The 129,201-nt window shown below is 51.4% G+C and overlaps 1 protein-coding gene across 2 annotated transcripts; it reads right to left on the bottom strand.

The window, feature by feature from the left end:
* Nucleotides 1-10,283: 10,283 nt before the first annotated feature.
* On the bottom strand, nt 10,284-107,697 carry LOC116953319 (metabotropic glutamate receptor 1-like). 2 transcript variants are annotated; one of them, XM_076074937.1, is made up of 11 exons: nt 106,033-107,697; nt 90,284-90,533; nt 77,945-78,180; nt 74,752-74,998; nt 34,362-34,530; nt 33,086-33,212; nt 26,955-27,544; nt 19,300-19,482; nt 17,834-17,991; nt 17,276-17,609; nt 10,284-16,354 (listed from the first exon to the last, which is right to left on the bottom strand). In XM_076074937.1, the coding sequence occupies exons 1-11, from the start codon at nt 106,988-106,990 to the stop codon at nt 14,576-14,578; spliced, it is 5,031 nt and encodes a 1,676-aa protein (XP_075931052.1). In that variant the 5' UTR covers nt 106,991-107,697; the 3' UTR covers nt 10,284-14,575. The 2 variants fall into 2 exon arrangements, with proteins under 2 accessions (XP_075931052.1, XP_075931053.1); XM_076074938.1 differs by lacking the exon at nt 106,033-107,697 and adding an exon at nt 104,698-105,972.
* Between the last annotated feature and the right edge of the window lie 21,504 nt (nt 107,698-129,201).

The following is a 129,201-nucleotide window of genomic DNA, read 5'->3' as shown; positions in this document are numbered from 1 at the left end:
TGTCCACGTGATGATATAAGCCACGTCGTTGAGCTATCACGTGTCGCTAGGTCGCTTCTGCGAAAAAGCCCGATAGCTCAGTGGGCCTTACTTGGTAACATAAACATTGTTTAGTTTAGAGCAGCCGTTTCATTGTCTATTCCTATCTAGAACACCGATATGCCGTGTTCTCTTTCCAATTACAAGTTGCTTATCCTACACCCCCTCCCCACACCCATCCTGCAAACACCCAACACAGCCGTTTATTTTCACAATCCTATCCAGAGACGTCCCTAGGAGTACGGCGATGTGGGGCGACTGCCCTGGGCCCCTGTACCCCCCCGCATGGAAGGGCCTGATCCTGTCTACCACACTCGCATGCCGTGTTACAGCCTCTTGTGAACCTCTGCATGGCTGATCCTGCTTTGCCACGTGATTCCCGGCATCCATGGGAGGCGATTCATGATCGCAAGCTCGCGTATCCCGGGCCACGCTACGAGAACCACGAGACGGAATTATGATTTTAAAAACAATAACAACATGAAGCACGCAAAGAGCCACATCCCGTATTGTTTAAAACGAGTTTAATTATCATACAAAACATCGACGTTTTTAAAACGATTCCGTTTGGCCCACGCAATCACCAACACCGTCGTTCTCATCACCATCAACGACATCATCATCACCGGCACGAACACATCAACGAGATGAGATTTAGCCTCGAAGCAGCCCACGACGAGCGTGTGGGAGGAGGAGGAGGAGACAAATAATAATATACTTTTCAAAGAAATCTCTCCAAACATCAACGACGCGATTAAATTATTATTATTATTAAACGTAAGAAGTTGCGGCCGCTCGTTGCTCGTTTGCAGTTTTACATCTCGAGATAGCGATTTGTTTCAACGTACGGTCAAAAGTAAAGACGTGACAATTCACTCGCACGTACACGCGCACACGCACGCACGCCACTTTGCAAAAATGACCTTGTGCACAAAGTCACAGCGTAGCCATCACACCGACGTTTTGATTTATTCCTGGTTTTTCCTTATAAGTGTTATACATTAAAAAAAACAAATGTTTTCTATAGTACACGACGTACACACACAGCTGCCACGCTAGGTAAAGCCTAGATTGTTTTTGTTTGTTAAAGTACGAAGTACCAAAAAAAAGTAAACGTTTGGAATTCTGATATGAATAAATATGTTGTATCTGGATGATGATAATGATGATGATTACGGCAATAATATTCACGTCAATTAAAGCTGCAACGTGGCTTGTCAGCCGCGGCCGTTGCGAGAAGTATACTGGATGCGGTGTGCTGGGTGCAGACCCCACTCCGGACAGAGCCAGCTGAAATTATGCACTGGGAAACATTCAATCGTGATGATAACAACGCCATTCACACGCCCCGGGATTCGTTTCCACGAGGGTGCTTGCCACATTGGGGATGTTTCGCCATGAATCCCGTGAGCAGCCAGAGTTTGGCTCCTCGCGTGGGAGGAGAAAAACCGGAGGGACCCCGAAGAAAAACCCCAGCACCGCCATCTCTTGGCCACTACCTGACTCCAGCCCCGTGCCGACAACACCTTTCAAGCCCCTGGTGCAAGGTGCTGGTGGTGCTGGCCACCCAGTGGCGAGCGGTCGTGTAGCGGTTAGCGCGCTGCGCTGCGAACCTGGCGAACCGGGTTCGATTCCCGCTCACGACCAACACCAGTGACGATTATTTGAACCGGTACTGGACCTCCCCTAGGGCGACTCAGCCTCAAACGAGTACCTGGTGCGGTGTGTAAACAGCGCCACTGGGGAGACAAAGGCGGCCGGGCGTGGTGCTGGCAACCCACCCCCTCGTGTGCCGTGCCGGTCTTCATAGGCGCTACTCGCTAACAGCACTTGCCCCAACAGTCTGTTAAGGCTATACGGGGGATCTTTGTCTTTGTGGTCACGCATCGGCTTCCCAACCAAGTTAAAACGCCTGCTTTGCTTGTGAAATCTGGCGAGACCGGCTGCATTCTGGGTGGCTTGGTCACCGAAGGCAGTGTTGTTATTACGACTCATTTGTGCGTAACACACGCGATTTGCACAAACGTTTGGACAACCGGGGATGGAATTGAACTCATGCTCGTGGGGCGGTGCCTTCTCCGGTCTAAAGCCATACCAGCCCCGTCTCTCTCCCGTGCGAAGCGAGAAACCCCGGTGGCTGGAGGCCGCAGGAATGAGCAAAGTATTCCCTGCCGACAACCACTGAGCAGGACCCTCCTGAAAACCAGGCTCGAGACTCAGCCAGGCCATCCTGGCTAAGCACGTGTTACCATGACAACAATAATAACTAATCATACAAACCCGATTGACTTTAATCATGTAATGAAACTGCCTTGGTTTTGTCAGAACTCAAAGTAAACAATGTTTTTTTTTTTACCAGGTAAGGCCCACTGAGCGATGTTTCTCTTTTTCAGAAGCGACTGGCCTTCACAAATGATAGCTCAACGAAGTGGCTTATCATCGTGTGGAAATGTCATCGCAGCCAAATACTCCAAATGCATGCTTCTAAAAATATGTAGGGGAAAAAAACGGAGGACCCGGAGTAAAAAAATCCACGCGACCACGGGAAGAGAGACATGCAAACTCCAAATATACAGGCTTCAGAGGGTCGGGATCGATCCCTCGGCCTCCTGCATACCAGGCGAGGTTGTTAAAATCTCGCCACCGTGGTTGGTGGGTGGTGGGATAATCGTGGCGCTCCCAGCTCCATGAGAACGAACGGTGTCAACGTTCATCATTGAACATCCATCGCGCAACAAACACCATCTCGTCACTCCATTGTCACCAACCCAGATCTACCATCCACCACTCCACCACCCACCTCGCTATCCACCACCGCCACCGCTTCCACTGAAAACAGATTAAACGTAACCATTTTTAAATATATTATAAAAACAAAAATTTGCGTTACAGCAGTGACCGCGGCGATCGTTGTGAAGAATTTGGTTGACGGCGGCTCTCTAAGTGCATGGGAAAAGTTTTGGGGAGCAGCATCAAGAACCGCTCTTGACGTTCATCGACCTAACCGAGGCACCTGACTCCCCTCAACCGGGAAGCCCTTCGGAGTGTCCTCCAACGTCACGGATGTCCGTAGAAGCTCGTCACCATCCTGCGGCTCCGGCACAACCACATGCCCGCCACCCTGCCGAGTGGCGGGGATCTTAATCGGACGCCTTTCAGATGCGAACGGGTGTCAAGGCAGGGTTGTATGATCGCCCCCGCCGTATTCACTATCTATACGGGCACGGTCATCCTCCCCCTCGTCCATGGTCACCTGCCATCTGGCGCTCAACATCCGGTAACCGTGTGGACGGGAAGCTCTTCAACCTCGGACGTTTTCGGGCAAAGACGAAGAAGAAGAATCTGACCGCAAGGGAAATCCACGACGTGCAGTTTGCGGATGACTGCTGCGTGGTGTGGCTCACTCTGTCGCGGGACATCCAGACGACCCTCGAAGCACTCGACTCTGCGTACAGGAGACTTGGCTTAACCCTGAACATCACCAAAACCGAGGTCCTCCAACCAACCGCCATCCAGCCAGCCGAACACCCCCCCCCCCCCACCACCACAACTATCTATGTCGACGGAGAGACCCTTGAACACGTGGAGCATTTCCCTTACCTCGGTAGCAATCTCTCCCAAACGGCCACCGTCGACGAGGAGACCCAAACAACACAGAGCCCGCCGGTGCGCCGGCGCCGCCTTCAACGAACCGCGCCGGAGCCACCATCGACAACGGCGACCTCCGTGGGACAACAAAGCTCCTAGTTCGCCGGTGCGCCGTTGACATCCCAACGCTCCTCGCCTGCGGCCACAGCGTGGGCAGCCAACCGGCGCCGCGTCACTGCGCTCGAGCGCTGTGTGCGGCACGACCTCTGCCCCAAAAACCACGTGGGTGGAGTGGGAAGATCGCTGCATCGATGCGAATGTCCACCTCCAAGCGGACACCACCACGCGCTGAAGCGATGCTTCTTTAAAAAAAAAAAGACTCCGACGGACCGGCCACTGCGTCCGCGTGCCTGAGAACCGCCATCCCCGCCAGATCCATTTTCCCCGCAGCTCTCCAATGGGCATCGGACGAGGGGACGACAAAGGGAGCAGTTCAAGGATACCCTCGAGTCCTCGCTGAAAATAAATGTAACCTTCAAGACTGTGAGGAGCAGCAGGCTGGCTGGCGACCGCCTAGGGGTGGCACCGCCACATCCACCACCAGGCCAGCGGGGACCCCAGACCACCCCCCGCCACCCCCCAGCGTCTCGATGTCCAAGTGAGTCACCGCCAAGAAGACAGAAAGGAAATGGAAGCCAAGCCGGCCGGGTCACTGCGGATTCCACTTCCATCTGGGACCGCATGGCCCCCCCCCCACCCCCCCCCCCCCCTCCTCGCCCACCGAGAGAGCCACCGCTACACCTGATGGACGTCATCCTTGAACCATGCCGAGAGATTGCCGAAGACGACGACGATGACGAGCGCTCCTCAGAGTGATTTGACGACAGGTTGGTGGCAGCCCCCCCCACCCCCCCCCCCCCCTCCTAGAGACGAGATTATTCTTCATCGTTTACCTACCGTGCTGCACTGAACACAACCACGTGGGCGTCAGGGATCCTGAAGCCTGACCGAGCTTCATCCCGCACCACCCGGTGGTAACTTCTTCACACTTAACGTCCTCACCTCTTTCTTAAAGTCCCCATCTCTTCCTTAAAGTCTACACCTCCTTGTAAAGGTCCCACTTTTTCATTAAAGGTCCAACCTCTCGCTATAAGGCCCCTCATTTTCCCTATTGGCCCCACCTCTTCCATAAACAATTATAATTGATTCTCTCCTTGCCCATTTATTCTGCATTGATTGGCTCTGTCCATGATGTTGATGATCAGCGCTCTACACGTCACGGCGGCGTCGAGCTTTAGAAATCATCAGGCGCGCGCAGCGTGTGCACGTACGCACATTGGTCACGTGTCTCAGCGGTCGAGCGAGCAGCTCACAGCAACCAGGAGGATGCGAGTTCGAATCCTGGCTGGTTGGTGGTGTGGGGGAGCGGGGCGAAACTCAACCAATCATCATCATCCTTCGGGGTCGATAAAAATAAATACCATTGTGTGGGGAAGCCATCAAAAGTGGTTGTTTTGCGGATAGACTTGCCCCCGTCATAAGAATGTGCAATTTCCACCGCTGGCTCTGCATGGCTGTGAATGGGAGATGAGGATCGCTGCCTCAGTTCGCACGGGAGCCGGAAGCCACTTGAGTTGACAAATGTGTTAAACTCCTAAAGACCGACGTTTCGGGACAAACCCCACGCCAATGATGGACAGCACAGGAGTCAGACACCTCCTGTCCCTACAGACCAAATCACAAAGATTAAAAACAATCGTCAATAGCACTGTCGGCCGTAAAATGTGAAATAAATAACAGGCGACGTTTCGGGCAACGGCCCTTCTTATAGCAGAGAGCTAAGAGCGAGGCCAGAGGGACTGAGTGAATAATAGCTGGTGACTGCACTAATGCACCATGGGACCTTGGTAGAATAGAGAGAGATGTAATGACCAGTGAGATATATAACATAGAGAGTGATTTATAACTTGAGACTGCATGATACACCAAGGTGCCCTGATATGAATGTAATTTTAAGAATGTTTCTAGATGAACAGTATTACATTGCCATGTGAATAGTTTACCCATGAGCAGATACATCTACTTGGGCAGCCAAAACACCCTTGCAAATGAGATGTTCCATTTGATCCGCAGGGATTATCCAGCGGGTGAAATATTTGAACCCATAAATAAAATACATATATATTCGGTGGATATCCATCTATTTCCCCACGTTATTAGATTATTGAGGAAGTAACTCTGCCACCTTTAACCAAATCCTCGAAGGGCGACAACGGAAAATCCCGGACGGCTGTGGCGTCACAGTTTGGCGCACCAGCTAACACAGGGCTATGCAACCATCGCAACAACAACAACAACAGCAACAAGGGGCATTTCGCTTTTTTAATTTCAAGAGCCGCACTGCGGTCCTTCAGCTGAAATAATCTATTTTAATTATTTTACCAGGTAAGGCCCACTCGAGCTACGTGGCTCTTTTTTTCAGAAGAGGCCTGGCCACAAATGATAGCTCAACGAAGTGGCTCATCACGTGGACATTTAGAAAACCCAAATACTCTAGAAGCACGTTTGTAAATGTGGAGGGAAAAAAAAACGGAGGACCCCAGAGAAAAGTCCACGTGACCACCGGGGAGAACGTGCAAAACTCCAAATATACAGCAGCAGCAGCAGCAGGCGTCAGGGCCGGGATCGAGCCCACGACCTCCCGCGTACCAGGCGAGGTAGTCAACATCTCGCCACTGTGGCATGCGGCTCCGGAGCCAGCGGGTTTGCCGACCCCCTGAGCTAAACAATCGCTAGGAAGTCGATGAGCTGACGACACGTGGCCCTCACACACACACACGCACACACGCCGCCTGTGCGTCCATACAGAAAATAAAAATTACGTTTTTTTTTTTACACAAATCTCATCGGTCAGCACGGCCTTCTGGGGAGTGCACTATTTCAGCTGCATTGATTCGGCACGGGAAAAAAAGAAAAACAAGACTCTACACTGGTCTTGGACTCTCACGCTGACTCGTCAGCGGCAGAGGCAGGCTCGCTTGAACGAAACGTTTGCGAACTGCCCACGTGTTTATTAGCAGGGACTGTTTTTTTTTGTTGTTAAGCAGAGACTCGTCAGCAGCGGAGTCAGTCTTGCTTGAATCAGTCCTGGAGCATCGCCAGATGCTTATAATATGTGCAGTGACCCTTTCTCTCAGATATGGGTCCTAGTTGGACGCATAGCTCGATATACAGGGTGCTACAAAAATATGTTAACACTCCAGAGAATGTTTCATTCTCCGAAGCAACAAAACACCAATTAATGTGCTGCCGCCTCCGGGCTCTGGAGACCACCTGGAGAATATTCCAGGCCACGCGTTGACGACGATGGCGAACAAGTGGGGGAGAATCTTTGACTTTTTTTTTGAAGCTATTAACATTACATCTTTTATCATGTTACAGTGTATCACCCGTTCTTTTGCCCATTAAAAACGACAGTCCCATATGAGTGTTTTTCAAAAGATGCGAAGCACCCTGCATATGACGCACAACACAGTAGCATGGCGAGCCTTCTCTCCAGGCCGATCGCATTCTGCGGACTTGCTGACGTCGCATTTGCACGGCCGGCGGCCGCATTACCCGGCGCACCGCCGGTTGACGATCGCAGCGTGCGTGCGGTGTTGTCTTTCCCCACCCTCCCCCCACCGCCGAATCAGCACGGTAGGCGACTGACCACGGCGGCTTGCGGAAGAAGTTCAACGTGCGCACAAGCACAGACGCGCTTTTGCTAACAGCTGCCCCACTATGAGCGTGGCCACTCATCAACCGCTCTAGGCCAGACCGCGTGGGATAGCGGGGCGACTCCGTCGACCCCGTTGCATCATCTGGTGGCCGGAGCAGCAGAGGCGTCGTTTCGAGTGAGGCGCTGGGCCTGCTGATGAGACACCCCGGAGTGTGGGACCAGGTTCACGGTGGCTTGTGGTTTTTTGTTTGTTTGTTTGTCTGCTGCCTCAATGGCTGCTGAAATCCCCCAGAAAGGTCACGTGGTGCTGACGAGTTGCGTAAATCCAAAATACCGCGGCGTTTTCTTTTTTTGTCGCCGTTACGTGGACAAGTTTACGAATCAATGCTCACGAATGTCTGCGTATCTATTTCGTCAAGTAAACTGTGCAAATGACGTTCGCCACCAACATCAACCATAACATGGGTTTAGTTTGGGTTAGATCACAGCCGAAGGGCTCACAATTCTCACGGCATTACATCCACCCCTCGAACAGGAGGATTTCTCCACAAATCTGGCCGCCGCCCGCCTGATGAACCTAGTTGTAATTCCTGGCGAAACGTCGTACTCAGATTGGAAATGTTGTGGATTTGCTCTCCAACACACAGCCGGTTAGTGCTGTACTAGTAACGAATTGGTCACGTTCTGTTTACGTGACAACCCTTACTAATTGTCTGTGTCGGGTGGTGTCAGATTTAACGACACATTTATATTTACGTGATCTAACCCCCCCCCACCCCCCCAAAAAGAAACCCCTATGTTATGGACGCAAATTGTGTTTAAATATACATATATTTTTAGTTGTCTATATGAAGTTTTGCTCGATAATCGGACATCAACGTCGGAGTAAAATCGAAGCCCGCGTGGATGCAACACGTGCACACGCGCGCACGTCACGCGCTGACACGCGCGTGACAACACAATAGCCCTCATCGCTCGACCGTTCAAAAACATCACAAGCCGCTACGACGCCTTATGTACCAGATATAAACTCACAACGCGGACGTGAGAAAAGTAGGTTTTGTTTGTTTTGTTTCAAGCAAGCCAGCACTTATTATTATTATAACAACAACATTAACGCGATAGCCGAGACCACATCTGAGCGAGGAGTCACGTCCGATCAGACCGCTCCTCCGCGCTCAATCATCGCGCAACTTCCAATCAGCGCCCCGGCTGCCACTGCGTTGTCCACCGCATCATTGAGCCGAGAGGTTGCGTGACACTGACGTCGCTGCTAAGCATCGTATTTATACAACAACAAAAATAACTGGGCGACCGTAGCAACCAATCGCTAACGCCGCTTGAACGTTGCTACGTACGTGGTGTTGAAACGCGTCGCGACAAAGCGAGCCGAGGGAGTCTGCCTCTCTGCGGCAAGCAGCAACCGAGTTGCGCAACTGCTCGCAACCGGATTGCAGGAGACGTTCACGTATAATATACTATTCAGTTGCACGCGACCGAGTTGCGCAACTGCTCACAACCGGTTGCAGGAGACGTTCACGTATAATATACTATTCAGTTGCACGCGACCGAGTTGCGCAACTGCTCGCAACCGGATTGCAAGAGACGTCCACCTATATTGATCCTGCTCAGCTGCACGCGAATGAGTTGCAGAACTGCTCGCAATCGGGTTGCAAGAGACGTCCACGTAGAGCATCCTGCACAGTTGCACGCGACCGGGTTGAACAGTTGCACGCGACCGAGTTTTGCGCAGCTGCTCACCCGCGAGTGGAAGTCCGCCTTACACGCGAGCAACCTTTTGCCAACACGTCCGTCCGTTGCTTCAACAAGACGATTGAATAATAATCCTAATAATAATACTACTACTAATAATAATACTAATAATACTAATACAGTGAGGGAAAAAAGTATTTGATCCCCTGCTGATTTTGTACGTTTGCCCACTGATAAAGAAATGATCAGTCTATAATTTTAATGGTAGGTTTATTTGAACAGTGAGAGACAGAATAACAACAACAAAATCCAGAAAAACGCTTGTCAAAAATGTTATAAATTGATTTGCCTTTTAATGAGGGAAATAAGTATTTGACCCCCTCTCAAACAGAAAGATTTCTGGCTCCTAATCTCAGCTTGTTACCTGTATAAAAGGCACCTGTCCACAGAAGCCATCAATCAATCAGATTCCAAACTCTCCACCATGGCCAAGACCAAAGAGCTCTCCAAGGATGTCAGGGACAAGATTATAGACCTACACAAGGCTGGAATGGGCTACACGACCATTGCCAAGCAGCTTGGTGAGAAGGTGACAACAGTTGGTGCGATTATTCGCAAATGGAAGAAACAGAAAAGAACTGTCAATCTCCCTCGGCCAGGGGCTCCATGCAAGATCTCACCTCGTGGAGTTGCAATGATCATGAGAACGGTGAAGAATCAGCCCAGAACTACACGGGAGGATCGTGTCAATGATCTCAAGGCAGCTGGGACCATAGTCACCAAGAAAACAAATGGTAACACACTACGCCGTGAAGGACTGAAATCCTGCAGCGCCCACAAGGTCCCCCTGCTCAAGAAAACACATATACATGCCCGTCTGAAGTTTTCCAATGAAAATCTGAATGATTCAGAGGACAACTGGGTGAAAGTGTTGTGGTCAGATGAGACCAAAATGGAGCTCTTTGGCATCAACTCAACTCGCCGTGTTTGGAGGAGGAGGAATGCTGCCTATGACCCCAAGAACACCGTCCCCACCGTCAAACATGGAGGTGGAAACATTATGCTTTGGGGGTGTTTTTCTGCTAAGGGGACAGGACAACTTCACCGCATCAAAGGGACGATGGACGGGGCCATGTACCGTCAAATCTTGGGTGATAACCTCCTTCCCTTAGCCAGGGCATTGAAAATGGGTCGTAGATGGGTATTCCAGCATGACAATGACCCAAAACACACAGCCAAGGCAACAAAGGAGTGGCTCACGAAGAAGCACATTAAGGTCCTGGAGTGGCCTAGCCAGTCTCCAGACCTTAATCCCATAGAAAATCTGTGGAGGGAGCTGAAGGTTCGAGTTGCCAAACGTCAGCCTCGAAACCTTAATGACTTGGGGAAGATATGCAAAGAGGAGTGGGACAAAATCCCTCCTGAGATGTGAGCAAACCTGGTGGCCAACTACAAAAAACGTCTGACCTCTGTGATTGCCAACAAGGGTTTTGCCACCAAGTATTAAGTCATGTTTTGCAGAGGGGTCAAATACTTATTTCCCTCATTAAAATGCAAATCAATTTATAACATTTTTAACATGCGTTTTTCTGGATTTTGTTGTTGTTATTATTCTGTCTCTCACTGTTCAAATGAACCTACCATTAAAATAATAAACTGATCATTTCTTTGTCAGAGGGCAAACGTACAAAATCAGCAGGGGATCAAATACTTTTTTCCCTCACTGTAATACTACTACTAATAACAATAATAATAATTCAAATGTTTACCAAGCGTTGCCGCGTGATTTGTCATCGTGGTGTTGCGTGCGTCGCATCGCGGACCGGCCAACGTGCTGAAGCTCTCCGCTGTGGATGTAGCGATTCGTCTAGGGTTGCCACCTGTCCCGGTTTTTCTCAGGATCATCCATCCTCGTTGTTGTTGTTAAGAAGGCAGCTGCTGTCCTGGGACATCTGCCAGTAGTCCCCTGGGATATCTTTCAAGTCCAGTGGTTTTTTTTGTGTCATTTGCGCAATCACATGGTAATAGATATAAATGCCACCACTCAAATACGGTGCACTCAGGCGGTGGTTTCCCCCCTCTTCCGTCGTGCGGAATATTCCTCCTCGGCTCCCTCCTCACGTGTCCCGGTTTTTAGAACATCAGAGGTGGCAACCATAGCAGTACGGGCGTGTTGTTCGGCATGGTGTCCGACGTTTCGCTCCCGAGTGCTGGGAGATTTTTTGGGGGGGATCAATTCTGGGAAAAAAATAAATGTCATTTCACGGCTGGGGAGCACAGGCCCAAAGACTCAAAACGCCACACGGCCAGGAATAAACAGCACTCTTGAATATTGTGATAAAGAGTTCGTCATGCTCTGTGTGCATTAAGCGAGGCTATTTACTGTAAGAGGTTTGGGGCGAAAGAGACGATGATAGTGATGATGGTGATGATGATGGGAGGAGGGAATTCCAAAGTCAAGTAGTGCGAGAAAAGAAGCAGAGAGAGAGAGACATGAGGTGACCTGCAGTGTGGTGAGTGGGTGGGTGATTGAGTGTGTGAATGGGTGAGTGAGTCGATGGATGAGTTAGTGTGTGAGTAAGTGGATGAGTGGGTGAGCGGGCGAGTCAGCGGGTGAGTAGATGAGTGAGTGGATGAGTGTGTGAGTGGATGCATGAGTGCGTAGATGAGTGCGTGGGTGGGTGAGTGTGTGAGTGGGTGAGTAGATAAGTGAGTGGATATGTGGCCGAGTGAATGAGTGAGTGTGTAGGTGAGTGAGTGTGCTGTTGTAACCTGGCTGTTGAACACAACGTGACCCGAGTCCTCGGCCCAGTGTTCCGACGTTGACGCGTCACGCGCCGGAAGCGTCCTCAAGAGCCCAAAGCGCCGGCCATGCGCGGCGCGCGCGCACCCCCGCACCGAGAGCCATAGAACGGTACAGCACAACTGCGACAAACACTGCACGACGGTGGCCCCCGGGGGGGCTCCGACTCACGGGACGGAGTGAGCCCGGCCGCTGCAGGTGTGAGAGCGTCAGAAGAGAGAGGCACGCGGTCACAACGGGACACGATAGCGCATGCACCACTAACCATCCGCACGACGCCGCTAAGGGCTGCTGCTGCTGCGACTACGACTAGCACTACGACAACCGCTACGACTGCACACCACCCACTCATGTTGAGTCGCACTCCGAGTCCCGCACTGATCACCACCACGACGACGATGACGACCGCGAGCACTGTTCTCCGACAAGGTCTACCGAGGGGAAGAAGAAGGAGAAAAATTATATATGAAGACTAATAGAGAAGTGGATAGAGACTTTCGTCAACGACGGAAGGTTAAAGCAATAATATATTTATACGACTGTGGCGCCAGCTGTCAACTCAATCTGTCTCTTGCCATCAAACCTCCTCCTAACACCACCTCCAGCTCCTCTTCCAAACCTCCACCTCCTCCATCACCTCCTCTTCCTAACATCCTCCAACTCCTCGTCCGAACCTCGACCACCTACTCCACCTCCTCCTAACCTCCACCTTCTCCTCCTTGACCTCCTCTTCTTAACCTCCACATCGTTCACCTCCTAACAACCCCCAGCAACTCCACCACCTCATCGTCCTTACCTCCTCCTCTCCCGAACCACCTCCTCCTCTCCCTGACCTCCCTCATTCCCTCCCGGGGTGCCACAACCGTTGTAGCTGTTTCTCAATGCGACGGTGCCCACAATGTTTGTTGTTGTTGGTGTTGTTGTTGTTGAATTGGTGACTGCACTGGGCAGCTGAACACGTGGTGGCAGCTGAACACGTGGTGCCGGCTCTGAGTTGGTCACTTGCCCAAATCAGTCTGTTGCAGGCTATACGGGGGGTCTTTGTCATTGTGTACCTGTTGTGTGCACGTGCGTGAGTGCGTGCGTGTGTGTGGAGCAGTGGCGTGTTGGGTTAGAGCGCTGCCCTACGGACCCGGAGATCCGAGTTGGATTCTTGCTCACGGCCAACGCCAAGTGACGATTACATGAACCGGTCCTGGGGCTCCACTAGGTCGACTCGGTTTGAAATGAGTACCTGGTGCGGTGTCTAAGCATCGTCACTGGGGAGATAAAGGCAGCCGGGAGCAGTACTGTCGACCCCCCCCCCCCACCGTGTGTGTGTGAACCCGTGATGGGATCGTCCGTGCGCTGCTGATAACGAAACGCAGCATTACCATCGTGACCATCAACGCACGCGTCTTCAAATCAACATAATTCACTTCTTTGTAGACGTCTCTCTTCCCTTCTCATGAAACACCCCCATCCCCAACTCCATCGGCTTCCGTCTCTTTGAGAAGTCCGCTTTACAAAAAAAAACGAAATCACCTCCGCCACCAGCACCACTAATATAGTCTGAGTGTGAGATTCATTACTTGGCCATGCAGCCGCTGCCGCGTTGGCAGTGGTGCGCAAGCAAAGCCAACAACAGCAACAACAACCACAACAACACATTCATCACGTACACCGCGCGTGCGCGTGTTGCCTTACGAATAAATAAATAAATGAACGGGCAACGTTTTTGAAAACGTATTTCATTCGAAGTGCTTTTCGTGCGTTCCGCTTCTTCTTCTTCTTCCGCCCGCACCTCCGATTAGCGCGGTTGGCTACCACGTACGGCGCGAAAGAAGTCCAACATACACGCGTGCAACGTTCCGGGCGATTCGCCCTTTTTAACGACCCCCGTGCGCTGCGAGGATGGCTCGTCGCCCGAAACGTCACCTCGGGCGTTACCATTTCGCCTTCGAGGCCCACGCGGCGTTTGTCAATGACAAACGCCTCGTGGGCCTTTGTTCTAAACCGACAGCAGCCGGCTCGACTGAGCCTGCGCGCCTTGAGCGTCGTTCGCGCCGTTGCATCGGCAAGCCGGGCTTAGCCGTAAGGCGGCGATCGCTCGGCCGCAAGCCGCCCCCACGAGAGCGACTCCGCCGTGGAGCTGCCGTCCTCGCTGGGTGGCGTCGCCCGCGCACCCCGCGTCACCTCAACTCCACCCCCTTTCCCTCGCCCCGCCCCCCGCGGGCAGCAGCGGTGGCGCAGCAGCCGCGGAGTGCGCTGGCCGTGCGAAGGGCACCGCGACTACGAGGTGGGGGGGGGGGGGGGGTGGTGCTGGTGGGGAGGGGGGGGGGATGAGCGACGGAATGCGAAGTGCGAAGATGAAGTTGGTGAGAGGTCCGCGTGGGGAGAGCGGGGTGCGGACTTGTACCGAGGAAAAGAGAGCGAACAAGAGTGAGAGAGAGTGAGAGAGTGAGCGAGCGAGAGAGACAGAGATAGCGAGCCTCCATCTTACTCACCCCCACCAACCCTACCGCCCCTCCCCCCCCCCCACCTTGCACCGGGGTCCGCACGCCAACCGCACCACAACCACGGACCCCCCCCCCCCCTCCACCGCGTGCCGGGCGACGCGACGGACTCGCGCGCGCAGAGGCGGTCTCGCGCGGGAGCGGAACTCAGCGTCATCGTCATCATCGCCGCCCTCGTCGTCGTCGTCGGTGGTGGTGGTGGCGGCGGGGGGGGACTCAGAGCGAGGAGGAGCTCTGCGTGTAATCCTTGAGCAGCAGCGCGGCGTAGCTGGGCGGCGCTGGGAAGTACGAGAGGCACTCCGAGGTGGACGACACGGAGCCCGAACTCCCGCCGGAGCAGTTCGAATCCCGGAACGGCGACGGCGGGGTGATGGTGAAGGAGCGCTCGTCGTAGAAGCCGCCCGCTCCGGCCGCCCCCGCCGCCGCTGCCCCTTCCCTGCTGCCCATGCTGCCCATGCTGCCCCTGCTCTCCCGACTCTGCCTCCTCTCCCTGCGGTGTCTCTCCACGTCCACCTCGATCACCTCGCCCATGACCCCGGCCGCCACGCAGCACGGGGGCACGGGGCACGTCGGCTCTGCGTAGCGGCAGCGCGGAGAGAAGTGCTGCTGTTGTTGATGCATCATCATCAGCTGCTGTTGTTGTTGCTGAGGATGATGCTGCTGCTGCCTCTTGTTGCGGGCGCCCATTTCAATGATCTCCATCTGCTGCTGTTGCTGATGGTGCTGCTGCTGCTGCTGCTGCGGCTGCGGATGATGCATCATCATGGTCGAAGCAGTGGCCGTGAGTGGAAGACTGTCCATCAACCACAGTGGTCGACCACCGCCACCAACACCACCACCACCACCACAGTGCAGCTGCTGTTGATGCTGCTGCTGCTTCAGCTGCTGCTGCTGCTGAAGCTTCTGCTGATGCTGCTGTTGCTGCTGTTGCAGCTGGTGGTGCGGCAGTGGCGAGCCGTAGGCCTGCGAGCCGTACTGTCGATGCAGGGCGCCGGGCAGGAGACACGGCGAGGACGGCTCCTCATCCGCGAGCGCCAGCGACCGCAGTCGCCCGGAGCGCGGCACCGCCTCCTCCAGCAGCGGCAGGGACTGGCCCGCCGCAGCGGGCGCGCCACAACCACCAAGCTGCTGCTGCTGCTGCTGCAGCTGCTGCGGCCGGGGAAGCACCGAATCGTCGGACGCGGCCAGCGAGCGCTTGCCGAGGCAGCAGGGAGGCGGCGCGCCGCGAGGGGAGGCGGCGCGCGGGGCCGACATCTCCGCCGTGCCCGGCGCCGGGGAGAGGTCACGCGGCGCGGGCAGCGGCACGCAGGGGCCTCCCGCGGCCGCCGCCATCAGCGCGAGGTCGCGGGCCGACAGCACGGCGGGGGGGTCGTCCGGCGCGCCCGAGGACGGGCGGCGAGCGAAGGCGCCCGGCGACGAGAGGAGCGCGTTCAGCTCGTGGATGTTGGAGGCGAAGCGGCTGACGACGCTGTTGATCTGCTCGGTGAGGGAGCCCTGCGACGAGCTGCTTTTGCGCGGCCGCTCGCACACGTACAGCCCCGTGCCCTCCTCCCCGTCGTCGTCGTCGTCGTCTTCATCCTCGTCTTCGTCGTCGTCCTCCTCGTCGTAGTCGTCGTCGTCGCCGCGATCATCGCCGTCGTCAACGACGCACGTGCCCCGCGAGCAGTAATCACGATCGTCATCATCGCCATCGTTGTTGTTGTTGTTCCGGCTGCGGCAACCACCAGCACCTCCACCTCCTCCACCTCCTCCACGTCGTTGATCGCGACCCGGGCGGCTCGGCCCGGCGGCCGCGGCGACGACGGTGACGGCGGTGGAGGAGGTGGAGGTGGTGGTGGTGGTGGTGGATGCGGGGTTCCGACCGGGGCGCGAGGAGCGCTCGGGGGCCGCGCCCGCGGCGACCGCGGCGATGGAGCGACGGCACCGGCCGAGCAGCGAGACGGGCGAGCCGCGGCAGGGCGCGGGGAAACGCGGCGCGCCGGACTCGTCCTCTGCCTGGACGCACAGCGGGCAGAGAAGGGGGGCACGCCACGCGGGGGGATGGGTTAGGGCGTTAGATTTTGACCGGGCTCCGTGCTCCAACTTGCATCGGAATTTTTTTGCGTCGCCTATTATCGGGTTTTTTTGTGTTTTCGTTTCGCGTTTATTAATTTTTTTTGGGGGGGGGGGGTTACTAAATGTTTAAGGGTTTTTTTGTTGTTGTTGCGAAAATCGTTTTTTTTTGTCCGTTCGGTGACGCAGTTCGTGCAGTTTTCCGCTGCCGCTGGTGGTGCTGTCGCTGTCCATGGTGCTGCTGCTTTTGCGGTTGTTGTTGATGTATGCGAGATGAATTGTGGCCACATGGAATGTATGAGTCGGTTGCCCTTTGCCCTTCACCGCCCCCTCCCCCCCACCCCGCCGCCCGCTGCTCCCCCCCCCCCTCCCGCCCGCTCTCCCAAGACGAATCGAACGCGTTCGTCCGAGACGAAAATCCACGAGCGCGGAGATGGAGCGATGGAATCAGGCGCGAGGTGGATCGTTACAGCTCGCAGGACCGTGCGATACGGCGACGGCTTGCCGGCAGGAGGAGGAGGAGGAGGCAGTGGAAGCTTTCATCCAGCGGTGGATTGACCATGGCTTTGTTACGATGGCGATGTTCGCGATGGAACCGTTCCCCCCCCCCCCCCCCAAGTGGAGTTGGTGGGGGTGGCGGCGGTGGACAAATGGAGGATGCGGCAGTTGCGCGTGGCGTGCCCGCCACCATCACCGCGGCACGCCGTGGTGGCCGTGGGGCCCGTGGTGCTGGGGTTCGCCCCGCGGCCTCGGCTGCCGCGTGGCCACGTGCCGCGGCGTGCCGTGCCGCGTTCGGACGCGCGGCGGCGTGCCCGGCGTGCCCGGCGGGCCCGGCGAGGCCTGCGCGCCGCACGACCCACACACCTCGGCGGCCTCCGTGACGTCGTACAGGTGCTTGGCGCTAAGCTCCGAGAAGCCCCGCGCCGCCGCCAGCTCCCCGGCCGATTTGGCGAAGGGCTTGATCACCGCCATCTGATTCCCGCCGGCGCCGGCGGATCCCGAACCGCCGGCGGTCGCGGCGCATCCACCGCCGCCGCCGCCGGAGCCGGAGCCGCCGCCGGGGCCGCCGCCGGGGCCGCCGGCGGCGTGGGCGCCGTGGGCGCGTCGCTCGTCGCCCTTGACGTGCGCCGAGAGGCGGTGCCAGATGCCGGGGCTCTTTTCGGCGCGGCCGGTCTGACCCCACGAGCTCGACTTGGGGCTGTGCGGTGAGAGCGGCGGGGATGGTATGTGAGTACGCGCGCGCGTGTGTGTCAGTGTGAGTACGTGTCTGCGTGTGTGTGAGTACGTGTGTGTGTGTGAGAGCACGTGTGAGTGAGAGTGAGTACGCGTGTGAGTGAGAGTGAGTACGCGTGTGAGTGAGAGTGAGTACGTGTGCGTGTGTGAGTGTGTGTGTACGTGTGTGTGTGTGTGTGAGTGTTGTACCAGGCGGGCTCGGCCGCTGATCCCTTGCGCTTGAAGAGGCTCAGGATGCTGGAGGAGCGGCTGGTGAGCTTGGCGTCACGCACGTGCATGCGCACCACGTTGGAGGTGGTGAACGCGCTCCGCACGTTGCGCTCCGGCTTAGCGAGGATGATGTACACCTGGATAAACACATGCGTGACCACAAAGACAAAGACCCCCCGTATAGCCTTAACAGACTGTTGGGGCAAGTGCTGTTAGCGAGTAGCGCCTATGAAGACCGGCACGGCACACGAGGGGGTGGGTTGCCAGCACCACGCCCGGCCGCCTTTGTCTCCCCAGTGGCGCTGTTTACACACCGCACCAGGTACTCGTTTGAGGCTGAGTCGCCCTAGGGGAGGCCCAGTACCGGTTCAGGTTCGCAGCGCAGCGCGCTAACCGCTACACTACCACTGCCCACGTGCACACACACGCTGAGACTGACACATGCACACACGCTGAGACACACACACACACGCTGAGACACACACACACACACGCTGAGACAGACACACACACACGCTGAGACTGACACACACACTGAGACAGACACACGCTGAGACACACACACGCTGAGACTGACACACGCACACACACGCTGAGAGACACACGCACACACACACGCTGAGACAGACACACACACGCTGAGAGATACACACACACGCTGAGACTGACACACGCACACACACACACGCTTAGAGACACACGCACACACACACACGCTGAGAGAGACACACACGCACACACTAAGACAGACACACACACATGCTGAGAGACACACACACGCTGAGAGACACACACACGCTGAGACACACACACACACACACACGCTGAGACTGACACACACACACGCTGAGAGACACACACACGCTGAGACTGACACACACACACGCTGAGAGACACACACACGCTGAGACTGACGCACGCACACACGCTGAGAGACACACACACGCTGAGAGACACACACACACACGCTGAGACAGACACACACACGCTGAGACAGACACACACACACGCTGAGACTGACACACGCACACACACACGCTGAGACAGACACACGCACACACACTGAGACAGACACACATGCTGAGAGACACACACACACGCTGAGACTGACACACGCACAAACACTGAGACAGACACACACGCTGAGAGACACACACACACACGCTGAGAGACACACGCACACACACTGAGACAGACACACACGCTGACACACACACACACACGCTGAGACTGACACACGCACACACACTGAGACTGACACACGCACACACACTGAGACAGACACACACACACGCTGAGAGACACACACACGCTGAGACTGACACACGCACACACGCGCAATCATGCTGACGGGTCGCAGGCCACCTGACTAGCGCCAAATCAGCCAATCGTCGCGCGCGACCGGGCCGCTTGAAGCTGGTGCAGCCGGTGATGTCCGTCCGTACCTTGGGCAGGAACATGCAGCCGAGGGCCACGGTGGAGCTGAGGCTCACGCAGAAGCACATGGTGATGACCTTGTACTTGCTGCCAAAGTAGATGGGCGCGAACGCCATCCACACGATGCACGTGGTGTACATGGTGAAGGCGATGTACTTGGCTTCGTTGAAGTTCTCCGGAACGTTGCGGGTCTTTTCGGGGGTGGGGTGTTAGGGGGGGGGCGGGGGGGGGGGTGTTGGCGGGGGGCAGAACGGGAACGCAGAACGTGGAGTGGAACGGGGAACGGGAATGAGCGTCGTCGTCATCGTCACAATGATGACGAACGAAAGACGTCGCGTGCCGCCGCCTCTGCGCAGTACTCACTCGTCGCAGTCGAGCGGAGAGAGAGAGAACGAGAGAGAGGACGACTCAGAGAGAGAGAGGACGACTCAGAGAGAGGACGACTCAGAGAGAGAGAGAGGACGACTCAGAGAGGACGACTCAGAGAGAGAGAGAGGACGACTCGGAGAGAGAGGACGACTCAGAGAGAGAGGACGACTCGGAGAGAGGACGACTCAGAGAGAGAGGACGACTAGGAGAGAGAGGACGACTCAGAGAGAGAAGACGGCCCAGAGAGAGAGAGGAGGACTCAGAGAGAGAGATAGAGGACGACTCTGAGAGAGAACACGACTCAGAGAGAGAGAGAGAGGACTCAGAGAGAGAGAGAGGAGGACTCAGAGAGAGAGAGGACAACTCGGAGAGAGAGGACGACTCCGAGTCGTCCTCTCTCTCCGAGGCGCCAGGAGGAGGAACCACAGACGAGCGGGAAGACAGCAGCAGTCACGCGGAGAGCAGCCGGCGCTACCAACAGTTCCCCAAGCTCTGCGGTCCCCTACAAATGAAGATGTTTGCAGCCAATCAATGAGAAATTTACACGGAGAGAACGACACGCGTGCAATGAGGAAAGACAACAACAATGCGATTGTGGGAAACTGGCGAATCCAGAGCTGGCGCTGAGCGAGGGTTCTTGGTACCAAACATCCCCGACTCGAAAAAAAGTTCAACATAAACACGTGCATCATCATTTTACACGCGCAGTGTAATAGCGCCGGCTGGTGGACAGCAGCGGCAACTGTGGTGGACAAACGCAGCACACACACCGGTGTGCGGGCAGAGGGGAGGCACTAGGGGTAAGGGTCAAGGAGGTCCCCGTCTGGAGGTCCCTGGAACCTGCTAGCGGGTTCTAGAAGGGAGGCGCGGTCAGGGCGGAGCCAGGCAGCGCTGGGAGCATAAAAGGAGCCGAGAGCGGGGGGCTCGAGGCTGCCGGTTCTGGGAGTGGACTCGTCGTGATCGTCACTGTCGTCGTCATCGTCATCGTCGCTGTCGTCGTCATTGTCGCTGTCGTCGTCATCGTCACTGTCGTCTCGTCGTCACTGTCGTCTCGTTGTCGCTGTCGTCATGATCATCGCTGTCGTCGTCATCGTCATTGCCGTCGTCATCGTCGCTGTCATCGTCATCGTCATTGTCGTCGTCATCGTCATTGTCGTCGTCATCGTCGCTGTCGTCTCGTCGTCACTGTCGTCGTCATCGTCACTGTCGTCTCGTCGTCATCGTCGCTGTCGTCACCGTCACTGTCGTCGTCATCGTCGCTGTCGTCGTCATCGTCGCTGTCGTCATCGTCGCTGTCGTCGTCATCGTTGCTGTCGTCGTCATCGTCGCTGTCGTCGTCATCGTCACTGTCGTCGTCATCGTCGCTGTCGTCTCCTCGTCACTGTCATTTCGTCTTCGTCACTGTCGTCTCGTCGTCGCTGTCGTCATGATCGTCGCTGTCGTCGTCATTGTCGCTGGCGTCATCGTCACTGTCATCTCGCCATCGCCGTCATGTCGCTAAACGTCTCCACTAGATATTGCGCTACGAAGGAGAGTAGTTGGCTGAGTCAGCGCCGTCAGTGCTGGACGGCTCGTGTTGTGTACAGGCTGGGCTGAGCTACTGTGGAGAGTGGTGTGGACGAAACCGTGAAGTTGTTAATGAAGAAGTTGCCTCCTATAAAATCTGCATTTGTTGACATTACACATACACACATACATGATCCCGTCTACCTAACACACACATGCACGGTGTCCTCTGATCCACGTGTTCCTCTTTCTGCCTCTTAAGCGTGTGTCTCTCCGTGTTTCTTTGCCCAATGTTTGTTGGTTCGTTCGCTTTGGAACAACAACAACAACATAAGGCGTTGACCAGGAATATTGAATTGTCTATCTCTCTACGCGAGCAGCGTCCTTTCTCAGAGAAGTCACCAATCGTCGCCTTCCTTCCATTCAGCTCTGTCCATAATATTTACTCAATAACTTGTTAGCCTATGGACAATGTTAGTCTACGTGAAATATTAGCCTATGGGAAATCTTATTCTATGGGCAATGTTAAATCCCAGTCAAAAGCCCATTCATATCCAGCACCTTTGCATTTAATCTCAACACACATCCAGCAATCGAACGTTGCCTGTACATCATAATTTATCATTATCATTCTCGTCGTCGTTTTCTTGTCGTGTGCCCCCTCGCCTCTACGGCGGTCTCCATCGTCCACGACGGCAGAAGACCCCCCCCCCTTCCCCCACCCCCCACCCCACCCACATGGTTGCTGGAGAATAAACACCTCGGCTACTCAAGCAGGGCCAGCCCAGCCAAATCAATGGCTTGGGCAGCCTCCCGAAAATATCAATGCATTTCACTTAGCGGGCACGGAGTATGCACGTGCGTGCGTGCGTGCGCGCCCACAAAGACAAAGATCCTCCATACTGAGCCTTTAACAGACTGTTGGGGTAAGGTGCTGTTAGCGAGCACCTATGAAGGCCGGCACGGCAACACGTGGGGGGTGGTGGGTGTCTCCGCAGCGGCGATGTTTACACACCGCAGCAGGTACTCGTTTGAGGCTGAGTCGACCTAGGGGAGGCCCAGGACCGGTTCAGGTAATCGTCAATTGGTGCTGGCCGTGAGCGGGAATCGAACTCGAGACGCCGGGGTTCGCACTGCACCACCGCATTCACGCACGCGCACTACGCACAGCTGACTTCTGTCATGCCATTCCACTGCTAGATGAAGACCTGTCCTTCCTACCCATGCACGTCGCGCTGGTAATCTGCGCAAGTTCCTCTCGACAGACCTCACCCAACGCTGGTCAGTGCAGGTGAGGGGATAAAGGGCAATATACCTACCTCTCTGGCCTCTCGTAGGAAGGGCCATTGCCTGAAACGTCGCTTATTATATACTCTTTTGTTTTTGCGGCCACGCACGGAGTTGCTGACGAGGTTCCGTCGACCCACAGACACATACACGTGCAGAGACACACAGAGAGACACACACAGAGCCACACACACACACGTGCAGAGACACACAGAAACACACACACACAGAGCCACACACACACGTGCAGAGACACACAGAGATACACACACAGAGCCACACACACGTGCAGAGACACACAGAGACACACACACACACAGAGCCACAAACACACACAGAGCCACACACACGTGCAGAGACACACAGAGACACACACACAGAGCCACACACACACGTGCAGAGACACACAGAGACACACACACACACAGAGCCACACACACACAGAGCCACACACACACAGAGCCACACACACACACGTGCAGAGACACACAGAGCCACACACACACAGAGCCACACACACACACGTGCAGAGATACACAGAGACACACAGAGACACACAGAGCCACACACACACACACGTGCAGAGACACACAGACACACACACACAGAGCCACACACACACACAGACTCCATCCCTCATCCCTCACACTTCGTGCCGCTAGGCTTCGCATCCCATTACCTGCCCTTCTCTCGCCACCGATCCATTACAATTTGCCTTTTGCTTAAAGTCTCACGACAACCGCCTGCCAATCCTACATCTGCGCTGTTGATTCATGTGATTTAGCTTCACACACACACACACATTTTAAGATCCCCCGTTTAGATTTTAACAGACTGTTGGGGCAAGTGCTGTTAGCGAGTAGCGCCTATGAAGACCGGCACGGCGCACGAGAGGGGGGGGGGGGGTAGCCAGCACCGCGCCCGGCCGCCTTTGTCTCACCAGTGGCGATGTCTACTACACACCGCAGCAGGTACTCATTTGAGTCTGAGTCGACCTAGGGGAGGCCCAATAACTATTCAGATAATCACTATCACTGGTGCTGGTGGTGGCCATGAGCGGGAGTCGAACTCGGGTTTCATTGCCGGGTTTCGATAGAAGCTGTGAAGCGCTAACCACTACGCTACCGCTCCCCGCGAAGCACGGTTGGCTACGTACGGCGCGAAAGAAGTTCAGGATACATACAGCTTGGGGCTCACACACACACAGACACACCTACACCACCACGGGCTGATCCATCCTTTAGCACCAACAACAACATCGACGCACGCCAGCATAGTTATGCCATAAAAAATATAATCATCGTCATCATCAGTAACAGGCATGATCTATCCACTGCTCGATTGAATGACACAACTCGAGACACCACTCGATGGCTTGCGATGCAGCGATCTGTTCAGCGACTGCACACGAGCCGATTTAGTAATTGTTATGGCACCATGAAGAAGGGCAATTGCCCGAAACGTCGCCAATTGTTTCTTGTTTTGCCTTTAAAGGCCACGCGGTGTTGTTGACGAATGTGTAAGTAGTTTTAAATTTTAAATCTATTTTAGAATATTTTGTGTTGTTCATTATGCCTTAATTCAGCAGTGGATAAAACCATGGCTGACAGCAATGATGATGATGATGATGTGATTATGGTTATGATGATGGTTATGACAAGATTGTGTGAGCAACGAAATGGACAATAAGGATGATGATGATGATGACAACTATATAGATATTCTTAGTTTTTTCGGTAAAGTCACGTTGAAGGGAAACAACAAAATAATAAAATATATATAAAACAATAAAAAAAATTCTCACGACGTTTCGACCATAACTCAAACGGTCGTCTTCAGGTGTGTTGGTTTGCATACATTTATTTTTAAACGGCGCATTTATTTATTTATAAAAACGTTAGCGCCACGCGCAACGATTTGGCAGTTTATTTAGGACTAGTCCATCTATATTCTGAAAAGAGGAGGGGGGAGACGAAATTTTTTATAATGTATGCTGTCTGAAAGCCACTGTAAGCGTGAACAATCAATTAAGACCTGAAATGGTTTATCAAATCTTTCCAATGATTGCTAAGATAGAATCCGTCTTCTCGGTTGAAATTGTCTCTGTGCTTGTATATGTGGATAGCCTCATGAACGAATCTCTCATGGAAGCCAGATGGCTTACAAAGAACCTCTGTCTTGGAAAAGTCAATGGCATGTGAGCCTACTGAATTAGAACAATGATCTGCCACGGCCGAGGTGTTGGTCCTACCGTGTTTAAGGTCTGCTTTGTGTTCATGAATGCGGTCCGAGACATGGCGTTTGGTTTCTCCAATGTAACTACTACCACAGAGGCAACTTAGTTTGTAGACACCAGGGTATTGTATGTCCGGAATCACATCTTTTACAGATGGAACCAGATCACGGATTTTATGTAATGTGTTGAAACGGACCTGGATCTTGTGTTTATTCAAGATTTTGGAGATCTTTTCTGTGATCCCCGCAATGTAGGGTAAAGTGATGGTTTTGAAAGGCTCCTCAAGAGGGTTCTTCTTCATGGTTTGAGTGATAGCTTTGCGGATTGTATAGTCGGAGTAACCATTAGCCCTAAGAGCTTGGTGTACGTGCTTGAGTTCACTGCTTATGTGTTCCTGGTCGGATATGCATTGGGCTCTATGATACAGAGTCTTAATGAGAGAATTCTTCTGTGATGGATGGTGGTGGGAATCCGGTTTCAGAAGAAGAACCCTCTTGAGGAGCCTTTCAAAACCATCACTTTACCCTACATTGCGGGGATCACAAAAAAGATCTCCAAAATCTTGAATTAACACAAGATCTAGGTCCGTTTCAACACATTACATAAAATCCGTGATCTGGTTCCGTCTGTAAAAGATGTGATTCCGGACATACAATACCCTGGTGTCTACAAACTAAGTTGCCTCTGTGGTAGTAGTTACATTGGAGAAACCAAACGCCATGTCTCGGACCGCATTCGTGAACACAAAGCAGACCTTAAACACGGTAGGACCAACACCTCGGCCGTGGCAGATCATTGTTCTAATTCAGTAGGCTCACATGCCATTGACTTTTCCAAGACAGAGGTTCTTTGTAAGCCATCTGGCTTCCATGAGAGATTCGTTCATGAGGCTATCCACATATACAAGCACAGAGACAATTTCAACTGAGAAGATGGATTCTATCTTAGCAATCATTGGAAAGATTTGATACTTCATTTCAGGTCTTAATTGATTGTTCACGCTTACAGTGGCTTTCAGACAGCATACATTATAAAAAATTTCGTCTCCCCCCTCCTCTTTTCAGAATATAGATGGACTAGTCCTAAATAAACTGCCAAATCGTTGCGCGTGGCGCTAACGTTTTTATAAATAAATAAATGCGCCGTTTAAAAATAAATTTATGCAAACCAACACACCTGAAGACAACCGTTTGAGTTATGGTCGAAGCGTCGTGATAATTTTTTATTGTTTTATATATATTTTATTATTTTGTTGTTTCCCTTCAACGTTACTTTACCGAAAAAACTAAGAATATGAATTACTGCAGTCACGAAAGCTTTAAATCAAAACTATATAGATGTTAATAACGCCAATGACTGTGGTGATGATCATTATAAAGGTTATGATTGTAACAAATATGATGATGATGATCCATGTGATCATGCTGATGACAATGATGATCTACATGATGATGATGGTGATGTATCCATGTTGAATCAGAGGTGCGGGGGAAGGACAACAGACTTAACACAAAAAGCAGCTCTAGATGATTTAAAATCGGATGGCCCCAGTGGCTTCCTAATGTCAGAAGGAAGAGCGTTCCAGATGGCCGCAGAAGAGCATCTGAAATCGCGCGATGATGTGAAAGTACGCGATGATAATGATGATGATGAACACGATGATCCATGTGATGATGATGATGATGATCGTCATCGTCACCATCACGGTGAGGACATCAATCACGACCACACCCTAACCGTGACCCTGACAACCCACCCTCCACGCGAAGCGTGCCTCACCTTGAATGAGAAATAGTTGCAGCTCATGATGATGATGGTGACAATAATGATCCACGTGATCATGATGATCCCCATGATCATGATAATGATGATGACAATGATGATCCACGTGATCATGATAATACCGATGATCCCAATGATCATGATGATGATGATGACGATGATCCCCATGATGATGATAATGATGATCCACATGATGATGATAATGATGATCCACGTGATGATCATGATAATGACGATGACAATGATGATCCCCATGATCATGATAATACCGATGATCCCCACGATCATGATAATGATGACGATGACAATGATGATCCGCGTGATCATGATAATAATGATGATGATAACGACATCCCCTATGATAATGATGACAACGATGATCTCCATGATGATGACAACGAGGATCCACGTGGTAATCACCACCATCATCATCACGACGACAAGGATGACGACGTCAATCACCACCGCACACGCGAACCCCACCTTGAACGCGTAGTAGGTGCAGCTCATGATGAGCAGCCCGTTGAACCCGAGCGGGGCCACCACCGCGAGGTTGGACGTGTGGCAGATGAGCTGCACCTCGCGCGGACTCGGATAGTCGGGGATCACCTCGGGCGGCTCCATGAGCACGAGCGCCACCACGATGGCCACCTCGACGCCGATGAGCATGAAGGCGATCACGAGCTGCGCGCACGTGGTCATGAAGCGTGGCTTTTTCGTGCAGATCTTCTTCTTGCTCCCGGCGAGGATGCGCGCGATGCGGTTCGTCTTGGTCACGAGCGCCGAGTACATCATGGCCGAGGCGAGGCCCACGGCGATGCGCCGAAAGTAGCAGCCGGCCTGCGTGGGCCTCGCCACCTGGGCGAAGGTGCACGCGTAGCCGAGGCCCGCGCCCGCCAGGATGATGTAGCAGAGCTCGCGGCTCGACGACTTGACGACGGGCGTGTCGCGGAAGGCCACGAAGATGAGGGTGACGAAGGCGGTGGCCAGGAGGCCCGCGCACGCGAACACCACGGCGGCGATGGCCTCCGGGTCGCTCCACTGCAAGTACTGCACGGGGATGGCGTCGCAGCCTGCGCACGCGGTGGTGTGATGGTGGTGGTGGTGTAATGATGGTGGTGGTGGTGGTGTGATGATGGTGGTGGTGGTGGTGGTGTGATGATGGTGGTGGTGGTGGTGTGATGATGATGGTGGTGGTGGTGTGATGATGGTGGTGGTGTGATGATGATGGTGGTGGTGGTGGTGTGATGATGGTGGTGGTGGTGTGATGATGTTGGTGGTGTGATGATGATGATGGTGGTGGTGGTGGTGTGATGATGGTGGTGGTGTGATGATGATGATGGTGGTGTGATGATGATGATGATGATGGTGGTGTGATGATGGTAGTGGTGGTGTGATGATGGTAGTGGTGTGATGATGATGATGATGATGGTGGTGGTGGTGTGATGATGGTGGTGGTGGTGTGATGATGATGATGATGGTGGTGGTGGTGGTGTGATGATGATGATGATGATGGTGGTGGTGGTGTGATGATGATGATGGTGGTGGTGGTGTGATCATGATGATGGTGGTGGTGTGATGATGATGATGGTGGTGGTGGTGTGATGATGATGATGATGATGATGGTGGTGTGATGATGATGATGATGGTGGTAGTGGTGGTGTGATGATGATGATGATGGTGGTGGTGTTATGATGATGATGATGGTGGTAGTGGTGGTGGTGGTAGTGGTGGTGGTGGTGCGATGATGGTGGTGTGATGATGATGGTGGTGCGATGATGATGGCAGTGGTGGTGTAATGATGGTGGTGGTGTGATGATGATGGTGGTGGTGTGATGATGATGATGGTGGTGGTGTAATGATGGTGGTGGTGGTGCGATGATGGTGGTGGTGGTGTGATGATGATGATGATGATGGTGGTGGTGTGATGATGGTGGTGTGATGATGATGATGGTGGTGGTGGTGGTGGTGTGATGATGATGGCGGTGGTGCGATGATGATGGTGGTGGTGTGATGATGATGGTGGTGTTGCGATGATGATGGTGGTGTGATGATGATGATGATGGTAGTGGTGGTGTGATGATGATGGTGATGGAGGAGATTGTTGTAAGGTTGGTGATGATCGTAGTCAAGATCTACATAGGCAATGCCAAGTAAACGTGAAACCATTGGGCCAACGGTTCCAACGACACGTGCCGAACGTTGAGCCAACGTTGGCTCAACGTGAGAAACAATGGTTGCAACCACGCGCCAACACCAGGTGAACCTTGAGCCGGCATGGGGCCAACGTTCACCCAACGTTCGCCCAATGGCTCCAACCACGTGCCAACGTTGAACCAACGTTGCCAGGTTTACTGGGACACCTTCGTAATTTAACAACGTCATTTGGTGACGATGCTTTTTGATGCCTTGGCAGAGGTGCACAGGTACGAATAATGAATAAGGATCCCACCGACTCCCCCCCCGCCCTTCCTCTCCCATCCCTTTTGTCCCTGGATGGGAATTATCTCGCCGCCCCCCCCCCCAATCCTTCCCTCCTCGTATAAACTTTAAACTTCCACGCTCTTGCTGGCGATCTCCAGGTAGGTGAGACAGAGAGCCAAAATCTCCCCCCCCCCCTCTCCCTCCCTCTTTCTTTAAACTTCTGGAAGCACCGGAATGTGTCCTTCTTGTCCATGGAGTTTCTTTAAACACGTGGCCGGCTTGCGCGACCAATATCATCCATAATAGAGGGGTTTTTTTGTTGTTGTTAAATCGCGTAAATATATAAATGTGTCGTTAAAACCCGCCACCACCAGACACAGCCAACTAGTAATGGTTGTCACGTAAACAGAACGTGGCCAATTCGTCACTGGCACGGCACTAACCGGTGTGTTGGAGAGCCAAGCCACAGCATTTACAATCTGAGTACGACGTTTCGCCAGTAATCGCAACCAGCTTAATCGGGCGACAGCCATAATTTAACGACACATTTATATATTTACGCGATCTAACCCAAAATAAACCTCTATTATGCATGGACTTTCTGTCCCCCCTCCCCCCTCCACCTTGAATCGTGGTCGATGCTTTCTACCGGGCTCGCGTTGAGTTGTAATCAACTAAATAAGGAATCATAAAACACACTCGTCGATAACTCTGTGTGTGTGTGTGCGTGTGTGGCGTGGGTTTTGACATTCGCTGTACTCATCAGCTCTGCTCGAACTGTCAGATGTTACGGACAAGGGCTACCCTCTCTGTAACATATGGATCCAAGTTGAACGGAGAACCATTCATTAGACAAGCAGACAGGTAAGGAGACGTGGTGTCTGCTTGGCTATTTTAGTGTTGATATTTTTGCGCGGCAGAGACACTCATTATTAATTTCAGGTAGACCTTGATTTTCTTCCGTTGACGTTGTCATCATAATCAGCCAGACCGCAGGCCACGTTGTCCTTACACACGATACAACCCCCACTTACAGCGCCAGACGATACCAACAATCATCACAATCATCACGGCGGTCATTCTCATCATCACTATCATCAATCATCATCTCCACCATCATCACAGTGATTATCACGACAATTGTTGTCATCATCATTATGGCAATTTTTGTCATCATCAAAGTGATCATTATTGTCATCATCATGACAGTGATCATCATGACCATCATTGTCTTCATCATCATTACAAAATGAATTGTAATTATTATCATCACAGCGATGGTCATCATGACAATCATCGTATTCATCATTATAGCAATCATCATTATCACTGATCATCACAATGGCCATCATTGTCTTCACCATCATTACAGCTATCATCTTTATCATCACCGTGATCATCATCATTGTCGTGGTCATTACCATCACATAATTATCAGTGGGCCAAGCATAACCTAGCCATCCCCGAATACCTAAGCACTCAGTTGCTCTCATCATCATCATCGACAACAATGTCATCATCGTTGCCCTTACCATAATTATTATTGTCAACACCATCATCACCATTCCAACCCCCGCATCGAACCCACTCGCAGTCCCCCATTCCTCTTCCTCCTATCTCGCTTCCTCCACGGGCACCTAACCACGTCTCTCCCCCAGCCCTACGCTGTGCTCCTCCATCAGCTCAACTATCCGGCCACCAGACCTCTGCCCACCACCACCCCTCACCTACCCTCATCCGGGACCAATTTCACCACTTCACCCCCGTGCCCCATACCCCACTGCGTCTCGTCCACGCTGCGCCCATCAGGCACCCTCGCTCGCCATCAAACTCCACCTCATTCCGCCTCTCCTACCCCAGCAACAACATCAGCAGCTCCATTCCCAGCCCCTGTCCCTCCATCCGTCACGTCCCTCACTCCCCGCCGTCGGCTTGCGCTGTAAAGAGCCCTGGAAAGGGCGCTCAATGAATCCTAAATGAAATTGAGATCGTGGGCAGCTCGTGCCGTGTACGGTGGTTGCCTGATGACTTGGCGGTAATTTACACGAAGCGTCACGATCTGGTTCGTGTTCCTGGTCGTGTTCCGAGCCGCGTAAAACAGCCAATTAGGGTGAATAACTGGGACGTGAAATGAGAGCAATTATCACGTTAAGCCGCAGCCAGAGCGATGGTTTCCCGCTCAAAATAATCGTCGATGCATTGGGTGGGCTGCGCATCCCCCATTTACAACCCCGAGCCAGTGATGGAAATTTCACATTCCCATGACTGGGAGGTGGGAGAGCAGGTGGCTGTATCTCAATGTATCAATTCAGTGGCCACTGCTGACTCGCCCCACGAAGTGAGTCTTTATTAATCTTTGGTTCTTTCGGTAAAGTCACGTAGATAGAAAATTCATAGATCACGACGTTTCGATCGCAACACAAGCGACCGTCTACAGGTGATAGAGAGAGAGAGACAGCTACTGAAACAAGGTCTTGTGTAGGGTCTGAGATGTGTGCAGCCTCAGGGTAAGACGGCGGGGCTAGAGATGGCCTGCCTGAGGCTATGGACGTGGCTATTGTATTGTGAGAGTCTTGATTTGAAGCTTTCGTAACTGCAGGAATCCATACTCTTTGGTTCTTTCGGTAAAGTCACGTAGGTAGGTAGAAAATAAAATAAAACAAATCACGACGTTTCGATCGCAACACAAGCAATCCTCATCAGGATCGCAATCCTCATCAGGATTGTGTTGCGATCGAAACGTCGTGATATGTTTTATCTTATTATATTTCTACCTACGTGACTTTACCGAAAGAACCTAAGAGTATTGTGAGAGATTAGCATGCCAATGCACGAGCTTAGTATGTCGCAGCATCGGTGACTGAGCGAGAAGGACATCCAGCCCGACAATACAAAGACATCCAACCTAATAATGCAGCTCAGATAATCGGCTAAAATCGTCGTGATCTATAAATTTTATATCTACGTGACTTTACCGAAAGAACCACAGAGTATGGATTCATGCAGTCACGAAAGCTTAAAATCTAGATTGAGTCTTTGTTGTATTAATCCCGGCAGGGACGGATGATAAGCTGAGTCTACGATCTCCCTACCTCGCGATCAGGGTTTGAACTCGCGGCATTCTGTATGCGAGGCGCTCGCGCTGATCGCGGAGCAGCCTGGGCGATGATGACGATCTGGTAAAGCGGGGACGTTGCACGATCGTGTGAGCACGGCACGCTACGACCATGATGAAGACGATGACGATGATGATGATGGTGATGACGACAATGAAGACGACGATGATGACGACAACAATGAAGACGACGATGACAGTGATGACAACGATGATGATGACGATGAAGACTACGATGATAACGATGAAGATGATGACAATGAAGACGACGATGACAGCGGTGATGATGATGACAATGATGATGATGATGACGAACATGATGATGATGATGACGACAATGATGATGATGACGACAACGACAATGAAGACGACGATGACAGTGATGACAACGATGATGATGACGATGAAGACCACGATGATGACGATGAAGATTATGACAATTATCATCACAGCGGTGATGATGATGATGACAATGATGATGATGATGACGACATTGAAGACGACGATGATAGTGATGACAACGATGATGATGACGATGAAGACCACGATGATGACGATGAAGATTATGACAATGAAGACGACGATGACAGCGGTGATGATGATGATGATGACAATGATGATGATGATGACGACGACGACAATAAAGACGACGATGACAGTGATGACAACGATGATGATGACGATGAAGACGACGATGATGACGATCTGGTAAAGCGGGGACGTTGCACGATTGTGTGAGCGCGGCACGCTACGACCATGATGAAGACGATGACGATGATGATGATGATGACGACAATCAAGACGACGATGAAGATGATGACAATGAAGACGACGATGACAGTGATGACAACGATGATGATGACGATGAAGACCACGATGATGACGATGAAGATGATGACAATGAAGACGACGATGACAGCGGTGTTGATGATGACAATGATGATGATGACGACGACGATGACGACGATGATGATGACGACGATGACGACGATGACGACGATGACAATGATGACGACGATGTCGGGGGGGAGGGGGATGAAGAGGGTGATGGGGGGGGGTGGTGAGAGCCACTGACCAGCGAGCTGAGCATTGGGCCACCAGCCCAGCCTGCAGGCCTGGCACGTGAAGTCGTCGAGCACGAACTCGTTGTCCTTGCAGGGGGTGCACACCCAGCAGCAGCTCACCTCGCCCTTGCGAATCACCTGGAGGGCACGCGCCGACAGACGCGGAGGTGCTCCGTCAGGCACGCCGTGATGGCTAGGAGATGTCAACTACCTCGCCTGGTATGCAGGAGGTCGTGGCTTCGAGCCCGAACCTGCACGCCTACTGCTGTATATTTGGAGTTTGCGTGTCTCTCTCTCTCCCTCATCATCATCACGGCGGCTAGGAGATGTCAACTACCTCGTCTGGTATGCAGGAGGTCGTGGGTTCGAGCCAGAACCTGACGCCTGCTGCTGTATATTTGGAGTGTTGCTCTCTCTCACCGTGGTGGCGTGGATGTTTCTCCCGCTCCTCCGATTTTTCCCTCCACATTCAGAATCAACGTGCGTTTTTTAAAATAGTATTTGGCTGCTATAAATGTCCACGCGATGACAAGCCACATCGCTGAGGTCATCATGTATGGTCAAGGTCGCTTCTGGGCCGTAGCCTGGTAACATGAAAACAAAAACGCTCCAGTCGAAGCACGGAACGTATGGACATCTCGATGCCTCTCCTCACAAATACTGCGGACGAAGAGGAGGTGGAGGAGGGGGAAGGACGGAGGAGGTGGAAGAGGAGGCAGCAGCAGTGCCGTACTACATACGGTGAAGGTGATTTTGCGGTGAGAGTGAATGGAACTCGGGTCAACGGGGTCATTACGCAGCGTGCTGAACGCCGCATCACCGCACGCAGCCACCAAACCGTGCTGCGTACAACGCCTCTCGACTGTATCCAGAGCAAGGTGAGTTGGGGTTGGTATCGTGTGGTCTTGTGAGTGGGGTTGGTGTCGTGTGGTCATGTGAGTGGGGATGGTGTCGTGTGACCCTGTGGGTGGGGTTGGTGTCGTGTGGTCCTGTGGGTGGGGTTGGTGTCGTGTGACCCTGTGGGTGGGGTTGGTATCGTGTGGTCCTCTAGGTGGGGTTGGTGTCGTGTGACCCTGTGGGTGGGGTTAGTATCGTGTGACCCTGTGGGTGAGGTTGGTGTCGTGTGACCCTGTGGGTGGGGTTGGTGTCGTGTGACCCTGTGGGTGGGGTTGATATTGTGTGACCCTGTGGGTGTGGTTGGTACCGTGTGACCCTGTGGGTGGGGTTATCGTGTGACCCTGTGGGTGGGGTTAGTATCGTGTGACCACGTGAGTGGGGGAGCCTCACTCGGATGTGGCCGATGCCACATGGCTCGCTGCACACGGAGCGCACGAGTTTGCTGTGGTTGGTCCACATCATGTGGTCGTCCATGCGCAGCTCCCCGCTCTCCCAGCTGCCCACGTTGATGTAGTCGTAGTCGTCGTGGCTCAGGTTCTGCAGGTGCATGATGTCGTATCTGCATGGACCAAAGACAAAGATACCCCCGTGTAGCCTTAACGGACTGCTGGGCCAAGTGCTGTTAGCGAGTAGGTCCTTTTCAGGCCGGCAAAGCGGCACACGAGGGGGTGGTGTTGCCAACAACGCGCCCGGCCGCCTTTGTCTTCCCAGTGGTGATGTTTAAACACCGCACCAGGTACTCATTTGAGGCCGAGTCGACCTAGGGGAGGCTCAGAACCGGTTCAGATAATCGTCACCGGCGTTGGCCGTGAGCCAGATTCGAATTCAGCGGCGCGGTGCGCTAACCGCTGCGCCACCGCTCCCCCCACCTGCACGCACCACCCAGGCCCACACACACAGCCGTCATTGTTGTTGTTCTCGTTTCGATTTAAAGCTTTCGTGACTGCAGGGATTCATATTCTTGGTTCTTTCGGTAAAGTCACGTAGAAGGGAAATAAAAAAATAATAAAAAATAAAACAATAAAATTATCACGACGTTTCGATTGCAACGCAAGCAACCATCATCAGGCGTGAGAAAAAACACAGCAAAAACATTATTCCTGTGGTTTTCACACCTGATGATGATTGCTTGCGTTGCAATCGAAACGTTCGTGAGAATTGTATTGTTTTATTTGTATTATTTATTACTTCCTTTCTACGCGAGTTTACCGAAAGAACCAAGAATATGTTCATCTTCTTTGATTCTTTCGGTAAGGTCACGTAGAATGAGAATAAAATAATAAAATAACACGATAAAATTCTCACGACGTTTCGGCCACAATGCAAGCGGCCGTCTTCAGGTGAAAGGTACAGACCTGTCGGGACGACAGAGCTTCAATGAAGCTCTCATTCTACGTGACCTTACCGAAAGAACCAAAGAAGATGAATCCTTGCAGTCACGAAAGCTTTAAATCGAGATTCAAGGATATGTTGTTGTCGTTGTTTGTTTATTTTAGCCACAGACTCGCACAGAGACCCATCGACTCACTCGGAGACTCACGAACTCAGAGAGACCCACAGGCTACGAACATTTGTCGAGAATGACAACGGATCCACTCGTCAGTAACACCGTGCGTGGCATTAAAAACCAAAAAAATACATAATAAGTATATAACAAGCAGACACTTTTTTTGTTATTTCGGAAAAGTTACGTAGGTAGAAATAAAATTAAACAAATCACGGCGTCTTGATCGCAACACAAGCAATCCTCTTCTTTCGTTCTTTCGGTTAAGTCACGTAGAATGAGAATAAAATAATAAAATAACGCGATCAAATTCTCACGACGTTTCGGCCACAACACAAGCAGCCTTCTTCGGGTGAAAGAACCGAACTGTCTGGGACGACAGAGCTTCAATTAACGCTGCTATCTGATGAGGATCGCTTGCGTTGCGATCGAAACGTCGTGATTTGATTTATTTCATTTTATTTCTACCCACTACGTGACTTTACCGAAAGCACCAAAGAGCACAGATCCCTGCAGTCACGAAAGCTTCGAATCAACATTAAAACGTGACACTTCGCTTGAATCAGTGCCGGCGAGAACCGTCCCATGTGTAGCGGCAAGGGGGCCTGCCTCTCCGCCTAGACATGAATCCGAGTTGAACGCAAATCTTGACTCAACGACGACGACGATGAAACACAGCGTGCAGAGCGAAATATTTTTAGCGGCGTTGTCCATGAGCTATAATAAGCGACGTTTCACGCAATGCGCGCTGCTCAACGAACCCGGCCACCCGAGTTCGATTCCCGCTCATGGCGAGGCACCAGCGACGATTGTGTGAACCGGTCCTGGGTCTCCCCTAGATCAACTCAGCCCGAAATGGGTACCTGGTGCGGTGTGTAAAACATGGTCATTCGGGAGACAAAGGCGGCCGGGCGTGGTGTTGGCCACCCAACCCCCTCGTGTGCCGTGCCGGGCCTTCGTAGGTGCTCGCTAACAGCACTTGTCCCAACAGTTTTGTTACAGGCTATACGGGGGAACTTTGTCTTTGTTGCAGTTGCGATGCCACGCATCTCCTTCACGAATGGCAAATGGGAAGACGCGAGCCACAGCGAGTGCGACTGTAGCCTCGCAACCCAAACCATGGCCCATTTCGTCAAGCCACAGGCTCATCGAGCCCAGTAGAGATACACTCTACAAAGAGACACACGTTATTTAATACTGCCAAGGGAGGTACCATTATGTAGCTGCCCACCCCGAGCTCTCAATGTCCTCATGGTGGCATTGCCTTTGTGCTGTTCGCCTTTTGGCGAACTCGGGTCTAACGCTGTTAGTGAGACTAGGGTCTAGGTAAAGCCGTCTCTGGTGTGGACCATACAGCTTCAATGACAATGCGTCATATACTACCAGAGCATGTTATTTGTTTTGCATGTTCACCACAAGTATAAGTGATTAGTGCAGACATGATTCCTTGCAAAGGTGCTCCGTTTGGTGTTTTAACATCTGAACACAAATGTTTCATTGCCAGAAAGGGGAAAAAAAACCGATTATCATTCATCCCATGATTTAAACAAATCACTCGAGACGCTGGGATATGGCCAACAAGAGCAGTTCATGATGCGAATGCAATCGCAAGAGGCGACGCGCTAAACGCAACGCTCCGTCGCTGCGGAGATGAATGAGTGAGTGGAGATGCACATTAAATACAAGTCACAGGAGTGCCATTGTGGGCATACAACTCAAAACTATGGAACCATATCGTGAACCCACTGTAGTCTATGCGCCTTCAACAAAGAATTAACTTCTGAACAGGGGAAGAGCACACAAATTCCAAACATTCACTCTCTGCTGAACAGAGGGAGAACACACAAACTCCACACACTCACTCACTCTCTGCTGAACAGAGGGAGAACACACAAACTCCACACACTCACTCACTCTCTGCTGAAGAGAGGGAGAACACACAAACTCCACACACTCACTCACTCTCTGCTGAACAGAGGGAGAACACACAAACTCCACTCAATCACTCACACCGGTGAACAGAAGGAGAACACAAACTCCACACACCAACTCACACTACATAACAGAGGGAGAACACACAAACTCCACTCAATCACTCACACCGGTGAACAGAGGGAGAACACACAAACTCCACTCACCCACTCACTCTCTGCTGAACAGGAGGAGAACGCACAAACTCCACACACACACTCACTCACTCTCTGCTGAACAGAGGGAGAACACACAAACTCCACACACACACTCACTCACACTCTATATAACAGGGGGAGAACACACAAACTCCACACACACACACTCACTCACTCTCTACCGAACAGAGGGAGAACACACAAACTCCACACACTCACTCTCTCTGCTAAACAGGGGGAGAACACACAAACTCCACACACCCACTTATTCACACTCTACATAACACAGGGAGAACACACAAACTCCACTCACCCACTCACTCACACTCTACATAACAGAGGGAGAACACACAAACTCCACTCACCCACTCACTCACACTCGACATAACAGAAGGAGAACACACAAACTCCACACACTCACTCACTCACTCTCTGCTGAACAGAGGGAGAACACACAAACTCCACACACTCACTCACACTCTATATAACAGGGGGAGAACACACAAACTCCACACACACACTCACTCACTTTCTACATAACAGAGGGAGAACACACAAACTCCACACACACTCACTCACTCTCTGCTGAACAGAGGGAGAACACACAAACTCCACTCACCCACTCACTCACACTCTACATAACAGAGGGAGAACACACAAACTCCACACACACACTCACTCACTCTCTGCTGAACAGAGGGAGAACACACAAACTCCACACACACACACTCACTCACTCTCCGCTGAACAGAGGGAGAACACACAAACTCCACACACACTCACTCATTCCTTGCTGAACAGAGGGAGAACACACAAACTCCACACACTCAGTCTCTGCAGAGCAAGGGTAGAGAAAACAAACTCCATACATCCACCCACTCTCTCTGCTGAACAGAGGGAGAATACACAAACTCCATACATCCACCCACTCTCTCTGCTGAACAGGGGGGGAACACACAATCCTATGCCGCTGCTACTGCTGCTGCAGCTGCCATCTTATCGTGGCGGGCAGCAGCAGCAGCATCGGGGAGAGGATAACCCCTCCACATTGCTCATCGAGCCGCGGGGACTTCCACTGCTGCCATCATCGACAGGCGCGAGAGTGGAGCGGAAAATAGTTGGGAGCGATCCGCGATCTGCAATCGGACACCCACGTGGGAAATCAATTAGCGCGGCGCATGACAAATCGGCAGAGTGGGCTTGAGAGCGAGAGGCAATTAGGCCAATTGGTCACACGTGATACGCGGGTTAAATTTGATTTTGGAGGGGGGGGGGTTAGTTCTACATTATATTAATTAATTATGATTATGCTAATTAGGGGGGCAGGAGGGCTGCGCATTAGTTGCCTCCCAGCAAGAAGTTCCTCAGCTCCAACCCCGACCCTTTATGTCTGGAGTTTGAATGTTCTGACCATGTTCTGCAGGGTGGAAGTGTGGAGTTTGTATGTTCTCCCCCTGTTCTGCAGGGTGTGGGTGAGTGTGGCGTTTGTGTGTTCTAACCCTGTTCTGCAGGGTGTGAGTGTGGAGTTTGTATGCTCTAACCCTGTTCTGCAGGGTGTGAGTGTGGAGTTTGTATGTTCTAACCCTGTTCTGCAGGGTGTGAGTGTGGAGTTTGTATGTTCTAACCCTGTTCTGCAGGGTGTTAGTGTGGATGAGTGTGGAGTTTGCATATTCTAACCCTGTTCTGCAGGGTGTGAGTGTGGAGTTTGTATGTTCTAACCCTGTTCTGCAGGGTGTGAGTGTGGAGTTTGTATGTTCTAACCCTGTTCTGCAGGGTGTGAGTGTGGAGTTTGTATATTCTAACTCTGTTCTGCAGGGTGGGAGTGTGGGTGAGTGTGGAGTTTGTATGTTCTAACCCTGTTCTGCAGGGTGTGAGTGAGTTGGTGGGTGGGTGAGTGTGGAGTTTGTATGTTCTCCGCCTGTTTTGCAGGGTGTCGGTGAGTGTGGAGTTTGTATGTCCTCCCCCTGTTCTGCAGGGTGTGAGTGTGGGTGAGTGGAGTTTGTATGTTCTCCCCCTGTACTGCAGCGTGTGAATGAGTTGGTGAGTGGTTGAGTGGAGAGTTTGTATGATCTCCCCCTGTTCTGCAGGGTGTGAGTGGGTGAGTGGGGAGTTTGTATGTTCTCCCCCTGTACTGCAGGGTGTGAGTGTGGGTGAGTGTGGAGTTTGTATGTTCTAACCCTGCTCTGCAGGGTGTGAGTGTGGAGTTTGTATGTTCTAACCCTGTTCTGCAGGGTGTTAGTGTGGATGAGTGTGGAGTTTGCATATTCTAACCCTGTTCTGCAGGGTGTGAGTGGGTGAGTAGGGAGTTTGTATGTTCTAACCCTGTTCTGCAGGGTGTGAGTGTGGTGTTTGTTTGTTCTAACCCTCTTCTGTAGGGTGTAAGTGTGGAGTTTGTATGTTCTAACCCTGTCCTGCAGGGTGTGAGTGTGGAGTTTGTATGTTCTAATCCTGTTCTGCAGGGTGTGAGTGTAGAGGTTGCATGTTCTAACCCTGTTCTGCAGGGTGTGAGTGTGGAGTTTGTATGTTCTCCCCTGTTCTGCAGGGTGGGTGAGTGTTGAGTTTGTATGTTCTAACCCTGTTCTGCAGGGTGTGAGTGTGGAGTTTATATGTTCTAACCCTGTTCTGCAGGGTGTGAGTGTAGAGGTTGCATGTTCTAACCCTGTTCTGCAGGGTGTGAGTGTGGAGTTTGTATGTTCTAACCCTGTTCTGCAGGGTGTGAGTGTAGAGGTTGCATGTTCTAACCCTGTTCTGCAGGGTGTGAGTGTGGAGTTTATATGTTCTAACCCTGTTCTGCAGGGTGTGAGTGTAGAGGTTGCATGTTCTAACCCTGTTCTGCAGGGTGTGAGTGTGGAGTTTGTATATTCTAACTCTGTTCTGCAGGGTGTGAGTGTGGAGTTTGTATGTTCTAACTCTGTTCTGCAGGGTGGGAGTGTGGGTGAGTGTGGAGTTTGTATGTTCTAACCCTGTTCTGCAGGGTGTGAGTGAGTTGGTGGGTGGGTGAGTGTGGAGTTTGTATGTCCTCCCCCTGTTCTGCAGGGTGTGAGTGTGGGTGAGTGGAGTTTGTATGTTCTCCCCCTGTACTGCAGTGTGTGAGTGAGTTGGAGGGTGGGTGAGTGGAGAGTTTGTATGATCTCCCCCTGTTCTGCAGGGTGTGAGTGGGTGAGTGGGGAGTTTGTATGTTCTCCCCCTGTCCTGCAGGGTGTGAGTGTGGGTGAGTGTGAAATGCATGTGTTCTCCCTCTGTTCATCAGAGAGTGGGTGAGTGTGGAGTTTGTATGTTCTCCCCCTGTTCTGCAGGGTGTGAGTGGGAGAGCGAGTTTGGAGTTTGTGTGTGCTCCCCATGCTCCACGTGTTTTTTCCCTGCGGGTTGTCCCCGTTTCCTCGCATTAACTTAACACAAAATAACAATCTCTGTTCATATTTGCCAAAAACATACATGTAAAACGTAACACTTTGCTTGAATCAATGCCGGCGAGAACCGCCCGATGTGTAGGGGGCCTGCCTCTCCGTCTAGACATGAATCCGAGTTGAACGCAAATCTCGACTCAACGATGACGACGAAACAGAGCGCGCAGAACGGAATGTTTTAGCGGCGTTGTCCATGAGCTCGAGACGGGCTTCGGACGATGTTCGGGGATCGCCCCAACGTGGGCCACTTTCGCCGGGGCAGCGATTTGTTTGTTTTTGTTGTTGTTTTTGAGAACTCCTGAAGACGCTCGACGCAATGTCCAGCAAAACTTCGAGTGTCACGTTTTCAAAACGTCACCTGCCTTTTTTTCAACATTTCTCCGCTAATAATAATAATTAACCCAAGTCACTGGGTATATTTTACCACTTGACAGCTTGATTGGATTCTCTCTGTCGGCTGATACTGGGCTATGAAGGTTAGACACTCGCAAGCGGCCGAATACTTGATAACCTGCTTTAATCACGACTTAGTCTACGTACTTCGCTGGGTCTCTATATGCGTCTCTGTATCTCCATGTAAGTCTTTGGTTCTCTATGTAAGCCTATGGATCTCCGTGTAAGTCTATGGATGTCTATGTGCGTCTATGGACCTCCGTGTAAGTCTATGCATCTCTCTGTTTGTCTATGGATCTCCGTGTAAGTCTATGGATGTCTATGTGCGTCTATGGACCTCCGTGTAAGTCTATGGATGTCTATGTTTGTCTATGGATCTCCGTGTAAGTCTATGCATCTCTCTGTTTGTCTATGGATCTCCGTGTAAGTCTATGCATCTCTATGTGCGTCTATGGATCTCCGTGTAAGTCTATGGATCTCTATGTTTGTCTTTGGATCTCCGTGTAAGTCTATGCATCTCTCTGTTTGTCTATGGTTCTCCGTGTAAGTCTACGGATCTCTATGTTTGTCTATGGATATCCGTGTAAGTCTATGGATCTCTATGTTTGTCTTTGGATCTCCGTGTAAGTCTATGCATCTCTCTGTTTGTCTATGGATCTCCGTGTAAGTCTATGGATGTCTATGTTTGTCTTTGGATCTACGTGTAAGTCTATGCATCTCTTTGTGCGTCTATGGATCTCCGTGTAAGTCTGGATCTTTATGTTTGTCTATGGATCTCCGTGTAAGTCTATGGATGTCCATGTTCGTCTATGGAACTCCGTGTAAGTTTGTCTATGGATCTCCGTGTAAGTCTATGCATCTCTCTGTTTGTCTATGGTTCTCCGTGTAAGTCTATGGATCTCTATGTTTGTCTATGGATCTCCGTGTAAGTCTATGCATCTCTCTGTTTGTCTATGGATCTCCGTGTAAGTCTACGGATCTCTATGTTTGTCTTTGGATCTACGTGTAAGTCTATGGATCTCTATGTTTGTCTATGGATCTCCGTGTAAGTCTATGGATCTCTATGTTTGTCTATGGATCTCCGTGTAAGTCTATGCATCTCTCTGTTTGTCTTTGGATCTACGTGTAAGTCTATGCATCTCTATGTTTGTCTATGGATCTCCGTGTAAGTCTATGGATGTCTATGCCACCGTCTTTGGCAATAAGGCTGAGACTCACCATCACCGCACCGCACTCGAGGATAGCCCGGTTTAATCACGGGCAGTGGCTGTTACCCGGATTCGAACCCAGGGCTCTCAGCGTCTATGACCCCCCCCCCCCCCCCCCCACCGTGGCCCGTTTTACTGAAGGTCAATTAGTAATTGAGGTTAATTACGGAACTGCTGCTGGGACGAGATAGGATCCCGCTTAACGCCACAATAACAAGAGGCAAAGGCGGATAGCCCCCCCCCCTCTCTCCTCTCCCGCCCCCTTCTACAAGCCCCCCCCCACCAACCCCCAGCCCAAGCACCCCCTAAGGAGTCATCAAAGGGGATTCTCAAACAACGAAATTGCTGAGTCGTCAGCAATGCCCGTGCTGGATGTTTATTATTGGTACCCTCGAAGATTCTGAAATTACCAGCACAGTCATCATCGTCGTCGTCGTAATTAGCCCACAGGAACAAACACAAAACTCAGCACATTCGTCACTCACACTGTGGTTTAAAAAAATATATAATAGGCGACGTTTCGGGCAACGGCCCTTCTTTAGAGCACACAGAGAGAGGCCAGAGAGGTAGAGCGGGTCAATCCGCTGCTGGACGGAGGCCTTCCCAAACCGCAGCCACCCATCACGATCGCAATCACCCGAGCGCACACGAACGGACAGGGTTGCTCGCTCCATCTCCCCGACGGACGTTCGCCCCTCGGGCGCGTTCCACCGTTTGACGATCAGCGGCGTTTGTGAGCGCCGCCGATTGAATAGCGAGCGAACGACCCCCCCCCCCTGCCCCCCACCACCACCCCCCTGCACCCCGCCCTTCCCAGATCAGCTGATGCTGGTCGACTGCTCGTCACTCCAAAAGACTGTGGTTGTGGTGGTTGTGGTGGTGGTTATGGTTGTGGTGGTTGTGGTGGTTGTGGTGGTGGTTGTGTTGTGGGGAGCGGTAGTGTAGCGGTTAGCGCGCTGCGCTACAAACCTGGCCACCCGAGTTCGATTCCCGCTCATGGGCAACATCAGTGACGATTATCTTAACCGGTCCTGGGCCTCCCCTAGGTCGACTCAGCCTCAGATGAGTACCTGGTGCGATGTGTAAACATCGCCACTGGGGAGACAAAGGCGGCCGGGCGTGGTGTTGGCCACCCACCCCCTCGTGCGCTGTGCCGGCCTTCATAGGTGCTCGCTAACAGCACTTGCCCCTACAGTGTGTTAAGGCTATACGGGGGGTCTTTGTCTTTGTTCATCGGGCAAACGGAGCCACCAGCGGCCAGGCTCTGCGATTGTGGAATCATATTCCTCGCTCCGTTAGGGGATTCTTTAGTCTGTTCCAAATCAACGTCTTAACACTCACCCACGTGTACTGCGGGATTTTCCACGTAACTTAGATTTTACAATCACTCATAAGTTGTCGTCTGATTAGATTACTCGTATTGTTATTATGATTCGCTTTTGTCATGGTTCTGTATTTTATTGGAATTTCGAGTGTAGTTATCGATATTGTCATAATCAGCGATTTCCCTTAGATTGCATCTTTACTTGTGAATGTAGTTTTATTTTTACGTACAGCGCTTTGAGATACCTCGATACGAAAGGCCGCTTTATAAAAATAGAGGTTATTATTAATAATATATGATTCATCACATGTAATCATTTTTATCTTCATAATAATAACGGAGTGGCGGCCCAAATAATAGGAACGTGGAAGAAGCGACAGACGTCCATATTCTTGGTTCGTTCGGTAAAGTCACATAAATAGAAAACAAAAAATCTATTAAAAAATCAAATAAAAATAATAAAATAAAATAATTTAATTAAATAAAAGTAATACTTTTATAATAATTAAAGCAAAAAACCCACGATGTTTTTTTTTTATATTTACGTGACTTTTCCGAAAGAACCAAGAATATGAATCCCTGCAATCACGATAGTTTTACGTCAAGACAGACGTCCAACACAACTATTAAAAAAAAATGTTTGACCAGGTAAGGCCCACTGAGCTATATACTGGAAGCTCTTTTTCAGAAACGACCTGGCCACACAATTGGTAGCTCACCCAAGCGGCGTATTATCATCATCATCACCACGTGAAAATTTAAATCAGCCAAATATTGATGTGATTCTCAATGTGGAGGGAAACAACGGAGGAATCCGGCGACAAATCCACGCGACCACGGTGACACACAGAGAGAGAGACAAGAAAATCCCAAATATACAGCAGGCGTCGGGGATCGGAATCGAACCTACGCCCTCCTGCATAACAGGCGAGGTAGTGGCGCTCAACTGGAGGAGACAGAGCGATGGAATCAATTCGTGCATGGGGGCGCTGGGGCGGATTCGTAACTGCATCGCAGGATCGTGACAAGTGGTGGTGGTGGTGGTGGTCGTGGCGGTGGTGGTTGGGTGGTGGTGGTGGCGGTGGCGGTGGTGGTCGTGGTGGTGGTGCGCTACGAACCTGGCGACCAGGGTTCACAACCAGTGACGATTATCTGAACCGGTCCTGGGCCTCCCCTAGGTCGACTCCGCCTCAAATGAATACCTGGTTCGATGTGTAAACATCGCCACTGGGGAGACAAAGGCGGCCGCGAGTGGTGTTGGCCACTCTCCCCGCCGTGTGCCGTGCCGGCCTTTATAGGTGCTCGCTAACAGCACAGTCTGTTAAGGATATACGGGTGGTCGTGATGGTGATGGTGTTTGTGGTGGTGGTCGTGGTTGTGGTGGTGGTCGTGATGGTGGTTGTGGTGGTGGTGGCGGCGTCAACGGCTTTGGGGGGGGGGGGGGAGGAGGCCATCATCCAGCAGTGGATTTCCCATGGCTGATGATGTTGTTGATCATAATGATGATTCTATTATTGCATGCCTGCTGTAATCCCCTGATGCAATTGCAAATTGCTGAAATCTCGCCCCACCCGCCAGTCGCTATCGGAGATTATGCTGCTGCTGCCAAGAAGAAGAAGAATTAAATTAATTGCCGAATGTGCGTGAGCGTCACGCGGCGCGCGCCCGTAACGCGTGACGTGACGGGCGCGCCGTGCCGTGACTGCTAATGCCATGCGACGATCAGTATTCTCTCCACACTCACACACTCACACACACTCTCTCACACTCACACACTCACACTCTCACACTCACACACTCTCACACACACACTCACACACTCTCTCTCTCACACTCTCTCACACACTCACACACACTCTCTCACACACACGCTCTCTCTCACACTCTCTCTCACACACTCACACACACTCTCTCACACTCACACACACACTCTCTCTCCACACTCACACACTCACACACACTCTCTCACACTCACACTCTCACACTCTCACACTCTCACACTCACACACTCACACTCTCACACTCTCACACTCACCCTCTCACACTCTCTCTCACACTCACACACTCTCTCTCACACTCTCTCTCACACTCTCTCTCACACACTCTCTCACACTCTCTCACTCTCTCTCTCACTCTCTTTCTCACACTCTCTCTCACACTCTCTCACACTCTCACACACACTCTTTCACAACAACAACAGCAACAACCGACATTCGCCACTAAGTGGCGGTGACGTCACCACGACGCTTGTGCCAGGCCATGTGCACATTGAGGCCACGTGGAGTGTCGAACGCCCGCTGGCAGGAGGTCACGGGGCAGACCCAGGTGCCACGGGTCGACTGACTGAGATAACTGGCTGATGCACCACTTGTGCCCCCTACTGTGCCAACCTGCTGTGCTTTAGCCACCCGGCGCTCCGCTCGTTGTTGTGAGCGTCGCTCCTCCGCCCTCCGTTGTTGTTGGAGGGCGACTGCCTTCAACTGCCCATTAGTGTCCTTCACGAGCCTCCTCCACAGAGGCCGATCTTGACACCGCTGGTACAAATCATCGGCAAGTCCACTCAGCTCCACGTCCTCCTGTACCACGTCACTCCATCTCTTCTAGAGCCCGTGTCGCGCCCGCTTAGCCCCCTCGATCCGGCCGAACAAAAGCTGTTTCGGCATGCGGTGGCTGGGCATGCCGGCTACATGACCCAGCCAACGCAGCCTTGCCTGCCGGAGGAGCTAACCGATGGGATCGTGCCCAGATCTTTCAAGGATTTGTGAGCTCCTCACACAATCCAGCCTGGTTAAACCCAGGATGGATCGTAGGCAGGCCAGCCTAAATGTTTCTAACCGGCGAAGATGCTCCATTAGGGGGGTCCCGTTTCGCAAGCGTAGAGAAGGGAGGGAATGACCGTGGCCGAGAAGACCTGAAGCTTAGTGTGGAGCGACAGACCAGATAGCTTCCACACAGCATTACGCAACCGATGAAAATATATTGCCGCTCGACTGATTTGGAGTGAAACCTCTGCTGTTAAACTGGAGCCAGTCATAAGCACACTGCCCAGGTATGGGAAACTCTCCACTCTCTCCACAACTGCCCCATCACCGATTGGAAGTTGTGGGGGTGGAGTGTCCGATGGTACAAAATACCCAGGCAGGTGCTTAGTTTTGGTGGGGCTGATGGTAAGGCCCCATCTCTTAGTAGCACGCTCCAGTCTCAACAGCAGCGTCTCCAACTCCTCCTCTGAATGAGCAGCTATTTACAAATCGCCAGCATACAAAACGTAGTTGAGCAATAGGGAGCCATCCCTTGACCGCACCCGGGAATCGATCAGCCTCCCATTATATCTGTACCATATGGAGATTCCCCTGGTACAGCTATTGAAGGCTTCACGAACTACGTGGTCAAAATAGATGTTAAATAATGTGGGAGCCAGAGGACATCCCTGTCGCACCCCAAGGTGTACAGGGAATGGCTCTGACTCCCGGCCACGTAGTTTTACCCGGGCCCGCTCACCATCATGAAGGTCCTTAATGATCGTGAACGGAGGGTCAGGTACTCCAAAAGCACGAAGAACAACCCAGAGCCCAGGACTACTGATGGTATCATAGGCCTTGACCAGGTCAATAAAGCAGAGATGTAGGTCTTGCTGGAATTCCCTACACCTCTGCTGTAACAGACGGACAGAAAATATGGCATCTGTGCAGGACTGCCCTTTCCTGAAACCGCATTGGGGCTCCGCAAGCCTCTCCTCCACATGCCAGGCAAGGCGATGTTGAATAATCCTTACCAGGACCTTTCCCGGCACACTGAGGAGTGAGATGCCCCTGTAGTTGTTACAGTCTGTGCGGTCCCGCTTCTTAAAGAGGGGGACCACCAGGGCATCCTTCCAATCCTGCGGAACCTGTCCAGTGGTCCAGACTGTTGTTATGATGTCAAATAGGGCAGCCTGTGCACAAACGCCACCCTCCCTCAGCATTTCGCTTGGGAGATGATCTCTGCCCGCTGCCTTTCCTGGTCTCAGACTCCGGATCGCCTTCTGTACTTCCTCAACAAATGGCACCTCAACCAGCCACTCACAGGGGGTGACTTCTTCCAATATTTGAGGCACCACAGCCTCAGCAGGGTCATCCCCACTTTGTGCCACGATGTTTTCCTGGCTGAGGGATTTCCCCTCCCCCAGGACCTCACGGAAAAATGCTCAGCAAATCTGCAAACCTGTTCCTGGGGGACGGAGATTGGATCACCGTTTTTTCCACCAATGATGGTAATAGGTGTGGCGCTGCAGGTTACTTTTTTGATGGAGTTAAATAGAGATTTGTGATCACAGGCCACTGAGGCAGACTCCATCTCCTCAGCAACCCGCGACCACCACCCATCCTTGCAGCGCCTCACGGCTCTCCGAACCTCCGAGCGAAGGTTGCGGTAAGCCTCCTCATTCTCTGACGTGGAATTCTGTAGCCGATGACAGTGGGCCTGTCGCTTTTTCTCAACCATCCTGAACACTTCTTCTGTCAGCCAGTGTCTCTGGGGAGGTCTGGACCGCGTACCCAAAGCAGCCATTGCAGCCGCATGAGTCACAGTCCTAAACCTCGCCCATTTACCCTCGTCATCAGGAGGTGTGGGGGACGATGCCAACCCTAGCAGCAAGTGATGATGAAATTCTCGCTTGCAACTTTCATCAGATAACTGAGACCAGGCCACTTTAGGTTGGAATGGGGTGCTGGGTGTACACGCACCGCCAGAGTGGAAGAACGGCAGGTGCATCTTACAGATGACTAGTCGATGGTCAGAGGGCAGATCAGCTCCACAGTAGGTCCTGGTGTCAAGGACATGGGCTCGCATCCGCTGGTCGGTCACTATGTAGTCCAGCAGATGTTCTTGCTTGGAACCGGCATGCATCCATGATGTTGTGTGGATGCGCCGATGCCGTAACAGCGTGTTGGTAATTACAAGCCCATGGGCTGCACAAAAATCTAGCAGCCTCCTACCGTTGTTATTGAGCTGATCTGGCCCATACCCTCCAATCACTCCAGACCAGGTACCAGCATCATGACAAACTCGGGCATTGAATTCACCCAACAAGATGACTCTATCCCAAGGGGCCACTTTAGCCAGCACCTGTGACAGAAGTTCATAGAAGGCATCTGAATCATTGGCTTTGCCTGCATCCCTCCACGGATGTTCGTCTTCAGTGGGGGCATAAGTAACCACGACCACCACTCCTCGCCTCCGGTTGATGGGAAGGCAAGCCCAAAGTCGCCTGGGGCTTACAGCTTCCCACACCTCACCACCACGCTTCCACGCCCCCTTCATTTTTTTGTTCAAAAGAAGAGCCACACCCTGTTGTTTGGCAGTCTGCTGCCCCGAGCAGAGGACTGTCCACCCCTCATGGTGGCAGGAGCCAGAACCAGTCCACCGGACCTCCTGAATGCCACAGAGATCCAGGCGGTACCGGTCCAGCTCCCGACAGAGGAGTGGCAGCCTCTCCTCCGCAGTGAGCATTCGAACATTCCACGTGGCCATCCGTAATGGCTTTTCGTTGTTTTTGGAGGAGCCCCGAGGGCAGAGATTCAATCTCCTGGCTCCGCCAATTGGGGTTTGACCAGGAGACGTCATAGACGCCTGTCCCCCCCGGGGCCTCCGGCACAAGCTTATTAGTTAAATTTTGTATTCGTAGTTTAGTGGTAATTAATTGAAGGTGGAGGGGTTACCAGCCCCTCGCACCCTTCCAGAGCCCCCGTTTAGCCACTGTGGTGGACACAGACGCTATCAGGGGAGGAGCCAATCGGAATTGGACCTCCCCCCACAGCACTGTCCACGACAGAGTTGCCCGTCCGGCACCGCGAGGAGGTAGGGGGTTGTTTTGCCACACACTCTCTCACATACACTCTCTCTCACACTCTCTCTCACACACAATCTCTCTCACATAATCTCTCTCTCTCTCACACTCTCTCTCACTCTCTCTCTCACACTCTCTCACACTCTCTCTCTCACACACACTCTCTCTCTCAGTGGGGAGCGGTAGTGTAGCGGTTAGCGCGCTGCACTAAAGAACCTGGCCACCTGGGTTCGATTCCCGCTCACGGCCAACACCAGTGACGATTATCTGAATCGGTTCTGGGCCTCCCCTAGGTCGACTCGGCCTCAAATGAGTACCTGGTGCGGTGGATAAAACCATTGCCACTGGGGAGACAAAGGCGGCCGGGCGTGTTGCTGGCCACCCACCCCCTCGTATACCATTCCGGCCTTCATAGGTGCCCGCTAACAGCACTTGCCCCTACATTGTTAAGGCTATACGGGGGATCTTTGATCTCTCTCACACACACCCTCTCTCTGACACTCTCTCTCTCACTCACACTCTCTCACACACTCTCTTCACACTCACACACACTCTCTCTCATTCTCTCACACTCTACACATTCACTCACACACTCTCTCTCTCACACTCTCTCTCTCTCTCACCCTCTCTCTCTCTCACTCTCTCTCTCAGCCACGAGTACTTGGACAAACTCCTAACGTTGCTCGGCTTCGGCCAGGCCTTCATCTCGCACGTGAGGCTCCTGTACACGGGGGCACATCCAGCCTCTTGAAGATAAACCAGCGGCTCGGCGCCCCGTTCCCTGTGACGAAGGGGGTCAGACAGGGATGCCCCCTCTCTGTACACCCTGCCCATTGAGCCACTGCTACGTCACCTGAGACGAAATCTGTCTGGCCTCAAAGTCCTGGGACCTGAGAACGCGGTCATCAAGCTCTCGGCGTACACAGACGACATACAGTATGCATCGTGCTCAACGACGCCTCCGCGCTCTGCCAGGCGGTTGCAGTGTACGAGAGGGCCTCCTCCGCCAGGGTCAACTGGCCCAAGTGCGAGGCCCCCTCTGTGTGTTTGGGGTCGCGAGGCGGCGTTCGCTCTGTGCTCCTCCCAGGAGGAGTCGTTTGGCGGGACGACGGAGTCAAGTACCTGGAGGTTTACCTGGGGAAACCACGTGACGTCGCTCTGAACAGCTGGACCGAGCGGCCGACACAATGGAGGCTAAATTACTGACATGGGCGCAACGCCTCGCTCCGCAGATGTCATTCAGGGGCCGAGTGCTCGTCGTTAACACCCTGGCTGCATCCGTGCTGTAGCACAAGACCAAGGCCCTCCAGCCCCCTGCTTGGTTACTCACCAGAGTCAACCGCTCACTCGCGCACTTCGTCTGGCACGAGAAGCACCGGCTCAGGCCGGGCGTTCTCCGCCTGCCGGTGGCCGAGGGCGGCCAGTGTCTGATGGACGTCGCCACCAGGGTCACGAGTTTTAGGCTCATGGCAGTCAGGCGGCTGCTGTACGACCGGGAGGAGCTACCCTGGAAGTCGCCGGCCCTCGCCCTGCTGAGGAATGCAGGGGGGTGTCCGGGGTACGGAAAGGAGCTCTTCCTGATGGACCTGAGCCTGGTCGACTATACGAGGCTGCCCGGTTATCACCAGAGCCTCTTGAACGCGTGGCGGAGCTTCGAGTGGAACAGAACGCGCGCGCCCTACGACCTCGTGCAGTTCCTGAACAAGCCCCTTGTTCTGCAACGGCCTTTTCCAGGGAATCAGAGGAGAGAGGACCCTGGCTCAACGCCTCACATCAGCAGGGCTGCGGACAGTCTTCCACCTCGTGCAGGCCCACCAGCCCAAGTGGAAGACTGCAGCTGAGATCGCCAACACCGCAGGGCTCCGCTCCATGCTCGCTGGGGCGAAGCTGCTGCGTGACGTCGCTCCACGCCATGAAGGAGCTGCGCCTCAAGCTGGAGGCACCGGGGGATGGTGGCGGCCCTCCACCCCCCTCCTCCCCCTTCCCGGAGTTGTGCTTCTCCTGCGCACAGCCTCCCGGCCACAGCGACTCCGGCAAGCTACTGAAGCTCCGAGGCTGCAGGAACGTTGCCCCTGAAGAGTGCCACGAACACAGCGCTCTACACGTGGCTGTGTCAAGGCGCTGCATTCCCGGGACCTGGCCGACCTACCAGACACTAAATGGAGAGACCATTTCTCTCCTCCCATTGCGACCGCCCCTCAGTGGAAATAAATGTACAAAGTCTCCCGTAGCCAAACGCTGCGGTGACCTCCGGTGGAGGTTGGCACGCTGCACGTTGCCATCGGCCGTGTGGCTCAGCCGAATCTCGCCAGGGGTAACAGACTTGTGCATTTCCTGCGGTGCCAGGGAGGATCTGCCCCACCAGTACTTATGCTGTCAGCGGCTCAAACCAATGTTCCTCCTTTTGGGGGACATCTTCAGGAAACTGGGGGTGTCCTTCTACAACAGCAGCTTCGTATATGGGGTGGTGCCTTAACTGGCTAACAAACGCCATGACCTCGCCAACTTCGCCTGTGCTCAGGCGAAGATGGCGGTGTACAGAACGAGGAAAAAGATGCTGCAAGGTGACACTGACGGCTGCTCTGTGCTCCAGTGTTCAGAGGCCTGCTATAGGCGCGGCTCCGGCTGGAGCACGCATACCACACACATGTCGGTGATGTGCACGTCTTCTTCGAACGCTGGGGAGCCGGAAAAGCCCTCTGTACCAGCGTGGACGGCACCCTCGTGTGCACCCTCGTGTTCACGTGGTTGTGGTGTAACCACCACAACCACGTGACTTTTCTTTCGTGTTGTGCGCGGCGCATTTAGCGCCACAGCGCGTGGATTTATAGCGATTATTTGTGTTGCTGGTGACTTTGTGTGTTTCATAGCGAAATCGCCTCCAGTGCTTTTGCTGCTGGCGGCAATAAAAGTTGTTTAAAAGTCAAAAGTCTCTACCCCTTCTCTCTCCCCCTCTCTCTCTCCGCGTGCGCACGCAAAGTCGTCGTCCGTTGATGACTTGAACACAAATCGCCACGCTTACGGGCACTCGAGTGCGACAGCTTAATAACTGACCACGGGCACCGGGCCGAGGGCAATGCCATTCCACCGCGGACACCTCCTGGCATTGTCGATCAAGACCAGAAATTAAGAGATGTGGAGATACAGACCCCCCCTCCCCCCCCCCGATAGCCATAGCGAACTGTTGGGGCCAAGTGCCGTTAGCGAGTAGCACCTGTGAAGGCCGGCACGGCACACACGGCGGGTGGGTGGCCAGCACCACGCCCGGCCGCCTTTGTCTCCCCAGCGGCGATGTTTACACATCACACCAGGTACTCATTTGAGGATTAGTCGATGTAGGGGATGCTCAGGACCGGTTCAGATATTCGTCACCGGCGTTGGCCGTGAGCGGGAATCGAATTCCGGGTCGCCGGGTTCGAAGCGCGGCACGCTAACCACTGCACCACCGCTCCCCACTATACATATATATATATACTCACACACATAGGCAGATAGCCTGAGATGCTGCCACAGTGAAAGCTGCGACGGTTAGCAGCGCACTGCAGTCGCAATCCAGGAGTCACCAGTTCGACTCCATCTCCCGGCACGGCCGTTCAAACGATGCAGCGAAGTCTCTTGGCATGAAGCAGTCCTCCTCCGTAACCCCCTTCCGCTCCTCTCTCTTAAAGCCTCGCCACCGCTTCTCCCTCGCTCATTCCCTCCCTCTTCCCTCCCCTCGCCCCCTCCACTCCTTGCCGTCCCTCCCCTTAACCCTTCCGTGATCCCCTAAAAGTCAAAAAGTCTCTCACACTCTCTCACTCTCTCTCACACACACACACTCTCTCTCTGACACACAACCCTCTCTCACACCCTCTCTCACACCCTCTCTCTCCCGCTCCCCCCTCTCACACACTCTCTCTCTCTCTCTACCAACACCCGCCAAGGTGCCCCTTGAGGCTACCACGTGGAGTGTCGAAGGCTCGCTGATAGGAGGAGGTCATGGGACAGACCCAGCATGTGCCATGCGTTGGCTGACTGACATGACCGGTAGACGCACACCAGCTGTGCCCCCCACTCTGCCAACTTGATGCACCCACCTACCTACACACACAGACCCCTCCTGCTCTCTCTCTCGCTCCCCTCTCCCCCCCCCCCCCAGCGCTCCCCTATCTCTCTCTCATTTCCAGCTCTCATCTCTCTCTCCCAGCTGTACCCAGCTCCTCTCTGTCTCTTTCATTTCAACCCTCACCTTTTTCTCTCTCTCTCAGCCTACCTCTCTCTCTCTCACGCTCTTCCCCCTACCCCCCCCCCCTCTCTCTCTCTACACTCACCTACCTAAACACAGTCCTCTCCTGTCTCTCTAGCCCCCCCCCTCTCGCTCACCTCTCTCCCTCAGCGTTCCCCTATCTCTCTCTATCTCATCCCTCGCTCTCATCTCTCTCTCCCAGCTCTTCCCATCTCTTCTCTCTCTCTCATTTCCGCTCTCACCTCTCTCTCAGCCTACTCTCTCTCTCTCTCGACACCCACCTACCTACATCCTCCTCTCTCTCTCCTCCCCGCCAGCGCTACCCTCAGCTCCTCTATCTCGCTCATCCCCAGCTGTCACCTCTCTCTTTCTTTACACCCACCACAAACTTACACCCCTCTCCTTAATGCAGCTCTCTTACCACTTTCTCCCCACACTCTCTCCACCTACCCTTCTCTCCCCACTCCGCATCCTTTCTCCACCTCTTCCCAGATATCAAACTCGCCCCCCCCCCCCAATCTCTCTCATTCCATCTCTATTCCCAGTTATCCTCTCTCTTCTCAGCTCCCCGCTCTCTCCTCCAAATGCACCATCCTGCCTCTGCCTCCCTCTTACTCCATGCAGCGTCATTGCTTCTCTCTTCCCATTTATCTTTCCTCTCAGCTCTCTCTTACCTCTCTCCTCACCACTCTATCTCTGCAGACCTCTTCTACTGATCTCCCTAGATCTCCTCTCTGCCAGTTCCCTCTTTCTAAACCTCAGAACTCTCCCCTGGCCTCTCTCCCCAATAACTCTCTCCTGACATGCAGCCCTCTAATTCTCTCTCTCTCCCCAGCTCTCTCATCTCTCCTACCTCTCTCTCACACTCACACACGCACGCACGCGCGCGCGTGCTCACTCAACCGCCCACACATCAACACCGCAATTCTGTATATTGCAAGTCAGAAAAAATATATCACTGAGCGAGAACAACAACAACAACACGACAGGAGAGAGAGCGAGAGAAAAATAAATCTCACGTGCATCTCCTCCCTCGTAGCAAACTCTACCCACGTTCATCAATAAGAGCACTGTGTTTGTGTGTGCTCTATGTTGAACTTCTTTCGCACCACACGTAGCGAAACGTGTAATCGACGACGTTTCGGGGAATGGCCCTACTTCATGGCACGAGAAGGACAATTGCCTGAAACGTCGCCGAAGATATATTACTCGTGACAATTCGCCCGATGAAGCTGGTCGTTGTGATCACCGGCGAAACAGTCGGGCTCGAATTGTTAACGTGGTGGGTTTACTCTCCAACACACCGGAAGTGCTGAAGTTAGTGACGAATTGGCACGTTTTGTTTACATGACAGACCTCACTGATTGGCTGTGTCGGGTGGTGGTGGGTTAACGACACATTTACATCCACGCGATCTAACCCAAAATATATTTTATCAAGAATAACTTTGATCGCGAAAGCCTACGTGTTAAATTTAAGGCGTAATATTATTATTTTTATTTTTCTCTTTCAAGCCCAAACACGCGGTGTTATTATTGGTGATTGTGTTGTTTTATTTTGTTTATTTGTTATTATTATTGGACTGTGCTTGTGCTGCTGCTGCCAACGCAATACAGCAGCCAAATCATTTCCTCGCACAATGTGATTCTTCATAATGGAATTCTTTATAACGCGATTCTTCATATAGCGATTCTTCATAATGGGAGTCTTCATAATGTGATTCTTCATAATGTGATTCTTCATAATGGGAATTTTCATAATGCGATTCTTCATATAGTGATTCTTCGTAATGTGATTCTTCATAATGGAATTCTTCAAAATGGAAATCTTTATAATGCGATTCGTCATATAGCGATTCTTCATAACTGTATTCTTCAAAATGGGATTCTTCATAATGCGATTCTTCATGATGAGGTTATTCACTCCATAGCTCTGTAACGTCCATACGTAAGCACCCTGACCCTATCAGCCGCTGTCGCAGATACACATCATTAGTAACAAATCATCTGCATTTATATTTGCTGCTAAACGCCATCAACAGCTCGAGACTCCGCACACCGGGGAACGAGATTAAATGAACGCGGCACTCTGCGAGAGATGCATCAAGACAAACGCGACACGGAATGTTTTCACATATTTTTACATATATATTAACGGCCAGAGAAGAAATGTCTCTCTCTCTCGTTGCTATCATATCCGTCTCTCCACGCCGCAAATGAATACAAATAGCGTATTCTGTACGACTGTACGTGTTCCTAGATTCATTCCGCAGAATTGACCCGGTACGATTCAGTAGGATTCAGTGTGATCTAATAGGATTGAGTACTATTCGGTAGGATTGAGTAGGATCGAGTATGATCGAATGCCATTCAGTGCGATTCAATTGGATAGAGTATGATTCAGTAGGATCCATTGCGATTCAATAGGATTGAGTACGATTCAGTAGGATTGAGTAGGATCGAGTATGATGGAATGCCATTCAGTGCGATTCAACAGGATTGAGTATGATTCAGTGCGATTCAATAGGATTAAATATGATTCAGTAGGATTGAGTAGGATCGAGTATGATGGAATGCTATTCAGTGCGATTCAATAGGATTTAGTATGATTCATTAAGATTCAGTGCGATTCAATAGGATTGAGTATGATTCAGTAGAATTGAGTAGGATCGAGTATGATCGAATACCATTCAGTGCGATTCAATAGGATTGAGTATGATTCAGTAGGATTCAGTGCGATTCAATAGGATTGAGTACGATTCAGTAGGATTGAGTAGGATCGAGTATGATGGAATGCCATTCAGTGCGATTCAATAGGATTGAGTATGATTCAGTGCGACTCAATAGGATTAAATATGATTCCGTAGGATTGAGTAGGATCGAGTATGATGGAATGCCATTCAGTGCGATTCAATAGGATGTAGTATGATTCATTAAGATTCAGTGCGATTCAATAGGATTGAGTATGATTCAGTAGGATTGAGTAAGATCGAGTATGATCGAATACCATTCAGTGCGATTCAATAGGATTGAGTATGATTCAGTAGGATTCAGTGCGATTCAATAAGATTCAGTACGATTCAGTAGGATTGAGTAGGATCGAGTATGGTAGAATGCCATTCAGTGCGATTCAATAGGATTGAGTATGATTCAGTAGGATTCAGTAGATCCATATTTCGATCGAGTATGATCCAGCAGAAAGTATTCAGTAATAGCACACCTCTGGGACCGGTTTCGACATTGCAGAGTCTCATCAGCACAGAGCCAGGCGTGCCAGATCTCAAAAAAATAAAACCATGACTGTATATTGGTGACGTTTCGGGCAATGACCCTGAATCGATTTCCATGCCACGAGTCGAGAAGCCGCGTCGGGCACTCACAGTCTGGGGGAGGCGATGCAGTTGGCGAGTGATTCTGGTTTCGATATTAGATTTGGAACAACAACAACAACAAAAACGTTGTGTGGCCGTGATGCCCTGCACGCAATGGCGCTACCTGCTCTTGTTTTCGGATCCCGTCACGCGGGGTCCTGTAACGTTCGCCACTAAGATGACGGAGAGAGGCACGCATTGTGGTGTTCACCAGGGCGGCCGCTGAGCATGATCATACCGGGTAGAATGATGATGCCGCGTGTGGTGATGATGTCACGTGCGGTGATGACCGCGTGTGGCGATGTTCTAAATCGAACCAAACATTAAACTAATTTTCAATGGTACAGTATATTTGTTAAATTAGTGGCATCCCAAACTCTCACGGTGGTGTAATGACATTTTTATGCTAACTCCAAGCTTTCACGGTAGTACATTGTATGCTAATTCCTTTGTCAAGGCGTTTTCCGTTTACCCCCTCACAGCTTAAAGGAGGCGACCTGCGCTTGGCTTTCTTCACTCCAACGCTGTCCTCTGGACAGTTTGGTCCCTTCAACTGATGAAGGCCACTTGTATTGTGGCAGTAACGTCGTGATTTTTTGTTGTTTTATTTTTCACCTACGTGACTTTACCGAAAAGAACCAAAAAGTATGATACCACGTGTGATGGCGATGATGATGATGATGATGACGCGTGTAGCAATTCTGCTTGTGACGATGCCACGTGTGACGATACCACGTGATCGTGATGATGATGATCATGATGACGCGCGTGATAACTCCGCGTGCGACGATGCCACGTGTGACGGCGACGAGTGCGCGTTGCTCACGACGACACCCGCAGAATTAGCCGGAGCTGCCCGCTCGCCGCGAAGGGCGAAATCTCCGAAGACGCCGCACGTGCTACGGCTGGGTCCCCGTGTGCACGACACGAGTTCAGCGATCCGGTGCGACGTGGCGGGGGGTTGGGGGGGGGGGTCTCTATCCCGCTCTTTTTTTTACGATCAGAGGAAACAAGAAGATGCTCGGTGTAGTCGGAACTTTGCTTCGTTCATCATTTCGGTTTCTTTGGGAGTTTTTTTTCAATGCTTTGCTTTACATGCCCCCCCACCCCGTTTAAATGAAATATTTCAAGCTCTGCTCCGTCGTCTTACCCCTTCCCTCTCTAAATGTACAAGTCTCCCGTATACAAACGCAGTGGTGACCTCCAGTGGAGGTTGGCACACTGCACATTGCCATCGGCCGTGTGGCTCAGCCGAATCTCGCCAGGGGTAACAGACTTGTGCATTTCCTGCGGTGCCAGGGAGGATCTACCCCACCAGTACTTATGCTGTCAGCGGCTCAAACTCAATGTTCCGCCTTTTGGGGGACATCTTCAGGAAACTGGGGGTACCCTTCTACAACAGCAGCTTCGTATATGGGGTTCCTTACCTGGCTAACAAGCGCCATGACCTCGCCAACTTCGCCTATGCTCAGGCGAAGATGGCGGTGTACAGAACGAGGAAAAAGATGCTGCAAGGTGACGCTGACGGCTGATCTGTGCTGCTTGCAGTGTTCAGGGGCCTGCTCAAGGCGTGGCTCCGGCTGGAGCACGCCACGTACCACACACACGTGCCGGTGATGTGCAGCGCGTCTTCTTCGAACGCTGGGGAGCCGGACAAGCCCCTCTCTGTACCAGCGTGGACGGCACCCTCCTCGTGTTCACCTTCTGAAGCGCTCGCTCGTCACCGTGGCGTGCACGATGACCACCACCACCACGTAACTGTTTTTTTTATGTTGAGCGCGGCGCATTTAGCGCCACAGCGCGTGGATTTAAAGCGATTATTTATGTTGCTGGTGACTTTGTCTGTTTCATAGCGAAATCGCCTCCAGTGCTGTTGCTGCTGGCGGCAATGAAAGTTGTTTAAAAGTCAAAAGTCTCTACCCCTTCTCTCTCCCCCTCTCTCTCTCTCTCCGCGTGCGCACGCAAAGTCGTCGTCCGTTGATGACTTGAACACAAATCGCCACGCTTACGGGCACTCGAGTGCGACAGCTTAATAACTGACCACGGGCACCGGGCCGAGGGCAATGCCATTCCACCGCGGACACCTCCTGGCATTGTCGATCAAGACCAGAAATTAAGAGATGTGGAGATACTGACCCCCCCCCCCCCCCCCCCCGATAGCCATAGCGAACTGTTGGGGCCAAGTGCCGTTAGCGAGTAGCACCTGTGAAGGCCGGCACGGCACACACGGCGGGTGGGTGGCTAGCACCACGCCCGGCCGCCTTTGTCTCCCCAGCGGCGATGTTTACGCATCACACCAGGTACTCATTTGAGGATTAGTCGATGTAGGGGATGCTCAGGACCGGTTCAGATATTCGTCACCGGCGTTGGCCGTGAGCGGGAATCGAATTCCGGGTCGCCGGGTTCGAAGCGCGGCACGCTAACCACTGCACCACCGCTCCCCACTATACATTTATATACTCACACACATAGGCAGATAGCTTGAGATGCTGCCACAGTGAAAGCTGCGACGGTTAGCAGCGCACTGCAGTCGCAATCCAGGAGTCACTAGTTCGACTCCATCTCCCGGCACGGCCGTTCAAACGATGCAGCGAAGTCTCTTGGCATGAAGCAGTCCTCCTCCGTAACCCCCTTCCGCTCCTCTCTCTTAAAGCCTCGCCACCGCTTCCCCATCGCCCATTCCCTTCCTCTTCCCTCCCCTCGCCCCCTCCACTCCTTGCCGTCCCTCCCCTTAACCCTTCCGTGATCCCCTAAGTCACCCCTCTGTCGCTGTCACTCATTCCTCGACTGAACTGAACTGAACTGAACCTTGTCGCGCGCCCCTGTCAACTCCATCGTTCCATTCTGTGCGTGTCACCGTTCTCGTGAGCGACGCCGACAATTGCCTTGAGCGGGAGGACGCTCTCTATCTCCATCATGTGCAAATTTGCCGTGGATATTCAAACCCACCCAGCGGTCGTTGAAATCGAAAGCACCCAACCACAGCTGTTGAGTGCATCGGCAGGAACACGCGTGGTAGGGTAAAGTGTGGGTAACTGCCACCTCTTTCCAAGGGCGTCGAACAAGCATGGAAGACTAGGCCAAAATACCCCCCCCCCCCTCTCTCGCTCTCTAGAGTGGGCTCTTTAGACCCTGGAAAATCATAGGGAATTGTCCAGCGGTCGTGTCAGTCAAAAAGGGTTTTGACCATACTTCACCACGCTGGACAGCGCGGGGTTGTGTCTGTGTGTGGGGGGGGGGGGGGGAGGTGTACAGGCCCGGTTCAGAAATCACTCGGCTCCTAAACTCGGTCCGCAGTGGGTCCACTAATTAATGACTTTCTCCGTCGTGAACGGAGAGCTAATTAATGAATTAATTGCGACGTCCATCCATCACCCAAGCCCTGCCAGCGGCACTCCCCATTGCCCACCCCACCCCCGACCCTCCAGACGTCTTCGGACACTCATTTAACATATTAACCCATTCACATGTGGATTTGTGAAATCGGTAAACCCGTTATGTCCATTAACTAATTAAGACGATTAACCACTCATTCATTGAACAAGTCACGTGCTAGCTCAGTACCTTCTTCGCAAAAAAGCCATAGCCTCATTAACCCATTAACTAATTAACCCATTCGATAATTAATCCATTAACTAATTAAACGACCATTAACATCAACAAGCCATTGATGAAATCACCCGTAAACACTTTTCGCAGTTTAATTTGTTGACACATTCAATCGTTGAACCGATAACTAATTCAATTAACCCATTAACGCATTAACCCACGAATGGGCTATTCCAACACGTCATCGGTATACCAATTAATCAAACTACTAACTCATGAACCGATCAATGTGCTCGTTCACTAATTCGCGTACTGACCCGGGGTGTTCACTCGCTTGAGAGTCTCTAAATAGACACTGGCCGTGTCTGTCCAGTCGTCGTGTTCCACTGTGTATGCCAAATCGCGTCTCGTCGCTGTGTTCGCCCCCTTGCCCCGTTCGCGTGCAACCCGAGACGCGACTTTGCGTCCCCTCGTTGACGGCTTTACAGTAAAACCATGGATTGCGAGTAACTTGGTCTGCGAGTGTTTTGCAAGACGAGCAAAAAATGTTTAAATAAATATTAATTTGATAAACGAGCGAGGGTCTTGCAAATACGAGCAGTGTACGTATACGCTTTGTACTGCCGAGCGTCACGTGATCACAACTGATATACGTTGTGCTTTGATATACGAGTGCTTTGGATTACAAACACGTTTCTGGAACGAATTATGCTCGCAATCCAAGGTTTTACTGTAGTTGTTTAACTCCGCGCGGTATCAGCCACTGGAACTCCCCCCCCCCCCCCCCGACGAGAGAATGGATTTCAACTCCGAGTAGTAATAGTAGGAGGAGGCTTTCGCGACCAATATCATCCATAAGAGTTTTTTGTTTGTTTTGTTTTGTTAGATCGCGTAAAAGTATAAGTGTGCCGTTAAACCCGCCACCACCCGACACAGCCAACTAGTAAGGTTTGTCACGTGAACAAAACGTGGCCAATTCGTCACGAGTAGAGCACTAGCCGGTTGCGTGTTGGAGAGCCAGGCCACTGTACATGTTGTGGATCTGCTCTTCAACACACAACCGGTGTTGCTGTACTAGTAACCAATTGGCCACGTTCTGTTTACGTGACGACCCTTAACTAGTTGGCTGTGTCGGGTGTTGGCGGGTTTTAACGCACATTAAAATATTTACGCGATCTAACCCAAAACCAAAAAAAATCCCTCTATTATAGAGAACGGAGCACTTGAAAAAGGTGCGCGCGCAGAATGACACCGAGAGACGGAAAGAGGAACACGTGGATTAGAAATCGCGGAGACATCATCCAGCGGAGACATCATCCAGCAGAGACATCATCCAGCAGAGACATCATCACGCAGAGACATCATCCAGCAGAGACATCATCACGCAGAGACATCATCACGCAGAGAAATCATCCAGCGGAGACATCATCCAGCAGAGACATCATCCAGCAGAGACATCATCCAGCGGAGACCTCATCCAGCAGAGACATCATCCAGCAGACACATCATCCAGCGGAGACATCATCACGCAGAGACATCATCCAGCAGAGACATCATCCAGCAGAGACATCATCCAGCGGAGACATCATCCAGCAGAGACATCATCACGCAGAGACATCATCCAGCAGAGACATCATCACGCAGAGACATCATCCAGCAGAGACCTCATCCAGCAGAGACATCATCACGCAGAGACATCATCCAGCGGAGACATCATCCAGCAGAGGATAGACGGCGACGACGGCGTGGAGGGATTGCGCTGCTGTGAAATACGCCGAGAGACAGAGAAGTATCCACGCGTGGATTAAGGATCACACGCAGATTGTAGACCGGAGGTGCCTTCATGTAGCAGTGGATCGATCGTGGCATTATGATGAAAGGCTTGTGGATGCGACGACGGGCAGAAGGAGCGCGCGTGTTTACGTTTGTAGAGAGACGCGGTCAAGCCCGTGTTTCTCTCTCTCTCTCCCTGTCGGTGTCAACGTCATTGTCTGTGTGCCTCGATGTGAGTCCACGGGTCTGTGTTTCTCTGCGTGAGTCGATGAGCCTTTGTGTAGTCAGTCATGGGCAGGAGAGAGCAAGGTGTTCTTTGTGTCCTTGTCTTCGAATTGTGTTGCATCTTTGTGTTCTCGCATGCGTCTCACGCCGGACTGCCCCAATGCCCTGGTCTACCGCGTCCCTTCTCCAACATTCACTCAGCAGTCGGAAAATCCTCGCGACCAAAAATACAATCACTTAATGAGCTCCCTCCCTCCCTCGCACCCAGCCATCTCGATGTAGCTCTCTCTCGCTCTCTCTCTCTCCCGCTCTCTTTTTCTTTCTCCCCCTCTCTTTCTTTTTGTTTACGATCAGAGGAAACAAGAAGATGCTCGGTGTAGTCGGCACTTTGCTTCGTTCATCATTTCGGTATTTTGGGAGTTTTTTTTCAATGCTTTGCTTTATGTTCACCTCCCCCCCCCCTTTTAAGTGAAAGGCGCGCAGGCAACATGGTTCGCGTACGCACCAAGACGATCAAGAAGGCGGCGCGGGTTATAATCGAGAAGTACTACACCCGCAATGATGCTGCTGCTGCTGCGTCGGAAGTGATGCACACGCACAGGCAACGCGTTCGTGAATACCGCTGCATGGGCAGTGGCCGTTCACATGCCCAGGTGTGCTGTGAAGAAGGGTCATTGCTCGAAACGTCGCCTATTACAGACGTTTAATTCAAGGCCACACACACCGCGGTCTTTGTTGTTGTTGTTGTTGACGGACGCGTTGTTGATTTGTTTGTGTGTGTGTGTGTGTGCGCGCGCAATTCGCTTGCTCACTAAACAACGTCGCGGGGCCCTTACGCCTCGGGCAATGACCCTTTATTCACACGGCCAGATGCGCTGTGAAGAAGGGCTGTCGCCCGAAACGTCGCCGTATATAACCGTGCAGCCTTGGTGGGCTCTAATCTCGAGCCAGGACACCGGCTATCTACAACGAGCTGCAGCGTCAAACGCGTGAAGCGTTGCAACGTGCGCGTATGAGTACCGCGTGTGAGTGAACAGGCGTGAGTGAACGCGCATGAGCTGAGTGGCGCGTGTGAGTCAACGCGCGTGTGAGTGAACAGGCATGTGAGTAGAACGCGCGTGTGAGTGAACGCGTGCGAGTGAACGCGCGTGTGAGTGAACGCGAGTGTGAGTGAACAAGAGTGAGTGAACGCGCGTGCGAGTGAACGCGCGTGCGAGTGAACGCGAGTGAATAAACAGGCGTGTGAGTGAACGCGAGTGTGAGTGAACAAGAGTGAGTGAACGCGCGTGCGAGTGAACGCGAGTGAATGAACAGGCGTGTGAGTAAACGCGTGTGAGTGAACGCGCGTGTGAGTGAACGCGTGTAAGTGAATGCGCGTTTGAGTAGAACGCGCGTGTGAGTGAACGCGCATGTGAGTGAACGCGTGTGAGTGAACGCGCGTGTGAGTGAACTCGCGTGTGAGTGAACGCGTATGTGAGTGAACGCGTGTGAGTGAACGCGCGTGTGAGTGAACGCGCATGTGAGTGAACGCGTGTGAGTGAACGCGTGTGAGTGAACGCGCGTGTGAGTGAACGCGCGTGTGAGTGAACACGCGTGTGAGTGAACGTGCGTGAATTGAACGCACGTGTGAGTGAACAAGCGTGTGAGTAGAATGCGCGTGTAAGTGAACGTGCGTGTGAGTATAACGGGCGTGTAAATCAACGCGCGTGTGAGTGAACGCGTGTGAGTGAACGCGTGTGAGTGAACACGCGTGAGTTAACGTGCATGAATTGAACGCGCATGTGAGTAGAACGCGCGTGTAAGTGAACGCGCGTGAAAGTGAACGCGCGTGTAAGTGAACGCGCGTGTAAGTGAACGCGCATCAATGACAGATGGCTCATCGTGTAGGCTTAGGGACAGTGAGAAGCCACCCCCACACCGGCTTTGAATCTGCGGGCTGCTAATCCGATACAAATTACAAAGGTCCGCCGTATAGCCTTCACAGACTGTTGGGGCAAGTGCTGTTAGCGGGCAGCACCTATGAAGGCCGGTGGGTGATTAGCTTATGTTATGTATGCGTGCGTGATTGTGTCACACAAGGTGGGTGGCCAGCACCGCGCCCGACCGCCTTTGTCTCTCTAGTGGCGATGTTTTACACACCGCAAACGGTCCTCGTTTGAGCCTGAAACCGAGAACCGGTTCAGATAATCACACAGTCACCCGCACACACATCACACCCACACATCACCCACACATCACACCCACATATTACTCACACATCACACCCACATATCATACACACACATCACACCCACACATCACACCCACACATCACCCACGCATATCACTCACACATCACACATCATACACACACATCACACACACATCACACACACACATCATCCACACATATCACTCACACATCACACCCACACATCATACACACACATCACACACACATCACACACACATCACACACACACATCATCCACACATATCACTCACACATCACACCCACACATCATACACACACATCACACACATATCACACACACATCATCCACACATATCACTCACACATCACACCCACACATCATACACACACATCACACACACATCACACACACACACACATCACACACACACACATCATCCACACATATCACTCACACATCACACCCACACATCACACACATAACACACACATCACACCCACACATCACACCCATCACATACAAACATCACACACATCACACACATCACACACATCACACACACACACACATCACACACATCACACACATCACACCCACACATTATACACACACACACACATCACACCCACACATCACCCACACATCACACCCACACATCGCACCCACACATCACACATCACACCCATACATCACACACACACATCACACCCACACATCACACACACATCAAACCCACACATCACACACATCACACATACACACATCACACACATCACACCCACACATCACACACACATCACACCCACACATCACACACATCACACACACACATCACCCACACATAGCAATCACACATCACACCCACACATCATACATACACACACATCACACCCACACATCACACACACACATCACACCCACACATCACACACATCACACACACATCACCCACACATATCAATCACACATCACACCCACACATCATACATACACACACATCACACCCACACATCACACACACACATCACACCCACACATCACCCACACATCACACCCACACATCGCACCCACACATCACACATCACACCCACACATCACACACACACATCACACCCACACATCACACACACACACATCACACACATCACACCCACACATCACACACATCACACATACACACATCACACACATCACACCCACACATCACACACACACACATCACACCCACACATCACACACATTACACACACACACATCACCCACACATATCAATCACACATCACACCCACACATCATACATACACACATCACACCCACACATCACACACACATCACACCTACACATCTCACACATCACACACACATCACCCACACATATCAATCACACATCACACCCACACATCATACATACATACACACACACCCACACATCACACACACACATCACACCTACACATCACACATCACACCTACACATCACACACATCACATACAACATCACCCGCTCTCCTCCCAGCCATATCTTTAATCTGGGCTCCCATGCAACTATTAAACACAACAGTTTGGGGGAACCGGTGATGGGGAGGGAGAGATGGGGCGGTGTGGGGAGCGGTGGTGCAGCGGTTAGCGCTACGCTGCGCTACAAACCTGGCGTCCCGGGTTCGATTCCAGCTCACGGCCAACACCCAGTGACGATTATCTGAACCGGTCCTGGGTCTCCCCTAGGTCGACTCAGCCTCAAATGAGTATCTGGTGTGATGTGTAATCATCGTCACTGGGGAGACAAAGGCGGCCGGGCGTGGTGTTGGTCACCCACCTCCTCGTGTGCCGTGCCGCCCTTTATAGGTGCTCTCTAACAGCACTTGCCCCTATACGGGGGATCTTTGTCTATGTATGTATACGTGTGTGTATGTATGTGTATGTCTGTATGTGTGTATGTATGTGTATGTGTGTATGTGTACGTGTGTGTATGTGTATGTCTGTATGTGTGTATGTATGTGTATGTCTGTATGTGTGTGTATGTATGTGTATGTCTGTGTGTGTATGTATGTGTATGTCTGTATGTGTGTGTATGTATGTGTATGTCTGTGTGTGTATGTATGTGTATGTCTGTATGTGTATGTATGTCTGTATGTGTGTGTATGTATGTGTATGTCTGTGTGTGTATGTATATGTATATATGTGTGTATGTATGTGTATGTCTGTGTGTGTATGTATGCGTATCTCTGTATGTATGTATGTGTATGTCTGTATTTGTGTGTGTCCGACAAAACAACCCCCTACCTCCTTGCCAATTCCGATTGGCCCTCTCCCCTCATGGCGTCTGTGACCACCACAGTGGCTAAACGGAGGCTCTGGACGGGTGCGAGCAGCAGGTAACCCCCCACCCACCTTTCAAAAAATGATCACGAAACCACGACTTAAATATATAACTAATAAGCTTGTGCCGGATGCCCCGGGGGGACAGGCGTCTATGACGTCTCCTGGCCAAACCCCAAATGGCGGAGCCAGGAGATTGAATCTCTACCCTCGGGGCTCCTCCAGAAACAACGAAAATCCACTTCGTGTGGCCACGTGGAATGTTCGAACGCTCACTGCGGAGGAGAGGCTGCCACTCCTCTGTCGGGAGCTGGACCGGTACCGCCTGGATCTCTGTGGCATTCAGGAGGTCTGGTGGACCGGTTCTGGCTCCTGCCACCATGAGGGATGGACAGTCCGCTTCTCGGGGCAGACTGCCAAACAACAGGGTGTGGATCTTCTTTTGAACAAAAGAATGAAGGGGTGAGGGAGTGTGGCGGTGAGGTGTGGGAAGCTGTAAGCCCCAGGCTACTTTGGGCTCGCCTTCCCATCAACCGGAGGCGAGGAGTGGTGGTCGTGGTTACTTATGCCCCCACCGAAGACGAACATCCGTGGAGGGATGCAGGCATAGCCAACGATTCAAATGCCTTCTATGACCTTCTGTCACAAGTGCTGGCAAAAGTGACCCCTCGGGATAGAGTCATCTTGTTGGGTGACTTCATTGCCCGAGTTGGTCATGATGCTGGCACCTGGTCTGGAGTGATTGGAGGGCATGGGCCAGATCAGCTCAATAATAACGGTAGGAGGCTGCTAGATTTTTGTGCAGCCCATGGGATTGTAATTATCAACACATTGTTCTGGCATCGGCGCATCCACACAACACCATGGATGCATGCCGGGTGCAAGCAAGAACATCTGCTGGACTACATAGTGATGGACCAGCGGATGCGAGCCCATGTCCTTGACACCAGGACCTACCGTGGAGCTGATCTGCCCTCTGACCATAGACGTGTCATCTGTGAGATGCGCCTGCCATTCTTCCACTCCGGTGGTGGGTGTACATCCAGGACCCCATTCCAACCTAAAGTGGTCTAGTCTCAGTTAGCTGATGAAAGTTGCAAGCGAGAATTTCATCATCGCCTGCGGCTGGGGTTGGCATCGACCCCCACTCCTGATGTCGAGGGTAAATGGGCGAGGTTTAGGATTGTGACTCATGCAGCTGCAATGGCTGCTTTGGGTACGCGGTCCAGACCTCCCCAGGGACCCAGGCTGACAGAGGAGGTGTTCAGGATAGTTGAGAAAAAGCGACAGGCCTACTGTCATCGGCTACAGAATCCCACGTCAGAGAATGAGGAGGCTTACCGCAGCCTTCGCTCGGAGGTTCGGAGACCTATGAGGCGCTGCAAGGATGAGTGGTGGTCGCGGGTTGCTGAGGAGATGGAATCTGCCTCATTGGCCCGCGATCACAAATCTCTATTTAACTCCATCAAAAAAGTAACCTGCAGCACCACACCTATTACCATCATTAGGGGAAAAAACGGTGTTCCATTCTCCGACCCCCAGGAACAGGTTTGTAGATTTGCTGAGCATTTCTGTGAGGTCCTGGAGGAGGGGAAACCCCTCAGCCAGGAAAACATCGTGGCACAAAGTGGGGATGACCCTGCTGAGGCTGCGGTGCCTCAAATATTGGAAGAAGTCACCCCCTGTGAGTGGCTGGCTGAGGTGCCATCTGTTGAGGAAGTACTGAAGGCGATCCGGAGTCTGAGACCAGGAAAGGCACCGGGCAGAGATGATCTCCCAAGCGAAATGCTGAGGGAGGGTGGCGTTTGTGCACAGACTGCCCTATATGACATCATAACAACAGTCTGGACCAATGGACGGGTTCCGCAGGATTAGAAGGATGCCCTGGTGGTCCCCCACCAGGGGACCACACAGACTGTAACAGCTACAGGGGCATCTCACTCCTCAGTGTGCCGGGAAAGGTCCTGGCAAGGATTATTCAACATCGCCTTGCCAGACACGCTGAGGAGAGGCTTGCGGAGCTCCAATGCGGTTTCAGGAAAGGGCGGTCCTGCACAGATGCCATATTTTCTGCCCGTCTGTTACAGCAGAGGTGTAGGGAATTCCAACAAGACCTACATCTCTGCTTCATTGACCTGGTCAAGGCCTATGATACCATCATACCGCACTCAGCTTCAGGTCTTCTCGGCCACGGTCATTGCCTCCCTTCTCTACGCTTGCGAAACGTGCACCCCCTTAATGGAGCATCTTCACCGGTTGGAAACATTTAGGCTGGCCTGCCTACGATCCATCCTGGGTTTAACTAGGCTGGATTGTGTGAGGAGCTCCCAAATCCTTGAAAGATCTGGGCAAGGTCCCATCGGTGAGCTCCTCCGGCAGGCAAGGCTGCGTTGGCTGGGTCATGTAGCCCACATGCCCAGCCACCGCATGCCGAAACAGCTTCTGTTCGGCCGGATCGAGGGGGCTAAACGAGCTCGGCATGGGCTAGACAAGAGATGGAGTGCTGTGGTATAGAGGACGTGGAGCTGAGTGGACTTGCCGATGACTGGTACCAGCGGTGTCAAGATCGGCCTCTGTGGAGGAGGCTCGTGAAGGACACTACTGGGCAGTTGGAGGCAGTCGCCCTCCAACAACAATGGAGGGCGGAGGCGCGACGCTCACAACAACAAGCGGAGCGCTGGGTGGCTAAAGCACAGCAGGTTGGCACAGTAGGGGGCACAGGTGGTGCATCAGCCAGTCATCTCAATCAGTCGACCCGTGGCACCTGGGTCTGCCCCGTGACCTCCTGCCAGCGGGCGTTCGACACTTCACGTGGCCTCAAGGTGCACATGGCCTGGCACAAGCGCCGTGGTGACGTCACCACCACTTAGTGGCGAATGTCGGTTGTTGTTGTTGTTGTTGTTTGTGCATGCTCAAGGTAGGTTGAACGTATTCCGCGCCGTACGGTGAAGCAATCCGCGGGTAGCCGGCTACGTACGGTGCGTAAGAAGTTCAACACACACGGCGCCTTGTCTCAGGCACAGACGTGTCCGGTTTGGCTTCCGACGTGCAGAAGCCCTAGTGAGACATTTACATCTCCACTCTCTCTCTCTCTGTGTGTGTCTCTCTGTCTCTCTATCTCTCTCTTTATTTTACGATCCGAGGAATCAAGAAGATGCTCGGTGTATTCGGCACTTTGCTTCGTTTGTGATTTCGTTGTTTTTGTTTTGTTTTTCCAATGATTTGCTTTATGTGCCCCTCCCCCCCCCCCCGTTTAAATGAAAGATTTCACAACGATGTCACGCTCTGCTCTCCTCCTTCTTACCCCTTCCCTCTCTCTCTACCCCCTCTCTTCCTACTCTATGCCGATGTTCCCCCTGTTTTCTATGTACATATTTTTAATGTTTTTTTCTCTCTGCCGAGTTAACGTCACGCGGGCGACGCGCGTGACTGCGCGGTGCTTGCACTGGCACGTGGCGGCCTGGAGCACGTGACGCGTGTTGCCATTGTGACGTTGCCCTACTCGATGTTGGTGATCCCGTATCGGAAGCGGCTCCAGGGCTATTGCTGCTGTCTCTACCCCCTCTCTCTCTCTCTCCATCTCTCTCTTTCTACCCCCTCTCTCTCTACCCCCCCCCCCCTCCATCTGTCTCCCCCTCTCGGGGGCCGCGAGGGCTCTCTGTACCAGCGTGGACGGCACCCACGTGTTCACCTCCTGAAATGCTCGCTCGTCGCCGTGGCGCGCGCGATGACCACCACCACGTGACTTTGTTGTTTGTTATTTGTGTTGCTGGTGACTTTGTGTACTTCGTATCGGAATCGCCTCCGGTGCTGTTGCTGCTGGCGGCAATAAACGTTGTTTAAAAGTCAACAAGTCTCTCCCCCTCTGTCTCTCTCCCCCTCTCCCTCTCTCTCTCTCTCCATCTCTCCCTTCTCTCTCCATCTCTGGCCCCACACGTCCTCGCTCACCCTCGCTCTCCCCACCTCTCCCGCTCTTCGTTTGCTCTTATCGCTGCGTTCGTCTAAAGCGGCCGGCAAATCAAATTGGGTGGGGATTGCCGTTCTTCGCGGCACAGATTGTGAGGGGTAATGCCGTGGGTTTATCCCTTAAGGCCAAAAAGATTACAACGTATGTATGCACTTACCTCGTCCTCCTACACGCGCGTGTGTTCGCTTCGTGGTGCAGTGGGCGTGCGTGTCACCCACCCACTCGCGTGCCGCGAACAACGCTTGCCCCGACAGTCTGTTAAGGCTATACGGGAGGTGGGGGTACTTTTAACTTTGTGCTGTGTGTATGAGCAATTCCCGCTCTCGACCAAATAACAGTGACAGCGAGTATCAGACTCAGCCTTAAATGAGTACCTAGAGCGGTGTGTGCTAAGACCAGCACTGGGGAGACAAAGGCGGCCCGGCGTGGTGTAGGCCCACCCACCGCATGTTTGTGCCGTGCCGGCCTTCGTAGGTGCTCGCTAACAGCACTTTCCTCAACAGTCTGTTAAGGCTATGCGGGGGCATCTTTGTCTTTGTGTCTGTGAGCATCTTCCTCCCTAACCAATAATCTCGCTTCACCCATAGCAGCTGGGATCTGGACCCGTGAGCTCCCTCCAAACAACCAAGCCTGCGCTTCACGTGACCTCAAAGTGTACCTAGCCTGGCACAAGCGCTGCGCGGTGACGTAGGCTACTGTTGTTGATGTTCAGTGCATTGCGTGCACGCATAATGCGTTAGCCTCTTACTCTTCACTAATCCCCTGTAAATGCATGTGCACACGCGCGCGTGCGTTCATCTCTGCGCGTGGAAGGATGTGGAGCTGAGTGGACTTGCCGATGACCGGTACCAGCGGTGTCAAGATCGGCCTCTGTGGAGGAGGCTCGTGAAGCGACGCTGCAACAACACAGCGGAACGACGCTCACAACAACGAGCGGAGCGCCGGGAGACTAAAGCGCAACAATTTGGCACAGTGGCCAGCACAGCTGGTGCATCATCTCAATCAGTGAACTCATGGCACCTGGGTCTGTCCCGTGACCTCCTCCTGCCAGCAAGCCATCCACACTTCATGTGTCCTCAGGGTGCACCTAGCCTGGCACAAGCGCCGCGGTGACGTCTCCGCCACTTAGCGAACGGCGGCCGTTGTTGTTGCGTGTTCGTTGTAGGGAGTGATTCTCTGCCACGGCTAACATCAGTGGCGAGTGATCATTGAACGGCTCCTGGCAACTTCCTTGCGAGTGACCTCGAACCTCAGTGGCTCTCTACCGAGGGTGCGTGGCAATGTCCCAGGAGTTATGTGCGGTGATTTATAAATGTGTTAAATCATATCGTACATGTGAGTCATTAAATACATACTGTATTACACTATACACTACAATATACAATACACTACTGAACACTACACGAGACACTAAACTACTATACACGACACTACTATAGACTACACTATACAATACAATATACACTGCTATAGACTACACTATACACTACACTACTATACACTACACTATACACTACATGACACTAATCTATACTATACTAGACTACACTATACACTACACTATTATACACTACACTATGCACTACACTGCTATACACTACACTATAGATGACACTACTATAAACTACATAATACACTACACTACTATACACTACACTACTATACACTACACTATACACTACTATACACTACACCAATGATTCTCAACCGGGGACTCCTGGAGGTGCGTGGCGATGTCCCAGGGGTTACATGGGGTGACCGATAAACGCGTGACATCACATCGTACACATGAGAGTCGTTGGTGAATAGTCACGCACGAATCTGCCGACGTGAACACAGCTACGATAACGTTGAACAGCGACACGACGCGAGCTCCTCTCTGTCTGCTGAAGCCCTCTCGTCGTGGCGAGCAGCAGCAGCAGCAGCAGCAGCAGCGGCACCTCGACATTGGCATGGAGCTCCTGAACCACATCGCTGCTGCAGCCAGCATCACGGCCACGAATAGGATGGAGTCCCACGGCAGCAACAACGACGACAACAACGACAACGACAACCGCTATTCACCGCTAAAGTGGCGGTGACGTCACCGCGGCGCGTGTGCCATGCTAGGTGCACTTCAAGGCCGCGTACGGATGTGTAGAGACAGTGCGTCGACTAGCGGCCGATGGTGATAATTACGGGATGTGGGAACAGAATAAGAACGAGAGAAGTGAGCGTACACGCGAGCGACCACAAGGGGGGACCACGGGACCTGGAAGCTCCTGGAACCCGCGAGAGAGTTCGAGAAGAGGGGCGTGGCCAGGGGCGGAGCATGGCCACGCTGGGGGAATAAAAAGGCAGGGACAAGCGAGGTTCGGGGCTGTCGTGGGGGATCGGGGTCCTGGCTGTCGTCGCTAGACAGTCAGCGTTATGTCCGGTGCTACCGAGTCGTAGTCGTGTGGTGGGCGCGATATAAATTAAGAAGAAGCCTCTACAGTGGTGTATCCGCAGTCGTTACATTTCATGTGTACCGTCTGTTGAAATTATTTTCGCACGGGACGTAGCCAACCGCGCTAAATCGGAGGCGCGGCGGAAGGACAACAAACTAACGCACAAAAAGCTGTTGTAAAGAAATGTGTTTTCAATTGAGAGCAGTCTTCTCCACTGATGTTTGGTGGGTGGAGGGGGGAGGTGTCACCTTCGCCGATAAGACATGATCAGTGTGAGGGCCGCTACACATTTGAAACCATTGTTGGGTTTGACAGCAGCACGATGATGATGATGATGATGATGGGGAGTGTTGTGCATTGTCGCTGGCCGCACTAAATGTCACCAGGGACCTTCAGTGGCACGCGGGCCTTGCAATGAAGAACCACTGCTGTCGAGAAAATAGTTTTCAATGCACCGTCGAAGCGTCGAAGGTCCACTGGGCAGGGTGCCACGCAATAGACCCAACGCAGACATTCCCTCGTTTTTTGATCTTCCACGAAGTTCGTGGTCCGCGCAAAGCCGCATCCACTACACGAACCATGGCAGCAGCAGATCATGATGCGCTCATGTAAAATTAAAAACTCTTCAGCAGCGGTGTGCCGTGACTGCGATCGTTCCGAACAGACCAGAGTGCGACGCGTTAACGAAGCAATGCCCTGAGATGCACAAAGACGACGAAGGAGACATCGCGGCGATGGTGACGAAACACCTACGACTCCCTCCCCCCCCCCCCCCCGGCTCCTAACGCGGTTACCTGGGTCTTGAGCACCTTGAGTGCGACATTGCAGACGTCGCTCTGCAACTACATCATCAAGGGGCTATACGAGACCAAATGAAGACGGAACAGAACCCCCCCCCCCCCCCCGGCCCTCAGCACCACACGCCACCGGCCTCACCTGCCCGGCGCGTCTCCGTTCGCGTCGAAGCGAATGTCCTCGTCGGAGACGCCGCGGAACTGTGTGCGCATGAGGAAGTCGAGGAGGGCGCTGCCGTCCACGGGCCGCATGGCCGCGCACAGGCCCAGGTGGCCACCGCAGAGTGACCTCTGCATGCGGTGGAGGCCGTGGGCCATCGCGTATATGGCGTTGATCACGAAGCCCATCTTGCTGTCCTGCACGTAGTTGGTCTGCAGGTTCTCGTTGCCTGGTGGACGACACGGCGCGAGTGGGTGAGCGGAGTGTGAGGGTGCGAGCGGTGGTGAGTGGGTGAGCGGTGGTGAGTGGGTGAGCGGTGGTGAGTGGGTGAGCGGTGGTGAGTGTGAGCTGTGGTGAGTGGGTGAGCGGTGGTGAGTGTGAGCGGTGGTGAGTGTAAGCGGTGGTCAGTGTGAGTTGTGGTGAGAGTGCGAGCGGTGGTGAGAGTGTGAGCGATGGTGAGAGTGTGAGCGATGGTGAGTGGGTGAGCGGTGGTGAGTGTGAGCGGTGGTGAGTGTAAGCGGTGGTCAGAGTGTGAGTTGTGGTGAGAGTGTGAGTGGTGGTGAGAGTGTGAGCGGTGGTGAGTGGGTGAGCGGTGGTGAGTGGGTGAGCGGTGGTGAGAGTGTGAGCGGTGGTGAGTGGGTGAGCGGTGGTGAGTGGGTGAGCGGTGGTGAGTGTGAGCGGTGGTGAGTGTAAGCGGTGGTCAGAGTGTGAGTTGTGGTGAGGGTGTGAGTGGCGATGAGAGTGTGTGAGTGGTGGTGTGTGTGAGCGGTGGTGAGTTTGTGAGTGGTGGTGTGTGTGAGCGGTAGTGAGAGTATGTGAGTGAAGTGTCGACACTTCACGTGGCCTCAAGGTGCACATAGCCTGGCACAAGCGTAGTGGTGACGTCACCGCAACTTCGTGGCGAATGGCGGTTGTTGTTGTTGTTGTATGTGAGTGGTGGTGTGTGTGTGAGCGGTAGTGAGAGTGTGAGTGGCGGTGTGTGTGTGGGCGGTAGTGAGAGTGTGAGTGGTGGTGAGAGTATGTGTGTGGTGGTGGTGTGTGTGAGTATGAGCGGGGTGTGTGTGTGAGTGGTGGTGAGAGTGTGAGTGGTGGTGTGTGTGTGGGCGGTAATGAGAGTGTGAGTGGTGGTGAGAGTATGTGTGTGGTGGTGGTGGTGTGTGTGAGTATGAGCGGGGTGTGTGTGTGAGCGGTAGTGAGAGTGTGAGTGGCGGTGTGTGTGTGGGCGGTAGTGAGAGTGTGAGTGGTGGTGAGAGTATGTGTGTGGTGGTGGTGTATGTGAGTATGAGCGGGGTGTGTGTGTGAGCGGTAGTGAGAGTGTGAGTGGTGGTGTGTGTGTGAGCGGTAGTGAGAGTGTGAGTGGTGGTGAGAGTATGTGTGTGGTGGTGGTGTGTGTGAGTATGAGCAGGGTGTGTGTGTGAGCGGTAGTGAGAGTGTGAGTGGTGGTGTGTGTGTGGGCGGTAGTGAGAGTGTGAGTGGTGGTGAGAGTATGTGTGTGGTGGTGGTGGTGTGTGTGAGTATGAGCGGGGTGTGTGTGTGAGCGGTAGTGAGAGTGTGAGTGGCGGTGTGTGTGTGGGCGGTAGTGAGAGTGTGAGTGGTGGTGAGAGTATGTGTGTGGTGGTGGTGTGTGAGTATGAGCGGGGTGTGTGTGTGAGTGGTGGTGAGTTTGTTGGCTGGGTCATGTCGCCCGCATACTCAGGCCACCGCGTACCCAAAGTAGCTTCTGTTCGGCCGGATAGAGGGGTCTAAACGCACGCGGCATGAGCTAGAAAAGAGATGGAATGATGTGGTACGAGAGCATATACATCTGAGTGCACTTGCCAATAACCGATGGCATCGGCCAATCATCCCAGTCAACCCATGGCACCTGCAGGGTCTGTCCTATGACCGCCGGTCAGCGAGCCGTTGACACTTCGCAACTGAGCTATATAGCTCTTTCTTCAGAAGCGACCTGGCTATCACAAATGATAGCTCAACGAAGTTGCTTATCATCATGGCGTGGAAATGAAAAGAAACCCAAAGCTCCAAACGCGTGACCTTGATTCGAAATGCGGAGGAGAAAACTCGAGGACCCGGAGAAAAATCCTCACAGTGGACGTCAAGGTCAGGATGGAACCCACGACCTCCTGTATACCAGGCGAGGTAGTTAACATATCTCACAAGCACGGGGAGAGAGACACGCAAATTCCAAATCTACAGCAGGCGTCAGGGTCGGGATCGAACCCACGACCTCCTGTATACCAGGCGAGGTAGTTAATATCTGCCCTCCCCGCTCACCCGTGCCACCTCAACCCCCCGTCCCTCCTCCCCCTTCCTCTGGTGGGGAGCGGTGGTGCAGCGGTTAGCGCGCTGCGCTATGAACCCGAAGATCCGGGTTCGACTCCCGCTCACGGCCAACACCAGTGACGATTATCTGAACCGGTCCTGGGCCTCCCCTAAGTCAAACTCAGCCTCAAACGAATACCTGGTGCGGTGTGTAGTAAACATCTCCACTGGGGAGACAAAGGCGGTCGGCTGTGGTGCTGGCCACCCACCCCCCCTCTCTTGTACCGTTCCGGCCTTCATAGGTGCTCGCTAACAGCACTTGCCCCTACATGAGATCTTCACTCAAAACTGCTCTAGAGGAGTTGTACAACCCTAGCTGCCACTGCTATTCAGTGGCCTAAATTATGGCCCTAGATTTTGGTGTTATAATTTATTTATGTAGTTTATTGTTAAAAATTCGGTCACAGTCCCTATGATCACTGTTACATTGCATTTATGGCTTTTATTTTGGTGATTTCGACAAGTTTTTTTTTTTTGTTTTGGCCATATTTTTGTTTATTGTAGTACGGAGTTAGACTGATGACCTTAATTTTAGTTGTCTTGTGGTTGTTGTTGTTGTTGTTTGACTTGCATCCCACTGGGATTTTTGCACACAGCGTTGGTGTACGGTGCTATTTCAGGAATATTTTGATGGGTTTTTTTTCCTGTATCTTCTGTTTGCACAGTCACAAAATCACTTTAAGATGTTTTCTTGTTCATGTTTTTTTGTTGTTGCGGTTGCACCCGATTCAAGAGCCGAATGGCTCACAGGGCTATACCAACATAAATGAAAACTATGAACTAAACTATGAACTATGAACAGTCTTACAAGGCTATACGGGGGAGGGGGGGGGGTTCTTTGTCCACTGGTTACCCGTGCAGTTGCGCTTGTAAGCTCTGTTCTCCTGCGGGCTACCCCAGAGGCGGCACTGGAACCGATGCTGCCAGAACTCGGGGAACCAGGGGTTCCGCGCGTTGTTCCGCAGCTGCAGCTTCAGGTAGTAGTCGTCGAACCACGCCACGTCGGCCGAGCGCAGCTTGATGGTGATGCCACCCACCGCCTCTTTCTCGTACCCCGCGATCACCTCCTTGCGGTCAGCCCAGCCGTCACTGTGTTATGGTGGGGGGGAGGGCAGAGTGGGGAGGGGGTGAAGAATCGGGCTGTGTGCGGGGTGTGTGTGTGTGCAGGATGTGTGTGTGTACGGGGTGTGTGTGTGTGTGCAGGGTGTGTGTGTGTGCAGGGTGTGTGTGTGCAGGGTGTGTGTGTGCGGGGTGTGTGTGTGTGCGCGGGGTGTGTGTGTGTGTGCAGGGTGTGTGTGTGCAGGATGTGTGTGTGTGTGCAGTGTGTGTGTGTGTGGGCTGTGTGTGTGTGTGTGTGCGGGGTGTGTGTGTGTGCAGGGTGTGTGTGTGTACGGGGTGTGTGTGTGTGTGTGCAGGGTGTGTGTGTGTGCAGGGTGTGTGTGTGTGTGCAGGGTGTGTGTGTGTGCAGGATGTGTGTGTGTACGGGGTGTGTGTGTGTGTGTGCAGGGTGTGTGTGTGTGCAGGGTGTGTGTGTGCAGGGTGTGTGTGTGTGCGGGGTGTGTGTGTGTGCGCGGGGTGTGTGTGTGTGCAGGGTGTGTGTGTGCAGGATGTGTGTGTGCAGGGTGTGTGTGTGTGCAGGGTGTGTGTGTGCAGGGTGTGTGTGTGTGCGGGGTGTGTGTGTGTGCGCGGGGTGTGTGTGTGTGCAGGGTGTGTGTGTGCAGGATGTGTGTGTGTGTGCAGTGTGTGTGTGGGGTGTGTGTGTGTGTGTGCGGGGTGTGTGTGTGCGGGGTGTGTGTGCAGGGTGTGTGTGTGTGCAGGATGTGTGTGTGTGTGCGGTGTGTGTGTGTCCGGGGTGTGTGTGTGCATGGTGTGTATTTGCAGGGTGTGTGTGTGTGCAGGATGTGTGTGTGAGCGGGGTGTGTGTGCAGGGTGTGTGTGTGTGCAGGGTGTGTGTGTGCAGGGTGTGTGCGTGTGTGCAGTGCCGGGAGCGATGCCGGAGACAACGAATTCGATTCCCGCTCAGAGCCACCACCACCACAAGTGACGATTATGTTACTCAGTCCCAAGCCTCATCTGGGTCGACTCAGTCACTCATGACTTCCTGGTACCATTAGGGAGACAAAGGCGGCCGGGTGCGGTGCTGACCGACAACTTCCCGCTCGTGTACCGTGCGGGGATGTATTCAACGTTGCTCGCTCACAGCACTTGCCCCAATAGTTTGCTGTGCCTATACGGGGGATCAATGCCTTTGGTGTTAGATAATCCCGGATCGTGTAAAGCGGCGAATGGGCAGGGTGTCCGAGGTAGCAACATACTTTGCGATTGTGTCGTGCGGGGTGTCAGGGCAGTAGCAGTCGTGTGCGATGTGGAGGAGCGACGCTCGCAAGAACGAGCGGAGTCGGCACAGTTTGAAGCGCATCTGGGCGCATCTGCCAACCTCCTCAGGTCAAGGGGAACCCGTGGCACCAGGGGGTCTGTCACGCGACCTCCTGTCAGCAGCGAGCCTTCGGCACACGTAGTAATAGTTGAATTTTTTGTTGTATGGACCTAGCCTGGCACAGTCGCGTGGTACCGTCACCGTCAGTGTAGAATGGCGGGGTGTTAGTATTGGTGTGTGTACGGGGAAGGTTGGCACAGGTTGTGGTGGTGGTGCTGCATCGACCCGTCATCTCAGTCGACCACCGATGGCACCTGCAGGGTTTATTCCGTGACCTGCCAGCGGGCGTTCGACACTCCACGTGGTCTTAACGTGCACCTAGCCTGGCACGGGCGCCGTGGGGACGTCACCGCCACTTCGTGGAGAATTCCAGTTGTTGTTGTTGAAGGGGAATTAATAGCCACTCCTGAGAAACACTTTCTGTTGTTGTTGTTGTCGTTGTGCGCCAAGGCAACGCGAGACGGAGGGTGAGCGAACGCGGGGTGTCGGACGAGAGGGAGACAGGGAGGGAGGGGAGTAATTGTGGGCGATGCGCCCGGTGAGCGTGAGAACGGGCGATGTCGTGGTTGTGCCCGGCAGGTTCGAGGGTAGGGCAGGGAGGGGGTAGGAGGATGGGGAGAGGGGCAGGGAGGAGAAGGGGTGGGGGAGGGGGCGGAGGGATATGGCGACGGTGGCACCGGGGCCAGGCAGGGCGGTGCGGGCATAGCGAACCCTCTGGGCCGGGACTGGAGTTGGTTGGCTAAAAGAGACGCGCAGAGGAACGTTGTCGATTCTCCCGTAGACCACGTGACTTCCGTGTGGCCACGCCCTTACTCCGAGTCCCCTCCCCTCTCCCCGCCCCCTGTGAAAACAGACGCCGCTCCTCCCTGCAGAAGCAGCAGCGTCGGGCCCCCAGTGTAGCCTCCACCTCCTCACCTCTCCTCACCTCTCCCCACTTCTCCTCACCCCTGTGCTCCCGTCTCTCCACTACTCCATCCTTGTCCTCTAATTCCTCAACCTTCCCTCTCCCGTTCCTTTATCGTCTCCCATCCGGGACATCCTTAACTCAACTCCCCGGGTACGGCTGCAAAAATGGCCACGTGATAAGCCACTTTGCTGAGCTATCATTTGTGGCCAGGTCGCTTCTGAAAAATAAGCTAATAGCTCAGTGGGATTTACCTGGTAAGATAAAAAATATATATAAATATTTTTAAAGTGATTTGGTTACCTTTGCTAAACTTTGCCACCCTATCGGGGCTTTGTATTGTTTGTTGTTGTGACGTTCTGACCCCGTGCCCCTACTGGACATCTGTTTACAAAAATATAGTTCAATAGCTCATCGGATTCCTCCAGTACAATTATTGATTCTGCTACGTACGATGCGACAGAAGTTCAACATGCATACAATCGATACAAATATGATGAATGTGATTATTCCACAAATTTGCGAGTGGATCGCAAAGTGAAATGTTGCGACTTTGAAATCCCGATAGCGTGGTTGATTCAGCCCATCATTCCTCGGGGGGGGGGGGTCGATAAAACAAGATACCACTTTGTGAACTGTACTATGGATAGACCCCCTCCCCCCCCCCCCCCTGCGCTCCACCTCATCCCGCCATAGGAATGTGGCATTTTCATCATTCGGCTCAGGGGTGTGAACTGGAGTTAAGAACCGTCTACATCCTACTTTCATCTGTATTGAGTTTGGCTCTAGCATCTACAGGGAGCGGTGGCGCAGCGGTTAGCGCGCTCCTGAGACTCGGTGAGGCTGCCCCTGGATAAATAATTGGCACTGATGTTATTTCGTATTGTTATTATTATTCAAGCCACGAGGATAGTGATAGAGTGATCAAGCGTGTCTCCTGGATACTAAAAGCTTCTATCTGAGCGGTTTCACAGAACTCACGTGCAGGATATAAATTATATAAATTGGAAAATAAATAAACACGTAAATACTCTGAACATGGTCGCATTGAGTCATTCACAATTAAATAAATATCCTGAGCACACAAAGGCGAAGATCCCCCGTATAGCCTAAACAGACTGGAAAATTTAGGCCAGCCTAAATGTTTCTACCTGGCGAAGATGTTCCATTAGGGGGTCCATGTTTCGCAAGCGTGGAGAAGTGAGGGAATGACCGTGGCCGAGAAGACCGATCAAAAAATAATGCTGCTTAACTGATTCAGAGTGAGACCTCTGCTGTCAAACCGGAGCCAGTCACGAGCACACTGGCCAGGTATGGGAAACTCTTCTCTCTCTCCACAACTGCCCCAACACCAATTGGGAGTTGTGGGGGTAGAGTGTCCGATAGTACAAAATACCCAGGCAGGTGCTTAGTTTTGGTGGGGCTGATGGTAAGACCCCACCTCTTAGTGGCAAGCTCCAGGTTCAGCAGCAGCGCCTCCAATTCCTCCTATGAGTGAGCAGCAATTACCAGATAATCGGCATACATAACGTGGCTGACCAATAGGGAGCCATCCCTTGACCGCACACGGGCATTGATCAGCCTTTCATTGTATCTGTACAGCCATCGAAGGCTTCACGAACTACGTGGTCGACCCTCTGCTCACGGTCACACACACTCACAGACAGACACACACACAGACACAGGCAGACAAAGACAAACGTAGACACACAGACAGACACTCACACACAGACACTCACACACAGACACAGGCAGACAAAGACACTCACGCACAGACACTCACGCACAGACACACACGCACAGACACTCACGCACAGACACTCACGCACAGACACAGACACTCACGCACAGACACAGACACTCACGCACAGACACAGACACTCACGCACAGACACAGACACTCACGCACAGACACAGACACAGACACTCACGCACAGACACAGACACAGACACTCACGCACAGACACAGACACTCACGCACAGACACAGACACTCACGCACAGACACAGACACAGACACTCACGCACAGACACAGACACTCACGCACAGACACAGACACTCACGCACAGACACAGACACAGACACTCACGCACAGACACAGACACTCACGCACAGACACAGACACAGACACTCACGCACAGACACAGACACTCACGCACAGACACAGACACTCACGCACAGACACAGACACTCACGCACAGACACTCACGCACAGACACAGACACTCACGCACAACACAGACACTCACGCACAACACAGACACTCACACACAACACAGACACTCACGCACAGACACAGACACTCACGCACAGACACTCACGCACAGACACAGACACTCACGCACAACACAGACACTCACGCACAACACAGACACTCACACACAACACAGACACTCACGCACAGACACAGACACAGACACTCACGCACAGACACAGACACTCACGCACAGACACAGACACTCACGCACAGACACAGACACTCACGCACAGACACAGACACTCACGCACAGACACAGACACTCACGCACAGACACTCACGCACAGACACAGACACAGACACTCACGCACAGACACAGACACTCACGCACAGACACAGACACTCACGCACAGACACAGACACAGACACTCACGCACAGACACAGACACTCACGCACAGACACTCACGCACAGACACAGACACAGACACTCACGCACAGACACTCACGCACAGACACAGACACAGACACAGACACTCACGCACAGACACAGACACTCACGCACAGACACAGACACAGACACTCACGCACAGACACAGACACAGACACTCACGCACAAACACAGACACTCACGCACAACACAGACACTCACGCACAACACAGACACTCACGCACAACACAGACACTCACGCACAACACAGACACTCACGCACAACACAGACACTCACGCACAACACAGACACTCACGCACAACACAGACACTCACGCACGCACAACACAGACACTCACGCACGCACAACACAGACACTCACGCACGCACAACACAGACACTCACGCACAACACAGACACTCACGCACGCACAACACAGACACTCACGCACGCACAACACAGACACTCACGCACGCACAACACAGACACTCACGCACAGACACAGACACAGACACTCACGCACAGACACAGACACTCACGCACAGACACAGACACAGACACTCACGCACAGACACTCACGCACAGACACAGACACAGACACTCACGCACAGACACTCACGCACAGACACAGACACAGACACAGACACTCACGCACAGACACAGACACTCACGCACAGACACAGACACAGACACTCACGCACAGACACAGACACAGACACTCACGCACAAACACAGACACTCACGCACAACACAGACACTCACGCACAACACAGACACTCACGCACAACACAGACACTCACGCACAACACAGACACTCACGCACAACACAGACACTCACGCACAACACAGACACTCACGCACAACACAGACACTCACGCACGCACAACACAGACACTCACGCACGCACAACACAGACACTCACGCACGCACAAACACAGACACTCACGCACGCACAACACAGACACTCACGCACAACACAGACACTCACGCACGCACAACACAGACACTCACGCACGCACAACACAGACACTCACGCACGCACAACACAGACACTCACGCACGCACAACACAGACACTCACGCACGCACAACACAGACACTCACGCACGCACAACACAGACACTCACGCACGCACAACACAGACACTCACGCACAGACACAGACACTCACGCACAGACACAGACACTCACGCACAGACACAGACACAGACACTCACGCACAGACACAGACACTCACGCACAGACACAGACACTCACGCACAGACACAGACACTCACGCACAGACACAGACACTCACGCACAGACACAGACACTCACGCACAGACACAGACACTCACGCACAGACACAGACACTCACGCACAACACAGACACTCACGCACAACACAGACACTCACGCACAACACAGACACTCACGCACAACACAGACACTCACGCACAACACAGACACTCACGCACAACACAGACACTCACGCACAACACAGACACTCACGCACAACACAGACACTCACGCACAACACAGACACTCACAGACAAAGATCCCCCATATAGCCTTAACAGACTGTAGGGGCAAGTGCTGTTAGCAAGTACCTATGAAGGCCGGAACGGTACACGAGGGGGTGGGTGGATAGCACCACCCCCGACCGCCTTTGTCTCCCTAGTGGCAATGTTTACACCCCGCAACCAGGTACTCATTTGAGGCTTAGTCGACCTAGGGGAGGCTCGGGACCGGTTCAGATAATCGACGCTGGTGTTGGTGGCCGTGAGCGGGAATCGAACCCGGGTCGCCAGGTTCATAGCGCAGCGCGCTAACCGCTACACTATCGCTCCCCACACACACACTCACACACAGACACACACACAGACAGACACTCACACACAGGCACTCACACACACAGACACACAGACAGACACACAGACACACACACAGACACACAGAGACACAGACAGACACACAGACACACAGACACACACACAGACACACAGACACACAGACACACAGACAGACACACAGACACACAGACACACACACAGACACACAGAGACACGTGCAGCAACGGGAACATCGCGATCTGTTCCGCGCCCCCGTTTGAGGCGCTGTGAGCGCTCGTGGCCCCTCCGTGCTGCTGGTAGCGACTCACGGGCAGATGATGAATAAGCGCGTGAATTGTCATCATCGCGGGCGGGAGGGATGGATTTAATGAGGGAGGGAGTGGAGGAGGGAGTGGAGGGAGGGAGGGAGTGGAGGGAGGGAGTGGAGGGAAGAGACGCTATATATTTTTCTATCACACCCCCCTCCCCCCACCCCAAAAACAACTCTTAGTTAAAGCATTGCAATTTATCGGTGCTTTTACCGTCGTCGTCATCCTCACTGTCTATCCACTGCTGGATGAAGATATAAGCGATGCCTCTCATTATGCGTCATGTCCTCCAATCCACGTGTTCGTCGCTCTGTCTCTCGGTGTAATTCCGAAGCGCGCATCTCTCCACGCCGTTTGCCATCGCCGCGCTCGATCCGCTACTGGATGAAGAGCGAATGTGACGTCTCCCTACGTTTGTGTGTGAGCATCTCTCTCCCCGTGCTTCCTTACCCACTAGTCAGCCTACGCGCGCGAGGCCCCAGCTGCCCCAATTGCACCCTCCACAACCACCCCCACCCTCCCTCGGCCCCCACCCAAACACCCACCCTCCCCTTCCTCCCCCCACGCACAACCACTCACAACCACCCACCGCTCCCACCCACCCCTCCCCCCTCCCTCCCCCCACCCACCCCTCCCTCCACCCACAACCACCCACACACCCACCCACCCTTCCTCCCCCCCACCCACAACCACTCACAACCACCCCCCACCCACCCCTCCCCCCCTCCCTCCCCCCACCCACCCCTCCCTCCCACCCCACAACCACCCACACACCCACCCCTTCCTCCCCCCCCACCCACAACCACTCACAACCACCCACCCTCCCACCCCCTCCCCACTCCCTCCCCCCACCCACCCCTCCCTCCCACCCACAACCACCCACAACCCCCCACCCCTCCCCCCCACCCAAAACCACCCACAACCACCCACTCCTCTCTCCCACCTCCCTCCCTCCCCCCCACCCACCCCTCCCTCCCACCCACAACCACCCACCCCTCCCTCCCACCCACAACCACCCACAACCACCCACCCCTCCCTCCCTCCCCCCGACCCACCCCTCCCTCCCACCCACAACCACCCACAACCACCCATCTCTCCCTCCCTCCCCCCTACCCACACACCCACCCTCCCACCCCTGGCCACTGCAGTATTCTACCCCGCCGATCGCCACGTCTCCTCGCCACCAGATACAATCTGTGTGCCCGTGGAAGAGGAAGGAGGAGGGGAAGGAGGTGGAGGAGGAGGAGGTGGAGGTGGCACCGTGGTGGACAGGCAACGTTGGATGCTTCTCCCACGCACGCGGAGGTCATGACCCCCCTCCCCGTCACCCACAGACAGGCGCCACGTGACTCTCCGATACAGAGATCGTATCGGGGACGGCGTGACGCGCCGTCCGACAGCGGCAGATCGGGGGCCCGATGCGCAGAGATCTATGGGACGGGGTGGAATCTCACGGATACACGCAGCGCGCTGTCCCGAGATCTCTCTCTCTCTCATCCCCCCCCCCCCCATCCCCTCGGCTCCATCCCTTAGCCCGGCTCTGGGAGGACCGCTGTGCATCAAGGAGACCGCCGTCTCGAAGGACCGCTGTGTATCAATGAGACCATCGCTCAAGATCCCCTGTATAGCCTATAAAAGCTGTTGGGGCAAGTACTGTTAGCGAATAAACTCAACTAAACTATGCTTGTTTATACCAGGTAAGAAGGCACCACCGGGCTCGATAGCTCTTTTCAAAAGCGACCTGGCCACAAGTGATAGCTCAACGAAGTGGCTCACCATCACGTGGGCATTTATAGCAGTCAAATACTCTGAAAGCGTGACGTTCAATCCAAATGTGGAGGGGGAAACCCTGGAGGGACTCTGAGAAAAATCCACGCACCACCACGGGGAGAGAAAGACACGCAAACTCTAAATTATGCAATCTAGATTTGAAGTTTTCGTGACTGCAGGGATTCATACTCTATGGTTATTTCGATAAAGTCACGTAGGTATAAAAAAAAAATATCAAATACATTTAATATGTTGTGGTTGCTGTGGTTGTCCCACCTGATGACGGACGCTTGTGTTGCGCCCGAAACGTCGTGATTAAAACAATTTTTATACCTACGTGACTTTACCGAAAGAATCTAAATTATACAGGCGTTAGAGTCGGGATTGAACCCACGCGCTCAAGCGAGGAAGTTTACATATCGCCACAATGGGACGCCCTGGGCCCCAGACGAACTCTGCACCCTTACGGATCACTCGCGACAGAGCGAGGCCCCGCTCGGAGACGAGACCGGACCACACGGTGGGCAGAGGAGAGACCGGGGAGCCCCGAAGTCCCAAAACGCCAAGCGGCCAGCAACAAACGGCACCGTCGAGGGTCGAGTTGGCACATTCGACAGATGTATTATCAGGTGTAAATAACACAGCGTAGCCTCCATATCTCTCTTGCCTCTCTATTTAAGTGCTATGAAGAAGGGCCATGGCTCGAAACGTCGACCTGTGCACCACTGCTAACGCAGCAGCAGCAGCAACAAACAAGTTGTTTTATTTTACGGTAGCCGAGAGGAAAGGAAGCAGGAAACGATTTCCTGCAGAAGGCCATACATCGAAACGTCAAAATCCCTTCCCTTTGCAATGACATTGAATACGTGTATCGAATTCAGCAAGGTTATTTAAGCCTCTGAAGGCAATGTCGCAAAATCTCAATGGTGCACGATTAACAATTAATATTTCCAAATCAGCTGGAGCCACCCCTAAAACCACGTGACGTCTGTTGTGTGGCCACTCCCACTGTGAGTCCCCTCCCCCATCCCCGCCCCCTGTGAGAACAGACGCCGCTCCCCCTCCTCCTCACCTCTTCTCACCTCTCCTCAACCCGTTTGCTACCGTCTCTCCGCTCCTTTCTCCATCCTTGCCCTCTCATTCCTCGCTCTCCCTCTTCTCCCCATCCCCTCTCCCCTTCCGTTCTCTCTTCCCATCCGTGACTCTCCGTCACTCTGCTGCTGTTGCCTGGTGCCATCCATTGAGTGCGTACGCATGGAGGGGGGAGTAGCGGGGGGTTAACCCAAACGCGTACGCTTGCATATGGGGGGGTCTACTGACAATTTACGCATAGGAAACGGGGGGGGGGGGTGAAGCCTCGATAACAATTTGTCTACATTGGCCTTCAAATGAGTTAGATAGTCCGATCTGTTTCCTTAAACACGTTAATATTATTAATCCTTGATCGTTTCTGCGTGGATTAAATATCGGCCGTTCTATAAGATTCGGGGGGTGGGGGGGGGTATGTCAAGCGTACGTACGCAGGTGGGGGTGGAGAGGGGGTTGTAAAGAGTATGCGTGCGTACCGGGAGGGGGATAGGGGTCACGTTGTGACAGATTTTTGCGTACGTGCTCAATGGATGGCCCCCGCTTAGCTCCGCGCGGTGTAAGTCACGGCTATAGCAGTCGCTCGCAACGTTCGATCTGTCTCGAACGCCTCCCGGGCGAGGTCGTTCTGTAACAATGGCCTCATCAGCATCGGCGTTGACATCGGCCAAGCTCCGGGCCGGTTTCCACAGTCAGGTGTCTCATCGGCAGCACAAGTCAAGGCTCGCGTGTGCTCGTCAAGCAATGCTGGACGGGTTTACTGCTGGCGAAGTCTCACTGTGTAAGCGGTGTGATTTGTCTGATCATTCGCATCGTTCCCCGTGTTCTCAACAAGGATCCTGATGAGAATCTTGGGTCACGTTCTAGTCCGGAGGTCCCGTTGATGTTAAATTAAATTGGGAGGGGGGGGGAGGAGAGGCGGGGGGGGGTGTGGGCTCATGGTCATCGCAAAGGACTTTGGGAGACCTTTATACAACAGGAGTGGATTGAACATTGCAGATAATGATGGTGATGGTGGTGGTGATGATGATGTTGACAATGGCGATGTTGGTTATGATGTTAGTAATGATGATGTTGGTGGTGATGACGATGATGATGGTGACGATGTTGATGATGTGAGTAATTGTGATGATGCTGGTAATAATGATGGTGGTGATGATAATGATGATGATATTGATGATGATGATGTAGGTGATGATGATGATGATGATGTTGGTGGTGGTGGTGTGTTTGCACAGTAAGGGGGCACAGGTGGAGCAGCTGGTAATAATGATGGTGGTGATGATAATGATGATGATATTGATGATGATGATGATGATGTAGGTGATGATGATGATGATGATGTTGGTGGTGGTGGTGTGTTGGCACAGTAAGGGGGCACAGGTGGAGCATCGGCCAGTCGTCTCAGTCAGTCGACCCACGGCACCTGCCGGGTCTGCCCCGTGACCTCCTCCTGCCGGCGGGCGTTCAACACTTCACGTGGCCTCAACGTGCACCTAGCCTGGCACAAGCGCCGTGGTGACGTCACCGCCACTCAGTGGCGAATGGCGGTTGTTATTGGTGGTGGTGGTGGTGTTAGTTATGATGATGATGATGGTGACGATGTAGATGATGATGTAGTTGATGGGTATTGATGCTGGCGATGACGACGTTGACCGATGATGACGACAATGATATTGCCGAATTACGACGACGACGATGATGATGTTGGTGATGACAACGACGATGATGATGACGACGACGATTATGACGTTGGTGAAGACGACGACGACGATGATGACGACGACGATGATGATGACGACGACGATTATGACGTTGGTGAAGACGACGACGACGATGATGACGACGACGATGATGATGACGACGACGATTATGACGTTGGTGATGACGACGACGATGATGATGACGACGACGACGACGATGATGATGTTGGTGATGACGACGACGATGATGATGACGACGACGATTATGACGTTGGTGATGACGACGACGATGATGATGACGACGACGATGATGATGACGACGCCGATTATGACGTTGGTGATGACGACGACGATGATGACGTTGGTGATGACGACGACGATGATGATGACGACGACGACGATGATGACGTAGGTGATGACGACGACGATGATGATGACGACGACGATGATGACGTTGGCGAACAACAACGCCGTTCAACACTGACGGCAGTAGGGGTGGTGGTGGGTGGGTGGGCGGGTGGTGTGCCCCACCTGCCAAGCAGCGTGAAGTGCCCGCCGAGACCGAGGCGCTTGAGCGCAGCGAGGAGGCCTCGCACGGTCATCCCCTCGCAGAAGCAGACCACAACTCGCGCGTGGGGCAGCTTCAGCTGCAGCTTCGCCACCAGGCGCTCGAAGTTGTCCTCCTCCGCGTTGCTGTAGATCTTGTCGGCGTGAGCGATGCAGATGCCAGCCTCGGCCGCCAGCTCCCTGAACGCCTCCATGCCGCTCTCTCCGTAATTGCCTGCGAGGAGGAGGGGGGAGGAGGAGGGGGAGGAGGGGGAGGAGGAGGAGGGGGAGGAGGGAGGAGGGGGAGGGAGAAGGAGGGAGGAGGGGGAGGGAGAAGGAGGGGGAGGGAGGAGGGTGGAGGAGGAGGAGGGAGGAGGAGTATGGAGGAGGAGGAGGAGGAGGGAGAAAGGGGAGGGAGGAGGATGAAGGAGGAGGGAGGTAGGGAGGGAGAAGGGGGAGGGAGGAGGGTGGAGGAGGGAGGAGGAAGATTGAGGAGGAGGAGGAGGAGGAGGGGAGGGAGGAGGGGAGGGGGCGGGGTGGGAGGGAGAGGGGGGGAAGTCGGGAGGGGGGACACGATGCTATCATCATCATCACTCTCCTTTAAAGCCAGAAGACCTCACCGCGTCTCGGGACTCCGTTTTCAGGAGGGTCCCGCCAGGCTATGAGCCTCAAGTGAAATATAATGCCTTGACGTGCGCCTCTCCGGGCACGCTGTCCCTCGTTCGGCTGCTGTTGCTGTGGAGCGACGTCGGTGATTTGACGTCGAGGAGGTGGTTAATGAGCCAGATGATTGCGTAGGGAGTGGCGCTGTGGTGCACGGTCGCTCTGATGGAGGCTGCCCTCCTTCGTACGCGAAGGAATCGTCACTCCAGATCGAGGCGTGTGCGGTGTCTTTTTGACCACGGGGCTACTCTTGAAAAGAACGCCACGGGGTTTGTAACGCTCACTGTGAGTGAAGAGGGACGGCGCTCACACACATACACACATACACATATACACAGAGATACACACACACACTACTCACACACACCACACACACACATACACACACACGTACACATCACTCACACAACAACCGCCATTCGCCACTAAGTGGCGGTGACGTCACCACGACGCTTGTGCCAGGCCATGTGCACCTTGAGGCCACGTGAAGTGTCGAATGGCCGCTGGCAGGAGGTTCACGGGGCAGACCCAAGTGCCACGGGTCGACTGACTAAGATGATTGAGATGACTGGCTGATGCACCACCTGTGCCCCCTACTGTGCCAATCTGCTGTGCTTTAACTACCCGGCGCTCCGCTCGTTGTTGTGAGCGTCGCTCCTCCGCCCTCCGTTGTTGTTGGAGGGCAACTGCCTCCAACTGCCCAGTAGCATCCTTCACGAGCCTCCTCCACAGAGGCCGATCTTGACACCGCTGGTACCAGTCATCAGCAAGTCCACTCAGCTCCACGTCCTCCTGTACCACATCACTCCATCTCTTCTCTAGCCAGTGACGCGCCCGTTTAGCCCCCTCGATCCGGCCGAACAAAAGCTGTTTCGGCATGCGGTGGCTGGGCATGCGTGCTACATGACCCAGCCAACGCAGACTTGCCTGCCGGAGGAGCTCACCGATGGGACCTTGCCCAGATCTTTCAAGGATTTGTGAGCTCCTCACACAATCCAGCCTGGTTAAACCCAGGATGGATCGTAGGCAGGCTAGCCTAAATGTTTCTAACCGGCGAAGATGTTCCATTAGGGGGGTCCACGTTTCGTAAGCGTAGAGAAGGGAGGGAATGACCGTGGCCGAGAAGACCTGAAGCTTAGTGCGGAGCGACAGACCAGGTAGCTTCCACACAGCGTTACGCAACCGATGAAAAAATATTGCCGCTCGACTGATTCGGAGTGAGACCTCTGCTGTTAAACTGGAGCCGGTCTTAAGCACACTGCCCAGGTATGGGAAACTCTCCACTCTCTCCACAATTGCCCCATCACCGATTGGGAGTTGTGGGGGTGGAGTGTCCGATGGTACAAAATACCCAGGCAAGTGCTTAGTTTTGGTGGGGCTAATGGTGAGGCCCCATCTCTTAGTGGCACGCTCCAGTTTCAGCAGCAGCGTCTCCAACTCATCTGAATGAGCAGCTATTACCAAATCATCGGCATACATAACGTGGTTGAGCAATAAGGAGCCATCCCTTGACCGCACCCGGGCATCACTCACACATACACACACACACCACTCACACACCACCCCCACACACACACATCACTCACACACACATACACATAACTCACACACACACACACCACTCACACACATGCACCACTCACACATACACACCACTCACACACATACACACAATACACATACACACCACTCACACACACATACACACATACACATCATTCACACACATACACACCACTCACACACACACACATCACTCACACACACACCACTCACAAACACATACACATCACTCACACACATACACACCACTCACACACACACATACACACGACTCACACACATACACACCACTCACACACACATACACACCACTCACACACACATACACACCACTTACACACAGACATACACACCACTCACACACATACATACACACCACTGACACACATACACACCACTCACACACACATATACACCACTCACACACACACACCACTCACACACACATACATACACACACATACACACCACTCACACACACCACTCACACACACACCACGCACACATAGACACACACGCCACGCACACACACACAACTCACACATAAACACACACACCACCCACACATACACACACCACGCACACACATACACCACTCACACACCACTCACACTACACACCCCACACACACCACTCACACGGTATTAACCAGGGCTGCCGCTCAACTCGAACGGCTAAAGCCTCCGCGACAGACGGCGAGCGCGTTACCGCTGTTCCGCGCGTGACCGTTGCAGAGGTAAAAGCGCAGCTCCGAAATGTGCTCGCAAACATCACTGCCAGTGGATGGCCACCAACCACACCTCCTGTCACTCTTCTTACCGCTACTACTTCCTGCTGCTGCTACTGCTGCTACTGCTACTACTCCCTGCTGCTACTACTGCTGCTGCTACTGCTGCTACTGCTGCTACTGCTGCTGCTACTACTCCCTGCTGCTGCTACTGCTGCTGCTGCTACTGCTGCTGCTGCTTGCTGCTGCTACTGTTGCTGCTACTGTTGCTGCTACTGCTGCTACTGCTACCAATCCCTAATGCTGCTACTGCTGCTGCTACTGCTGCTACTGTTGCTGCTACTGTTGCTGCTACTGCTACTACTCCCTGCTGCTGCTGCTGCTACTGCTGCTACTGCTGCTGCTACTACCGTGGTCACTTTGCCCGTGACCTTCACTCGGTAATTCCACCACGGGGTGGCGAGCACCCGCCCGAGGTGACACCCTGCTCGCGTTGAGCCCCTGTTTAGAGCCCTGGGGCAGAGACAGGGATTTCCACGTTCCTATGTCGGGGGAGAGTCTGCTCACGCACGCCTTTGGGCCGATTCGTGAAAGACTTTCGCTCCCCCGATCGGTTGTATGTAGTGAGGGAAAAAAGTATTTGATCCCCTGCTGATTTTGTACGTTTGCCCACTGACAAAGAAATGATCAGTCTATAATTTTAATGTTAGGTTCATTTGAACAGTCAGAGACAGAATAACAACAACAAAAAATCCAGAAAAACGCATGTCAAAAATGTTATGAATTGATTTGCATTTTAATGAGGGAAATAAGTATTTGACCCCCTCTCAATCAGAAAGATTTCTGGCTCCCAGGTGTCTTTTATACAGGTAACGAGCTGAGATTAGGAGCACACTCTTAAAGGGAGTGCTCCTAATCTCAGCTTGTTACCTGTATAAAAGACACCTGTCCACAGAAGCAATCAATCAATCAGATTCCAAACTCTCCACCATGGCCAAGACCAAAGAGCTCTCCAAAGATGTTAAGGACAAGATTGTAGACCTACACATGGCTGGAATAGGTTACAAAACCATTGCCAAGCAGCTTGGTGAGAAGGTGACAACAGTTGGTGCGATTATTCGCAAATGGAAGAAACACAAAAGAACTGTCAATCTCCCTCGGCCTGGGGCTCCATGCAAGATCTCACCTCGTGGAGTTGCAATGATCATGAGAACGGTGAGGCATCAGCCCAGAACTACACGGGACGATCTTGTCAATGATCGTAAGGCAGCTGGGACCATAGTCACCAATAAAACAATTGGTAACACACTACGCCATGAAGGACTGAAATCCTGCAACGCCCGCAAGGTCCCCCTGCTCAAGAAAGCACATATACATGCCCGTCTGAAGTTTGCCAATGAACATCCGAATGATTCAGAGGACAACTGGGTGAAAGTGTTGTGGTCAGATGAGACCAAAATGGAGCTCTTTGGCATCAACTCAACTCGCCGTGTTTGGAGGAGGAGGAATGCTGCCTATGACCCCAAGAACACCATCCCCACCGTCAAACATGGAGGTGGAAACATTATGCTTTGGGGGTGTTTTTCTGCTAAGGGGACAGGACAACTTGACCGCATCAAAGGGACGATGGACGGGGCCATGTACCGTCAAATCTTGGGTGAGAACCTCCTTTTCTCAGCCAGGGCATTGAAAATGGGTCGTGGATGGGTATTCCAGCATGACAATGACCCAAAACACACGGCCAAGGCAACAAAGGAGTGGCTCAAGAAGAAGCACATTAAGGTCCTGGAGTGGCCTAGCCAGTCTCCAGACCTTAATCCCATAGAAAATCTGTGGAGGGAGCTGAAGGTTCGAGTTGCCAAACGTCAGCCTCGAAACCTTAATGACTTGGAGAAGATCTGCCAAGAGGAGTGGGACAAAATCCCTCTTGAGATGTGTGCAAACCTGGTGGCCAACTACAAGAAATGTCTGACCTCTGTGATTGCCAACAAGGGTTTTGCCACCAAGTACTAAGTCATGTTTTGCAGAGGGGTCAAATACTTATTTCCCTCATTAAAATGCAAATCAATTTATTAGATTTTTGACATGCGTTTTTCTGGATTTGTTTTGCTGTTATTCTGTCTCTCACTGTTCAAATAAACCTACCATTAAAATTATAGAATTATAATTTATTTGTCATTGGACAAACGTACAAAATCAGCAGGGGATCAAAATACTTTTTCCCTCACTGTATAACCTTATAACACATGTATTAATATATATATGGTGTGTGTCAGTGGTGTGTGTGTGTTAAATATGTGGTTATATTTCTATATAAATGTGATCATATATTCCCATACATACGTGTAATCCAGATTGCGCTATCGCGCCCGGCACACCACATCCAGTTGCACTGAGTGCGCGGAGTTTCCGACTGTGTTGGGATAGAGTGTTTCCCCCTCGCATGCGTCGGGGGTTTATTTCTTTCCCTCGCTCGCTCGCTCGCTCGCGCGCTCGGGGTGCTCCGGCTTCGTCCCACGTGCGACGCAAACAAACGCCGCGCCAATTGCCCCGAAACATCCTGATGCGTAGAGGACGGCAGAGCTGTGGTTTGCTCGCGATGTCTCCCCGCACGGATCGACAGGCTGTGCGTCTGCGTGGTTCCCACACGGATCGACGCGACGTCGACGCAGGGTGACTTTATGAATCGTTCGACTGCTCCGTTATTGGCGCTACGTTAATAGTTAAAGAGTGGTGAATGTTCATGGGGCGCAAGTGAAAGAATCAATCGTGCACGCGGGTCGCCTCAAATGGCTCTGAGGATGGGCATTGCGCTCTGTGTGATTGTCGGTGTGTACACGAGTGTGTCACGTGTGCACGAGTGTGTCGGTGTGTACACGAGTGTGTGAGTGTGCGCACGAGTGTGTCGGTGTGTACACGAGTGTGCCGGTGTGTACACGAGTGTGTCGCGTGTACACGAGTGTGTGAGTGTGTACACGAGTGTGTCGGTGTGTACAGGAGTGTGTCGGTGTGTACACGAGTGTGTCGCGTGTACACAAGTGTTTTGGTGTGTACACGAGTGTGTGAGTGTGTACACGAGTGTGTCAGTGTGTACAGGAGTGTGTCGGTGTGTACACGAGTGTGTCGCGTGTACACGAGTGTTTCAGTGTGTACACGAGTGTGTCACGTGTACACGAGTGTGTCGGTGTGTACACGAATGTATCACGTGTACACGAGTGTGTCGGTGTGTACACGAGTGTGTCACGTGTACACGAGTGTTTCGGTGTGTACACGAGTGTGTCGGTGTGTACACGAGTGTGTCACGTGTACACGAGTGTGTCCGCGTGTACACGAGTGTTTCGGTGTGTACATGAGTGTGTCCGCGTGTACACGAGTGTGTGAGTGTGTACACGAGTGTGTCCGCGTGTACACAAGTGTGTGAGTGTGTACACGAGTGTGTCGGTGTGTACACGAGTGTGTCAGTGTGTACACGAGTGTGTCCGCGTGTACACGAGTGTGTCGGTGTGTACACGAGTGTGTTGGTGTGTACACGAGTGTGTCGGTGTGTACACGAGTGTGTCGGTGTGTACACGAGTGTGTCACGTGTGCACGAGTGTGTCGGTGTGTACACGAGTGTGTCCGTGTGTACACGAGTGTGTCGGTGTGTACACGAGTGTATCACGTGTGCACGAGTGTGTCGGTGTGTACACGAGTGTGTCGCGTGTACACGAGTGTGTCAGTGTGTACACGAGTGTGTCGGTGTGTACACGAGTGTGTGAGTGTGTACACGAGTGTTTCGGTGTGTACACGAGTGTGTCGCTTGTACACGAGTGTGTCTGTGTGCACATGAGTGTGTCACGTGTACACGAATGTGTCGGTGTGTACACGAGTGTGAGCGTGTACACGAGTGTGTCTGTGTGCACATGAGTGTGTCACGTGTACACGAATGTGTCGGTGTGTACACGAGTGTGTGAGTGTGTACACGAGTGTGTCGGAGTGTACACGAGTGTGTGAGTGTGTACACGAGTGTGTCGGTGTGTACACGAGTGTGTCGCGTGTACTCGAGTGTGTCGGTGTGTACACGAGTGTGTCACGTGTGCACGAATGTGTCGGTGTGTATACGAGTGTGTCACGTGTGTACACGAGTGTGTCGATGTGTACACGAGTGTGTCGGTGTGTGCACGAGTATGTCAGTGTGTACACGAGTGCGTCGCTGTGCACACGAATGTGTCGGTGTGTACACGAGTGTGTCGGTGTGTACACGAATGTGTCGGTGTGTACACGAGTGTGTGAGTGTGTGCACGAGTGTGTCGGGTGTATACGAGTGTGTCGGCGTGTACACGAGTGTGTCGGTGTGTACACGAGTGTGTCGGTGTGTACACGAGTGTGTCCGCATGTACATGGGTGTGTCGGTGTGTACACGAGTGTATCCGCGTGTACACGAGTGTGTCGGTGTGTACACGAGTGTGTCCGCGTGTACACGAGTGTGTCGGTGTGTACACGAGTGTGTCCGCGTGTACACGAGTGTATCCGCGTGTACACGAGTGTGTGAGTGTGTACACGAGTGTGTCCGCATGTACATGGGTGTGTCGGTGTGTACACGAGTGTATCCGCGTATACACGAGTGTGTCGGTGTGTACACGAGTGTGTCCGCGTGTACACGAGTGTGTCGGTGTGTACACGAGTGTGTCCGCGTGTACACGAGTGTATCCGCGTGTACACGAGTGTGTGAGTGTGTACACGAGTGTTTCGGTGTGTACACGAGTGTGTGAGTGTGTACACGAGTGTGTCGCGTGTACGTAAAAGTCACGTAGATGGGTTCAAAGGAAATAATAATAATTATAATAAACTACGACGTTTCGATCGCAACGCAAGCGGTCGTCATCTGATGATGAGGGGCCGTCCATAAATGACGTCACGCGATTTTGGACGATTTTTGACCCCCCCCCCCTCGTCACACGGCGTCACAAAAAGTCAGACCCCCCCTCCTCAAATATGACGTCACAAAGCTCTGCCCCCTACCCCCCCCCCCCAAAAAATATATAAAAAATGCTTCAAATCGCTTTAAACTATTGTCATTGTAGTACGTATTTAATGTGGCGCTGCACTCTGACGTTGTAGGAGAAAACATTTATTAAAAAGTCTATTTAATTAAGTAGAACGTGTTGTCTATTTTTATTAAAAGTTGCGCATTTTGATGTGACGTCACATGTCTCAAACCCCGCCCCCCCCGTCGTCGTCACACATCGTCACAAATGTCTGACCCCCCCCCCCCCCCCCACAGGTGCGTGACGTAATTTATGCACGGCCCCCGACGAACGCTCGTGTGATGATGACGACCTTTGAAACAATCTCCGTCACTTTAAAGCTTTCGTGACTGCAAGGATTCATCTTCGTTGGTTCTTTCGGTAAAGTCACGTTGAGTGAGAATTAAAAAAAAAATGATTGTTTAATTTTATTATTTTATTCTCATTCTACGTGACTTTACCGAAAGAACCAAAGAAGAATCTACGTGACTTTACCGAAAGAACCAAAGAATATTCCGTGGCATTCTTAGGACTCGGCTCCTAGGCCCACAGCAGTCTTCGTTTTTTTGCTGCTGTTGTTGTTGTTATCTCCATTCGTGATGTTCCCGAGGCCTCGGGGGGGGGGGGGAGGAGGGGTCCTCGAAGTTACAAATTCCTCGGGTGGAAATGTCGCTCGGTCACAAATGTCCGGCGTGGATGTTGTCCGATGCGCGCGTTGCGGAATGGACCCCTCCCACAGCGGAGCGAAAACTTCCAAACACCCCCCCGACCCCCCTGACCCCTGACCCCTGACCCGCGTCGCGGAATTCGTGGCCCAAACTTCCCCGACGTAGCAGAAGAATACAAAACTGAATTAAAAAAAAATAGAATGTAAAAAAAAAAAGTCTTGATGAATATAATCAATTTAGAACAAAAAGAAACTCGGCTGTAGATAATATTGGTCGCTACTAAAGCCCACGTGTTACACGAAATGATCAAATTGGCATGAATATTTTTTTTTGCCATCAATAATTTCCTGCCGCACATTATCGATGTTTATTTGACTGCTGCTGCTGCTGCTGGAAGCGTCCATGGGACGACTTTGAACCATTTCGTTGAGCTATCATTTGCGATAGCCAGGTCGCTCCTGAAAAAAACACTCTACATTAGCTTGGTGGAACCCTACTTGCTCAAGTAAAACATAGCTTCGCTTGAATGTGTTTTACCTTTCTTAAATGTTTCACTTCCATCGTGTTTGCTGTTGTAACGTTCTAACCCCCGTGCCGCTAATGGACATCTGTGAAAAAAAGAGCTTTATAGCTCATCGGCTTGCTACAGAATAAATCAATATTCTGATTCAGATGTTGTGTCGCATCTGAGCCGGAGAACATGATTCCTCCTGCACGCGGTCTTTGAATAATCCTCTTTGCGATATCTCTCTCTCTCCCTCTGTCTCACTCTCCCTGGCGCTAAGTGTCTCGCGAATTTGCCTCGTGATGATATAATGAATTATTCAACAATTAACGCACACGCACACACTACACACACTCACACATCACACACACGCACACACACCACACACACTCACACATCACACTCACACACACACTACAGACACTCAAACGCACACATCACACTCACACACACACGCACACATCCAACACTCACACACTACACACACGCACACACTACACACACTCCACACGCACACACTACACACACTACACATCACACTCACACACACACACTACACACACTCACACTCACACACACACTCACACATCATACACTCACACGCACACACACGCACACACTACACACACTCACACATCACACACACGCACACACTAAACACACTCACACGCACACACCACACACACTCACACGCACACATCACACACACGCACTACACACACGCACACACTATACACTCACACACTACTCACACGCACACATCACACTCACATGCACACATCACACACTCACACGCACACACTACACACACTTACACGCACACACGACACACACGCACACACTACACACACGTACACACTACACACACTCCACACGCACACACACGCACGCACTACACACACTCACACACACACACTACACACACTCACACGCACGCACCCCACACACACTCACACGCCCACACTACACACACACTCACACGCATGCAGGACAAAGACACACACTACACAACGACAAAGATCCCCCATATAGCCTGAACAGACTGTCGGGGCAAGTGCTGTTAGCGAGAAATTATGAAGACCCAAACGACACACGAGGGGTGGGTGGCCAGCACCACGCCCGACCGCCTTTGTCTCCCCAGTGGCGATGTTTACAAACCACACCAGGTGCTCATTTGAGGCTGAGTCGACCTAGGGGAGGCCCAGGACCGGTTCAAATAATCGTCACTGGTGTTGGTGGCCGTGAGCGGGAATCGGGCTTGTGTTGCCGGTTTCGTAGAGGAGCGCGCTAACCGCTACACCACCACTCCCCCCACACAAAGACAAAGATCACCCGTATAGCTTTAACAGACTGTAGGGGCAAGTGCTGTTAGCGAGCACACACACTCTTATACACCCACACGCACGACCAAGGCACACACAACACAAAGACAAATATCTACCGTATAGCCTTACCAGACTTTTAGGGAAAGTACTGTTAGCGAGCAGCACCTATGAAGGCCGGCACGGCACACGAGGGGGTGGTGTGATCAGCACCTGCATCGCACACCCTCACCCACACTCACACACACTCAATCTCTCACACTCACACACACTCAATCTCTTACTCACACACTCACACACACTCAATCTCTCACACTCAATCTCTTACTCACACACTCACACACACTCAATCTCTCACTCACACTCACACACACTCAATCTCTCACACTCACACTCAATCTCTCACTCACACACTCACACACACTTAAGCTCTCACTCACACACACTCAATCTCTCACACTCACACACACTAAATCTCTCACTCACACACACTCAATCTCTCACTTACACTCACACACACTCAATCTCTCACTCACACACTCACACACACTCAATCTTTCACTCACACACTCACACTCAATCTCTCACTTACACTCACACACACTCAATCTCTCACTAACACTCACACACACTCAATCTCTCACTTACACTCACACACACTCAATCTCTCACTCACACACTCACACACACTCAATCTCTCACTCACACTCACACACACTCAATCTCTCACTTACACTCACACACACTCAATCTCTCACTTACACTCACACACACCCAATCTCTCACTTACACTCACACACACTCAATCTCTCACTCACACTCACACACTCAATCTCTCACTTACACTCTCACACTCACACACACTCAATCTCTCACTCACACACTCACACACACTCAATCTCTCACTCACACTCACACACACTCAATCTCTCACTTACACTCACACACACTCAATCTCTCACTCACACACTCACACTCAATCTCTCACACTCACACACACTCAATCTCTCACTCACACACTCACACACACTCAATCTCTCACTCACACACTCACACACACTAAATCTCTCACACTCACACGCACTCAATCTCTCACTCACACACTCACACACACTCAATCTCTCACTCACACACTCACACACACTGAATCTCTCACTTACACTCACACACACTCAATCTCTCACTTACACTCACACACACTCAATCTCACACTCACACACTCACACACACTCAATCTCTCACTTACACTCACACACTCAATCTCTCACTTACACTCACACTCGTACAACTCAACCTCTCACTTACACTCACACACACTCAATCTCTCACTCACACTCACACACACTCAATCTCTCACTCACACACTCACACTCAATCTCTCACTTACACTCTCACACTCACACACACTCCATCTCTCACTTACACTCACACACACTCAATCTCTCACTCACACACTCACACTCAATCTCTCACTTACACTCACACACACTCAATCTCTCACTTACACTCACACACACTCAATCTCTCACTTACACTCACACACACTCAATCTCTCACTTACACTCACACACACACAATCTCTCACTCACACTCACACACACTCAATCTCTCACTTACACTCACACACACACAATCTCTCACTTACACTCACACACACTCAATCTCTCACTCACACACTCACACACACTCAATCTCTCACTCACACTCTCACACTCACACACACTCAATCTCTCACTTACGCTCACACACACTCAATCTCTCAATCACACACTCACACACACTCAATCTCTCACACTCACACGCACTCAATCTCTCACTCACACACTCACACACACTCAATCTCTCACTCACACACACACTCAATCTCTCACTCACACACTCACACACACTCAATCTCTCACTTACACTCACACACACTCAATCTCTCACTTACACTCACACACACACAATCTCTCACTCACACTCACACACACTCAATCTCTCAATCTCTCACTCACACTCACACACACTCAATCTCTCACTCACACACTCACACTCAATCTCTCACTTACACTCTCACACTCACACACACTCAATCTCTCACTTACACTCACACACACTCAATCTCTCACTCACACACTCACACTCAATCTCTCACTTACACTCACACACACTCAATCTCTCACTTACACTCACACACACTCAATCTCTCACTCACACACTCACACTCAATCTCTCACTTACACTCTCACACTCACACACACTCAATCTCTCACTTACACTCACACACACTCAATCTCTCACTCACACACTCAATCTCTCACTTACACTCACACACACTCAATCTCTCACTTACACTCACTCACACTCAATCTCTCACTCACACACTCACACACACGCAATCTCTCACTTACACTCACACACACTCAATCTCTCACTCACACACTCACACACTCAATTCTCTCACTTACACTCACACACACTCAATCTCTCACTCACACACTCACACTCAATCTCTCACTCACACACTCACACTCACTCACACACTTACTCACACACACACTCACACACTCAATCTCTCACTCACACTCACACACACTCAATCTCTCACTTACACTCACTCACACTCAATCTCTCACTCACACACTCACACACACTCAATCTCTCACTTACACTCACACACACTCAATCTCTCACTCACACACTCACACACTCAATTCTCTCACTTACACTCACACACACTCAATCTCTCACTCACACACTCACACTCAATCTCTCACTCACACACTCACACACACTCAATCTCTCACTCACACTCTCACACTCACACACACTCAATCTCTCACTTACGCTCACACACACTCAATCTCTCAATCACACACTCACACACACTCAATCTCTCACACTCACACGCACTCAATCTCTCACTCACACACTCACACACACTCAATCTCTCACTTACACTCACACTCGTACAACTCAATCCCTCACTAACACTCACACACACTCAATCTCTCACTCACACACTCACACACACTCAATCTCTCACTCACACTCACACACACTCAATCTCTCACTCACACACACACACTCAATCTCTCAATTACACTCACACACACTCAATCTCTCACTCACACACTCACACTCAATCTCTCACTTACACTCACACACACTCAATCTCTCAATCACACACTCACACTCACACACACTCAATCTCTCACTCACACTCACACACACTCAATCTCTCACTCACACTCACACACACTCCATCTCTCGCTTACAAACACACACACTCAATCTCTCACTCACACACTCACACACACTCAATCTCTCGCTTACACTCACACACACTCAATCTCTTACTCACACACACACACTCAACCTCTCACTTACACTCACACACACTCAATCTCTCACTCACATACTCACACTCACACACACACTCAATCTCTCACTTACACTCACACACACTCAATCTCTCACTCACACACACACACTCAATCTCTCACTCACACACTCACACACACTCAATCTCTCACTTACACTCACACACACTCAATCTTGCACTCACACTCACTCAATCTCTCACTCACACTCACACACACTCAATCTCTCACTTACACTCACACACTCACACACACTCCATCTCTCGCTTACAAACACACACTCAATCGCTCACTCTCACACTCACACACACTCAATCTCTCACTTACACTCACATACACTCAAACTCTCACTTACACTCACACACACTCAATCTCTCACTCACACACTCACACACACTCAATCTCTCACTTTCACACACACTCAATCTCTCTCACACACTCAATCTCTCACTCACACACACTCACCCACACTCTCACCCACACTCACGCTCACCCAGTCTCCCGCTCACTCGCACATACTCGCCCACACTCATCCTAACGCTCGCCCACACTCGGCCACCATCACGCACCCGTGACTCACGGTGACAATGACAGAACCCCGGCGGACAGGAGGATGAAGATGATGAGGAGGAGGAGGATGAGGAGCATGGAGCAATCGGTCTTGCGCAGCACAGTGAAGGAAGGGGCGATCGCCTGTGGGAGAGGGGAGCGGGGGGGGGGATGGGTGGGATTGTGGTTGGGTGGACGCGGCGAGCCACAAGAATGGACAAATGAGTCGATGGTCAGCGAGACGCACGAGGAGAGGAGAGCAACGCCGTGACATCACAGAGGTCACGGCCACGTGACTGCGCAACACGTTAACGCCGCGACGCACGTGCGCAAAAAGCACGTGACATGCAGCGGTGGCTAGAGAATCGCTGACGATTATGTACAGAGGCAAAGATCCCTCGTGTAGCCTTTAACAGAATGTTGGGGCAGCCTGTGCTGTTAGCGAACGCCTATGAATGTCGCCACGGCACACGAGAGGGCGCCTATGTCTACCCCATGACCGACGTTTACACACCGCACACCAGGTACTCATTTAAGGCTGAGTTTACCTAGGGGATGAGGCCCAGGACCGGTTTAAAATAATCGCCGCCGTTTTTGTTCCCGAGTGGGAATCTAACTCGGGTTGGTAGCGCAGTGCGGTAACCACTGCGCCACCGCCCCCCCCCCCCCCCCCCACTGTACACACATTTATAACAACAACCGTCGTTCGCCACCAAGTGGCGGTGTTGTCACCACGGCGCCTGTGCCAGGCTAGGTGCACGTTAAGGCCATGTGAACTGTCGAAAGCGCGCTGGCTGGAAGTCACGGACCAGATGCAGGTGCCATGGACTGACTGAGATGACTGGCAGATGCACCACCTGTGCTCCTTACCGTGCAAACTCGCTGCATGTTATCCACCCCCTCCACCTGTACCAAAGACAAAGATTCCCCCGTGTAGCCTTAACAGACTGTTGGGGCAAGTGCTGTGAGCGAGCACCTATGAAGGCCGGCACGGCACGTGAGAGGGGTGGGTGGCTAGCACCACGCCCGGCCGCCTTTGTCTCCCCAGTGGCGATGTTTACACACCGCACCAGGTACTCACTTGAGGCTGAGTTTGACTTAGGGGAGGCCCAGGACCGATTCAAATAACCGTCACCGGTGTTGGCCGTGAGCGGGAATCGAACCCCGGTCGCCGGGTTCGTAGCGCAGCGCGCTGACCGCTCCTGCATCCCCACTACCATCACCAACATCACCAAAACACAAGCCCCCTTTTGCCCGCTCCTTGCCTCCTCAACCCGAATCATCCTTCCCCTCCTCCCCTAATCCCATGACCTCATCACCACAGACCACCCGGCACCACCCTCCCCCACCCATCCCCTCGACTCACCTTCGGTGTGCACCGCTGAGACGTACGTCCAGTTGTACCTCTTCACGATGTCAAGCATGGCCTGCGCTTGCAACTGATCGGAGGGCACGACGCGCATGAAGTATTTGAAGAGCGACTTGTCGCTCAGGTCGATGCTCGTGGCCGAGTAGGCGATCTGCGGTATATTGAAGAGCTGCAGGAGGTTCTGCACCTGGATGGCCACTGAGCTCGAGCCGGGCCCGATGAGGCCCACGATCGGCCGCTTGGCGCGCACGGGAGCCTCCTGGCAGCGGCCGACACCCCCGGGGGCGACGGCGGCGACGGCCGCGGCCGCCGCCGCCGCCGCTGCCGCCGCCGCATCCTTGGGGTCGTCGCCGGCGGACGTGAGCGAGTCCCTGATGAATTCGATGCTCTGCTCGAGCGCCACGTTCGAGTGCCAACACGAGTCCCTGATCTCGCATCCCAGGGTGATGCCCGGCAACAGCGCGGGGTCGGCGTTGATTCGGTCGAGGGTGTGGAACATCGCCTCCACCCGCTGGATGCCGTACTGCTCGCGGATCTCGCCGCACTTGCGCTCCGACACCTTGTCGGCGGGGGGTTGGTGGTGCACCGAGAAGAGGGCGCCGATGATGAGGTCGCCGTCTTTGCGAGCCACGATCCGGCGGCCCGGGGTGCCCTGGGCGCCGGCCAGGCGCGGGAGGAGGATGGCCACGAGGGCGAAGCGTGGTGCCAGCGACCAGCGCATTGTGGTGGTGGTGGTGGTGTTGTTGGTGGTGGTGGTGGTTGTGTTGGTGGTGGTGGTGGTGGTGGTAGTGGTGGTGGTGGTGGTAAGAGTGTGTACAGGCGTGGGCGTGTGTTCGATTGTGAGAAAGGAATGAGTGAGTGTGTGTGCGAGTGAGTGTGTGTTGCGTGTGCGAGTGAGTGTGTGTGTGCGTGCGTGTGCGAGTGAGTGTGAGTGTGCGAGTGAGTGTGTGTGCATGCGAGTTGGTGTGTGTGTGCGTGCGAGTGAGTGTGTGTGTGCGTGCGAGTGAGTGTGTGTGTGCGTGCGAGTGAGTGTGTGTGTGCGTGCGAGTGAGTGAGTGTGTGTGCGTGCGAGTGAGTGTGTGTGTACGTGCGAGTGTGTGCGTGCGTGTGCGAGTGAGTGTGTTGCGTGTGCGAGTGAGTGCGTGTGCGCGTGTGTCTCTATCGATGTCTATCGATGTGTCAGCCTCATTTTATGTAACTCTTTCTGCCGTGTTCCTGTCTGTCTGGCTCTCAGACGTCCGTTCGTCTATCTGTCCTCTAGCCCGTCTCTTTGACTATCTCGGCTCATCGCCCCGTTAGTCTCCGAGTCTTTCTGTCCGTCGCCCGCCTCTCTATGTTTCAGCACCGCCCGCAAGTCCCTCGTATCCGCCCGCCTATCTATCTATCTGCTCGTACCGTCCGTCGAATCTAATCCGGACGCCCATCTGTCTATCATCTGTCCGTCTGTCCGTCCGTCTGTGTGGCCCCTGTCTAGCTACGATCGCTCGTGAGGTGACGAGGAACGAGAGGGGGCCGCGGCGAGGGGCATCGCTCGTCCGGGCCGGGTCGGCTCGTCGTCCTCACCGCGTCCTTCACTTTACGGAGCTCGTGACGCTTCGATAATTGTCGATGAGCTACTCAAATTTCGTTCTTCTGAATTCACGAATTAACCCCCCCCCGCCCCCTCCGCCGCCCCCCCCCCCCCACGACTCTTGGTAGCTGCGTCGCGACGCGTTAATCCGTCCGTCCGTGGAGTTATTCCCGACGCACTTGCGATGGAGCTCACGCGACCGATCGATGTCTCCTGCGGTTTTAAACAGTCACCTTCTTCTCCTTCCTCTCTCTCTCTCTCTCCACTATCTCCAACTATCTCCAACTATCTCCACCTCTGTCTACCTCGGGTGATGTTTGCCTCTCGCCTCGCTCTCTCGCTGAGCGAGCGGGGAATTCCAGCAGGCACGGCGCGGGGCCCAGGCAAGAAGGCGAAGCACCCCCGGAGGAAGGGGATGGGCGGGCACAGAGACGAGGAGCGCAGAAGAGAAGACAATCAGGCACGAGTTAATCAGGCGCGGCGGATCAATTCCACCACCAGTCCCCCCCCCCCCTTCACTCCACCCTGCCCCCTCCCCCCTGTCCCCCACCACCACAACCGAGACTCCGTCTCCATCGCTAGCCCACAGCCCGCACAGCCCCCCCCGCCCCATCCTCCTCCCCTCGCCTCTTCGTGAATTGAGCGCGCGCACAAAAAGAGCCACGCGTCCAAAGCCACGCGTGGGCCTGGAGGCTCTCGCGTGCTGCTGCCCAGCGGAGCCGTTGCCCTAGCGGAGCTATTGCCGAGTGGAGTTCACGCCCAGTGGAGCCATTGCCGAGTGGAGCTATTGCCGAGTAGGGTTATTGCCGAGCGTGGCTATTGCCGAGAGGAGCTATCGTCGAATAGGGTTATTGCCGAGTGGAGCTATTGCCCAGTGGAGCTATTGCCCAGTGGAGCTATTGCCGAGTGGAGCTATTGCCCAGTGGAGCTATTGCCCAGTGGAGCTATTGCCCAGTGGAGCTATTGCCGAGTGGGGCTATCGTAGAGTAGGGTTATTGCCCAGTGGAGCTATTGCCCAGTGGAGCTATTGCCGAGTGGAGCTATCGTAGAGTAGGGTTATTGCCCTATCGTAGAGTAGGGTTATTGCCCAGTGGAGCTATTGCCCAGTGGAGCTATTGCCGAGTGGAGCTATCGTAGAGTAGGGTTATTGCCCTATCGTAGAGTAGGGTTATTGCCGAGTGTAGCTATTGCCGAGTTGAGCTATTGCCGAGTGGAGCTATCGTAGAGTAAGGTTATTGCCCAGTGGGGCTATTGCCGAGTGGGGCTATCGTAGAGCAGGGTTATTGCCCAGTGGAGCTATTACCGAGTGGAGCTATTGCCGAGTGGAGCTATCGTAGAGTAGGGTTATTGCCCTATCGTAGAGTAGGGTTATTGCCCAGTGGAGCTATTGCCGAGTGGAGCTATCGTTGAGTAGGGTTATTGCCCAGTGGAGCTATTGCGGAGTGGGGCTATCGTTGAGTAGGGTTATTGCCGAGCGGAACATTCTGGAGGCGTTCATCCCGCTGTGCTGGTACCCATTCGTGAGGCCAAGCAACACCCAACGTGGTGAAGTGTGGTCAAATAACCCCCATGACCTTGGTAAAGGGATAAAAATGATGATTTGTGCCATTACGATTGATCGCTTTATTTAAACGCTCTCACACGCGATACTTTTACGAATACATACTGTACCCCCCCCCCCCCCTAGAGCGTTTTCACAGACTATTTGGGGCAAGTGCTGTTAGCGAGTAGCACCGACAAAGGCCGGCAAGGCACACGAAGGGGATGGGGTGGCCAGCACCACGCCCGGCCGCATTCGTCTCCCAAGTACTGATGTATATGCACCGTACAAGGCCCTCGTTTGAGGCTGAGTCGACCTAGGGAAGACCCAGGACCGGTTTCGGATCATCGTCACTGGTGTTGGCCGTGACCGGGAATCGAACTCTGGGTGCCCGGGTTCGTAGCGCAGTCCCCCAATCACTGCGCCACCGCTCCTCCCACGATACTCGATAACAGGCAGGCGGTCGCACAGCAGCCGTCGATGGACTCCGTCCTCTGGACGTGAACTCAACGCGGGTCGGTGGTTCGGGACAGGCTGATGGTGAGTCCGCTACTAAAGCGGGAGGTCCCTTACAATGGGACATAGGGCGCCACAGTAGCTAGGAGATGTTGACTACCTCGCCTGGTATGCAGGAGGTAGTGGGTTCGATCCCGACCCTGACGCCTACTGAATATTTTAAATGTGAGTGTCTCTCTCTCATCATCATCACGGTAGCTAGGATATGTTAACTACCTCGCCTGGTATGCAGGAGGTAGTGGGTTCGATCCCGACCCTGACGCCTACTGAATATTTTTAATTTGAGTGTCTCTCTCTCATCATCATCACGGTGGCTAGGAGATGTTAACTACCTCGCCTGGTATGCAGGAGGTAGTGGGTTCGATCCCGACCCTGACGCCTGCTGTAGATTTGGAATGTGAGTGTCTCTCTCTCTCTCTCGCGTGGATTTTTCCCAGGGTCCTCTGTTTTTTCTCTCCACATTTAGAAGCATGGGTTTAGAATATGTGGCTTCTAGAAATGTCACCATGCATATCCACACAAAATGCTGTGTATAGCTCAGTGAACCTTACCGAGTAAAATAAAAAAATGTGGTTGTAGTTTTATATCGCAGCTGCGTGACCCTCCGTATACATATTTTTTTTACCAATTAAAACTCACTGAGCTATTATCCATTTGTCAGAAGCGACTTGGTCACAATGATAGCTCAGTAAAGACGGCCACTGCCAGCTGCGCTTCTGCGGCCGTCTGGAACGCTCTTCCTTCCGATATTTGGAAGTCACACTTTTAAATAATCTAGATTGGCAAACTAGTTTATCTAAAACTGATGTTTGTGTTTAGTTTGTTGTCCTTCCCCCGCACCTCCGATTAGCACGGTTGGCTACTATACGGTGCGAAAGAAGTTCAACACGCACACGAAGTGGCTTATTACGTGGTCATTAATAGCAGGAGCCAAATGTTCTCAAGCGTGTTTGATTCTAAGTGTGAAGGGATAGAGCTTTGGACAGCGCCTTGCGATGCGGTCCGAGTTATACGCTCGGGCAAACATGACAACGACCTCGGTTCGTACGGCGCAATTAGACAGGTTATGTGGTGGCGATGGTTGTGATAGTGGTGATAGTAGTGATGGTGGCGGTGGTGGTGATGGTCGTGGTGGCAATGGTGGAGTTGGTGGCGATGGTGGTGGTGGTGGTGGCGATGATGATGGTGGTGGCGATGGTGCTGATGGTGGTGATAGTGGCGATGGTGGTAGTGGCGATGATGGTGGTGATGATGGTGGTGGTGATGGTGGTGGTGGCGATGGTGGTGGCGACGGTGGCGATGGTGATGGCCATGGTGGTGGTGGTGGTGATGATGCTGGGGCGTTTACAGCGGTGCACAACCAACAACAACAGCGGCTGAACACGTCCCGTGTGAGAAGCAGCACTATGTGTGTGTGTGCGGCCTTTAAACGAAAAAATGCGCAAAAAATAAGCGACGTTTCGGGCAATGGCCCTTTTTCACAACATATACAGAGGTCATAGAAGCTTCTACGGCCTCTAGGTCTCTGTGACGAAGGGCCATTCCCGAAACATCGCCTATTATATATTTGAAGGTTTGGGCTTATTTACGATTGCATGTTTTGGCATTGCATTAAGGCCACCATACATTTATGAACGACTCGATTAATTCTGAATCAGAATATGTTTCTCCTACTGGAGGAATCCGATGAGCTGTAAAGCTCTTTTTCACAGATAATGTAAATAACGATGATTTGCAGGGGCCCCCCCTCTGTCAATCACCTGCTGGTTGAAGGCTGTGTTGTTGGTCGTAGTGGTTGCTTGACCATACTTCACCGCGCTGGTCAGTGCGGGTTGGGGAATGGGGGTGACGGGGGTGGGTTCACGAACCCACGTGTTCCTCCTGCCCCAACCCCGCAGCAGTCCGATCGATCTTTACGTGATCCACCAACCCCGTATATAAAACGGGCTCGCCGAGCGCTGCACCGCGGCCGCGAGTCGCGTCCGCTCGCGGGCCAGGAACGACCCAGTTCGACACCAGGTGTCCAAACTCCAGTTGTCGTCTAAGCGTGCGGCCGCATTCGGGGGCAAAGGATTTTATTATTTATTTATTTATTATTTCGCCTCTGGAGGCTTCGCCGAGCCTCGTGAGTCACTCTCGGGAGGGTCCTGCCGCACCAAGTGGCGCGCGTTGTGTTGTCCATGAACGCCACGGTGCATTCATTGATTGACCACTGACTTCGCTCCGTGGTGAGAGCAGGAGAACGGAGGACCCCCGGGAGGAAAACCCCACCACGCATACGAAGGGGTCATATCATTCAAAACCTCTACACAGATAGATTCAATAATCCAGTGTAATAGACCTGGGAGGCTTGGCCGTGAAGTTCGTGAGTGAATGGGAGTTTGGCTCCGTCGTGCTGGAGGAGGAAACGGGTGAACCCCGGAGAAATCCCTCCCTGCCGTAGACGAGGCAATGAGACACTCAGCACCGCTACCTCCTAGCCACCACCTCGCCTACAGCACCTGGCAAGCCCCTAGTGCAAGTGGTCACCCGTCCACGTACGGACTAGCCAGGTTGGAGCCCTGCTTAGCCCCTGAGATCCGGCGAGATCGGGGGCGTTCGGGGTGACTCCGTTCAGGAGTGTCAAGTTAAATTAAATCGTCATGTCTAATACCACTTGACGTAAAACCTTTACAGGATTACACGCCATATCTATCGCACTGCATCTGTGGGGTGAGCTGGTGGCGCAGTGAGTTGAACACGTAGGCTTGAACGAGGCTGTTCTATTTACCGGCGAAACGTCGGACTCGAATTGTGAATGCCGTAGTGGGCTCACTCTCAAACACACAACCGCTATGCCGTACTAGTAACGAATTGCCACGTGCTGTTTACGTGACAAAGGTTACGAATTGTCTGTGTCGGGTGGCGGTGGGCTTAACGACACATTGATATTTTACGCGATCTAACCCAAACAACCTCTACTCTGGTGGCGCAGTGGCTACCGCACTGCCCACTCCCCCCACAATAAAAAGGTGACTTGACCGAGTTCGACTCCCGGCCACGGCGAACATCAGCGGCGAGAGATGTCTTCACGAGTCCTGGCAACTGCCTCACAGCCGCCCCCTACGCCGCCTCTCCCGGCCCGAACCCACAATCGTTGCCTTCTGACCAGCGTGGTGAGGTATGGCTCAACGAATGCCCCTCGACCGACGCGGCGTGGAAGAAGGGGAGGCCTTCATCCAGCGGTGGACTGACAGCATGGCGCGTTACGGTCGCTGCGTTGCGATCGGCAGTGCGAGTGACCGTGATTCAGGTCACCTGTTGACATTCAGGGCAGACGTCGGCCGATGTTTATTTAATTGTCTTTTCATTTTCAACAACAGCAACAGCAACAACAACCACAGCGACAACAAAACGAGCAGATATCCCCCGTCGTCGTCGTGATCATCATCATCATCAGCCATTGTCTATCCACTGCTTGATGGACGTCTCCGATATACCGTGGTACAAATCTTCACAGTGTTGTGTTCTGGCAAGGTTGGAAGAGGGCAGCGTCTCTCTGTCTGCTTATAGTCTATATATATACATATCTCTATAATATAGGGGGTTTGTTTTTGGGTTATATCGCGTAAATATAAATGTGTCGTTAAACCCGCCACCACCCGACACAACCAATTATTAAGGTTTGTCACGTAAAACAGAACGTGGCAAATTCGTCACTAGTACAGCAACACCGGTGTGTTGGAGAGCAAAGCCGCAACATTTACAATCTGAGTACGACGTTTCGTCAGTAATTACAGCCAGCTTCATCAGGCGACAGCCAGAATTGTGGAGAAGTCCTCCTCCTGTTTCTCTATCTGCGTTTTTGCCTCTCTGTCCGTCTCTCTGGGTCTGCCCTTGTCTGTCCGCCTGTCTGTCTCTTCGTCTGCTTGTCTCTGGATGTATCTCACCACCCTCTGTGCGTCTCTCTTTCCGCCTGTATGTCTCTGTATTCATGTCTGCCCAATTGTCTGCCTCTGTCTCGCTGTCTGTAACTCCATCAGTATGTGTCTCTCCGTCACTGTCTATCTCTGATCCCTGTCTCTCTATCTCCCTGTCCGTCTCTCTGCCTGTCTGTCTCTGTGTCTCGATGTCTGCCTCTCCATCTCTCTACCAAAGTGCATGACGCAAAAAAAACACGCACAAAGATCCCCCGTAATAGCCTTAATAGACTCCCGGTGGAAGTGCTGTTAGCGAGCACCTATGAAGGCCGGCACGGCACGGCACACACACACACACAGCTACACCGGCTGAGTCACTCTCCCCAGACGCAGGAAACGCTCCCTGCTCTCCATCGCTCTCTCTCCCCCCTCCGCCTTCTTCTCGCCCTGATTGCGTGCAGCCGCGATCGCGTGGCCATAATTGTGTGCGGATGACTCCCTAACAGAGACATCATGAGCCCCCGCTCGACGGGAGGTCGCTCCCTCTGCTTCTCCGCTTCTCCGTCCATCTCTCCGTCTGCCTGTCTGTCCGTCTGTCTCGAGGTCAGTATGTGTGGCTGTCTGTATGCATGTTACCATGTTTGTCTGTCTGTCTGCCTGTCTGTCTGTCTGTCTGCCTCGATTGTCAGCATGTGTATGCCTGTTAACTTGCCTGTACGTCTCTCTGCGTGTCTGTCTCTTTGTCCGCTTGTCTCCCTGTCTCTCCGTCTCTCTGCTGTCCGTGGTGCTGAACCGCTGAATCCCACTTTAACCCCGTTCGAGTCCAGACTCAAGCCTGTCCCCCATGCTTCCCTCCGCGCATTCCGACCTGGCCGCGTCTCTCCATCCTCCACGTGTCATTACGCTTCAACCATCATCATCGTCCCCCGACTAAATCTCCGTACGCGCGCAACCCCCTGCCTCTGCGTCGGACGCGAACTCTCGCAATAGGCTCTCTCAACCGCCAGCGACATCACTAACTAAAAACAAAGATTCCCCGCGGAGCCTCGAGCCTGCGGACTGCTGGGGCAAGTGCTAATAGCGAGCGAACGCCTATTAAGCCCGGCACGAAGGAAGGGGAAGGTGGTGTTGTCTAGCACCACGCCCGGCCACCTTTGTCTCTCCCCCCCCCCGGTGCTGATGATGCTTGCGCACCGCACTAGATACTGCTCTCGTTTAAGGCTGAGTCGATCTAGGGGAGGGAGGGGGGGGGAGGTTGTGACTCGCACGTGAAGACACAACGACGCGCGCGTGCATCATGATCGCTTGTTCGACCGCGGCTGCTGGTACCTGGGCAGTGCTTCCGATGACAGACGGGACGAGATGGATGATGATCGATAATTCTCTCGCCAACAACAACAACAAACAACAACAACTATGAATGTCACGATAATAATATTAACAGTGACGACGACGACGACGACGCCTTAATCGACCGATGACACGTTCATGTGTCTACACGGAATGTGCCCAGCGTGAAGGCGCCGTGATGCTTCGTAGGCGGCGGCACAAGCTCTCTGTCGGCTCGCGTAGGAGGTGGTGGGGGCCTTTGCCTGGGAGATGTTGGGCGGAGTGAATGGTGGGGGGGGGGTGAATGGTGGGGGGGGGGGGTGTGAGCGCGATGTGTTAGGAGAAGGGTGGTGGGTGGGTGGGTGGAGGATGAGGCTGGGGTGAGGGGTGTCGGCAGAGATGCGCGTGTCGATTGGCCGCGGGGGGGGGAGGGTGTGGGGTGGTGATGATGAATTGTAGAGATGCGTTGCCATCTCGCGGTGCAGTGAGGAACGGTCGACTCGTCCTGCCTTGTTGCAACAACAGAGGTCAATTTTTTTTTTTTGGGTTTCGGTGAGATCGCGTCAATGCGAGCGTCTCGTTAAACCCCGCCACCACCCGACCGCAGCCAATGAAGTTAATGTTCGTGACGTAAACACAACGTGCCCGTTCGTCACGAGTACAGCGACGCCGTTTGTGTGTTGGTGCGTTAACCCACGCACGGCAGGCTGCGATTCGAGTACGACGTTTCGACTTGGCATGTTTTGTTTTCGCTGACGAACCTTACCGAGTGGCTGTGTCGGGTGGTGGCGGGTTTAACGACGCAACATTTATATTCGCGCTATCTAAACCAAGACGGCCTCTGTTGTGAATTACATATGGTCGCCAAAGCGTGCTGCTGCCACGTGTTAAACTGGGTTTGAGCGTCGCGATAAGCTATGGGCGGGGCCAGCCGGGCGGGTGGGCGGAGCTACCTGTACAGTGGGCGTGGTTACCTTACAGTAGGCGCGGCTACCTTAGAGTGGGCGTGGTTACCTATACAGTGGGAGTGGCTACATGTACGGTGGCGTTGCGGTGAGCGCGCTGCGCTCCGAACCACGCGACCCGGGTTCGATTCTCGCTCACGGCCAACAGCGGTGACGATCATCCGAACCGGTCCTGGGCCTCCTCCCCTAAGTGGACTCAGCCTCAAATGAGTACTTGGCTCAATGAATAAACATCGCCACTGGGGAGACAAAGACGGCCGGGCGTGGTGCTGGCCAGCCACCCCGTCGTGTGCCGTGCCGGCCTTCATAGGCGCTCGCTCGCTCGCTAACAGCACTTGGCCCCTACAGTCTGTTAAGGCTGTACTCGTGGGGGGGGGGGGAGAATCTTTATCTTTGGTGGGCGTGGCTACCCGTGTAGTGGGCGTGACCTTGAAATACGTGGGCGTGGCCGCCTGGGGGAGGGGTTTGCGGGCTCACCGCATGGCCTGGGTTGAGCCGCCCGTAAAAAAAAAGAGCATTGTGACCTCTTGATTTAAAGCTTTCGTGACTGCAGTAATTCATATTCTTAGCTCTTTCGGTAAAGTCACGTTGAAGGGAAACAATAAAATAATAAAAAATATATAAAACAATAAAAAAAATTCTCACGACGTTTCGACCATAACACAAACGGTCATCATCACACCTGATGATGACCGTTTTTATTAATAAAATAATAAAATATATATAAAACAAGAAAAATTCTCAGGTGTGATGATGACCGTTTGTGCTATGGTCGAAACGTCGTGAGAATTTTTATTGTTTAATATATACTTTATTATTTTATTGTTTCCCTTCAACGTGACTTTACCGAAAGAGCTAAGACTTTATTGTGACCTCGTCAACATTGGCGAGGTCGGGCTCGACCATGAACTTGAGGAATTCCTCACAAACGCCCCCGTTTGCTGGCCCGTTTTGCCGCGTTCGCTTCTGCGCTCCACAGGGACAGCTTCCACTTCGGCTCGACTCACTAAGCAGCAGGGATAGTGCGGTGGGTGGTTGAGACGAGTTAAGAGGTCAGGCGCATTGAGAGTTACTTGTGCGACGTATTGGGGACCGTACATAAATGACGTCACACAGCGTCACACAAAGTCAGACCCCCCCTGAAATATGACGTCACAAAGCTCTGCCCCCCCAAAAAATATATATAAAACATGCTTCAAATCGCTTTAAACTATTGTCATTGTAGTGCGTATTTAACGTGGCCCTGCACTCTGATGTTGTAGGAGAAAACATGATAAATTATATTTAATGAAGTAGAACGTGTTGTCTATATTTATTTAAAGTTACACCCCTCGTCACACATCGTCACAAATGTCTGACCCCCCCTCCCCCCCCCCCCAGGTGCGTGACGTCATTTATGGACGGCCCCATGGAGGCAAATGTCTCGAGAGCCTTCGAGAGTGTCGAAGTGGCATGAGAGAAACGTGCAGCAGCAGCAGCAGCGCCATCTGGCGGGAGCCTCTCCCCTCCACCACCACCACTGTGGGTTCTTGAGAGCGGCTTCAGGGCATGGGGCAAGCAAGGGGGGTAAGGTGGACTGGTGCCTGCCCCTCCCCCGGGTGGTCAAAGCTACGAGTCGGGCCCTTCCCCTCCCACCCCCCCCCCCCCCCCACCGTGAGATTTGTTTATCAACAGCAGTGGTGTTAAAGAACACACAATTTTTTTTTAAACGCGGTTTAATTAGTTTTTTTTGTTGTGTTTGTGAAAATGCCTTCATTTACATTCTCGTACCTGTCAACCCCTTATCAGTGCCCTGCCCTTATTACAGACCTATTCAGGGATAATTTCTACAGCTTCTAACTCCCAATAGTTTCTAACTTACGAAATGGGCAACTAAAGTGTCTGGACCAAACAAACTTAATGGTCACCCCGTGCCCCTGACACATCACAAGGGAGAAACACAAAACACATTGACAAAAACACGCGTTGCCCCTATGAAAACGGCTGTCACCTGAAAACTCAATTTCCCCGTACAAGAATACAAGGCGAACCGTATATGGGTTGACAGGTTTGCGATCCACATTTCATTTTAATGTAATGAGAGCGGCAACGTTACAGCTTCCGCCAAATGACGCAATGCGTCTTGGTTTCTACGTAAAATAATTTAACAAAAAATAACAACAGAAAACTGCATAGTTTTCTGTTGTTATTTTTTATTATTATTATTTTCTTTGAACCTATCTACGTGACTTCACCGAAAGACCCAAGAATAAGGTAGAAACCAAGACGCGTTACGTCATGGGCGGATGCCGTAACGTTACCGCTCTCAATACAAAATTATACAAAATTATACAAAATTGTATAATTATACAATTATACAATTATACAAAATTGTATAATTTTGTATACAAAATTGTTATTTTTTATTATTATTTTCTTTGAACCCATCAACGTGACTTTACCGAAAGACCAAAGAACATGAATTCCTGCAGTCGCGAAAGCTTCAAGTCAAGATTTCTACGTTGTCGTCGTCGTCGTCACGGAATAACCAGGTAGACAAGCAGAACCGTTCTTCCAAGATGTATATGCCAGCGTGACTATCACGTGACTATTGAAATGTTCAGTATCGCAAGTAATAGAAACGCCACGTGAACGTAACGAAACGGTCATTTGCTTCGAATGACGGTAACTTTAGTAAAACAACACATCGGGCATAGAACTCCGTGTGTGTGATATTGATTTCATTAGATACGCGTGGATTATATTGCAGAGAGGTGACTACGTAGCTGCAGCGGCTGCCTTTGGCGAAAGACGGAGCGCCCGCACAGCGTTAAATGTTCGAGACCGTGAGCGTAAGGACGATGTGATTAGGGCAGGAGGAGGTCGCGATATAGAAATAGCCTCCAGGTGCGACCGTGAAGAGACGAACAAAATATTGGGGCTTCACCTGAACGGTTGCCACAACCCCTGAGCTGATAATGTCGCTACTACGCCGCTGATAATGTAGTTACTACGTCACTGATAATGTAGTTTTTACGTCACTGATCATGTAGTTACAACGCCACTGATAATGTAGTTACTACACCACTGATAATGTAGTTACTACGCCACTGATAATGTAGTTACTACACCACTGATAATGTAGTTACTACGCCACTGATAATGTAGTTACTACACCACTGATAATGTAGTTACTACACCACTGATAATGTAGTTACTACACCACTGATAATGTAGTGACTACGCCACTGATGATGTAGTTACTACACCACTGATAATGTCGCTACTACGCCACTGATAATGTAGTTACTACGCCACTGATAATGTAGTTACTACGCTACTCATAATGTAGTTACTACACCACTGATAATGTAGTTACTACACCACTGATAACGTAGTTACTACGCCACTGATAATGTAGTTACTACGCTACTGATAATGTAGTTACTACGCCACTGATAATGTAGTTACTACGTCACTGATAATGCAGTTACTACGCCACTGATAATGTAGTTACTACGCCACTGATAATGTAGTTACTACGCCACTGATCATGTAGTTACTACGCCACTGATAATGTAGTTACTACACCACTGATAATGTAGTTACTACGCCACTGATAATGTAGTTACTACACCACTGATAATGTAGTTACTACACCACTGATAATGTAGTTACTACATCACTGATAATGTAGTTACTACGCCACTGATGATGTAGTTACTACGCCACTGATAATGTAGTCACTACACCACTGATAATGTAGTCACACCACTGATAATGTAGTTACTACGCCACTGATAATGTAGTCACTACGCCACTGATAATGTAGTCACTACGCCACTGATAATGTAGTTACTACACCACTGATAATGTAGTTACTACACCACTGATAATGTAGTCACTACACCACTGATAATGTAGTCACACCACTGATAATGTAGTTACTACGCCGATGATAATGTAGTTACTACGCCACTGATAATGTAGCTACTACGCCACTGATAATGTAGTTACTACGTCACTGATAATGTAGTTACTACGCCACTGATAATGTAGCTACTACGCCGCTGATAATGTAGTTACTACGCCACTGATGATGTAGCTACTACGCCACTGATAATGTAGTTACTACGTCACTGATAATGTAGTTACGACGCCACTGACAATGTAGTTACTACGCCGCTGATAATGTAGTTACTACGTCACTGATAATGTAGCTACTACGCCACTCATAATGTAGTTACTACGCCACTGATAATGTAGTTACTACACCACTGATAATGTAGTCAATACACCACTGATAATGTAGTTACAACGTCACTGATCATGTAGTTACTACATCACTGATAATGTAGTTACTACGCCACTGATAATGTAGTTACTACACCACTGATAATGTAGTTACTACGCCACTGATAATGTAGTTACTACGCCACTGATAATGTAGTCACTACACCACTGATAATGTAGTTACTACGTCACTGATCATGTAGTTACTACATCACTGATAATGTAGTTACTACGCCACTGATAATGTAGTCACTACACCACTGATAACGTAGTTACAACGTCACTGATAATGTAGTTACTACACCACTGATAATGTAGTTACTACACCACTGATAATGTAGTTACTACGCCACTGATAATGTAGTTACTACACCACTGATAATGCAGTTACTACGCCACTGATAATGAAGTTACTACACCACTAATAATGTAGTTACTACACCACTTATAACGTAGTTATTACGCCACTGATAATGTAGTTACAACACCACTGAAAATGTAGTTACTACACCACTGATAATTTAGTCACTACACGACTGATAATGTAGTTACACCACTGATAATGTAGTCACTACACCACTGAGGATGTAGTTAATATGCCACTGATAATGTAGTTACTACGCCACTGATTATGTAGTTACTACACCACTGATAATGTAGTTACTACGCCACTGATTATGTAGTTACTACACCACTGATAATGTCGCTACTGCGCCACTGATAATGTAGTTGCTACGCCACTGATAATGTAGTTACTACGCCACTGATAATGTAGTTACTACACCACTGATAATGTCGCTACTATGCCGCTGATAATGTAGCTACTACGCCACTAATAATGTAATTACTACACCACTGATAATGTAGTCACTACACCACTGATAATGTCGCTACTACACCACTGATAATATAGTTACGACGCCACTGATAGTGAAGTTACTACACCTCTGATAATGTAGTTACTACGCCACTGATAATGTAGTTACTATGCCACTGATAATGTAGTCACTACGGCAATGATAATGTAGTTAATACACCACTCATAATGTCGCTACTACACCACTGATAATGTAGTTTCTACACCACTGATAATGTAGTTACTGCGTCACTAATAATGTAGTTACTACACCACTGATAATGTAGTTACTACGCCACTGACAATGTAGTTACTACGCCACTGATAATGTAGTTACTACACCACTGATAATGTAGTTAATACACCACTGATAATATAGTTACTACACCACTGATAATGTAGTTACTACACCACTGATAATGTAGTTACTACGTCACTGATAATGTAGTTACACCACTGATAATGAAGCTACTACGCCACTGATAATGGAGTTTACTACGCCACTGATAATGTAGTTACACCACTGATAATGTAGTTACTACGCCACTGATAATGTAGTTACTACGCCACTGATAATGTAGTTACTACGCCACTGATAATGTTGTTACTACGCCACTGATAATGTAGTTGCTACACCACTGATAATGTAGTTACTACACCACTGATAATGTAGTTACTACGCCACTAATAATGTAGCTACTACGCCACTGACAATGTAGTTAATACATCACTGATAATGTAGTGACTACACCACTGATAATGTAGTCACTACGCCACTGATAATGTAGTCACTACGCCACTGATAATGTAGTTACTACACCACTGATAATGTAGTTACTACACCACTGATAATGTAGTCACTACACCACTGATAATGTAGTCACACCACTGATAATGTAGTTACTACGCCGCTGATAATGTAGTTACTACGCCACTGATAATGTAGCTACTACGCCACTGATAATGTAGTTACTACGTCACTGATAATGTAGTTACTACGCCACTGATAATGTAGCTACTACGCCGCTGATAATGTAGTTACTACGCCACTGATGATGTAGCTACTACGCCACTGATAATGTAGTTACCACGTCACTGATAATGTAGTTACGACGCCACTTACAATGTAGTTACTACGCCGCTGATATTGTAGTTACTACGTCACTGATAATGTAGCTACTACGCCACTCATAATGTAGTTACTACGCCACTGATAATGTAGTTACTACGCCACTGATAATGTAGTCACTACACCACTGATAATGTAGTTACAACGTCACTGATCATGTAGTTGCTACATCACTGATAATGTAGTTACTACGCCACTGATAATGTAGTTACTACACCACTGATAATGTAGTTACTACGCCACTGATAATGTAGTTACTACGCCACTGATAATGTAGTCACTACACCACTGATAATGTAGTTACTACGTCACTGATCATGTAGTTACTACATCACTGATAATGTAGTTACTACGCCACTGATAATGTAATCACTACACCACTGATAACGCAGTTACAACGTCACTGATAATGTAGTTACTACACCACTGATAATGTAGTTACTACACCACTGAAAATGTAGTTACTACGCCACTGATAATGTAGTTACTACACCACTGATAATGTAGTTACTACACCACTAATAATGTAGTTACTACACCACTGATAACGTAGTTACTACGCCACTGATAATGTAGTTACTACACCACTGAAAATGTAGTTACTACACCACTGATAATTTAGTCACTACACGACTGATAATGTAGTTACACCACTGATAATGTAGTCACTACACCACTGATGATGTAGTTAATATGCCACTGATAATGTAGTTACTACGCCACTGATTATGTAGTTACTACACCACTGATAATGTAGTTACTACGCCACTGATTATGTAGTTACTACACCACTGATAATGCCGCTACTGCGCCACTGATAATGTAGTTGCTACGACACTGATAATGTAGTTACTACGCCACTGATAATGTAGTTACTACACCACTGATAATGTCGCTACTATGCCACTGATAATGTAGCTACTACGCCACTGATAATGTAATTACTACGCCACTGATAATGTAGTTACTACACCACTGATAATGTCGCTACTATGCCGCTAATAATGTAGCTACTACGCCACTAATAATGTAATTACTACACCACTGATAATGTAGTCACTACACCACTGATAATGTCGCTGCTACACCACTGATAATATAGTTACGACGCCACTGATAGTGAAGTTACTACACCTCTGATAATGTAGTTACTACGCCACTGATAATGTAGTTACTATGCCAGTGATAATGTAGTCACTACGCCAATGATAATGTAGTCACTACACCACTGATAATGTAGTTACTACTCCACTGATAATGTAGTTACTACACCAGTGATAATGACGCTACTATGCCACTGATAATGTAGTCACTATGCCACTGATAATGTAGTTACTACGCCACTGATAATGTAGTTACTACACCACTGATAATGTAGTCACTACACCACTGATAATGTAGTCACTACACCACTGATAATGTAGTTACTACTCCACTGATAATGTAGTTACTACGCCACTGATAATGTAGTTACTATGCTACTGATAATGTAGTCACTACACCATTGATAATGTAGTCACTACACCACTGATAATGTAGTTACTACGCCACTGATAATGTAGTTACTACACCACTGATGATGTAGTTACTATGCCACTGATAATGTTGTTACTACGCCACTGATAATATAGTTACTACACCACCGTTAATGCAGTTACTACGCCACTGATAATATAGTTAAGATGCCACTGATAGTGAAGTTACTACACCACTGATAATGTAGTTACTACGCCACTGATAATGTAGTTACTATGCCACTGATAATGTAGTCACTACGCCACTGATAATTTAGTTAATGCCCCACTGATAATGTAGGTACTACGTCACTAATAATGTAGTTACTACAGCAGTGAAAATGTAGTTACTACGCCACTGATAATGTAGTTACTACGCCACTGATAATGTAGTTACTACGCCACTGATAATGTAGTCACTATGCCACTGATAATGTAGTTACTACGCCACTGATAATGTAGTTACTACGCCACTGATAATGTAGTTACTACACCACTGATAATGTAGTTTTTACACCACTGATAATGTAGGTACTACGTCACTAATAATGTAGTTACTACACCAGTGAAAATGTAGTTACTACGCCACTGATAATGTAGTTACTACGCCACTGATAATGTCGTTACTACACCACTGATAATGTAGTTACTACGCCACTGATAATGTAGTTACTACACCACTGATAATGTAGTTAATACACCACTGATAATATAGTTACTACACCACTGATAATGTAGTTACTACACCACTGATAATGTAGTTACCACGTCACTGATAATGTAGATACACCACTGAAAATGAAGCTACTACGCCACTGATAATGGAGTTTACTTCGCCACTGATAATTTAGTCACTACACCACTGATAATGTTGTTACACCACTGATAATGTAGTCACTACACCACTGATGATGTAGTTACTATGCCACTGAAAATTTAGTTACTAGGCCACTGATAATGTAGTTACTACACCACTGATAATGTAGTTACTACGCCACTGATAATGTAGCTTCTACGCCACTGATAATGTAGTTACTATGCCATTGATAATGTAGTCACTACACCACTGATAATGTCGCTACTACGCCACTGATAATGTCGCTACTACGCCACTGATAATGTAGTCACTACACCACTGATAATGTAGTCACTACACCACTGATAATGTAGTCACTACACCACTGATAATGTAGTTACTACTCCACTGATAATGTAGTTACTACGCCACTGATAATGTAGTTACTATGCTACTGATAATGTAGTCACTACACCATTGATAATGTAGTCACTACACCACTGATAATGTAGTTACTACGCCACTGATAATGTAGTTACTACACCACTGATGATGTAGTTACTATGCCACTGATAATGTTGTCACTACGCCACTGATAATATAGTTACTACACCACCGATAATGCAGTTACTACGCCACTGATAATATAGTTAAGATGCCACTGATAGTGAAGTTACTACACCACTGATAATATAGTTACTACGCCACTGATAATGTAGTTACTATGCCACTGATAATGTAGTCACTACGCCACTGATAATTTAGTTAATGCACCACTGATAATGTAGGTACTACGTCACTAATAATGTAGTTACTACAACAGTGAAAATGTAGTTACTACGCCACTGATAATGTAGTTACTACGCCACTGATAATGTAGTTACTACGCCACTGATAATGTAGTCACTATGCAACTGATAATGTAGTTACTACGCCACTGATAATGTAGTTACTACGCCACTGATAATGTAGTTACTACACCACTGATAATGTAGTTTTTACACCACTGATAATGTAGGTACTACGTCACTAATAATGTAGTTACTACACCAGTGAAAATGTAGTTACTACGCCACTGATAATGTAGTTACTACGCCACTGATAATGTCGTTACTACACCACTGATAATGTAGTTACTACGCCACTGATAATGTAGTTACTACACCACTGATAATGTAGTTAATACACCACTGATAATATAGTTACTACACCACTGATAATGTAGTTACTACACCACTGATAATGTAGTTACCACGTCACTGATAATGTAGATACACCACTGATAATGAAGCTACTACGCCACTGATAATGGAGTTTACTTCGCCACTGATAATTTAGTCACTACACCACTGATAATGTTGTTACACCACTGATAATGTAGTCACTACACCACTGATGATGTAGTTACTACGCCAATGATAATGTAGTTACTATGCCACTGATAATGTAGTCACTACGCCACTGATAATGTAGTTAATACACCACTGATGATATAGTTACTACACCACTGATAATGTAGTTACTACACCACTGATAATGTAGTTACTACATCACCAATAATGTAGTTACTACACCACTGATAATGTACTTACTATGCCACTGATAATGTAGTTACTACGCCACTGATAATGTAGTTACTACACCACTGATAATGTAGTTACTACGCCACTGATAATGTAGTTACTACACCACTGATAATGTAGTTAATATACCACTGATAATATAGTTACTACACCACTAATAATTTAGTTACTACACCACTGATAATGTAGTTACTACGTCACTGATAATGTAGTTACACCACTGAAAATGAAGCTACTACGCCAGTGATAATGGAGTTTACTACGCCAGTGATAATTTAGTCACTACACCACTGATAATGTTCTTACTCCACTGATAATGTAGTTACTACGCCACTGATAATGTAGTTACTACGCTACTGATAATGTAGTCACTACACCACTGATAATGTAGTTACTACGCTACTGATAATGTAGTCACTACACCATTGATAATGTAGTCACTACGCCACTGATAATGTAGTTACTCCGACACTCATAATGTCGCTACTACGCCACTGATAATGTAGCTTCTATGCCACTGATAATGTAGTTACTATGCCACTGATAATGTAGTCTCTACACCACTGATAATGTAGTTACTACACCACTGATATTGTAGTTACTACACCACTGATTATGTAGCTACTACACCACTGATAATGTAGTTACTACGCCACTGATAATGTAGTTACTAGGCCACTGATAATGTAGTTACTACACTACTGATAATGTAGTTACTACGCCACTGATAATGTAGCTTCTACGCCACTGATAATGTAGTTACTATGCCATTGATAATGTAGTCACTACACCACTGATAATGTCGCTACTACGCCACTGATAATGTCGCTACTACGCCACTGATAATGTAGTCACTACACCACTGATAATGTCGCTACTACGCAACTGATAATGTAGCTACTACGCCACTGATAATGTAGTCACTACACCACTGATAATGTAGTCACTACACCACTGATAATGTAGTTACTACTCCACTGATAATGTAGTTACTACGCCACTGATAATGTAGTTACTACGCTACTGATAATGTAGTCACTACACCATTGATAATGTAGTCACTACACCACTGATAATGTAGTTACTACGCCACTGATAATGTAGTTACTACACCACTGATTATGTAGTTACTATGCCACTGATAATGTTGTTACTACGCCACTGATAATATAGTTACTACACCACCGATAATGCAGTTTCTACGCCACTGATAATGTAGTTTCTACGCCACTGATAATGTAGTTACTACACACCGATAATGTAGTTACTACACCACTGATAATATAGTTACGACGCCACTGATAGTGAAGTTACTACACCACTGATAATGTAGTTACTACGCCACTGATAATGTAGTTACTATGCCACTGATAATGTAGTCACTACGCCACTGATAATGTAGTTAATACACCACTGATAATATAGTTACTACACCACTGATAATGTAGTTACTACACCACTGATAATGTAGTTACTACATCACCAATAATGTAGTTACTACACCACTGATAATGTACTTACTATGCCACTGATAATGTAGTTACTACGCCACTGATAATGTAGTTACTACACCACTGATAATGTAGTTACTACGCCACTGATAATGTAGTTACTACACCACTGATAATGTAGTTAATATACCACTGATAATATAGTTACTACACCACTAATAATTTAGTTACTACACCACTGATAATGTAGTTACTACGTCACTGATAATGTAGTTACACCACTGAAAATGAAGCTACTACGCCAGTGATAATGGAGTTTACTACGCCAGTGATAATTTAGTCACTACACCACTGATAATGTTCTTCCACCACTGATAATGTAGTCAGTACACCACTGATGATGTAGTTACTATGCCACTGATAATGTAGTTAGTACGCCACTGATAATGTAGTTACTACACCACTGATAATGGTGCTACTACGCCACTGATAATGTAGTTACTACGCCACTGATAATGTAATTACTACGACACTCATAATGTCGCTACTACGCCACTGATAATGTAGCTTCTATGCCACTGATAATGTAGTTACTATGCCACTGATAATGTAGTCTCTACACCACTGATAATGTAGTTACTACGCCACTGATATTGTAGTTACTACACCACTGATAATGTAGCTACTACACCACTGATAATGTAGTTACTACGCCACTGATAATGTAGTTACTACGCGACTGATAATGTAGTTACTACACCACTGATAATGTCGCTACTATGCCACTGATAATGTCGCTACTACGCCACTTATAATGTAGTCACTACACCACTGATAATGTCGCTACTACGCCACTGATAATGTAGCTACTACGCCACTGATAATGTAGTTACTACGCCACTGATAATGTAGTTACTACACCACTGATAATGTAGCTACTACACCACTGATAATGTAGTTACTACGCCACTGATAATGTAGTTACTACGTCACTGATAATGTAGCTACTACGTCACTGATAATGTAGTTACTACGCCACTGATAATGTCGTTACTACGCCACTGATAATGTAGTTACTACACCACTGATAATGTAGTTACTACACCACTAATAATGTAGTTACTTCACCACTAATAATGTAGTTACTACGCCACTGACAATGTAGTCACTACATCACTGATAATGTAGTTACTACACCACTGATAATGTAGTTACTACGCCACTGATACTGTAGTCACTACACTACTTATAAGGTAGTTACTACGCCACTGATAATGTAGTTACTACACCACTGAAAATGTAGCTACTACACCACTGATAATGTAGTTACTACGCCACTGATAATGTATTCACTACACCACTGATGATGTAGTTACTACGCCACTGATAATGTAGTTACTACACCACTGATAATGTAGTTACTACGCCACTGATAATGTAGTCACTACACCACTGATAATGTAGTTACTATGCCACTGATAATGTAGTCACTACGCCACTGATAATGTAGTTACTACGCCACTGATAATGTAGCTACTACGTCACTGATACTGTAGTTACTACGCCACTGATAATGTCGTTACTACGCCACTGATAATGTAGTTACAACACCACTGATAATGTAGTTACTACACCATTAATAATGTAGTTACTTCGCCACTAATAATGTAGTTACTACGCCACTGACAATGTAGTCACTACATCACTGATAATGTAGTTAGTACACCACTGATAATGTAGTTACTA

Source organism: Petromyzon marinus, chromosome 51, assembly GCF_048934315.1.
Source record: "Petromyzon marinus isolate PM22_M1 ecotype Great Lakes invasive population chromosome 51, UKy_Petmar_22M1.pri1.0, whole genome shotgun sequence".
NCBI classification, from domain to species: domain Eukaryota; kingdom Metazoa; phylum Chordata; class Hyperoartia; order Petromyzontiformes; family Petromyzontidae; genus Petromyzon; species Petromyzon marinus.
Note: the sequence above shows the minus strand (reverse complement) of the source record. Positions and strands in the feature narration are given on the sequence as shown.

Bases quoted from the DNA above. Each gene is read 5' to 3' on its own strand.
- LOC116953319 (XM_076074937.1), bottom strand. From the start codon at position 106,990: ATGCACACACACTCACTCGCACACTCACACTCACTCGCACACGCACGC. The intron at 17,610-17,833 runs GTACAACACTCA...CTCACCGCACAG, and splicing joins TCAGCGGCCGAGCCCGCCTG to CCCCAAGTCGAGCTCGTGGG. The intron at 16,355-17,275 runs GTGTGTGGGTCG...CTGTGCGTCCAG, and splicing joins ACGTCACGGAGGCCGCCGAG to GCAGAGGACGAGTCCGGCGC.